The 139,263-nt window shown below is 48.0% G+C and overlaps 4 protein-coding genes and 1 long non-coding RNA gene across 66 annotated transcripts; 2 read left to right on the forward strand and 3 right to left on the reverse strand.

Moving 5' to 3' along the window:
• The first annotated feature begins 20,466 nt into the window (after positions 1-20,466).
• Positions 20,467-67,665, forward strand: THTPA (thiamine triphosphatase). Of its 9 annotated transcripts, none has more exons than XM_065548661.2 (4): positions 20,467-20,550; positions 21,937-22,093; positions 64,530-65,081; positions 66,783-67,665. In XM_065548661.2, exons 1-4 carry the CDS (start codon positions 20,527-20,529, stop codon positions 66,926-66,928), a joined length of 879 nt encoding a protein of 292 aa, XP_065404733.1. In that variant the 5' UTR covers positions 20,467-20,526; the 3' UTR covers positions 66,929-67,665. The 9 variants fall into 9 exon arrangements, with proteins under 9 accessions (XP_065404733.1, XP_045252152.1, XP_045252158.1 ...); XM_045396217.3 differs by lacking the exon at positions 20,467-20,550 and adding an exon at positions 20,837-21,009 and having other exon boundaries at positions 21,913-22,093; XM_045396223.3 differs by lacking the exon at positions 20,467-20,550 and adding an exon at positions 20,837-21,009.
• On the reverse strand, positions 28,269-59,800 carry ZFHX2 (zinc finger homeobox 2). Of its 4 annotated transcripts, XM_015453591.4 has the most exons (11): positions 59,369-59,440; positions 45,357-45,448; positions 40,627-42,716; positions 39,909-40,426; positions 38,821-39,061; positions 37,483-37,557; positions 37,056-37,114; positions 34,915-35,115; positions 34,177-34,303; positions 30,542-34,015; positions 28,269-30,280 (listed from the first exon to the last, which is right to left on the reverse strand). In XM_015453591.4, the coding sequence occupies exons 3-11, from the start codon at positions 42,665-42,667 to the stop codon at positions 29,301-29,303; spliced, it is 7,716 nt and encodes a 2,571-aa protein (XP_015309077.3). In that variant the 5' UTR covers positions 42,668-42,716; positions 45,357-45,448; positions 59,369-59,440; the 3' UTR covers positions 28,269-29,300. The 4 variants fall into 4 exon arrangements, with proteins under 4 accessions (XP_015309077.3, XP_005560956.3, XP_045252142.2 ...); XM_005560899.4 differs by lacking the exon at positions 45,357-45,448 and having other exon boundaries at positions 59,369-59,800; XM_045396207.3 differs by lacking the exons at positions 45,357-45,448; positions 59,369-59,440 and adding an exon at positions 58,979-59,058.
• Positions 67,652-75,960, reverse strand: AP1G2 (adaptor related protein complex 1 subunit gamma 2). 50 transcript variants are annotated; one of them, XR_012415612.1, is made up of 23 exons: positions 75,911-75,960; positions 75,293-75,497; positions 74,744-74,868; positions 74,460-74,601; positions 74,244-74,340; positions 73,996-74,072; positions 73,787-73,882; positions 73,264-73,368; positions 72,726-72,824; positions 72,496-72,551; positions 72,214-72,327; positions 71,884-72,024; positions 71,752-71,806; positions 71,548-71,670; positions 71,366-71,448; positions 70,674-70,763; positions 70,458-70,585; positions 70,132-70,236; positions 69,687-69,810; positions 69,471-69,606; positions 68,339-68,502; positions 68,022-68,120; positions 67,652-67,934 (listed from the first exon to the last, which is right to left on the reverse strand). XR_012415612.1 is itself a non-coding variant. In XM_073997007.1 (22 exons), exons 2-22 carry the CDS (start codon positions 75,494-75,496, stop codon positions 67,833-67,835), a joined length of 2,358 nt encoding a protein of 785 aa, XP_073853108.1. In that variant the 5' UTR covers position 75,497; positions 75,911-75,960; the 3' UTR covers positions 67,652-67,832. The 50 variants fall into 50 exon arrangements, 34 of the variants coding, with proteins under 34 accessions (XP_073853108.1, XP_073853105.1, XP_005560940.1 ...); XR_012415611.1 differs by having other exon boundaries at positions 70,132-70,277; XR_012415610.1 differs by having other exon boundaries at positions 70,132-70,277; positions 75,293-75,501.
• LOC141407264 (uncharacterized) lies at positions 75,355-76,251 on the forward strand. Its single transcript, XR_012415620.1, has 2 exons — positions 75,355-75,604; positions 75,948-76,251. It is a non-coding gene; the product is annotated as an uncharacterized lncRNA (long non-coding RNA).
• A 498-nt stretch (positions 76,252-76,749) lies between these two features.
• JPH4 (junctophilin 4) lies at positions 76,750-86,624 on the reverse strand. 2 transcript variants are annotated; one of them, XM_005560876.5, is made up of 7 exons: positions 85,988-86,624; positions 85,696-85,821; positions 84,903-85,452; positions 83,529-84,300; positions 79,654-79,772; positions 78,781-79,313; positions 76,750-77,889 (listed from the first exon to the last, which is right to left on the reverse strand). In XM_005560876.5, exons 3-7 carry the CDS (start codon positions 85,279-85,281, stop codon positions 77,806-77,808), a joined length of 1,887 nt encoding a protein of 628 aa, XP_005560933.1. In that variant the 5' UTR covers positions 85,282-85,452; positions 85,696-85,821; positions 85,988-86,624; the 3' UTR covers positions 76,750-77,805. The 2 variants fall into 2 exon arrangements, with proteins under 2 accessions (XP_005560933.1, XP_005560934.1); XM_005560877.5 differs by lacking the exon at positions 85,696-85,821.
• Between the last annotated feature and the right edge of the window lie 52,639 nt (positions 86,625-139,263).

The raw sequence follows: 139,263 nt of genomic DNA on the forward strand, positions 1-139,263 counted from the left end.
GTCGGGCATGGTGGCGTATGCCTGTAATCCTGGCTACTCGGGAGGCTGAGGCAGGAGAATTGCTTGAACCTAGGAGGCGGAGGTTGCGGTGAGCCGAGATTTCACCATTGCACTCCAGCCTGGGCAACAAGAACGAAATTCTGTCTCAAAAAAAAAAAAAAAAGTAATGTTATTCTAGGGAACGAATGTCTCTAGTTCATGTAACTGTTTCCCTAATGGTGGGAATTATTATAAGCAGTACTATTAGAAAGAATGTTGAATTATTTTGTCATAAATTCATAGAATTAGAATTGCTGGAGAGAAGTTTTAAATGTTAATGGAGATGGAAGTTGCCCTCCAAAAACGCTAAACCGTGCTAGCAAGGGAAATGGTACTCTCATACACTGCTAGTGCAAGTCTATGAGAGTACCATTTCCCTTGCTAGCATGGGACAAACGGTAGCTCCTCACCTGAATTTGCTTTATGTTAATTGCTTCTACTGGATGGTCTCTTGCAGAAAAAGCCAAATATTGACAGATCTCTTTTGATTAAACTCTAGGGTAACTTTCCCCCTATTATTTCTGACCTCTGTCTGCACCTGTTCTCGGAGATACATAGTCTTTTTTTTTCTTTTTGAGTCAAGTGTCTACATTTTATGTCTTTTTTGAACATCCTTGTGCCTGTCTGCATTTCCTTTTTTTTAGTCACTATTATGCCTGTGGTTTAGGTATAACTCTGCTTAGAGTCAGAATGATTTCTCTTAACTACCTGTCAGCCCCGGTGGGGGTGGGGGTGAGGAATTATATCACACTTTAACACATTGCTTATTTTCTGTTTTAACACTTTATTTGTTTGCTAAATATTGTTTTGCCCTATTTGTGATCTGTTTAGAATGTGTGCGTCAGGCTGCCTTTGAACAGAAGCCACTAAAGGGTGGGATCAGAGTGCTTGTGTGTGCGCATCAGTTCAGCAGGAGGCCTCTTGATTATAGGGCAGCATTGGCTCATGCACAGTGAAAATGGGCCTGCCCTAATGAAAAGGGGTACAGTCACCTTCAAGCCCTACTGACTTTTGAATTACACACAGGAACAAATAAACAATAAACTAAAAATAAATAAGAAGTAATGAATATTGTTTGCTGCTTTAATAACTTCAGTTGCCTTAGTAGTTATTACAGAAAAAATAAAAGGGATAGATGCATTCAGGAAGGCTTCTATTCTTGAAGGCCTTTTTTGATTTTCCTCCTGTGTGAGTAATGGAGGAGTAAATGTGTGGAGGGAGGGGTAAGAGGCCTCTTCCAGCCCCAGGGATCTAGGATCCTTGAATAATTGGGAATGTTTGCCACTGTGGCCATAAAAAGTTCAAGTTGGGCTATTTAGCTTCTAGATCTTGATGCTATGAACAGATCAATGAAGAAAAACTGACATTGAGAGATCATTTAAGAAACTCCAGAGCATTAGAGCTGAGAGGGAATTTGGAGGTCATTTACAGTGGCATATGGCTTAATGGGGTTTGGAATCTGAAAAAACTGACCTTGAAACTCAACCACATCCTAGCTGCATAGCTTTTGGCCTCCCCTCTCTGAGCTGCAGTTTCTTCATTTGCAAAATAAAGATAATAACTACTTCATAGGATTGTTTTGTTTGTTTTTTTAAGATGGAGTCTCACTCTGTCACCCAGGCTGGAGTGCAACGGCACAATCTTGGCTCACTGCAACCTCTGCCTCCCTGGTTCAAGCGATTCTCCTGTATTAGTCCCCCGAGTAGCTGGGATTACAGGTACACACCACCATGCCCAGCTAATTTTCGTACTTTTAGTCAAGACAGGGTTTCACTGTGGTGGCCAGACTGGTCTTGAACACCTGACCTCAGGTGATCTGCCTGCCTTGGCCTCCCAAAGTGCTGGGATTACAGGTGTGAGGTACTGCGCCTGACCACTTCATAGGATTTTTATGAAAAATAGAAATAAGTATACAGCATTTCCCAAAGTGCGTAGTATGTAGAAGGTACTCATGTGGTTATCATATAGGCCAGCACCTTCATTTGGATGAGGAAACTGGTTTAGAGAAGTGAAGTAGCCAGCTTGAGGTCACAGACCTTGTGAGTAGCAGAGGCAGGCCCAGAATCTAGATATCTTGACTTTTCGTCCAGTTTCCTTTCTACCATACTACAATACAGGCTTCTTTCATTTATTCTTTAGTTTAAAAAGAAAAAAAGCAAAAACATGCTGCTGCCACCGCCCTCACCCCACAACTTGTGCGCACCCTCTTCCTTCTTTGTCTTTCTTTGTGTATAGGGAGATAATTGGGATGGGAACCCCACAGAGGTACAAGATAGGAAGAAATGCTCAGTTGGGGAGATTTAATTGACTGGCTTATCAGAAGGCCTTGCTGGCAGCAAACTAGTCATCTTGGATCCATCTCTGGCATTAAGCAGTGAGGAATGTACTTTGAGCTCCTCCACTCCCCTCCCCCTTTTTTCCTACTGTGCTCACAGGCTCTGGTTGGCTGGGACTTCCAAATGGATGAGGCTGATTTGCACTGGTATCTTATTGGTCAACTCTTGTTTCCTCCTAACCAGGAGCTGCTGAGAGAGGAAAATAGCTGGTTGGCCTTTGGGATATTTTTTTCTGCATTTTGCAGAGAGAAGAAGGGAGGAGGATGTGAAACTGGAAGGTCCAAGACTGAGAATCTTGCCTCAGCAAAAGTATGCAAGTGTCTTTGGGAATCATTGGCTCCCATATTGCTAAATTCTGTACAGAGATTGTCCTGGATGGATTAAGTTGGCAACACTTACCCACTCTCCTTTTAGAGCTAACTTCACGGGACTGTTGTGTCCTATGCTAACGACCATGGCTGCTGTCTTCACTGTGGTACCTCTAGCTCTGGACCATTACCTGCTTTTCTTGCCCTATATTATCTTTTCCTACGTCCATTCCCAAAGGGCCTTATTTTCTGTTGGGAGACACTGAATAGTGATGTTAGCTAAGTGCTGCTAATGAGTTTGATTGCTCATGGTATCCTTCCCAGGTGACGTCATGCCTTAACTTAGGTAAGGGTAGCACATGTCTACAGAGGATTCTAAGGAAATGACTCTAGGCATAGGTAATTTGGGCAGTCTGATATCTGCAACAGGCAGCATTTGCTAGGCACACCATAACTCTTTCTGAGTGCTGCTTTTTGTATTAGGCACTGTGCTAGGTGCCAGGCTAAGACAAGAGCCCTCTCACAGAGGGATTCATAATTTGGAAGAGAGTTGGGCACGTTTGAATGGTCATTACAATATAGAGTATGCTCTGGAGTGGACTGTCAAAGTACTATGTAAGATCAATGGAGTGGGTCCATAAGACATGGAAGAGAGATTTGAGAGCCTTGGTCCAGGACTGTGGTGTTGGGGCTGGGGCTGTACTTTAGCTGTCTGCAGACTCAGGGTCGTATGCAAACCTGGTATGATGGTAGAGGCATTCCCCTCTTTTGAGGAGAGTTTATTGGAGCAGAAACCTTGATAGCATCATGGGTCACACCTGGGTTTAGGGATACTCTTCACATGCAGTCTGGTGTGGTAAAGTGGCAAGAACCCTAACTGGGAATAATAAGACCTAGGTTCAAGTCCCAGTTCTCTTACCTAGAGCTGGATCATAATCTGTAAGTTAATTGAGTACCTCCCATGTGCAAAGAGGGTATAAAAATTGGACACATAAAACTTCCTTCCTGATCCCAAGAGCCCATGATGAAGTTTCAAGGCAAAGCTTAAAGGGATTTAAAAGGAGGAAGAATTAAGTGATTCAGTAACTATTAAAACAACTTAATAGCAGGAATTGGGATACTCATAATTACATCTCTCTCTTTTCTTAAAAAGTAGGTACTCTACAGCTCCTTACTTGAAGCTAGATACTTAGCAAATCCCTTGATAAACACTAGTTGATTGACTAAGATTTGACAGTGAAAAGTTAGCCATTTCTGAGGACCTTGGTAAAATTGACAAAATAAAACTCCCTTAGCTCTTTATATAAAGTGCTTTAAGATCCTTGGAGGGAGATATTGAAGTAAATGCAGAATGCTATCATTAGTCTGATACATGTCATTGGGAAACCCTTGTCACCTTATGAGATGTGAGCTGCCTATAGCTTCAGTCCAGGCCATGTGTTATAGAGAAAAGTGCCCTGGATTATGAGTCAGAAGACCTGGGTTCTACTCTCACCTCTGCTACTTAACAACAGGGTAAGTTTGAGGGAGTCAGCCTTTCAGTTGCCTCATCTTTAAAGGGACAGTAATATCCACTCTGCGTTGATACATAGAACAGGAAATTTCCAAAGCAAAGCTTAAAGTAGAATGTGCTCTTACCCACAAAAACACCTTCCTCGGAGGCATTAAGTCTCCTGTGTTCAGGTAGGTCCTGAAGTATCCCTGCCTTACAGATGAAGTAACTGAGACTTACAAAGGTTATGTTTTAAGCTGATCTTGTCTTTGTTTCAGAGAATGATCTTTACTCAAATGTCCCCTTCTCTATCACCACTCTATTTAAAATGGCCCTATCTCTCCCTCTATACAAACCCCTGGCCCCCTTCCCTGCTTGATTTTTCTTTGTGGCATTTTCACCATCTAACATACTACATATACTTAGAGATGGCTTATCTACTGAACATTGCCTTATGGTACAATTTCTGCTGGCATTTCAAGAGCAGAGGAATGCCATGGCTGGAGTGAGCCTTGGACATTATACATCTCGGGTCTTGCCTTCTGGCTAAAAAGGGATCCTGCCAAGTGGAAGGATCTTGGTAGTCTGTTTAGCTGGGTTCAGCTTCTAGGTCAAGGATAAAACTGGTAGTAAATAATATTCGGAAGAAGAAATCTGGGAAATAGGACTCTTGTGTTCCTTTGTTCCTGAGCTTGATCATAGGCACTGTTCTGTTGGGGAAGGCCAAGAGGGTTCAGAGGGCTCAGGTTCCCTAAAGTGAATTCCCTGTAGATTGGTCCAGTTACTAATGAGGTTACTATATTAAAAATTCAGATTTATGGTGGCTCACGCCTGTAATCCCAGCACTTTGGGAGGCCAAGGCAGGCAGATCACTTGAGGTCAGGAGTTCGAGATCAGTCTAGCCAACATAGTGAAACCCTGTCTCTACTAAAAATACAAAAAATTAGCCAGGCATTGTGGCGCACACCTGTAGTCCCAGCTACTGAGGAGGCTGAGGAAGGAGAATGGCTTGAACCCAGGAGATGGAGGTTGCGGTGAGCTCAGATCGTACCACTGCACTCCAGCCTGGGCAACAGAGTGAGACTCCATCTCAAAAAAAAAAAACAAAAAAAACTCAGATTTATGCAAAATTTAATGATTAGCGAAAAAGGCTTTACTTACAAGAAGATTTGGGACATTTATGTGTTATAGATGACAAAACCCTGGACTAAGACTTAGCAGCTCCGGCCTGGGTGCAGTAACTCAAACCTGTAATCCCAGCACTTTGGGAGGCTGAGGTGGGTGGATTGCCTGAGCAGAGGAGTTTGAGACCAGCCTGGCAACATAGCAAAACCCTGTCTCTAAAAAAAATACAAAAATTAGCTGGGTGTGGTAGCATATGCCTATAGTCCTAGCTACTCAGGAAGCTGAGGTGGGAGGATCCCCGGAGCCTGGGAGGTCGAGGCTACAGTAAGCCATGACTGTGCCACTGCACACCAGCCTGGGTGACAGAGTGAGACCCTGTCTCAAAACAAACACAAACAAACAAAAGACTTAGCTCTGCATTCTAATCTTGGCTCTGCAGCTAATTTTCTGTGTGGCCTTTGGTAAGGCACTTAACTTCTCTGAAGTTGGGTTTCACTGTTTCTTCCTCAGTTGCGATCTCTCTAGTTTGATCACATGAGATCTTAGGTTTCAAATTTTTTTCTTTTTTTTTTTTTTTTGTTGAAGCAGAGTTTCGCTCTTGTTACCCAGGCTGGAGTGCAATGGCGTGATCTCGGCTCACCCCAACCAGGTTCAAGTGATTTTCCGCCTCACCCTCCCTAGTAGCTGGGATTACAGGCATGTGCCACCACGCCTGGCTAATTTTGTATTTTTAGTAGAGATGGAGCTTCTCCATGTTGGTCAAGCTGGTCTCGAACTCCCGACCTCAGGTGATCCACCTGCCTCGGCCTCCCAAAGTGCTGGGATTACAGGCGTGAGCCACCATGCCCAGCCAGGTTTAAAGTTTTTAACACTAGGCCAGGTGCGGTGGCTCACGCCTGTAATCTCCAACAGTTTGGGAGGCCTAGGTGGGTGGATCTCCTGAGGATAGGAGTTCAAGACCAGCCTGGCCAACATAGTGAAACCCTTTCTCTACTAAAAATACAAAAATTAGCCAGGCATGGTGGTGCGTGCCTGTAGTCCCAGCTACTCGGGAGGCTGAGGCAGGAGAGAATGGCGTGAACCTGGGAGGCGGAGGTTGCAGTGAGCTGAGATTGCATCACTGCACTCCAGCCTGGGCGACAGAGCAAGACTCTGTCTCAAAAAAAACAAAAATAAAAATGAAAATAAGTAAAAGTTTTTAAGACTTATAAAGGAAAGAAGGAAATGAATATGTGTTAGCATTTATTGGGTGACTCCTAAATGCCAACCACAGGATAAGGGGTTTTCCTTAGGAAAACGAGCTTATTTAATCTTTACAATCACTGGGGCATTTTACAACCATCTTACAGATGAGGAAACTGAGGCTTTGGGGATTTTTCCTTAGATAGTGAAAAAATTTTCCAGGGTTCCAGATTTATTATATGAGCTCCTTTCTCAGATGTGGATCTTGGTCCTCAGGATGCTGCCTAGCTGCCCCCTTGGAGTACTGCTGTTGCTGTCCTGGCATGCTTCTTTGCTAAGCTTCAGCATGAGAATATAAATAGTTTTTCTTGGCCGGGCGCTGTGGCTCACGCCTGCAATTCCAGCACTCTGGGAGGCTGAGGCGGGTGGATCACAAGGTCAGGAGATCAAGACCATCCTGGCTAACATGGTGAAACCCCATTTCTACTAAAAATACAAAAAATTAGCTGGGCATGGTGGTGGGTGCCTGTAGTCCCAGCTACTCGGAAGGCTGAGGCAGGAGAATGGCATGAACCCGGGAGGCGGAGCTTGCAGTGAGCAGAAATCCTGCCACTACACCCCAGCCTGTGCGACAGAGCAAGACTCCGTCTCAAAAAAATTAAATAAATAAATAAATAAATAAATAAATAGTTTTTCTTATTCAGTGGCATTAAAATGGGAATAATTAAACAAAACAGTCCTAAGCAGTGTCCCATGGCAGTAGCCTGAATGGGACAGATTAGCATGGCCACAAGATCTTTGGCTTTGCCCAAACCCGGTGGACCTCACCATTTGACCTGTTGAACTTTTCTTCTTGAAACTCTTCTGCCTTTGTTTCTGTGATATACACTCCCATTGGTCTTTGTATCTCCCTTTTCCTTCTTGGTCTCTTTGGCTTCAGAGCCTTCTCTCACCCCTTAGACATCTTAAGAGTCTGTCCTCCTCTCTGCTCCTCACACAGCATTTTCTCACTGAGTCATGCCATTCACTCCCGTAGTTTCAACTACATCAATTTCCTGGTAATTCCTAAGTCTCTATCTTCAGCTTTTAACTCCTGTATTCATTATTTGATGGGTACTTTCACCTGGATGATCTAAACAAACTTTAGTTTAATAATTTTTTTTTTTTGTATTTCTGTAGTTTTTGGGGAATAGGTGGTATTTGGTTACATGATTAAGTTCTTTAGTGGTGATTTCTATGATTTTGGTGCACCCATCACTGAGCAGTGTACACTGCAACCAGTGTGTAGTCTTTTATCACTCACACCCCGCAACCCTTCCCCTCAAGTCCCCAAGGGCCATTGTATGATTCTTTTTTTTTTTTTTTTTGAGACGGAGTCTTGCTCTGTCGCTCAAGCTGGAGTGCAGTGGCGCAATCTCGGCTCACTGCAAGCTCCGCCTCCCAGGTTCATGCCATTCTCCTGCCTCAGCCTCCTGAGTAGCTGGGACTACAGGCGCCCGCCACTGCACCCGGCTAATTTTTTCTAATTTTTAGTAGGGACAGGGTTTCACCATGGTCTCGATCTCCTGACCTTGTGATCCGCCAGCCTCGGCCTCCCAAAGTGCTGGGATTACAGGCGTGAGCCACCACGCCCGGGCCCCATTGTATCATTCTTATATCTTTGATTCCTTATAGTTTAGCTCCCACTTACAAGTGAGAATATACGATGTTTAGTTTTCCATTCCTGAGTTACTTCACTTAGAATAATGGTCTCCAACTCTATCCAGGTTGCTGCAAATGCCATTATTTGGTTCCTTTTTATGGCTGAGTAGTATTCCATGGTATATATACACCACATTTTCTTTGTCCACTCATTGATTGATTGATGGACATTTGGACTGGTTCTGTATTTTTGCAATTGCAAATTGTGCTGCTATAAACACGCATGTGCAAGTGTCTTTTTCATATAATTACTTATTTTCCTTTGGGTAGATACCCAATAGTGGGATTGCTGGATCAAATGGTAGATCTACTTTTAATTCTTTAAGGAATCTCCACACTGTTTCCCATAGTGGTTGTACTAGTTCACATTCCCATCAGCAGTGTAAAAGTGTTTCCTTTTTACTGCATCCACGCCAACATCTATTATATTTTGATTTTTTAAATTATGGCCATTGTTGCAGGAATAAGGTGGTATTGCATTGTGGTTTTGATTTGCATTTCCCTGATAATTAGTGATGTTGAGCATTTTTTCATATGTTTGGTAATTTGTATATTTTCTTTTGGGAATTATCTATTCATGTCCTTAGCCCACTTTTTAGTGGGATTATTTGTTTTTTTCTTGTTGATTTGTTTGAGTTCCTTGTAGATTCTGGATATTAGTTCTTTGTCGATGCATAGTTTGCAAAAATTTTCTCCCACTCTGTGGGTTGTCTGTTTACTCTGCTGATTATTTCTTTTGCTGTGCAGAACCTTTTTAATTAAGTCCCATCTATTTATCTTTGTTTTTGTTGCATTTGCTTTTGGGTTCTTGATCATGAACTCTTTGCCTAAGCCAATGTCTGGAAGTGTTTCTGATGTTATCTTCTAACATTTGTATGGTTTTAGGGCTTAGATTTAGGTCTTTGATCCATCTTGAGTTGAATTTTGTAAAGGTGAAAGGTGAGGATCCGGTTTCATTCTTCTACATGTACCTTGCCAAGTATCCCCGCACCATTTGTTGAAAAGGGTGTCTTTTCCCCACTTTGTTTTTGTTTGCTTTGTGGAAGATAGTTGGCTGTAAGTATTTGACTTTATTTCTGGGTTCTCTATTATGTTTCATTGGGCTATGTGCCTACTTTTGTACCAGTACGATGTTGTTTTGGTTACTATAGCCTTGTACAGTTTGAAGTCGGGAATGCGATGCCTCCAGATTTGTTCTTTTTGCTTAGTCTTGCTTTGGCTATAGAGGCTTTTTTTTGGTTCCATATGAGTTTTAGGATTGTCTTTTCTAGTTTTATGAAGAATGATTATGGTATTTTGTTTTTTTGTTTTTCTTTCTTTCTTTTCTATATATATATATATATATATATATATATATATATATATATATATATATATATTTTTTTTTTTTTTTTTTTTTTTTTTTTTTTTTGAGACTGAGTCTTGCTCTGTCACCCAGGCTGGAGTGCAATGGCGCAATCTCAGCTCACTGCAACCTCCACTTCCTGGGTTCAAGTAATTCTCCTGCCTGAGCCTCCTGAGTAGCTGGGACTACAGGCGCCCGCCACCATGCCTGGCTAATTTTGTATTTTTAGTAGAGACAGGGTTTCACCATGTTGGTCAGGCTGGTCTTGAACTCCTGGCCTCAGGTGATCTGCCTGCCTTGGCCTTCCGAAGTGTTGGGATTACAGGTGTGAGACACTGTGCCCGGCCTTTTTTTTTTTTTTCTTTTTGAGACAGAGTTTCACTCTGTGGCCCAGGCTAGAGTGCAATAGCTTGATCTTAGCTCACTGCAGCCTCTGCCTCCCAGGCTCAAGCAATTCTCATGCCTCAGCCTCTCCAGTAGCTGGGATTACAGGCATGTGCCACCATACCCGGCTAATTTTTGTATTTTCTTTTTAGTAGAGATTGGGTTTCACCATATTGGCCAGGCTGACCTGGAGCTCCTGGCATTAGGTGATCCGTCCACTTTGGCCTCCTGAAGTGCTGGGATTACAGGTGTGAGCCACTGTGCCTGGCTGATGATGGTATTTTGATGGGAATTGCATTGAATTTTTAGATTGCTTTTGGCAGTACGGTCATTTTCACAATATTGATTCTACTCATCCATGAGCATGGGATGTGTTTCCACTTGTTTGTGTCACCTATGATTTCTTTTAGCAGCATTTTGTAGTTTTCCTTGGAGAGGTCTTTCACCTCTTTGATTAGGTATATTCCTAAGTATTTTATTTTTTGCAGCTATTGTAAAAGGGGCTGAGTTCTTGATTTGATTCTTAGCTTGGTTGCTCTTGGTGTATAGCAGTACTACTAATTTGTGTACATTGATTTTGTATCCTGAAACTTTACTGAATTCATTTATCAGATCTAGGAGCTTTTTGGATGAGTCTTTAGGGTTTTCTAGGTATACAATCATATCATCAGTGAACAGTGACAGTTTGACTTCCTCTTTACCGATTTGGATGCCCTTTATTCCTTTCTCCTGTCTGATTGCTCTGGCTCTTTTTCTTTCTTTCTTTTTAAATTTTTTGTAGAGACAGCGTCTCACTGTGTTGCCCTCTCTAGCCTCGAACTCCTGGCCTCAAGCAATCCTCTAACCTCGGCCTCCCAAAGTGTTGGGATTACAGGTGTGAGCCACCGTGCCCGACCTTAGCTTAACATTTCTAAAGCCACTACATCATTTCTGCACCACGTTTACTTCTTTTTTTTTTCTTAAATAAACTTTATTTTTTTAGAGAAATTTTTGGTTCACAGAAAAGTTGACTGAAAATTACAGAGTTCCCATGTCCCTTGTAACCCGTGTCCACACATGTACAACCTCCCCCATTATCAACATCCCCCCACCTCAGTGGTACATTTGGGAGTTTTGTTGTTGTTGTTTTTTGGGTTTGTTTTGTTTTGTTTTTTGTTTTTTGTTTTTTTAGAGATGGGGTCTCACTAGATTGCCCAGGCTGGTCTTGAACTCCTGAGCTTAAAAAATCCTCCCATCTTAGCCTCCTAAAGTGCTGGGATTACAGGTGTGAGCCACCATGCCCAGTCTCACAGTGGTACATTTGTTACAACTGACAAACCTATATTAACCCATCATCACCTTAAGTCCGTAGTTTACAGTAGGATTTGCTCTTCGTGTTGTACAGTCTATGAATTTTGTCAAATGTATACTGACATGTATTCACCATTATAGTATCATACAGAATAGTTTCACTGACCTAAAAGTCCTCTGTACTCTGTCTCTTCATCCCTCCCATCCCACTGACCCCTAGCAACCACTGATCTTTTACTATCTCCATAATTCTGCCTTTTCCAGAATGTCATTTGGTTGGAATCATACCGTATGTGTAGCCTTTTCAGAATGACATTTTTCACTTAATGATATGCATTTAAGTTGTCTCCATGTCTTTTTATGGCTTGATACCTCATTTATTTTTAGCACTAAATACTATTCCATGTACCAGAGTTTGTTTAGTCACTTACTGAAGTATATCTTGGTTGCTTCCAAGTTTTGGCAATTGTGAATAAATCTTCTATAAATATCCATTTTCAGTTTTTTTTGTGCTTATAAGTTTTTAACTTTTTTGGGTAAATATCAAGGAGCACAGTTGCTGAATTGTATGGTAAAAGTATGTTCGGTCAGGCATGGTGGCTCACGCCTGTAATCTCAGCACTTTGGGAAACCAAGATGGGTGGATCACGAGTTAAGGAGTTCGAGACCATCCTGGCTAACACAGTGAAACCCTGTCTCTATGAAAAATACAAAAAATTGGCTTGGCGTGGTGGCAGGTGCCTGTAGTCCCGAGTTCCCAGCTACTCGGGAGGCTGAGGCAGAAGAATTGCTTGAACCCGGGAGACAGTTTGCAGTGAGCCAAGATGGCACCACTGCACTCCAGCCTGGGCACCAGAGCAAGATTCCATGTCAAAAAAAAAAAAAAAAAAAAAAAAGTATGTTCATTTTTTTAAGAAACCGCTGAACTGTCTTCCAAAGTGGGTGTATCACTTTTCATTCCCATCAGCATTGAATGAGTGTTCCTGTTACTCTGCATACTCAACAGCAGTTGATACTGTATTTTGTTCTTAGCCATTCTAAGGATATCTACTAGTATCTCATTGTTATTTTTATTTCCAATTCTCTAATGACATATATGTTGAACATCTTTTTTTTATATACTTACTTGCCATCTGTGTATCTTTTTTTTTTTTTTTTAGATGGAGTTTCGCTCTTGTTGCCTGGGCTGGAGTGCAATGGCACAATCTCGGCTCACTGCAACCTCCGCCTCCCAGGTTCAAGCGATTTTCCTGCCGTGGCCTCCTGAGTAGCTGGGATTACAGGTGCCTGCCACCACGCCTGGCTAATTTTTTGTATTTTTAATAGAGACAGGGTTTCACCACATTGGTCTTGAACTCTTGACCTCAGGTGACCCACTCGGCCTCCCAAAGTGCTGGGATTACAGACATGAGCCACCGTGCCCAGCCTGCCATCTGTGTATCTTATTTGGTAAGATATCTGTTCATATCTTTGGCCTATTTTTAAATTGGGTTGTTTGTTTTCTTATCATTGAGTTTTATGTGTTCTTTGTATGTTTTGGAAAATACTTATTAGATGTGTCGTTTGCAAATATTCTCTCCCAGTCTGTTCCTTGTGTTCTCATTCTCTTGATATATATACGTGTGTTTGTGTATGTGTACACAAACACACACACTTTTTTTTTTTGGCAGAGCAGAAATTTTTGATTAAAAAATATAGTTTTTTAATTTCAATAGGTTTTTGGGCAACAGGTATTTGGTTACATGAATAAGTTCTTTAGTGGTGATTTCTGAGATTTTGGTGCACCCATCCCCTGAGCAGTGTAGACTGTACCCATTGTGTGTGTAATCTTTTATCCCTCACACCCCTCCCACCCTTTCCCCCATGTCCCCAAAGTCTGTTGTATCATTGTTATGGCTTTGTGTCATCATAGCTTAGCTCCCAGCATCTACTTTTAGTCACTTTCCAGTTGGTGGTTCCAGTATCTTCCTGATCACCTAAGCATATAGTCTGAGCATCACTCTGGATTTTTTCCTCCACTTGTCCCTATACACCATCAGTTAAGGAAAGCTAATATTACTTTCTATTACCTATTACCCATGTTTTTGTTTAGTTTCTAATTATATCTAACCTGAACCAGCGACAACCTCCTCTTACCCCTGCCTCTGGTATTATTCCTATTCAAATCTGTTCTTCAATTAGCCACCAAAGTAATCTATCTGAAGAATAAACCTTACCATTACTGTAATCCCAGCACTTTGGGAGGCTGAGGCGGGTGGATCACTTAAGGTCAGGAGTTCAAGACCAGCCTGACCAATATGGTGAAACCCTGTCTCTACTAAAAAATACAAAAATTAGCTGGGCATGATGGTGTGCACCTGTAGTCCCAGCTACTCGAGAGGCTGAGGCAGGAGAATTGCTTGAACCTGGGAGGCAGAAGTTTCAGTGAGCTGAGATTGCACCACTGCACTCCAGCCTAGGGTGACAGAGCAAGACTCCGTCTCAAAAAAAAAAAAAAAAAAAAAAAATCTTACCATTACTCCCCTGCTTAAAATCCTTCAATTGCTCTTAATAGCCTTCAGAATAACATTTAAATTTCTAAATGTAGCATACACAGAAAACCCTTTCTGACCTGTCTTCTGCACATCTTTGCCTTGTACTTTTTTTTTTTTTTTTTTAAGAGACATTATCTCACTCTGTTCCTCAGGCAGGAGTGCAGTAGTGCAATCATAGCTCACTGTGGCCTCAGAAATCCTGGGCCCAAGCAATCCTGCCTCAGGCTCCTAAGTAGCCAGGACTACAGGTGTATGTCACCACGCCTGGCTTATTTTTTATTTTGTAAAGACAGGGTCTTACTATGTTGTGCAGGCTGGTCTTAAACTCATGGCCTCAAGCAGTCCTCCTGCCTTGGTCTCCTAAAGTGCTGAGATTAATAGGCATGAGCCACACTGTCTGGCCCTTTGCCTTATACTTTTTGCTGTACAGCAGTAATCTACTTGTAGTTTCTTGTGCTCACCATTACTCTTTTGTGGGCCTAGCACAGTTCCTGGCATTAAGTAGGTACTCATTAGTTTTATGCTGAATGATAGTGAAATATATAAATGTGAGATCGCATGGACTAGAAGTATTCTAGGTTCAGAGCTTCTAGAATAGGATACTAGGGAACCAGCTTACCTAGAGAGCTTAAAATTTCCCTGAGAGGATATGTAGATGCCACTGACTTTATAAAATTCATTTCTGCTGTTAATTCTATGGTGGGAGACTGACATCCCAGCACTGTCCTGGAATTTAGGAGACTTAGACCTAGTATTGGATCTGTCACTTGGAGCAACTAACTGGCTATCTATAGGCCCAGAATCAGTGAGTTTGCAATGTAGTTAAAAGAGTGGGCTCTGCATTTACTTAAGAAAGACTGTGAAGGGAGTAGGTTTAGGGATAAAATCAATAATTTAGTTTTTGGAATAAGTTCAAGAGATCTGTTGTACAAAATGATGACTAGAGTTAATAACAATGTATTGTATTGAAAATCAAGGCCGGGTGCGGTGGCTCACACCTGTAATCCCAGCATTTTGGAAGGCTGAGGCAGGTAGATTACCTCATGTAAGAGTTCAAGACCAGCCTGGCCAACATGATGAAACCCCGTCTCTACTAAAAATACAAAAAAATTAGCCAAGTGTGGTGGTGTGCACCTGTAATCCCAGCTACTTGGAGGCTGAGGCAGGAGAATCGCTGGAACCTGGGAGGCGGAGGTTGCAGTGAGCTGAGATGGTGCCATTGCACTCCAGCCTGGGCAACAGAGCAAGACTCCATCTCAAAAAAGAGGTATAATGTTCTCACCACAAAAAATGTTAAGTATGTGAAGTAACGCACATATTAATTAGCTCAACTGAGCCATTCCACAGTGTATACATATTTTAAAACATCATGTTATACACAATAAATATATACAATTTTTATTTGTTAATTAAATAAATAAGTAATTTTTTTTTTTAAAGAGTGGGCTCTGGAGCCCAGTCTGCCTGGTTAGAATCTCAGCTGTTCCTCTCACTAGTTAACCTCTCCTTGCCTCAGTTAATAGGTGTAATAATAGACCCTATTCACAGAGCTGTATTAGATGAGTTAATATAGCACCCGATATAAGGGAAGTACTGAGTAAACATTGTTTGTTATTGTTATTGTTGAAGGAAATACAGTTGGCCTTTGGAGATCTCCAGGTGACATGACCTTAACCTAGTAGAGGCAGAGGGGAGCCAGGGCTCCTTTTCAACCGCTAGTCTTGGGATCTGACCTAGCTATATTATATCTGAGTGACCCACTCTTCCCTATTCCCAAACAATACTTGTTACTACAAATGCCTTGTGGGTGGGGAGGGTTATTAGAATGCATATTTCTGGGTCCTTCCTCTGCCCTAGTGAATCAGAGTCTGAAACGTGGTCTGGGAATAAGCATTGTCAGCAAGCTTATCAAGTTATTCTTATACTTACTCAAGTTGGAGACCATGGCTCTAGAAGTTTGTATTTAGTTTGGGAATAGGGGACTGAAGTCTGGAGGAGGACTAAGCAACCCCATTGAGTGCAAGTTGGGAAGGTGCTTGGAGTTCCAGAAAACATCCCACTGAAACATCCAGGTTCTCCTGATTGGCATGTTCTTGAGGCTGTGATAGAGACAGAGGAGGATGTAGAGTGTTTACCAGCCATCTTGCCAGTAGTTAGAGAACACTGAAATGACCCATTTCTCCCTGTGCTCAGCCTTGATGATGGAATTAATCATCCAAAACATATGCCAAAACATATACCATTCTATACTTAGCTTTGTTCATTCAGCAAATATTTATTGAGCACCTCCTTTATATCAGACACTATTATTGGTGCTTGGGATATATCAGTGAATAAAGCAAAGATCCCTACCCTTGTGGAGCTTACATGCCAGAGGTGAGAAATAGAAATAAACAATAAACATAATAGCTAAATTATATAGTGTGTTAGAAGGTAATAAATGCAATGGAAAAAGGAAACATAGAGGAGGGTAAAGGGGTTAGGTTGGAGATAAGCTACAGTATTAAATAGGGCAGGGCGCGGTGGCTCATGCCTATAATTCCAGCACTTTGGGAGGCCAAGGCGGGTGGATCACCTGAGGTCGGGAGTTCGAGACCAGCCTGAACAACATGGAGAAACCCCGTCTCTACTAAAAATACAAAACTAGCCAGGCATGGTGGCTCATGCCTGTAATCCCAGCTGCTTGGGACGCTGAGGCAGAAGAATTGCTTGAACCAGGGAGGCGGAGGTTATGGTGAGCTGAGATCATGCCATTGCACTCCAGCCTGGGCAATAAGAGTGAAACTCCATCTCAAAAAAAAAAAAAAAAAAAAAAAAATAGAGTTGTCAGGTTAGGCCTCAGTGAGCAAAGAGCAGGTGGAGGACAGGGAGCTTGCCACCCGGTTATCCACGGACATGCACACCAGGTACAGAGGACAGCTAGTGCAGCGGCCCTTGGTGCGGAGCATATCTAGGTTGAAAGGTTGGAGTAAGCTGGTTCGGGTTGCAGGGGGTATGTGGAAGTGGTGGATGCTGAGGACTTTTCATCTTCCTCAAGGTTTCCTGGCCTTCTGTTTTTCTCCCCTGCATAGCCTCCCCATCCCCCAAGGGCCACCACTAAGTAGTCTCTCCCGCTTCTTTGCTGCTAATGGTAGGAGACTTGGAGAGTGGCTCTCAGGCAGAATGATGGTTCCAGAAGACAATATACAGTTTATCAATACTGAATTTTGTAGCTCACCTCTACCACCACTGTTTAGGGAGCCAGCCAGGCTTGGCAATGTTATTTAATAATATAATAATCATCATTTATATTGCAGCTCTGGAGTGCCTGTGCTACTGACAACCGCTCAGTATCTGGGTGTTGGAGAGATAAAACAGGCTCTAGAAGGGAAAGTGAACCAGGATGGTCTACAACCCTGGCATACTGAATATTGGCCTCTCTCACTGACCACTGAGAGGATAATTTAGCAAAGATGTCACCCAATGATAAAAGCAGCCCTGAAACGCTTTCTTTAAAAAAAATGTGTCCTCTGAGAACATTGAGGTTTTGCCTCTATACTCTGGTTAGGTGAGTGACTTCACTTTGTCCCCCTTTATCCTATGGTTCCTCAGCTAGAGGAGTAGTCAGCAGGTGGGACAGTGAGTCACACTCTAAAATGGCTCTGTCAGCCCTGTGCCATAGGGCTGTCAGGAGCCTGGGACTTCTACAGGAGGCTTTAGAGAGGGAAGGAGGAGATGGGGTCAGATGGCACATTCATAGACTTTCAGAGTTTGGAGGGACCTTATCACCTAGAAATATGAATGTAGATCTCTTTGGCAAATCAAAATTGTATTTTAAAGCTGTTCTGTATTTGAAATGGTATGGTGAGTTTTCTTGTGAAGAGTCATCACTCATGTTAAGTTGTTGGGGGGTTGTACACTGGGAGTGTGGGTATGAAGTAGGATGGGACCAACAATAGGACCCAGAAAGTGGAAAAAAAAGATAATATTCTTATTAAAATGAGTTGGTCTCCACATATTACCATTGTTCTTCAGCTCCACAAAGGGCCATGCAAGGGAAGGTGGGCTCATTATGGCAGGGGGAGGCCAGTCATCATGAGGGTAGATGTTCTGAAGCTCAAGGAGCTAGAGAACCACCCCTGGTCACTTGACAAGCTTTCCCCAAAGTGGAACCTGCTTCTGTGGGAATAAAATTTAAAATTAAGGTGAGTCATGTGTCCCTGCAGGTTTCAGACAGCCTATCCTCTCTTGAGGACTCTGATAGAGAGGTTAAGTGACCTCAGGGACTCCAGATGCCTAAGTGAGGACAGGAAAAGGAAAGGTTGCTAGGGATGCAGCAGGAGATGTCCCAGGAGACATTTGTAGTTTCTGGACCAGAATGGGATTGAGGAGGTAATGGGAATAGAAGCTTTGGGTTGATACCAGTGGTCTATAATGAAGGATGTTTTAGAAGAGAGAGCAGAGATGGCTTAGCACTGAAGTTCTGAATCCAAGATATCAGGAACACTTAGGGGAGATTTTGAAAAACACAAACTCCTTCTCCCACCCTGTGCCCCTACAGGGATACAAAATAGACTTTCCAGGAGAAGGTAGATGCTGCAGGGTTCCAAAGATGGAGTGAAGGCAAAGGGTATAGGTCTGTGATATGATTTCTGCACCCCATGACCTGGTTTGGTACTTTCCTGTGTTACTCCTACATTAGAAAGACAGCCTCACTGCTGTCCCTTTGTTCATGGACTGTTAGGATCTTGCTGACCTGGGTGGGGCTGGCTTATCCATCTGCCAGCTTCCAGGTCAGAACCAGCCCTAGTTACTTGATAGGGCTTTCCCCAGAGCAGAACACTGCTTCTGTGGGAATAAAATTTAAAATTTAAAATTAAAAGTTAGCTGGACATGGTGATACATAACTGTAGTCTCAGCTACTTGGGGGGCTGAGGTGGGCAGATTGCTTGAGCCCAAGAGTTGGAGGCTGCACTGAGCTGTGATCATGCCACTGCACTCCAGCCTGAGTGACAGAGCAAGAGCCTATCTCAAAATAAATAAATAAATAAATAAAAATAAAACTTAAATATGGCCAAGTAAGTTTGAAAATTAGTGGATTAAATATGGTCAACCATTTGGGTTTTTTAACCAACTCCTCAGAGCCTTTAACATACCAGCATACGTTGTGAATCTCTTAAAAGAGGGAATATGCAGTATTTCTCAAACTAATTTGATTGGGGGGTCGTTTTTTTCTTGAGGAGCATTTCATCAGATCAATGTTGCACAGAGCACACCCAGGAAGAAGTTTCACTATACTGGCATCTGTCTCTTTTTAAAAAAATAACAACTCAAAGTTAGATAGCCCTTACTCACTTATTCCTAAATTCCTGACTTTTGAGTTGGGTAAGACTACACACTTTTCCTACTCTGGAACTCCAAAGGCAGGCAGTGTTATGTCGTGGTCTTCTTAAGGCAGTCTTACGGGCAGTGCCAGCGATTCTTTGCTGTTAATAATTCCCATTGAATTGATACCCTCACATTTCCCTATATTGATCTCCCATGTCTCCCTGCAGCAGATGTTCCTAGAATACCCCTTCCCCTTGACAGAGAGGTAGACAAGGGCAAGTCAACAGGGGCGCCTCTGAGCCCAGAACGTTCCCTTGGTGACCTGGTCTGAGGGTCAGTGTGGCTGGATTGACAAATAGTAGCTGTTGACTCCCTGGTTTGGAGTTGGTTTTCTATAGGAGAAGCAACTGTTGGAGTCAGCTGCCTGAGGAATATACTTCTAGGCTGGGGTGGGGAAATGAACTTGAAGACAAGGAACTGGCTAAGTCTTAATTTGGGTAAGAAGGTTCAGTGGCGCTCACTTGGATCTCAGTTTTACACCTTATTTTCCATGCTTATTCTCTTCCTCCCCCTGCCCCAACCTGTCCATCACCACTCAACTCTCTTCCTCCTTCATCCTTCTTTTGGGTTCTCTTTCCCTCTCCACTGTTCTTCTAAGAAGACTGGCTCTCCTTCCTCCTCCCCCATCCCAATCTCTACTTCTCTTCACATCCCCTCTGTACCCCCAGCCTGGCAGCCTGCCCTGTAGGAATGTTAATTAGCATCCACGATTTAATTAATTCAGTAGCTAATTAATGATTGGGGGCTGGGGAGCTGGGGTGCAGGGGGTTGGGAGCTGGAGGTGACAGGGAGAAATGGCAGAGGCTGCAGAAGGCATCGCAGATGGCTGTGCGGTGGCTGGCACAGTGCCCACCGCCATGGATGCAAACACACTTGCGCGCACGCACATGTATACACACACACACACAAAAAGGAAAGGGTGATCGAGGAATCAAAAGCAAGCAGGGAAGGGCACAGGGGCCCTGGGAACTGGGGCTGTGGGGCTGGGGGTGGGGAAGGCTCTAGATCTATTTGAATCTGCTCCGGAAGTAGAAGAAGAGAAAAAAAAGAAACAACCACAGGCGCAGAGAGAAGAGAGCTCTCCCGATACCCACCTCACCCCACCCCCACCCCACCCCAGCCACCCCTCCTCCCTGGCATGGGATTCATGGGCACCAGCTGAGGACGGGGTCCCCTCCCTCTGCCTGCCATAAATATTGGTACCGAGGACCCAGACTCAGAAGGATAGGACATTCCCAAAGAAAAGAGTTTTTATTTTAAGTTGCTCTAAAATATATATGTGTGTGTGTGTGTGTATATGCATATATGCATGTATGTATATATGTATATATGAATATATATATATATTTTTTAAATTGCACCCGTTCTGGTGTGAGGGCGAAGGCGAGTGAAAGAAGGTGACTGAGCCAGGAGGAGAGCACAGATGGCTTGGTGGTGGTATGGTGTGGTGAGTTGTGGGGAGGAAAAGAGGGGGGTCTGGGAGAGGTTGGGGGTGGGCGGAATGAGGACCCTGTTTTCCTCTTTTCGTTTTGCTGTGGGTGAAGGAGAGAGAGAGAAAGAGGGAAAGTGGGTGGGGAGAGAAGCGAGACAGATGGCAGAGTGGAGAGGCGGCAGCCAGTGCCGGCACTGCCCAGCCTGGGCGGACCCAGCTCCCTCCGCCTGCCAGCTCTCCAAATGCCACCCTTCCCCCATCCTCCCCTCTCCCCATCCCCCCAGCTTGGCACTGATCTCGGGGAGAGAGAGGGAGGGAGGCTGGGCAAAGAGCATCTGTTCCCTCCATTCTCCCAGCTCCATCGGCTGCCAACCTAGGGCCATCGTCTGCCTCCATCACCCCTCCGCCCGCCCGCCTACCCACCCAATCCCAAATGGGTGCTGGATCAGGTGCTGAATCTGGCTGCCTCCTCGGGTACCAGTCACTGTGCATTGCTGTGTGTCTGCCACCGCTGCCTGGCACTCATGGGGCCGTGTGTGTGTGTATGTGTATGTGCGCACTTGTACGTGTACGCATAAGCGTGTGCTGTATGTGAGCCTCCTGGGCATGGGTGGGGGTTGGCATTGCGGTTGCCAATCTAGTGTCCAACCAGAAGGACAGAGGGATGGAGTGGAAGAAGGAGGGGAGAGGCTTGGGGTCTGGGAGGGGAGAAGCGGGGGCACGAGTTGCTTCATGCTGCCTGCTTACAGGCATTGGCATTGCAGCTGCCACCCTTGTGCCCACGGAGATGGGAGGAGGCGAGTGGAGGGCGCAGCAGCAGGAGTCCTGTGCTCTGGGAGGAAGGCTTTGTACATGGGAGCTGTTGGCATCACATCTGTCAGGCCAGTGCCCAGAACTGGGGCAATGGAGACTAGGGGATCCAGGAAGCAGGGAGAAGGGGCAGGAATGTGTTTCTGACGTTGCTGTCCCTCTAGAAGCTCAGCTCTGAAAAATGGTTGGAGTATGAGGTGATTAGTGCTCTTCTAGCTTGAGAAAGTAAAGTGGTGGAGAGAGTAGCCAGGGAAGTGCCAAGAAACAGTCTACGAGCCAGGGAGGAGGGATTGTGCCACCGTACCCAGGGAGAACTTGTTGGGGCTGGCAATCTGGCTCTTTGTCAGAGTATTGAAGGAGACAGCAAGGGGACCAGATGTGAGGTGGGTGGGTACTGGCACTGCCCATGGCACCTGGCACAGGCTCTGGCATTGTGTGGAACAGGGGAGGGCGACAGTGCCTCTTGCCAATCTGGTTGAGAGGGCAATGGTGCCAGGAGTGAGAAGGAAGGAGGTGAAACATTTCGGGAGGTGGGGTGTTTGGGAGACCAGACTTTTTTCCTGCCAGGTCCTCCTTCCCCTTCCCTCTTAGGCATGGGGAGTGGAGCAACAGACGGAGAGTGGCATGAGGACACAAAGGAGGAAGCACACCATTGCCAAGACCTCAAGGAAGAAGGATGGAAAGCGCTGGCAGTCCTGCCTGGCCCCCAGCCAGTTCCCTGCTGAAGATGGCCAAATCCCCTTGCCTGGTCTGTATGTGCGACTTTTGCTGGGGTGGAAGGAGGGAAGGGCTGACTTGCTGAGCTGGGCTCTAGAATGGGAAGGGTACCTTTCTGCAGATCCCATTTGGACTCTCCACTTGAACAAGTGAGGTGTCTGATTTTCCTCTTTGGTACCTTCCTCTCCTCCCCCTCCCTTCGCCTCATCCCCATTTCATCTTTCATCACCACCTGGGTCCTACTGCTTGGCACCCAACCAACTGGATGCCGCCACGTTTGGCAGTGCTGCACTGGCACGTGAACAGTGTCTCAGATCCTGGCACTGCGGCAAACCCAAAGCCACCAAACATGCTCATGATGGCACTTGGTGGCAGTCAGGGAGAGGGGGCTGTGCACATAGCGGTGCCAGGCATTGGGTGGAGCTCTGTGTAGGGAACTGGCATGAGAGGATGCCCTTAACAACTGGGCTGAGTCAGCACTCCCTCGTAAATCTCAGCTCTGCCTTCCTCCCAACTAGATATCCACCTCCCTCCTACCGTTACTGCCCCCAAGAAAGGGATTTAGATGGTATCATACTGAGTGTTTGAGCACCATGCGAAAGGAAACGAGCACAGAGGGACAGGCTATAGCACAGGCTGTAGACACACCCAAGGCTCCAGGCCAGTAGACCATACATATCCTTGGACAACAAGAACAGAAAAATAAAACCCTAGGAGGGCTAAAGGAGGTGGAGAGAGGGACACCAGCTGTGTTGTTACCAGGATGGCACAAGAAGAGATTGGAAGGCAAGTAGGAAGGAATGACCCTCAGACTTTGCTCTTGGGTGATGGGGTGGTTTGTACCTATGCATATTTCATTCTGCCTTGTACCTTGTGATTTGCTGAGCTGTGGTTGAGATGAACTGGTTCTTTCTCCCTTGTTAAAAGGTCCATATTCAATAATAGTCCTAGGAAGATGGAAAGGTGCTCTAGGCCTAGAGAGGTAGACAGGTGTTAGGAAGACAAAGGGACTTGTCCTTCCAGAAAGACTATGCAAGGCACCCAGTTAGAGTTGGATAGATTTCCATATCTTTGAAATCCACCCCAAGAAGGGAGATGGGATCAGCAATGATCCCTGGTAGAGGGGGAGGCCCCTAGGAGGAGAATCCCCAGCAACTGTGGTGATACAGACTAGCCCTCACATAACTAGACCTTGGGCCCCCAATCTGAAAGAATTTCAAGTAGCTTTGGCTTTCCTAATGACTGGGCAGATCTTCAGATCTGGAAGATTTGACTGTGGGTGATGTGGAAGGGAGGCTGGGTGGCTCTGGGAGATAGGACCTGCCCAGAGGTAGGAGTAAAGTCCATGCTGGGCTGAGCTGCTCAGGGCTGGGGAAGTTCTGATTTCAGCATCTCTGGAAGTGTATGGCCACTTCAGAAGAAGCAAGGTGTTTTCCACAGCAGAGAAGAAAGCAGGGAGACACTCAGCCAAAGTGGTGAGTGGACAATGTTTATATCTTTTCTCCTGTTCAAGAACAGCCAACGTAAGCAGAAGACCATGGTCAATTTCCAGTATGTTGGCGGTGGGGGTGGGGGTGATGTCAGAGTGATGAAGTCGACAAATCTGAGGTTATGATAAGCCCTGGTGTGGTAGCTCCTAGGGTAGCAGGGTTGGTCCCTGGGTGCTGAAAAGATGGGGGCAGGTCACAGATATGGTGCTAAGCTCTCTAGGTCAGTGGTTCTCAAACTTCAGAGGGCATAGAATCTCTTCAGGAGTTTCTGATTCAGTTAGTCTTAGGTGTGGTCCGGGAATATGCACTTTACATAAGCACTCATGTTGCAAGTGGACACTTGAAACATTGAGAAACACTGTTCTGAGAGATGGCAGTCACCTTTAGGGTGGTTGATCCAATCAGGGTTTCCCTTGCCTTTTGCATCTGTCTTCCCCAAACTTACTCATGTCTTTATGCTGACATGTTTGGGGATATGTGTGTTGTGGGGTGTGTGTATGCATTTTGAGTGGGAGCAGTAGGAGGAAAAGGAAAGATTGTGAGGTTGAATCCAGCAAATATAACTTGTTAGAACAATGATCCTCATTGGCAGTAGTTACCACAGAAGAATCCTTTAGGGAACACTTTCAAAATTCACTCTTCCTTCACCCCCCAGATTCTGATGACTGGCTGCCCGTGGGTTTCTGAAACCTCATCATTGAGAATCACTAGCTTAGGAACATTGCCAAGAGATTATTCTCTGTGGTCAAGTCAAAATTGTGTAGATTATGTGGCTAGGTACAAGATGGGTCCTGGAGGCAGGCCTGGGTTCTGGGTAATGGAAGTAGGGATCCACAGAGTACAACTCAGCCTACTGCTGATACTCAGCAAATGGCAGAGGATGCTGTTGTTTGAGCACTTGGTGGAGACATCTGGAAATGAGCACCGCATGGGTCATTCTTCATGTCCAATTGAGAAGACTTAGTGCAGGGTTTGGTATGAGGGAGGACTTGTAGATATGGGACAGTGCTGAGCCCCTGCTGATTACTGGTTGCAATGTCTTAGCCATTGTTTGTGTAAGAATATGTGTGTAGTTGGGTGGGATTATGAGTCAACCTCGGGTGCTGCATCACCTTTCCCCCTCTTCTTGGACAGGTTCAGCTTGCTCTGGTCTACCTATACTCAACCTGCTTCCCCATTAGCTTCTGGCCAGACTTCTTTCCATGGCTGTGGAATTGCAAGAAATACCATACTCAGACTACTGACAGAGAATAATGACATTTACCCCTTGTCTGTGCTTTGTGTGAGGGCTGTCTGGGTCCTGTATATCAAGGAGCATCACTGGGTGGTCACACAATTGCAATTTTATGTTCTTCCCATAACGTGTAGTTTCTCTCAAGAGGAATTGCCTTCATGATTACTTACTATCTTTCCCCAAACTTGGTAGGCCATGGTCTAGGTCTTCTGCAAATGTCCTCTCTCAAATTTGCCTTCGTCTGATCTTTTTATAATGTATCTGAGCTATAATCCTGTAGACCCTGAGGCTGGGTCTATGGACTTGTAGCAAGAGCTTTCTCAGTATAAAGGCATTTCTTCCCAACTCAGTCTTCTAGAAATGACGCTTTCATGGCTTATAAGTTTCTGACTGGTTGCTTCTGAGAGAAATGGTCCCCCAATACCTGGCCATTCACCAAAGTTTACCCTGTGTTTCATGGTGATATCACATGAGTTTTCCCAAAAGTTTCCTCCTAATTTGCCTCCTACATATCTCTTCCCTGATGTCCAGAATAATTTAAGGTCCTCTCCCCATAGGGTTTTTTGTTTGCTTTTTGTGACTGTGAGGAGGGGAGCAGACCCCCCAACCATGTGCGTGCCCTCGCTGCTGCCATCCCCCCGTCACCTCTTGACTGCCAGCAACGGCTGGGTATGGGCCCAGTGCCCATCCATTTTCAGGGCTAGTTGATTTGGCGGGTGAGTTGTTACACACTCCTTAGCAGATCCTCTCCTCATATGTTAATACTCAACATTTGGTCACTTTTCCTCTTACTGGTTACTTTTTCCTCTCACTTTCTGTGTTTATAAGTTTTTTCTACCTACTTTTGTGTGAGGAAAATTAGCATGTGTTGGAGGGTGTTTCTGCTTATGGGAGTATAGGTCATAGGTCTTGGGGTATGTCCCTTGTACTTATACATATGCCCATGGGGCCCCATCCTTGCTGGCACTGGTGTGTTTCTCTGCAGCCCCCTCCGCTGGGGTCTGCTGCTGTTTCTGAGGGTGTGTTTGTTTCACTGGTATAGTTATATACATGGAGCTCTGTATTTCAGATTTACGTATCTTTCCAGGGATGAATGACTGTCTTAAGACAGATTACGGTGGTGGAGATTTGGAGAATCAGTGATCTGGTCTATAAGCCCTGAAAGTGGTTAAGAAACAAGTACAAAGAATTAAGCAGATGGGTGCTATTATGCCTGGAATAAAAGGCTTGCTCTTTTGCCCCCCAAATTCCAGGGTTCCAGGTAAGTACAGTTACTTAGCATCAGCTCATATGTACTGTTGGGACTGCACACGGTATTGCCAGGCCAGGGTATTGGGTGTAAAAGAACATGTTGCGTGACAAGAGGACGGGGGATTTCTGGTTACATCAACTCTTGGTGAAAACACTCATAGTTCAAACTAAAGCCAACCTACCCTGGCTGTAAATTCTTTTTTTTTTTTTTTTTTTTTTTTTGAGACGGAGTCTTGCTCTGTCGCCCAGGCTGGAGTGCAGTGGCCAGATCTCAGCTCACTGCAAGCTCCGCCTCCTGGGTTCATGCCATTCTCCTGCCTCAGCCTCCCAAGTAGCTGGGACTACAGGCACCGGCCACCTCGCCCGGCTAGTTTTTTGTATTTTTTAGTAGAGACGGGGTTTCACCGTGTTAGGCAGGATGATCTCGATCTCCTGACGTTGTGATCCACCCCTCTCGGCCTCCCAAAGTGCTGGGATTACAGGCTTGAGCCACCACGCCCGGCCTGTAAATTCTTAAGATACAGGACACCACACCTCTAACCATTCCATGCCAGGTGTTTGTCGATGATTTCTTTAAAACGTTTCCTTTTTCTCGTTTTTGTTCTAAATTGTTTTTGGTTTCCAACTTTTATACACAAGTCACATTCCCAGAAAGCACAAGTGGAAAATCTTCTTTCCTCAGATACATGCTGCTAAGAAAATAGTTTTATACACAGAATTTCAACAGGAGAGAGAAAAGGACAGGGAGGGAGGAGTACCAGAGAGGCAGGGAAAGAAAGGTGGCAGTGAGCGCAAGACCCAGGTGGCCAGTTTCTCTCCTGTTGCCTAGATTTGTGACTGGCATTTTTGGTATCAGAAATTGGGGTGGAATTACAAAACTAACTCCACCTAATTTGCTGTTAGTTAGAAAACTAACTCCACCCCACCCCTAGTTTGTTAGAGTTGGAGTATTTTAGAGGTAAATGGGAGAGGAAGTGAGACTCACGGAATATATGGGGGCTACTGACTGAGCTGAATTTTCTCTCCCCTCCCATCCTGTCCACATGTAAGACACTGCTTCAGTATTAACATGTTCACAGAGTGATGTGACTGATAGAGCAGAAAACCTAAATCCCAGGGCTGGGCGAATTTGTATGAGAATATGAAATGGATAATGATAAAGCAACAGTCTGAAGGGGAGAGAGGATGGAAGGAGAACACCTTGAAAGAGAAGTGGTCTTAGGTACAAGAGTAGTAGGAAAAACTATCTGGAGGACATGGGAATTTTGCAGACTTTTCTTTGCTAAAAGAAAACATGGACTTCTCTACCCCACACTAGCTGGGCTTTAGGATTGCCAGAATGATCACCTGATGGCTATAGAAACCATTTGCTTAGGGGTAGGGAACATTCTTCTAGGTTCTGTTGGTTCCCTTGGTGATAACACCCTATCAAAGATTGACCTGTGCTTCAGTCATCTCCTTGCCCACCCCATCCCCTCAATTCCTATCAGCTCTAGACCCCCATGAGTGTCATGGACGGATCCTGACTCCCTTGGGAATGCTTCCAACAGCTGCTGCTTAATGGAGGAGCTGGGCTGGGCTGGACTGGAGGGAGCAGGAGCAAGGGCAGAGGACAAGGGGGAAGAAAAGGAGATTGGGGGGAAGGGAACAAGGGATCCAGCAAAGGTGGGCCTCTAGGGAGGGCAATAGGATTAGGAGTTTGTGAAAAAAGTAAATGCAAGGAAAAGGTAGGAGATGAAAGAAAGGCAGATCTCAGATTCAGAAATTAAATACCCCCCTCACCCCTTTCTTCCTGGGACTGCCAAGATACTTTTGGTGACACTGATGACACTGACTTTTCTAACTCATAGCTGGAAATGAAGGGCTATTACCTGTCCTAATAAATACCCAATTCAGGGAACTGGGACATGTCTCTCCCCAGAGTTCAGGCTCTTCTCCCTATATTGCCAGCTCCCACCTCTGAGACTGGGCATAGCCAGGGAAAGGTTGCACTGACTTCAGTCCTTCGAGGACCACCAGACCCATAGCAAGGAACTAAAGCTGTTTGATCTTCCAAAGATGAGGTGGTTTAAAGAAACCCTTAAACCGGGGGGTAGGGGTGGGACAGGGAGTAGGGAGTGACACAAATAGGAAAAAAACACTTGTTTGATGGGAGAGTTTTCTTTTTTTTTTTCTGTATTTTCCAAGTTTATGTTTTTCTTTAGTTCATTCCTCTGGTCTCCATTTCTCTCTTTTGTGTGCGTGTGCACGCACTGTCTCTCGCTCTCGTTTTTTTGGTTGTGTTTCAGTTTTTTTTTTTTTTTTTTTAAATAACTTTGGATTTGCCGTTGGTGGGCAGTGCCTGTCCCTGGAGGCTGGACCCTTATGTGGCAGGGCTAGGACAAGGGGCGGGCCCACGGCTGCTGAGAGGATCTCTGTGTTTAAAGCCTTTGAGAATAAGTTACTGCAGTTCCCAGGGTGCCGGGTAGGGATTGGCAGAGGGGTTTCTGGTGGCAGCATCCCCTAGAGTCCAGGCCGCAGGGGCTCCCCTGTCAGGCAAGAAAAGGGTTAGGAGGGAGAGGGTAGGGAGAGTGAACCAGAAGCACTTCTCCCATGCCAGCCTCCAGTTTGGTTAGAGTTTTGTGGGCTCCCTGCCCATCCCAGGCTCCAACTTTGGGAGCCAACTGAGCATTTGGAAAGAGTTTGTGAGCAGTATGGTGCTCTAGACAAAGGGTTAGGAAGGAGAAGAGGGGGTGGCAAGTTTGTTTTCCTTCCCCCTTCTTGGCCTTGGGCTTTCTTTTTCGTTTCTTCTTTTTCTTCTTTTTATCTTCTTTTTCAAAATTTTTTGGTGTTTTCTCAGTGGAACATCATGGGATAACGTGTGTGTGTGCATGTATGTGTATGCATTTATGGGGATGAGGAGCTGGGAATTCAGTGAGGAAAAGGAAGATAGAACCAAGGATATATTTTGTGTGTGGTAGGCAGACATGTATGAATAATCAGGGTGCCAAGATGGGTGTATGTGTCTGTGAAGATGGGCAAGGGCTACATCTGCAAGGAGCTGAGGATGAGGATCAGTGTGTGTGTCTGTGGGGATTGGGAGGAGGCAGGACTCTGCTGGAGGTGGGGTGTGTGGTGCCCACTGAGGGTGGGAACTGAATAGTTCCCGTGAGGTGGGCGGGGCCAGGGGGTGGGGTGAGGGATTTGAGCTCCCACCAAACACCCCTTGGGGTACAAGAGGGAACCCTGAGGCCCTCCCCTCTTCCCCATCTTGGTTTATCTGTTTATAAAGCTAGAAGTGTAGAGGTAGTAGTAGTTTTTGGGTTGGAGTCCGTGTGAGGTAATCTTGCTTCCTCTTTGGCAAAAGCCACAGCAGCCGAGGCAGCAGTGGCGGCGTTGGTGATGGAGATGGGTGGGCCCCCTTGAGGTGGGGCTGCCTTGCGCCTGTGGGCCGAGGAGCGCAGGTGGGAGGCCAGGGCTTCACGCCCACTCAGCAGCACCTCACATGCCAGGCAGTGGTAGGTGCAGATGGGCACCCGCAATGGGGGTGGCATGGAGCCCCCAGAGCCCCGCCCAAAGAAGCAGAAGGATCTCTGGTGGGCAGTAGCTGGGGCCTCCCCGTCAAATGCCATCTTGCACTGGCGGCAAAGGTAGCGATGAGTTACATCCACGGTGGAGATGCCAGTGCTGCCTGTCAGCAGCTCATCAACCTCACCAGCCTCCCCCTCCCCTGGAGTGGGCAGTTCAGGAGGCTTTGGAGGTGCTGTGACTGTGGGCTCAGGGGGCTGGGGTGGTGGCTGGAGGAGGGCATTCGGTAGCAGCCCAATGAGGGTCTGAGGTATCACGGGGTTCATGGGAAATAGCCCCTTCTTCATGCCATAGAGCTGTTGGAAGTAGGCCCCCTGTAGCTGGGGACCAAAGACAGCTGGCGGTGCTGTTCCCCCAGCAGGGGGCAATGGAAAGGGCAGGAACTGACCCCCTAACAGGGCTGGGACAGTGGTCTTCAATGCTTTGAGGTTCTTGAGGGCATCATTGGAGGAGCTGGTGGGGGCTGCAATTGGCTTTCGCTCACCGGAGACCTTGTCCCCCAAGGGCTCAGTAGGAGGGCCCGGGACAGGGTCAGTGGTGCCTGCTGTGGAGGTGTTGGTTTGGTCGGGCATGGGTCTCTGAGGTAAGGGGCGGCCTGGGCCAGCAGTCTGGACCACTGTGGTGGTAGGCAGGACCGAAGTGGCGAGGCTGAGGAGGCCTGAGGAGGCTGCTGGGCCTAGGAAGATGAAAGGAAGGATGAAGGATTAGCCATCTCCTGTCCCATCATTCTTTCTGCCATAGGCCATCTCCAGCCACACACACCCATTCCCAGCACCGGATTTCCATGCCCCTTCCCTCCCTTCTTTCCCCCAAGAGCCTGACACAAAGGAGGGCCACAGGAGATTGGACATGGGAAGAATCAGGAAGGAAAAGGAAGGGCATGTCATTAGAGGGGGATGTTCTCTGAAGTCCAGCTCCTCCCAGCCTCCCTACTCACCTGAATTGAAAGGAGCTAAGTTGCCCAGCGGGGGCTGAGCCAGAGCTGGACCAGACAAGAGGACCGGGGCCAGGCGAGGCAAGGTTGGGGCAGCCCCGAGGGGCACGGAGGCAGGTGTGGTCGCAGGTGGGGCCTTGGGAGCTGGGGGAGCCTCAGGTGCCGGGGCCAAGTCGTAGCACTTGCTTTCACTCTTCAGCTGGGCTCGGACTGCCTCCTTGAGCTTGGCCAGGTGCTGACGGGAAAAGAGATGGCCTCGGCAGGAGACATAGAAATCATACTTGACATCACAATAGGGGCAGTCAGTGCGCTGGGCTGCTAAGGGGCCCTCACTGCTGCCTCCAGTGCTCCCAGCGGCTGCCCCCTGTAGTTTGGCCTTCTTTTCCTTGGCACGAGCATTCTGGAACCAGACCTGGATGACTCTCTTGGGCAGCCCAATCTCCTCTCCCAGAACCTCACACTCCTGCATGGTAGGGGTGCGGTAAGCTTCATAGCAGGCTTTCATGATCTTCAGCTGCAGGCTGCTCATCTGGGTCCTGTAGCGCCGCTGCCCCATTCCGTCTGGAACACCAGTCCCACCTCCAGGTCCCCCACTGGTCCCTCCAGCCCCAGGGGATTCTGGTTCAGCTAGGCTGGAAGCAGATGAATCACTCAGATCTCCTGCAGACAGACTGCAAGCCTCACTCTCTGGAGAAGCTTTAGGTGGTTCCTCCGGGCCCTCTTCCTCACTGGGTGGAGGGGGAGGTGGGAGAGGTAGAGGTGGCTCTGGTGTTAGGGTGGTGGCCTCTTTCCCAGGTGGTAGGAAAGGCAGGGGCCCAGAAGCAAGGGTGGCAGTGGGGTAGGGAAAAGCAGGTGCTTCCCTCTTTGGGGCCTCCCTTCCAGTGCCATCATCTACCTTGCCTAATAAGAGGTTTAACTTGGGCAAGGATGCAGGGGTGGCTGTGGCAGGCGGTTTCACTGCTGGACTAGGCACTCCCCCAGGGGTGCTTCGAAACTGGCCTTTCCTCTCCCGGGCCCTGGTATTCTGGAACCAGACCTGTACCACTCGCTTTTTGAGCCCCACCTCCTCGGAGATGCAGTCGAGCATCTTGCGTGTTGGGTTGGAATCCTGCATGTACCAACGGTACAGGATCTCAAGCTGCTCAGGCAAGATGGTGGTACGCAGGCGCTTGTCCCTGGGGGGCTCGCCCTCCCCTCCTCCCCCTGCTTCACTGCCTGTGGGGGACAAGCTGCCGTCCTCATGCTTCCGTTTGAGAGGTGGCCCTGGCATTGGTGAGGTGGCTGCCACCAGGGGGTTTCTTTCCCCAAACACCAGCAAGGGCAGATCTAGGAGTTGGGGAGGAGCACTGGGCTGCAGAGATGGCAGGAAATGTAGTCGGCGGTGACTGGTCAGGAGGTCCTGACTGGAGAAAGAAATGGCACACTGGTCACAGGTGTGGGCTGGGGAAGGTGATGGAGTAGCCTTCTCTTCAGACTCTTTGCCTCCTGCCTTTGTTGCCTCTGCTTGGCTCAGCTCCTCCCCATCTGGAGGCTCTGGTAATGGACCCTCAGGCCCTGCAGGGGGTTCAAGGCCCTGTTCCTCCTCTACTTCTTCTTCCACCTCTTCCTCCTCTTCCCCTCTCTCTGCCTCTTCCTCCTCCTCTTCAGGGGTCTGGTCATCATAGCACTTCTTGAGGTGGCGCACCAACTCAAAAACACAGGAGAAAGTGGCGTGGCAACGCCTGCAGCCGGAGGCTCCCCCAGTGCCTCCTCCAGTTGGCATGGACCCACCCTCACAGGCATTTTTGCGTGCTTTCTGGCGGGCATTCTGGAACCACACCACCACCACACGGCTAGCGAGACCCAACAGACTTGCGAGTCGCTCCACCTCTCCGTCTTTGGGGTAGGCACTAGTCTCAAAGAAAGACTGCAGGGCTTGGGTCTGGAACTCTGTGAACTTGGTTCTGGAGAACCGGCGGCCGGCAGGCACCAGGGGAGGAAGATTCCCTCTGGAGCTTTCTTCCTCCTCTATGGGCCAGTGTCCCCCTGCTTGACTTCGCTCTTCAGGGGCATGGGTCCCCCCTGCCTCAGGCTCTGGGACCAGGAAGGGTGGGCCCAGATGGGGAGCAGGTGAATCCAGAGACCCATCAGGAGGTTTGGGGGGCTCTGCAAGGGGCGGGTATAGGCTGTCATAGCTCTTTCGAAACTGAGCAGCATAACGGCTCAGAGCTTCAAAGGGCAGAAAGCGGCGGTGGACATGTTCCTCATGTGTCTTGAGGATAAGCATATTGGAGAAGAGTTTCCCACAGGCCCCACAGGCCAGCTTGTCCCCACCCCCGAGGGCCTCAGGTGGGGGTGGGGTAGGGGGAGGGGGCACAGCTTGCTTCCCTTCATTGTACTGGATCACCAGCTCAAAGCCAAAGTTTTCTAGAAGGGCTTTGGCTGCAGTGCGGGCAGCCTCGTTGGGCAATGGGTGGGGGGGTGAGGAAGGCCCTGCCTCATTGCCCTCTTTGGCCATGGGGGGCCGCTCCCACTCCCGCTCAGCCAGCTCAGCCTTGGGAGGTGGGGGTGGAGGAGGAGGGGTGGCAGCTGGCAGGGACAGCACAGGTGCAGGCCCAGCTAGTGTCAGCTTGGGCCCCACCTTGAGATCATGGAGGTAGAAGGGCAGGAGCAGCTGCTGCTGCTGGAGCTTAAGCAGTGATTCGGGCACCAGAGGGAAGGGGGGCAGGACTGGTGGGGTGAAGAGAGGGGCTGGGAATCGATGCAGGTCCAAGGGAGGTGGGGGAGGGGACAGGAAAGGCAATCCAGATATGAAGCCACTGGGGTCAGGGCCCTTCTTCTCAGTGCCCACCTCCCCCTCTGTCTCGCCTTCCTTGGGCTCTTCTTGGCTGCGTTCTGGCCCTTCAATCTTGGAATCAGTCTTGGTTCCCCGAGAGCGAGTCTGATGCAGAACTGACCGCATATGGATCTCCAGGGTGGAGCTCTGGTTGTAGGAGACTCGGCAGACTGTACACTTAAAGGGCTTGTCTGTGGCAGCAGTGGTGGTAGGTGGGGCACCAGCCTCTCCCCGGGCAGGGGCAGAGGGGTCAATGGCAGCCTTCTTCATCTTATGCAGGTGGGAGACAGAATTATAATGAACCAATAGAATATTCTTCTGGGTGAAGGACTCCTTACACACAGTGCACTTATAGGGTCGGGCAGGGTCCAGAAACTTGTCCAGGGCAAAGTTGGTGGTTTTCCGATAGGTCAGAGGGTGGCGAGAGTCAGCTGGAGCTGGCTCTGCAGAGCGGAGCTCCCCAGTGGTCCCTTCTTCCTCCTCAGCCATGGTAGGCAGAGGAGCTATGTCTTCAGCTTGCGCATCAGGCTGAGAGACTGGAGATGGGGCTGGAGAAGGGGGTTGACCAGGACTTCCCAAGGGTTTGTCTGGGGCCTCAACTGAGGCCAAGCGAGGCTCAGGAAGAGGATCTGGACTGGCTTCTGGGGTCAGGTTAGGGCCTTCTAGGGGAGAGAGAAGAAGGTACAATAAGCAGGGAACTTCGTTTAAGCCAGACCCCACCCACTCAATACCAGGGCAGTTGACCTTGGCCTCAGTCATCTTCAGATGGCCCACGGAGTCCCCTTTCCTGGTACCTTGGGAGGTTTGCTGTTCCATTCCCTACCTGCTGTCTGGTCTCTGCTGGGTGTAGGCTCTGGCCCATGAGTTGGGGGTTCTTGGCCATCGTCCAGAGGGCTTAATGTGGGTCCAGACAGCACTTTGGTTGTAAATGTCATTTCTACAGTTGTAGCCTGCAATGGGAAAAAGCCTAGTGGCTTCACCACTACCCGCCACTGCCCCTACGCCACTCCTGACCCATCTGCCCTACACCTGTACCTGTGCCGAGATCCCTTTCCACAGATCCAGCCTCCTGTCTGGACAAACCTCCCACCTAATTGCTGCTTTTGCTACAGATGAGAGAGCCTGGGCTGCTGCCTCTCTTATCTGGCTTCTTTCCCCAAGCCGGAAGTCATCGTTCTGGCAGGCTGGTGCCTGCTGTTCAGCAACTCTTCTCAGGACTTAATGGAAGTGAAACAGAAGCCGAGTTTCCTCATCTCTGAGTAGAGGCAGCTAGACAAGCTCAGTTCTGAGTCTCCCTCTCTAAAATCCAACTTCAAACCCATGAAATGCTACCTTTGTCACCAACACATGCACTTGCCTGAATACTCCTGCCTCTTCCTCCCCTCCTGGACAGCCCTAACAAGACCTTGTCAGACCATCCTCAGCCAGCCAACACATGCACTTGCCTGAATGTTCCGTGCCCCCAGCACACGCACTTGCCTGAATACCCCTGCCTCTTCCTCCCCTCCTGCATAGCCATAATAAGGCCTCGTTGGACCATCCTCACCCAGCCTGTACTCACTACAAGCAGCAGCTTCTCAACGCACTCGGGCACCACGTTGTGAAGGTGGCTAAGGTGGAAGTGCAGGGCAGGCCGGCCCACCAGCTGTTCCTGGCACAGTGGGCATCTGTACTTGGGCTGCACCGCGTGCTGGGAGAGTGTATGAGCCCTCACCTGGCTGGACTCTGGGCTCAGGAAGCTGCAGTATGGACAGCAGTATACCTGGAGGGTACATATGGGCAGTGGAGGAAGTGTCAGGGAAGGATAGGATCCATCATCACATAGTCCTTTGGATGCAGCACTGGCACCTACTCCGTTTTTTTTTTTTTTTTTTTTTTTTTCCGAGATGGAGTATGGCTCTGTCACCCAGGCCAGAGTGCAGTGGCATGATCTCGGCTCACTGCAACATCCGCCTTCCAGGTTCAAGCAATTCTCCTGCCCTTAACCTCCCGAGCAGCTGGGATTACAGGCGTGTGCCACCATGCCCAGCTAATTTTTATATTTTTTTAGTAGAGACAGGGTTTTGCCACATTGGCCAGGCTGGTCTTGAACTCCTGACCCCAGGTGATCTACTCGTCTTGGCTTCCCAAAGTGCTGGGATTATAGGCGTGAGCCACCACGATTGGCCTCTCACTCCTAATTTAAGAGGAACTAGCCAGATAGGAAAGCATTACAGCAGACCCAGCCTCCAGCCACCGTCCTGAGAGCTGGCTCCTCCCCACTTTCCCTTGGACTGGGACAAAGGCCTAGCTTAGGCCGCTACCTTGTACTTCTTCTTTGTTTGGCCCTCTTCCACCATCCTGATTTCTCTGCCTTTCTTTGGTGTGTCTTTCCCAGTCTTTGCTGCCTGCCTCAACTCTCCAGCTAACAGATGGCTCTGTACCTACTGCCCCCACCTTGGGTTTAGTTTTCTTTTCTTATCTATCCTATCCTGCCTGTGTCTTCTCTGTGAAATGGTTCCATTTCCTCTGGGCATTTTCTGGACCCAGAAGCTCCTTGTCCCTGCCCACTCTGCCTCTGTGAACTGTCCCCTGAAGAGGGGCCCTACCTGTCTGCTCAGAAGCCAGCTCATCCTCCCTCAGGCTCAGCAGCTCCCACCTTATTTTCCATCTTTCTTTTTCCTTCTTCTTTTTCCTAATGTGAATAAACACCACAGCTTCCCGAGTGGCCCAGGAAAATTCTGACCCGGCCCTCTCAGCACATTCTTAGCCACACTTCCAGAGGGGTGAGGCTGCCAGAAGCTCTACCATCACCTGACTGCCAGACCTGCCCAGCCTGCATCCAGGCTGGCACCAGTGGCACAGGCCTGTGTGTCAGGGAGTGGATGACCATAAAGGAAGGGGATCTGGATGCTCATCTTAATGCGCCTAGCCCCTGGAGCAGACATCTGGAAGAGGTCTGTTGATGGGAGCCGGAGTTAGGAAGAAAAGATGCTGAGGACATAAGGCATTACTTCAGCTTGCAGTAATGCAGTAACACTGCGTATTGCAATAACAATAAATGTTACATATTGCGGTCCAGTTTGGAGAGCTGTGAGGCACAGGATGGCATCTCAAACCTGAGGCTGGGAATCCCCTTAGAACCAACTTTCAGGCCACAGAGCTGCCATTCCTGGGTGCTGCCTAGGTCTGAGTCCTGGGGATTTAGAGATTTGTGGCACATGCTGTCAGCGTGAATCATTTGGTTGGTGCCTCTACCCTTAGGAAGGGGGTGCCAGGACAGTTCCATCCAGGCTCAGGGCGTTTTGTAGGGTAGGAACACTGGTGTCTTGTTGTCTTTCTGCTCCGGAGGGATAAAGAGCTGGGCAGTAGCTGGTTGTTTGCTTTTGCCTTTCTCTTTTCATTTCTTTACTGCTTTCCTCCCCTGCTTCCAGCATGTACCCCCACTCTTTCCTACTCTCAGCACAATTCCTTTATTCATCTTTCCCTCAAGTTCCTGCTGTCTCCCTCCTATCATCTCCCTCTGTGCTTGACCCTGCTGGGCCAGCTCTGCCCCTCAAAGTGCTGAACATGTGGAACTGGACCTGGGTGGAATTTCTTAACTGTGCTATTCTGAGTGAAATAAGTCAAAGCATGACAAAATTAGGTCTGCCTTAGAATATGAGCAGATCTCAGTAAAGCCAGGCCCCCACTTCAGCTCTTCCCAGTTACCCCAGTTCTGACCGTGGTCTGGTTGGCACTGTCTCTGGAAGGGCCAGTCTTGTTTTCTGTCTCTTCTGAAGCTGAGGATGAAAGAAGAGGAGATTAAGGAACCCTGAGAGCCCTCAAGATGATTTGTAGCAGACAGCTTCCAGGGTAGGGAGTTGGGCACTAGGGAAAGGGCAGGAAACTCAGTAGATAGGTGAGGCTTGGCAAGGGCTGACTCCGGGTCAGTAGGATGGTCAGGTCTGAGTTCTCAAAAAGGGCAGAAGTGCCTAGCCTCTTGTGGCTCAGCCTCCCTTCCCCCTGATGAGCCCTTTCTTTAATCAGTTTTGCTCCTTGAGCACAGACATTGCTGGGCTCCTGGATTACTGCAAGGTCCCATGAGCATCTCAGAATGTAGGAGGTACTGGGGGGAAGGGAGGGAAAACAGACCAGAAGAACAACTCACCCAATTGTTCTGTCTTGTTCTGGGCATCTTTCTCAGGGGTGGGTGGCTCAGCTAAGGGGGTGACAGGAGCCTTCCCTGTGTAGGATGGGGGAGAGTCAGCTTAAAGAGGGGTGGCATCAGGGAATGGAGGACATAGGGCAGAGGAAGCAGGACAAGCAGCCAGTCAATGAAGGAGAAAATGGATGGATCAATCAGCAGGCAGGAGAGTATGAGAAGCCAACAAGAAACATCCACACAGAAGACAGAGGGAAAATTACAGTATTAGAACTGGTAGGGCCTAAGAGATCATTTTATGACAGTCCAGCTCCTATCCTTTTATAGAAGTCCAGCAGTAGACAGCAGAAACAAGATCAAACTCAGCTCCCTGTCTTAACTGACCCAGGAAGTGGGAAGCCCCAGAAATGTAGTGGGAGGGGCACTGAAGAAGGAAGCCTCAGTTGAATGGAAGCAGCTGCTGCAGTGAGCAGGAAGTGGCAGGTCTAGCTGGAAGAGGAGATTACCACTCAAGTAAGAATTGACAGATGTGTAGGAATTTATTTTCGGTGGCAGCCTAATTAAAGTGTTAAAGTTCCTTAACTCCATTCAGCCCTGCGCCAGGATCGTTAGCTATTGATCTGGGCCCCTCCGGCACTTAACTCCAGCCAGCATATTGGCAATTCAATTAGCACCAGTCAATGCTGCGTGTTCCTGGCTCCTGCTGCCCATGCCCTCGCCCTTGCCCACCACTGGCTCTACAAAGCCCGATGCCCATGCCCACCTCTGGCAGCGCCTTCCAGGCTCTTCTCCTGCACCCTGTGGATCAATGGTGCCTGGATGGCTGTTCCCGGCCTCTGCTGGTACAACCTCAACTGCCTAAGGGTGACTCTAAGCCCAGCCCTAGGGCTGAAGACCTCCTAGGAGACAGGAAGAGGCTGGGAAGCTTGTCAGGGGCCTGTTCTCATCCCTGCTGCCTTTGGATCATGCCCACAGCTCCTATCTCCTTCCAAGATGCGCGGGCCCAGCACAAAACAGGTTATCTCTCCTTCCTGCCCAGCTCCAGCCTGCCACCCTTCAGCATTACTAGGACAGTAGTCACTACTCAGAATCACTAGGTGGTTCCTCTTCACCCCCTCCCAGCAAAGCCGCTGCCCTTCTTTGCCCTTCTACTCAAGGTAGCCTCCATGGTGCCTGACATGCTCATTCTGTCTTATCCCTTCACAGCTTCTTCCCATTTGCTATAGGTGGCCCACAGGCCCACTTCTCAAACTTCCTTGTATCCCTAATTCTGCAGCCCCCGTGCTCCCCACATCCTGCTGCCCTCCCTGCCCAGCTCTTATTCTCCAGTCCCCTCTTCCTCACCGGGAGTCCGGAGCTGCCCGTGGCTGAAGCTTAGGATGCTCTGAAGAGCTGCGAGTCCTTCCTCAGCAGCTGGGCCATTCTGTAGCAGCTGCAGACGCCTCTGGGCCTGGGCATCACGGTGGGCAGGTGCGCGCAGGTGTTGCAGCACAGCCAAGCGGGAGGGTGTCTCCCACGCACACAACAGGCAGTGGTATAGCCCCAGCTCTGCCCCTGCCTCTGCTCCCTCCATTTCCAGCAGAAACTAGAATCATGGGAAGATCCTGGCTCAGACCCAGAAGGGACATGCCAGATCTCAGGGGACTTTCTTTTTTTTTTTCCCAGAGAGTCTTGCCCTGTTGCCCAGGCTGGAATGCAATGGCACAATCTCTGCTCACTGCAACCTCTGCCTCCCGGGTTCAGTGATTCTCATGCCTCAGCCTCCCAAGTAACTGGGATTACAGGCATGGGCACCACACCCAGCTAATTTTTGTATTTTTAGTAGAGATGAGGGTTCACCATGTTGGCCAGGCTGATCTCGAACTCCTGACTTCAAGTGATTCTCCTGCCTCAGCCTCCCAAAGTGCCAGGACTACAGGCGTGAGGCACCACACGTAGCCTCAGGGGACTTCTTGCCTCCCCTAAGGGAGACTGACTAGCAGCAGCCCCCTCCCCACCCCTCACTTCCTCCTCCTGAACCCCCCCGCCTTTCCCTCCTGTGACCACCTACTTATTATTGCTTGCTCTCCCCAACCCTTTCTCTTTCTCCTACCACTCCTGGACTCCCTCCCAGCATGCAAATGGAGTCTGGTTCCATCCTCTTGAACCTCTGGTGACATGACAAACTGAGCTGACACCACCCCTCCCTCCAGGGCCAAACACTAGAACAGCTGAATAAAGTCTGTTTCACTTGTCAGAGTCTGCTCTTCTTTGGTCTCTTTCTCCATATCTGTCACTTTGTTACCCTGGTACATACTTTGTTACGTGGTGCATACTTTCCTTTTTCTCCATTTGTCACCCAGGGTTTTCCTATCACTTTCTTATTCTGCATCTCCTCCCTCCGTCCCCATTCCCTTCTCCTCTTCCGATGGCCCTTTCTGACCCAGCCTCACCTTGTATATTTGGCTGTTTTCTTCGTGGGCTGCACCCCTGGCATGCAGCTGCATCTTCTCCTTGCTGTTGGACTCAAAGTCACAGATGTTGCAGCGCAGGTGCAGCGGAGAGACAGACCCATAAGGAGCCCCATCTCCCAGGGACACTGGGGAAGGGGTGCTCATGGCCCCACCCCCCTCCCGCAGGTGGGCTGCCAGCTGGTACTTCTGAGCATGTTTGTCAGTCTTGAGGTGGAGTTGGAAGTTGGCCTTGAGCTGGGTGCCATAGCAGCAAAGCTTGCAGCGGTGGGTGTCACCAGCCACCTCCTTCCATTCAGCTTCCGGGAGGCTCCGGCCTATGCTGCAGTGGTAGAGCAGCAGCTCCAGGTTGTCTGTGCTGAAGACCTGGCACACTAGGCAGCGAAACACCTTCAGGGACGGGCTATCATCTGGGGGTGGTGAGGTGGGCAGGCTGTCGGATGAGGAACCCAGAAGCTGACTTGGAGGCAGGTGGGCGTCAGGGGATAGGCTTCCAGGGGCTAGAGGACAGAGACAGATTAGTGGCCCAAGAAAGAAATGGGGCAGGGTGGGTTCACTATGTGGGGAGGTGGGTTAATGAGTAGGATAGTGCTCAGAGGGACTTACGGTTACCTAAGTTGGGAGTTGGTCCTTGGGAGAAAGCAAGGAGTAGAGTTTGGCCCTGGGGAGGAGAGAAGAGGGAAGAAGCACAGAAGCTTACCGGGTGTGGGGAACTTGCGGGCAGGTGCTCCAAGGTGGTGGAAACCATTGAGAAGCAGCTGGGCTTCCAGGGGCTTGTCTGGCCTCAGCCCTGGGCCAGGCAAGGGAGTCTGAGGCTGCCCTAGGGCCTGGGGCCCAAAGTACTGGAAGAGTTCAGGGTGGGTAGTGGGGGTAGCGCCTGGTGGGGGAGGAGGGCCTGGCCCCATCAATCCAGGTGGCAGGCCCAGCGGCAGCCCCTGGTGCAGCATTAGGACATTCTGCATGTGCTTCTCAGAGGTCATATGGATGCGCAGGTTGCGGGAGATGTTCGTCTCGTAGCTGCACACCTTGCACTGCCAGGATGATTTGGTCTTAGGCTCTTTGTCTCCCGTGGAGGGTGTGAGTGATGCCTCTGGTGGACTTCCCTGCCCACCAGGGCCCGCCTGGAAGCCCTGCAGGTTGGCCAGGTGCTTGTCAGACTGCATATGGATGCTGAGGTTGCCTTTGGTGGTGGTAGAGTAGTTGCAGACATCGCAGCGGTAGGGTTTGTAGCCACAGTTGTAGCTCTCTCCACGAGCAAGGCGGGGGTGGGCGCCCCCAGCACTGCAGTAGCTGCAGTGACTGTTGCTCTCAGGGTGCTTCTCTCGCATGTGCACATCCAGGGTCTGCTGGTACTTGTAGTGCCAGTTGCACTTGGGACACTTGAGTGTCTTGCAGGAGTTGCGTGAGTGGAGCAGGGACATGTGGCTAGACAGGCTGAGGCCCTGGAAGGCTGCAGGGGCTGGGGTGTAGTCATCAGCTAGGCGATAGGGCTGGGGTGGGTCACTGGGGTCTTCGGGGGAGCCCACTGGGGCAGGGAGAGTGCCCCCCTCCTTGGAGGTGGGTGAGCTTTGGTTGAGTGGGGGGCAGAGCCCTCCATCCTCTTCTTGCCCCTCAGGGAACCAATCTGGCCCTGCCTCGCCTGCTGCTACTGGCGATTCTTTGGCTTGGGTTGGGCTGGGGTCCCAGGTGGCTGTGGATGGAGAGGGTGGGCTCAGGGCCATGACTTCTTCATCCAGGAGGACAAGGGCCTGGACTTCTGCCTCAGGGGGGCTATCCTCCGTCTGGGCCACATTCGCCTCCATGTTCACTGTGCTGCTATTGTCAAGGGGTATGTCGGAAGAGGGGCGAGCAGGGAGTTTTGGTTCCAGAAAGCTTATGAGGGCCTCGCAGCCTTCATCCCCCTCCTGGAGCACAGCTGGGCTATCTGACAGGCCCTGATATTGGGCAGGGGTTAACTTCACCCCATGAGACTGTGTGTGACCCATAAAGGCCTGGGGCTTGCTGAAACCCAGGCGGCACAGAAGGCAGAGCCAGAAGACTGCCACGTGGTTGACCCCGCTGTTCCCCATGGGGCCATCTTTGGGATCTCCGGGTGGATTTGGAGCCAGCTGATAGCTCCAGAAAGCTCCATGCCTTTCCTCACAGGCAGCCGGAGATGGTGCTGAGGTATCATGGGACAGAATTTGGTCAGAAGAGCTAAAGCCTTGGATTGGGTCAAAGCCATGTTGGATGTGAAGGGCAGTGAGGTGTGAAGGGGGTGGGTAGGCAAGGAAGGGAAGACTGGGCTCTTCCTTGATGCCCACCTCACCCCAGGGGAAGCCCTTTGGTAACAGGAGTTCACTGTCACCTGGTAGGGACAGCTTGGCCACTAGGTAGGCCTCACCTCCAGCTGTGAAGAATAAGTGGTTGCTCAGGTCCATGGGAGGGAGCCCTTCTTCTTCCTCCTCCTGCTCCTTGTCCTTTTCCACCCCTGGGTCATTTGGTGGGAAGTGACCACAGTCAGGCCCTTCCTGGGGCTCCCCAATCTCCTTTGGTGGGATGAGGCCACAGCCTGACTCCAGGGGCTGTCCCCCTGGCTCTGAGTACCTCATGTTCTCAGAGGTGGAGGGGGCAGCAGGGGGATCTTTGGTGACAGGATCAGAGGTGATGCTGGAGGAGGAGGTGTCCAAAGGCGGGGATGGGCCATTGTGCCCAGGGGAGGGGGTGGTACCAGTGGTAGAGGCTGAGTTAAGGGTGGCCATGGTAGACGGAGGAGTGCTGGGGGCTCATGTCAGCGTGACAACCAGTACCCTGTAGGGAGACAAGGAGAGAGCAGTGCTGTGAGGCTGCAGAGACCCCAGCTGGGCAGCTAGATCTCTGGATACTCCTGCCCCATCCTCTTCCCTGAACACCAGACTTAGACACCACTTTGCTAACCTGAAATTTCACTTAGTGTCTAATAGGCTTCAAAATATAATATGTCAAATATCAGAACTCTTCATTTTATTTATTTTATTTTATTTTATTAATTAAATTTTTTTTTTTTTGAGATGGAGTTTTGTTCTTGTTGCCCAGGCTGGAGTGCAATGGCGTGATCTCGGCTCACCGCAACCTCCGCCTCCTGGGTTCTCCTGCCTCAGCCTCCTAAGTAGCTGGGATTATAGGCATGCGCCACCACACCTGACTAATTTTGTAGTTTTAGTAGAGACAGGGTTTCTCCATGTTGGTCAGGCTGGTCTCTAACTCCTGACCTCAAGTGATCCGCCTGCTTCGGCCTCTCAAAGTGCTGGGATTATAGGTGTGAGCCACCGCGCCCAGCCTAGAACTCTTTATTTATCCCCTGAACCTGCTCCTCCCCATCTTTCCTATCTCAGAAGTTGGTACCAACATTTATCCAGTTGCTTAGGCTAAAAACCCAAAGTTTTATCTTGCCCTCACCCACTGGACATACCCAATTCAACAGCAACCTCTAAAACATGTCAGTCCCTCCATTTATCTCCTTCACTAACACCATCCTGGGGCCCGCTGAAATCCGGGCAGCACAGATGGCAGGCCATTATTATCTCTTTCCTGGACTAACACAACAGACACCACACTGGCCTCCCACTTCCACTACTGCCCGCTACAGTGTATTTTCTCTCCATCCAGCAATCAGAATGGAGGCTTTAGTTCTTGCTCTAACTTTAGCACAGAAAACAATGCCTGCCACAGTCAGTGTCTTTTGAATGGCAGAATTCTAGGAAAGACCCTCAGATTTTCCATACCCTGACGAGGTAAATTCCCTAAGTCTTGCCAGAGATAGGGCATAATTGATTTCCCCTGGCATGCAGGCACTGTGCTTCTCTCCAATGCCTTCCAGATCCATCTCTGGTCACAGCATGTGGAACAGATGGGAGCTTCTCTGGTCAGCTGAAAGATAACAACTAGTCTGTTGCCTCCTCTTCCTCCCGAAAGAGGTAACAAATAATAAGTAATAGTAATAATATTACTAATAGTTATGAAGGTACTTATACCATGGTCCTGGCACTGTTAAATGCTTTATGTTAATCATCTCATTTACTCTCACAGCAACCTTATTTTACAGATGGGGCATCCAAGAAACAGAGAGGTTAAGTGAGCTACTGAGGATCACACAGCTCCAAGATGGTGAAACTAGAAATGGACTGATGGGGCACTGAGTAAACCCCAAAGTTGTGGTCTAGACTTCTCCACCCAGCTAGACTGTCCCTTGGACACAATACAGGCAAAATGAGACTCCAAAGGACTAGAAATGAGGATTCCAGGCTGGGCGTGGTGGCTCACATCTGTAATCCCAGCACTTTGGGAGGCCGAGGCAGGCAGATCACCTGAGGTCAGGAGTTGGAGACCAGCCTGGCCAACATGGTGAAACCCTGTCTCTACTAAAAATACAAAAAAAAAGTTGGGTGTGGTGGCACATGCCTGTAATCCCAGCTACTCAGGAGGCTGAGGCAGGAGAGTGGCTTGAAACTGGGAGGCAAAGGTTGTGGTGAGCCGGGACCACGCCATTGTACTTGAGCCTGGGCAACAAGAACGAAACTCCATCTCACCAAAAAAAAAAAAAAAAAAAAAAAAAAAAAGAAATGAGGATTCCTGGGCTCCCTCCAGCTGACAGAAGCGCCAAGGCTCCCATCCTTTTTTTTTTTTTTCCCCCTTCTAAATCAGGAACCTCCCGCTCAAACTCACCAATTCCCATGCCTCTCCATCCTATACTTCCCCCAAGGTCCCAATTGGCTCATCTACATCCTCTCTAGCTCTTGTATTAGCAGATCTCTAGTGATTAATCTGGTAGTGCTGCAGGCCAGAGTGCTTCACGTAAGGGGCGAGGGGCATGGCCTCTCTTTTCTTGGGCTACCTCTAATCCTCACCTCCAGAGTTTTTGATTTGGAATAGGTCCTCAGTCTAGCCCCAACCAACCTGAAGGCCCCATTCTTGCTTCCCTCCTCCTCCTGGGGGTCTAGCCAGGCGTGAAGTCAGAGCCATTAAGGAACGCTGAGTGGGGTGGGATTAGCATGCTAATGAAAATGCAAATCAGCACCTGGGAAAGGGGTGGAAGGGATGGGGAGGTCAGGGGAGTTGGAGAACCAAAAGGGAAGTGAAGGAATTGGACTGAGGGGAGCTGATTTCTAGATAACCAGAAAGCAGAAGCCCTCAAGTTGAGGGAGAAAGGTATTCCTCCTACAGAATCCATCATGGGGGAGAGAGGTAAGGGTGCTGGTTTGTGAGGGTCTGTTATTCCATTGCCACCCACAGGTGGGCCACACCGCCCTTCCACTACCCCACCTGGTGGGAATAACTGACTCTGGGCAAGAGGCCCTGTCCTGGGCCCTGCCGCCAAGAGCTGCACACAGATGGGTGCTCTCTCCCAGCCGGCCCAAGCGCTAGAGTTCACCCTCCCTACGCCTACCAGCTGCTTCCTGGCTCCTGACTCACCATGCTCGATCACAGCTCAGAGTAGGGCTAGGCAGACCTAAGCCCCAAATCCTGCAGTAACTCCCAGATCCTCTCTCAAAAGCATCTATTTCCTAGAAATGGAAAAAGACATAGCTGATTCCTAGCTAGAAACCAAAGGAGCTTAGCTTTTGGCTAGCTTGTAGGTGAGACTCTGATCGGCCGAGGGTAGGTTGGCAGCTATTTAAAATTGCAAATGTCTTCCCCACCTCCCAACCTAACCCTCCTCCTCTTTAGGAAAGAATTTCAATTGCAAATATATCTCTGCCTTAGTACATCCTCCCCCAACCCCAACTTCCCCTCCGCCTTCTTGGAGCTTCTCCCATCACCCACTATTTATTACAAACCTTTAGCTGCTGCAATTATTTTTTCACTTTTTTTCCCCTCATTGCATTTTTACTCCTCCATCTTTCCTTCCTTCCCTCTTTGAATTGCTACGTCCTTTTCTTTGCCCTTTCTACCTTGAACTGGAGACAGCGCAGAAATGGACAGGCCTGAGTCATCCCCCTCCTGCCACCCCCAAGACCAAGATTCTTGCTCATTCTCAGACCCATCGCCATTCTTCCCTTTAGTTCCTGGCTTTCCTTAAGGGCATCCTCTATCCCTGCGGACACATCTCAGGTGTGGGTAAAGCGACAAGGCGACTGCTGAAAGGCCCTGATGTTGCTGCCTCTGAAGGAGGCAAGAGGAGGAAGAAGGAAGAGGGTGGATCTGGTGTAGGGTGGAGGTTGGGGATAGTCCAGGAAAGACCTGGGTAGAGGCAAGGGCTGGGGGCCTCTGTGAAGGAGAGGGGTTAGGGGAGACAGAGCAGGCAGTGGCGGCGGTGTGATTAGAGAGGAGATTGATGTGAAGGGGCGCCACAGACGGCAGAGAGAGTCAATAAAACGAGAGGATCACATTAGAGGCGACAGAGAGAGCTTTAAATTACAAGGCTGCTGCCACTGAGGGGGATGGGAGGAGGGAGGCCTGGAGCCATGGGAGGGTGGAGAGTTCTGAGGGTGTAGTCATCCCCTGAGATGAATCTTGCAGCTCCAAAATGTCCCTTAGTCTCCAGAGTTCCCTGCTGCCCCTTCATTCTACCCTCCTCCCCTAATGCACTATTTCCTCACAAGGCTGAAGAGGGGAGGAAGGTGAAGATGAAGAGAAAGGTGTGGAGAAATAGAAGACATTTTTTCCTTTTGGTATTGCCCTCTTCCTCCGTCGAGACCCAGGCCTCTATTTACTTCTCAGGATGAGAAAGGAAGGTTGGAAGTGCTACTTTCAAGGCTCAGTTTGGGAGTTAATGCCCTATAAACAAAAAAATATACACAGTCATAATTGCTGAGCTGCAAATATTCTTCCATGGGAGGTGGGAAGATACACATTAGGACCCAGAAAGCTACTGAGAGAGAAATGTGATGAGACAGAGATAAGAGGCTCAGATGTAAAGTTGCAGAAACACAGGTGGAAAGCTGAAAAGGCAGGCCCTGACCGAGCAAAATCGGGGAAACAGTGAGACTTAAGGATTGGAGAATTACAAGAGACAAAGGGCATGGGCAAAGGAAGGACCAAAAAACTGAAGTCTGAGAAAGGAGAGAATCTGCCCCTCACTGAAGAGGAGCCAAGTCGTGGATTCAGGCTGGCCAGCAGAACTGGAGGCAAAGCTGACCAGGGGTGCTTCCTCCCATCCTCCAGCAAGACCAGGACTCCAAGGCAGCCCCCTCCCACCTCTTGCTGACCAAGAGAGGAAAAGAAACACTACTGCTCCCTAGTGGTTACAGAGGGAATGTCGCCAAGGAGCTGGCAGGACTAACGGGACCTGACTGGCTTTTTCCTTCCTAACTACCCTCCAAAACACAAAACTCTCCTCCCTTTTCTCCAAACCCAACTCCATGGCAGAGGCTTTTGAAGTGAAGTCTATCAGGGCACCATCAAGTTTGCATACAATGATATTCACATCAGGGCCTTCCAAACAGTTGTTTTTCATTTTTTGAGACAGGATTTCGCTTGGTCTCCCAGGCTGGAGTGCAGTGTCACCATCTTGTCTCACTGCAGACTCGGCCTCCTGGGCTTAGGTGATCCTCCCACCTCAGCCTCCCTCCCAGTAGCTGAGACTACAGGCATGTGCCACTACGCCCAGCTAATTTTTGTATTTTTTGTGGAGACAAGGTTTCGCCATGTTGCCCAGGCTGGTCTTAGATTCCCGAGCTAAAACAATCTGCCCGCGTTGGCCTCCCAAACTGCTGGGATTACAGGCATGAGCCACCGAGCCCGGCCTTCCTAACAGTTTTGCTTTTCACTTTTCTAATTGTTTAATCTACCCACTTTCCCTTACTCAGAGTCAATTTTAGGGCCTTTTTTTTTTTTTAAATTCCTCTCTCTCAAATTATTGCCTAAGGCATTGCATTCTTCCATACTCACTGTCCTCGCCTTCCTCCCCTTTTTGTCTCAACCTGTTGATTACAAGAGGAGGAGACCATGGAGAGAAGGGGAAGAGAAACAGGAAGGATGAGATGTGTGTACCCCTAGTAAGGGGGATTGTTTGGTGTAAACAGCAAATAAACTATAACTAGATGAGCTCTATTTTTTAGGGCAATGGAAGAACATGGGCTTTGGATTCATGCACAGAGACCCAGGTTCAATCCTTGCTCCACCACTCACTAGCTGTGCAACTTTGAGAAGTTACTTATGGAGCCTTAGTCTCCTTATCTGGGAAAATGGGAATAATGATATTTTCCTTACTCAGTTGTGAAGATCAGATAGGTAATGTGTAAAGTGCATTTGTTGGGTGTTCAATGAGGGTAGTTCTTTTCCTTCTCTCTTGGCTGTCTCCCATCATAGAGTGGAGTACGGTGTTTGCACAGAGGCTAACAGCTTTCCTTTTGTTCACCCCTTTCTTTTTCTTTTTTCTCTTTTTTTTGAGACAGAGTCTCGCTCTGTCACCCAGGCTGGAGTGCAGTAGTGTGATCTCAGCTCACTGCAACCTCTGCGTCCCAGATTCAAGTGATTCTCCTTGCCTCTGCCTCCCAAGTAGCTGGGATTACAGGTGCACGCCACCAGGCCCGGCTAGTTTTTGTATTTTAGTAGAGACGGGGTTTCACCATGTTGGCCAGGCTGGTCTCGAACTCCTGACCTCAGGTGATCCACCTGCCTTGGTCTCCCAAAGTGCTGGTATTACAGGTGTGAGCCACTGCGCCCGGCCTCTGTTCACCCCTTTCTTGACCAAGACTCATCCTCTAATCTCTGCCCTTTTCAATTGAGGGCAGAATCTGTTGTTGTTCGTTTTTTTGAGATGGAGTTTCGCTCTTGTTGCCCAGGCTGGAGTGCAATTGTGCGATCTTGGCTCACTGCAAACTCCACCCCCCGGGTTCAAGCGATTCTCCTGCCTCAGCCTCCCAAGTAGCTGAGACTATAGGCATGTGCCACCATGCCCAGCTAATTTTGTATTTTTAGTAGAGACAGAGTTTCTCCATGTTGGTCAGGCTGGTCTCGAACTCCCAACCTCAGGTGATCTGCCTGCCTCGGCCTCCCAAACTGCTGGGATTACAGGCATGAGCCACTGCACCTGGCCAGGATTTAAATCTAGTCTACTCAGCCATAGAGTTCACTTCTTACTTAGCCCTCTTGATTGCTGGGTCTAGAGATACCCATTATTCCAGAGCAAAGAGTAGAAATTTTGCCCAGGCTCACACTTGGACAGAAGCAGCTAATAACTAGATCAAAACTATTCTGGCCTTTCCCTGCATGTCTTCTTTTTTTCTTTATTCCAAAGATCCTTTCCAAGTCATCCCTGCATTTAAAATATCATTCTATCTCTAAATCTTACCTTCTCTATTTAAAAAGAAAACAAAACAGTACTTTGATTCTTCCCTTTTAATTCTACCTATCTCTCCTAGACCCCTCCCTTTCTATAGATATTTAAGGAGTGCTTACTTTGTGCAAATTAAGTTTTGTCCAAAAGAGAGAGAGAAAGAATGAGTATGGCAGGGAATAAGACAAGCAGGAAAAGGAGTGTTGTAGAAGGCAAAGAAAGATTGCCAAGGCAGAGAAGAGGAGGGAGGAAGAAGGGAAGGAGAGAAGGAGAGGTAAGGAAGTGAAGAGGAAGATGAAGCTAGGTCTTGATTTGCATATATTGAATCTTTTCCAGGCCTCCCAGCTCTGGCACCAGATTGGGATGATGGCCTGTCCTCATTGAGAAGGAGGTGGCAAGGAGGCTGTGTCTTATACTTTGCAAGATGCTTAAGGTGGGCATGAGTAAATTGGGTGAGGTGTGAGGAGAAAAGGGTAGGCTCAGGAAGAAGATGTGGGTGGTAGGGAGCAGACAGGAGGAGAAGGGAAGCGGTAGACTGAAACCACACACATTCACATTTGCATGGATTTGCTGAGGTGTGCTGCAGAGTGTCTGCTACTGGTGGGGGTGGGTGTCCAGGAGAGGAGGCATCTCCCTTGATGACTTGGAAAGTGTTGGATGTGTTAGGACAGCAGTGTGGAGCTGCTCTGCTGCACAGATCTATGTGATTTTATAGTACACTGGAGAGACTCACATCCTGCTGGACGTGGTTGTCATCTTCTACATACCCCAGGCTTAGACAACCACAAACCAGCTTGGAACCCTTCTTCTGTGTGAGCACTGAGTAGTGAAGGGACAGGGAGTTGTGCCCTTAAATTCACAATCAGGATCCTATCTGATCCTTGCATGGGGACCGCTGAAGAATTTGGTTTCCTAGAACTTGGAAGAAAAACATTTTTTTTTTAGAGATGGTGTCTCTGTCACCAGGCTGGAGTGCAGTGGTGTGATCTTGGCTCACAGCAATCTCTGCCTCCCAGATTCAAGCAATTCCCCTGCCTCAGCCTCCCAAGTAGCTGGGATTACAGGCGTGTACCACCACGCCCAGCTAATTTTTTGTATTTTAGTAAAGACAAGGTTTCCTTTTTTTGAGACTGAGTCTCGCTCTGTCACCCAAGCCGGAATGCAGTGGCACGATCTTGGCTCACTGCAACCTCCGCCTCCTGGGTTCACGCAATTCTCCTGTCTTGCCCTCCTGAGTAGCTGGGACTACAGGCACGTGCCACCACACCTGGCTGATTTTTTTTATTTTTAGTAGAGACGGGGTTTCACCATGTCAGCCAGGATGGTCTCGATCTACTGACCTCGTGATCCGCCCACCTTGGCCTCCCAAAGTGCTGGGATTACAGGCGTGAGCCACCGCACCCAGCTAGAGACAGGGTTTCACCATGTTGTCTAGGATGGTCTCTATCTCCTGACCACCTGACCTGCCCACCTTGGCCTGGGATTACAGGCGTGAGCCACCGCCCCGACTGGAAGGAAAACATTCTAAGTGACCGTGTATTTACATAAGTCTTATTTACATAAGTCTTTCTGGTTATTTTATTCTGTGAACCTGTGTGATGTAATGACTGCATTTAAATACTATTACAACAACAAAAACTAATTATAATAATAGTAAATAGCTAACATCTTTAAATGTTTGCCATGGGCCAGGCACTGTGCTAGGCCCTCGGCAAGTATCACATCACCTAATCCTCCAGTACAATCTGATGCAATAGATGCAGCTATTCATTCCTAGTTTACAAACATGGAGACTGACTTATATAGGTTAAGTAATTTTTAAGATCTCCTGCTTAAAAAGAAGTAGAGTTGAGATTGGAACTCAGGTAGCCTGACGTCAGCGCCTCTGCTCTTGGGTTAATTTGTAAGCTTCTGGCTGGTATGCATTTTGAATGAGGCCTTTTGAGTCTGATTGTATTACTCCTGTGTGTCACCTTGAGCATATGTGCTATCATGTTCCTCTTTAAGCTTGAAGGTGCTAGATGGCTGTCTTCCATTTGGTTTGTTTCTTAGTATAAGATGGGCCAGGCAGGGTGTGGTGGCTCACACCTGTAATCCCAGCACTTTGGGAGGCTGAAGTGGGTGGATCACGAGGTCAGGTGTTCGAGACCAGCCTGATCAACATGGTGAAATTTCGTCTCTACTAAAAATATGAAAATTAGCCGGGCATGGTGGCATGCACCTGTAATCCCAGGTACTCAGGAGGCTAAGGCAGGAGAATGGCGTGAACCTGGGAGGCGGAGGTTGCAGTGAGCCGAGATTGCGCCACTGCACTCCAGCCTGGGTGGCAGAGCTAGACTCTGTCTCAAAAAAAAAAAAAAAAAAAAAGGTGGGCCAGAACAGGACTGCTGCTTTGTGTAACTCCAGGGTGTGTCACTCACACTGCAGTCCATGCAGGGGCACTGGCCATGCCTTGTGTGAAGGAAGGGAAGGAGTGGGAGGGGGGAGTGGGAACAGGAGGGAGGGATAGATAATGGCAGGTAGTGTTATTTGAATGATATGTGTACCCATTTGTGACAACATCTCTTAAAGTTGAAGGTCTACACATGTGTATCCATATTAGCATATGAACTTCATCAGACAAGCAGTCTCCCTCCAATAGAGGGAGACCCTGTCTCAAAAAACAAAAAAACAACAACAGCCTTTAAAGTCAGAGAGACCTGGAATCAAATTCTAGTTCTGTTCCTTAATATGTAAATGACCTCAGGTAAATTGCTTAAAGTCTCAATTCAGTCTCTTCATATAGAGAATGAGGCAGGGTGGGCACACACCTATAATTCCAGCACTTTGAGAGGCTGAGGTGGGTGGATCACTTGAGGTCAGGAGTTTGAGACCAGCCTGGCCAACATGGTAAAACCCTGTCTCTACTAAAAATACAAAAAAATGAGCCGGCCGTGGTGGCACCCACCTGTAATCCCAGCTACTCAGGAGGCTGAGGCAGGAGGCTGAGGCAAACCTGTAGTCCCAGCTACTCGCTTGAACCTGGGAGGCAGAGGTTGCAGTGAGCTGAGATCGCACCACTGCACTCCAGCCTGGATGACAGAGTGAGACCCTGTCTAAAAACAAACAAAACAAAACAAAGCAAAAACAGAAAGAAAAAAAAGGAAATGGGGAACAGTACCTCATGGAGTTAAACGTCCATTGAGAGGATCATCATTGAGACTGGTACTTTGGGTGTAATCAATAAATGGAAATGATAAGTATTCATCCATATGCCTTATTTCCTGTGTTGGGGTATGTATATGTTTGTTGTTTTTTGATTGTATGTGGGGCAGCTAGTAACCTGACTGTAGCCCTGTCCCAGTACTTCTTTGGGGTTGGTGAAAGTACTTGTTCTCCCTGGCTGGATTTTCCCAGGCCCTCCATGTACATGTGTGTGGGCCCTGTGCTTCCCATTCAGTAGCAGGGTGTCCTGTTCAGTGTGTTGCTGTGAGCCCGTCTGTGCTTGGCCCGGCTGGCGCGGGCGTGTTTCGGGTGGTGGTAATTACTGGGATGGCCCAACCCTAATGAGTGTGATCTCGTTACACTCTCACTGCCTCTAATGGAGCTAACCTCATTTCACAGCCATTAGAGATGGAGATGAGGCCCCGCCCACTGGCCCTGCCAGCTGCAGCTTTTGCAGTCCTGGCCACGTTCTTTCCCTCCGGCTCGCCATTTCTCCATTCCACTTTTCCTTCTCCCACCTTTTTTTCCTGCTCCTCCTACCACGTTTCCCTTTCCTGTCCCCCATTGTTCTTTTCCCTGGCCGTTTTTCTGCACCCCTCTCCTCTTTCGTTCTCTTTTCATGTCTCCCTTCCCTACTCCTCTCTTCGATTCCTGGGCTCCTCTTCTCTTCACTCATCACCCCCCCCCTTTTTTCTCCCCTAGTCGATTTGTCCTCCACATTGCCATTTCTCCATTCTCTTTTCCTTCCCTCTCCCCCGCCCTTCACGGCTCCAGTCCCTCCCCTCCCCCACATTGCCCTGTCTGGCCAAAGGACGAATCTCAAGGGGAAACCAGCAAAGACAAACAAGGAGCAGTGACTTCATTATCATCGTTAATTTGCCACTTCAGTTCCTCCCATAAGGGTCAAAGCCAGCACGGCTTGAACTCAGGACTGACACATGCAGGCTGAGACCACGGCCTGGCTTTTCAGCCCTACTTCTTACACAACCACTCGTCCGCCCTGCTCAGCTGTCTTCATTTCCCTGCGGAGGGGTCAGGCTTCCTGTTTTCTCTCCAATTTCTTAGTCCTCACAGCCTACCGCACTCCTCCCTTTCTCATTTAAATTGTGGCCATCTCTCTGTGCTGTCTCCCATCTCCAAGTCATGGGTTTTTCACCTTTGACTCCTATCTCTGTCATACTCTCTCCCAACTTCTCCCTGCCTAATCTTTCCTGAACCTCTTTCCTATCCTTTCCTGGCCTTCTCTCTTCCTAATTTCAAGCACACTTCTTTCCTTAAAGCAGCAGGATTTATCTGTAGGTTTGTAGAAACCACTTAGCCTGAAGAAGCTGGAGATGAGAAGAAGAAGGGCATCTGTGGCCCAAGCAGACCAGTGATACAGAACACAGAGATGGCTGGGGGGAAATGCAGACAACTGTGTGGAGGCAAGAGGCCCACAAGTAAAGAGGAGCAGAAAAATCTAGACCCATGCCCATGGCCCATGAATAAAGAAGACAGAGGCTTGAGACTAAGGGAAGGAAAGGGCATCACAAAACAAGGAATGAAAAATCTGAGGATGGAAATGGCGTTTACCCCATCAGGTCCTCGGGGAAACACAATCTAACACTTCTGGCCCACCCTCTGTCCTCCTTCACTGAGAAGCCAAATGACTGGTAATTGACTCTTGACCTCTAGCCCAAGCCCAGCCCCAAAGGGAGAGGTCCAGGGTAGTTAGCTATGACTGAAGAAGGCACTAGGGAAATGTGCATACATGAAGTTAAATTCCTGCCCACACCCATTCTGCGCCACTGACTTTGTACATCAACATGCTCCATAGGATCAGACTCTCCATGCATAAACCTCTCTGCAGAGGGGTCTTGCACACCCTGGAACGTTCATGTCTTTCTGATTGCACAGGCCTCTGTGCATGCGACATCCCAGTTGATGGCCCTGCTGGGAATTCCAAGGCCTGAACTTTAGCTTTGATGTAATCCTGTGTTCCTGCCAAACACAGAAAGAGGGCTCCTATTCTCTCATTAGACTTTGGGGGTAAAAAATGCTGAGGGGTGCTGAGCTGTCTCAGTAGAAATTATTAAAAGATATCTTCCTCCAGGTGTATGCAGCCCTCATGCCAGTGGTACAGCTTGGTGACAGGACTGTGGGTGGACCTCAGCCCTGTCACCCCTTAACAACTGCACATGGGGGCCCTGGTGTCTGGACTCGTTCCTACATGAGGAAGCCACTGAGAGCTCATGGGATTACCCTATGGGGCTGGAAGTTACTTCTAAATCTTTCACCCCTGCCTTGCCAGCCTGGGGAGGAGGGATGGGCAGGCAGTTCCCTGGGACTTTCCCCAGAAAGGCAAGGGGCTCTGGGAAAGTGGGTGGTGGGATGACTGAGCTTAGTGTGAGTAGCTCAAGAAGAAAGATGGAAAAATCAATGAAATGAGTTTCTAACGGTGAGGTAAAGGACCGCTGTGTCGACAGCCTGTCGCCTGCTGCAAAATATGAGCTGCCCAACTCCGTAGCGGCGGCTGACAGTGCAACAGCCACCACTGTCCTTCCTTCAGGCCCCCTGCCCACCAGCCCCTTCTCTAGCTGCCCTGGCCTTTTCTTATTATAGCCAGACTGTCCTCCAGCACTCCCAGCTCTCTCCCCTGTCTTCTTTCGTAGATTTCTCAACCCATTCAGGGGCTTTTTGGCCCTTCACCTCGTGATTCCTGGTTGGGTGCATCTTTGTTTTCTATAGCTTCTGTGTATTTAGACCTCTGCTTTCTGCAGATTTCGCTCTGAGAGTTGTGGTGAGCTCTACATCTCTTGCCTCCCCCTCTTCTAGATACCTCTGGAGTCTTTCAACAATGGAGAGTCAGACATCAAGGCCATCCGTCACAGGGTTCTTTACATCAAGATCTGGGCAGCAGTAACTTCTCCCTCCTTTGGCCTTTTGGCCCACATGGCCAGTGCTGCCTTCCTTGTATTAATAATTATCTGGGTTGGGATAGGTGTTTAGAATGGGTCTGGTATTGATTTATGAACTCCTTATTTGCGGTCATTGTATATATATGGTTATGAACAATTCAGTTGTAGTTTCATGATTGGAAATCGGGTGGGGATGCTACTTTTAATTCACATTTGCCAACTCTCTCTTTGGAAACAACTCTCAACCTTTTCTGGAAACCGCCTCCTTTCTCTTCCCTCCTCTACATCTTCCTCTTGGGCTCCTAGGACTGTTCATTCAGGTTTTCCTCCAATTATCACTACAAAGACTCGGCATATCAGCCCTGAGAGTTCCCCTGGCTGCCTCCAAGTGTGACCCTAACCCAGTCTTTCCTGTCTGCCTCAGATCTCACTGTCACTGGTTAACTACCCTCTAGCCATTCCCTCGGGTTTCTGATTTCCCAGTTTGCCCGTTAATGTAGACTTAGATGGGGGGAGTGGGTGAAAATTAGGTGGGCAGCTCTTTCCCCCAGCCTCTCCCTACTAATTCAATGTTTGATCAACAGATATTTATTAAGCCTTTTCTGTGTGACAGACACTGTGCTAGGTGCTGGAAAACAACTGGAAACTAGACAGATGTAGCCACTCCTCAGATGGCCATGTGACTAACCCTGAGTCTCTCACCAGACCTAAGTCTCTCAGACTAGGGGACTCTGTCCCATTTTACCCTTCCTGTACAGCCAAATTCCACTGTGCCCTCTGGCATTTCACAACTCTTCCCTTTTCTCAATCCCTGAATAAGTTTACACTCTCACACAGCCCTGATCCCTTCCTCTGCATTCCAGCTTTAGTCTCCATTCCTAAACCCAAAGCCATTACACTTTCAACAACTCTCCCAGCTCACAAAGCCCTTCTCCTTTCACATTCTGTAACTACCATTTCTAGTCCTCCTCTTCTGTCTCTGCCTAACTTTTGATCCAACCATCCCGACCTCAATGCCCTATCTTAGGTTCCTTCCTCTTGCTACTGTCAGGCTCTAGTAAACCTCAGGCACTCACAAACAAGAGTTATTTGTGACAACTGTTGTTCTGAGCTAAGAAGAGCTCCAGGGAGACAAGGTCAAGCTACCAGAGTCAGAAATCCTACCAATTCGACCCAGGCCCTGGCCCCATAGGTGATACAGCACCCTGGCAAAGCAGCAAGTTATTCCTGTATGGGTCTCAAGGTAACACCAGCTGCCTCTGACATCATGGAGGGAGGAACCGTGTCAGGTTGCCAAGGCAATACCAATTTATGACATCAGAGGCTTGAGGTCTTTAGTTCTCAGGGGCTGGGAAGATTCAAGTTCCTCTCAGCTGAAGTTTATGGGAATTCTACTTTTTCATTTCTTTGCTTGTGTTCTGGCTTGGGAATGAAGTACAAAGGCCTTTGGTGGGGGTAGTGAGTGATTAGGCCAATGAAATGAATGCTTGTAAGGTTCTCTCTCTTCCCCATATATTTCTGCTTTCTCTCCCTCTCTTGGGCATTTATCTCTTCTGAGGCTTCGCCCAATGGTATTCCTGCTATTTTTGCTATGCTTTTTTTCCAACCTCCCCTGCCCCCCCGCAGTGCTCTCGCTTTCTTTGCATCAGTCACGCTGTGTCCTCCTCACACCAGAGGCATTTGTTTCCTTTGATACCTCATCCTCTCTTTTCCCCCTACCAAGCTCTGTGCAGCTCTGATCTGCCTCAGCACTCCTTCGTTTGCCATCCATTTACCTTCTTTGTACCATACTCTTTTCCCATCTCATCTTGTTCGGCAATTCCTTCCTTCCCCCTCTTTACTATTGTATTAATTTAATAGTGCTTTTTCTGTTGACCTCCACTTTAGGAATATTCTATCATTTCTCTTCCTCTTACCTTCTGTATTGCTATCAACACGTTTTGTTTCATTCTTCCAATTTCTTAATTAATCACCTCTTCATTCCTCCCCTGCCCCCCAGTCCGCATAGATTTTCCTCTCTTCCTTTGCATATCCCTCACGTCATACATTTCTCTACCCCGTGTGTTTATTGCACTGACCACCCCTTCCTTTCTTTAATTCTGTTAACCTCTGAAATCGTCCATCTTCTGCCCATGTCTACCTGCTCCTTTTACCTTTCCAAGCTCCTGAGGTTTGGAAAAACAATGATGGGCTAAAAACCAAGGTAAACTCTCCAGATCCTTTATCCACCCTTACTGTTCTTCAGGCTGAATGAATCTGGCTCCTTACATACGATAGCTTTTATCACACTAATAAACATTGCCTCATAAAAAAAATGGTGCTGGATCTAAATATGATACTAGCAGGGGCCTAGGAAGAAGATGAACTAAAAAGTGAAGAAAAAGCAACTGATATTTAGAATGAACTGAAGGATGGGGGGCAACCAGGCAGGGTGGAGCTTAGAGTCCTAGGGAATGTCCTCTTACAAAATCAAAGTTGACAGTTAACTGACATAATGGCACTGATTGATGAAGGGGTTATATGCCCCTGGAAGCCCATTAAATTATTTCTTGGCCTGTTTATGTGCCTTCACAAACCATACCCCACACCTCTCCCAGCCCCTTGCTTGCTGGTACATTCTGCTGCTGGGGTTAAAATGCTGGATAAGAGGAAAAGGGATAAAAGAAACTTAGGATGATCAAGAAGAAAAGGTAGGAAGAGGGCAGATTATGGGAACAAAGGTGGAAACTCATAAGAGAGCTGGTGGGAAACAGATGGAAAAAAGAGGTGAAGCAAAATGGGGAAATAAAAAAATATACAATGATAAAGTGGGGGAAGGGAGGAAAATTAAGTCAGCAGGGAAGAGGTTTTGTGGTGGGAAGCTCCTGGGAAGGCAGATGACACGCATGAGACCAGAAGGTGAGGTTCTGATGAGGGAGACAGGCACATGGCAAAGGGGACAGTCAACAATGCTAGGAAGTTCCAAAGCTTCCCTGGTGAAGGTGGAAGAGGAGGCTGTCCTGGCCATGCTGAAGGCACTAGAGGCTTTGGTGGAGACACATTTGCTCCATCATCCCACTCCTCCAGGCCCTGACTGTGACCACCACAATCATGACTGATAAGCAAATTCCAAAGTAGCTTGAAAAGGCCAGAGATATCCAGACAGACTCTGAAGGAGAGGGCATGGAGTTCTAGACCGACAGAACAGGCAGCCAACGCGTGACACATAGTGACAGAGACACACAAGGAGAGGATCACTGGGATGGGAAGGGTCACAAGTGAAGGCAGTGACATACAGACCCAGAGATGGATGGGATGGAAGAGACGAGATGAATGGCAAAACCAAAAGTCAGGGACACATGGACAGAGATCAGCGGGGCTACAGGCGCAGCGAGAAGCGTGGTCTTGTGCTTGAAAATGATAGGGCTGCTCAGAGGGGCAGACAAGAGCGGATGGGGGTGGTGGGATGGGCGTGCAGGACAGACACGCTTCACCTTGAATGGGCATGTGGCCTCCCCTCACCTACTCAACCCTTTCAAAAAAAGGAATGGAAAGCCCAACTTCAGCCAAAAACGAACGAAGATTGAGGGTATCCACGTCCCCTCCCACTCCACGCCCCAGCGCGCTAGCCCATCCATCAGCCCGCCGGCCGCTGTTCTCCCGTCCCACAGCCGGCGGGGGGCCGCCGAGACCCAGGCCCCTCCAGGCTGACAGCTCTGAGCCCTCACACTCACCGGGCCTCCCCTTCCCTCCGGGACCCCCGCTCCCTGCACAGCTCAGCGCGGTCCGTCTAGGCTTTCCATACCCTCCGTCTGTCCGGCGGGCCTCTGCCTTTCCCGTTCCCGTTTCTCCCTCCACCCCCGCATCTCTCTCTACCCCCGTCCCCGCGCACGCCCTCTTCCTCCCACACCCCTGTCTGCTTTCTCCCTGGGCTCTCGGTCTGTCTGTCCGTCCGTCCTTGTCCCCTCCCCCAGCCCCTTCTCGTCCCTCTCCGTCCCCTCCAGCGGCAGTCTCCGAGCGCCTCCTCTCCCGTCTCGAGCTTCCAAAGAGCAAGGAAGGGAAGAAGAGAGAGAGGGAGAGGAGAAAAAAACCAACCCAGCAGCATCGGAAATCGATGCACTTACACCTCAGCTGGAAGCAGGGACGGGAGTCGAACCGCGGCCGCCGAGCAGCGCGAGGCGGGGAGGGGAGGGGGCGGCTCTTGGAAGGGACTTCTCCGATGTGTTGATTCCTCTTTTTTCCCCTCCTCCTCCCTCCCTCCAGCGCTCGCTCCGGGGCGTCGGGGACGGAGATGGAAAAAATAAATAAATAAATTCACGGCGGTGAGGGAAGTGAAGGAAAATAATCAATGCTATTTGGCTGCGGCTGAAGTGTTTCCCCGGCTTCGTGAGGGGGTTTCCATTGATTCACCCTGGGCACTCGCTCGCTCCCTGCCTCCTCCTCCTCCTCCTCCTCCTCCTCCTCCTCCTTCTCCTCCTCCTCCTCGCCCTCCTCCTCCTCCTCGCCCTCACTCCTCCGCCTCATTCACTGGCTGGAGTCGAGGCGTCCCACACAATGGAATAATCAATACCCAGGCGCCCGGGGCGGCCCCACTGAGCAGGTGCAGCGACCCGCCCGCCGCGGCGCATGCCGGGAGTTGTAGTCTGTTCGCGCCCGCCCGCCTCTCGGGACCCAGGGCCTGGGGGCAGGCCGGCCAGCCCACCAGGTCGCCTCCTCGACTCTGGCTCCAAGTTCAAGCCGGTGCTTGCAAAGAGGGCAGGCCCCTTTAAACTCTTTTCCGTCTCCTCTCTTCTTCATCCTGTGGTCTGCAGAAACCATACATGTGTTTTGTTGTTTTGTTTTAAATCAGCTACAGAACAAACCCTGAGCCGCCCAAGGCCTCCTTTTTTTAATTCCCTTCTTCCTGCCTTATTATTCCCCCCCTCTCCTATTGGGTACTAGAACCTTTTCTACCGCAGCAATTACTCTTTAGTCTCTGAGAGCTTCTGCCTCCTCCACGCGGTTACATAGTCCCCTGAGCTGGGTAGTGGGAGGTTCGGGCTCCTCCTCCTCATCTTCAGTTTATCAGCTCATTAAGTGTTCCTGCAATTTTTTTTTTATTTTTTATTTTTTTGTTGTTGTTGAGATGGAGTCTCGCTCAGTCGCCCAGGTTGGAGTGCAGTGGCGTGATCTCGGCTCACTGCAACCTCCACCACTGGGTTCAAGCGATTCTCCTGCCTCAGCCTCCTAAGTACCTGGGATTACAGGCAAGCACCACCACACCCAGCTAATTTTTGTATTTTTAGTAGAGACGGGGTTTCACCATGTTGGTCAGGCTGGTCTCCAACTCCTGACCTTGTGATGATCCGCCTGCCTCGGCCTCCCAAAGTGCTGGGATTACAGGTGTGAGCCACCGCTGCGTCCGGCCCATTTTTTGTTGTTGTTTTTTGAGACAGAGTCACTCTGTCGCCCAGGCTGCAGTGCAGTGGCATGATCCCAGCTCACTGCAACCTTCGCCTCCCAGGTTCAAGTGATTCTCCTGCCTCAGCCTCCCAAGTAGCTGGGATTATATAGGTGCCCGTCACCATGCCCTGCTAATTTTGTATTTTTAGTAGAGATGGGGGTTTCACCATCTTAGCCAGGCTGGTCTGGAACTCCTGACCTCAGGTGATCCACCAGCCTCAGCCTCCCAAAGTGCTGGGATTATAGGCGTGAGCCACCTCGCCCGGCCGCTCCCGTATTCTAATAACAATAATTTCTAAGATTTCTTGAATGCACAGGGACAGTTTCAAGCACTTTTACATATATTGTCTAGTCCTCTCAATCTCAATAGTATCAATATAATAGATACTATTATAGTCCCATTTTACAGTTGAGGAAACTAAGGCACAAATAAGTGAATTAACAGGCCCAAGGTCCAATGGCCAATAAGTAAGTGACAGCACCAGGATTCAAAAACCTCCATGGTCTGGGTCCAGAGCCCACACTAACTGCTATAGCCTACTTCTCTTAAACAACACAACAAAACCCTGAAGTTCACATGACAAAAAAGAGAAAGAAATGAACATTTTGAGTTTATACTATGTAACAGTTTATGACTGAATCCTCATAGGTAACTGTGGGGCAGACCACATTTTCTCAACGAAAAAGCAGAGGCTGGCTGGGTGTGGTGGCTCACGCCTGTAATCCCAGCACTTTGGGAGGCCAAGGTGGGTGGATCACCTGAGGTCAGGAGTTCAAGACCAGCCTGACCAACATGGAGAAACCCTGTCTCTACTAAAAATACAAAATTATCTGGGCGTGGTGGCATGCACCTGTAATCCCAGCTATTTGGGAGGCTGACATAGAATAATTCCTTGAACCCGAGAGGCAGAGGTTGCGGTGAACCAAGATCACACCATTGCACTCCAGCCTAGGCAACAAGAGTGAAACTCCATCTCAAAAACAAAAACAAACAAATAAAAAACAAAAATCAGGCAGGTGTGGTGGCATGTGCCTGTAGTCCCAACTACTCAGGAGGCTGAGGCAGGAGAATCACTTGAACCTGGGAGGCAGAGGTTGCAGTGAGCTGAGATGCCAGAGTGAGACTCAGTCTCAAAAAAAAAAAAAAAAAAAAGAAAAAGCAGATGCTTAGGGAAGTAGAGTAGCTTGCCGATGGCCAAACATCTAGAAAGTGAAGCTGGGAGTCAACCCCAGGTCTGGCTCCGGAAACTGATCTTTCTGTTCAAATAAGCTGCAGCTTTTACCCCACTGGATTGGACCTTATAACACAAGGAAAAATTAGGTCTTCATCCCAGGTTAGCAAAACTGGAAAGCAAAAGATGGATGAAAAGCAGGCCCTAGGAGCTGGGGTTGCTTCCCTCCCTAACGAATGGTGCTTAACATGGAGTGGGGCCAGGGGTTCACCCAAGCTATCCCAAGTTCAAGATGCCATTTGTTTATTTATTTTTACACAGGGTCTTGCTCTGTTGCCGAGTACAGGCAGTAGCAGGATCATAGCTCACTGCCCTTGACCTCCTGGGCTCAAGCTATCCCCCTGCTTCAACCTCCTGAGCAGCTGGGACCACAGGCATGCGCTACCACACACAGCTAACTAAAAAAAAAATTTTTTTTTTTTTTTAGAAACAGGGTCTTGCTATGTTGCCCAGGCTGGTCTCAAACTCCTGGCCTCAAGTGATCCTCCTGCCTCGACCTCCCAAAGCGGTAGGATTACAGGTGTGAGCCAACGCACTTGGCCAAAATGCCATGTCTTTAAACCAGTGTCCTTCTCCTTATAATACCTCTCACTGGTCATGTGTTTCCAAAAACATACTGGGGAGAGGGCAGGTGTTGAGAACATGGCACTTCTCACCCATCATAGGAAGGAGTCCAGGAGTTAAGAGCCACAGTTCCTCAGGGAGCTTCCTCACATGGAAGGTCAGACATATAATTAGAGTCTCCAGATAACCATAATCCTCAGAGGGAGTAAGAAGGAATCATTTCTATTAATATTTTGTCTCCCAAAGCATTCAAAGGGTCAACCCCATGTTTTCCTGAATTTTATTTTTTGGGGGAGAGATGGAGTCTCATTCTGTCACCCAGGCTGGAGTGCAGTGGCGCCATCTCAGCTCACTGCAACCTCTGCCTCCCTGGTTCAAGCAATTCTCATGCCTCAGCCTCTGGAGTAGCTGGGAACACAGGCATGCGCCACCATGCCTGGCTCATTTTTGCATTTCTAGTAGAGACGGGGGTTTCTCCATGTTGGCCAGGCTGGTCTCGAACTCCTTACCTCAGGTGATTCACCGGCCTCGGCTTCCCAAAGTGCTGGGATGGCAGGTGTGAGCAACTGCACCGGCCTTTCTGTATTCTAAATGAACATAAGTAGTTCCACACCTGACAAAAACTGCTTAGGGACCTCTGGAAACGGACACAAATTCCTCAGTCTAGCACTCAAGGCTTTTTCTTCAACTGCATTTCCAGCCTCGTCTTCTACTTACATACCACCCAGGTGCTCTCCAGTTTCTGGGCCTTTGCTTAGGCTAATCCTGCCTCCATCCAGGTCTCCAACTGTTGAAATTCCATCATATCTTTAGTTCCTGGCCAAATATCACTTTATTCTCTGACAGAAAGTTTCTCACCCACTCCTACCCTGAACGTTCATGCCAGGAGGTATTAGATCTCCTCTAAAACTCCAGAGTAGCTAAACTGGACTTTATTACGCGCTGCCCCCTGCTCCCTTCCCTCCCCCAATCCCCCGCCACCCGCCACCCGCCACCCGCCACCATTGCCACTGGCCTGCACTTAACTGGCTGCTATAGCAGATATCTGCTGGACAGTGTGAATGGCTTGTATTCCAGGCCCATCTGCCTGCGTTGGGGGTGGGGCGGGTGGGTGTTGGAGATGGGACTGGGGCTTGAGCCCCTTGCACTCAACTCTCCCCGCCGCCCTGTAGCCCCAGTTCAGCTTTAGGCAAAGTACCGCAAGCACCAATTGCAGCTTTCCTGTCACCATAGCGACGGACGGGGCGAGAGGGCAAAGTCTCCCTTTGGAACTACATCTCCCATCATGCATCCGCGCCCCACGGTGCCTGGCTCAGCCTCTGGTCTGAGACCTGTACCAACCCCCGGGAGCTGTGCGGGGCAGACAATGAGGAGCAGAGCGCCAGGGGGCGGCCTCGCTCCCCTGGCCACCGCGGGGGTCGCGGCCTCCCATTACATAGCGTGTCTCTCGAGCCCTGGCCTGCTCTCGGCACCGCCACAACGGACCTAATATGGCCGCTGGTGCCGGGACCTGCCGGGCCCGCGGAGGGTCGGGACGAGGTCCGGGATCAGGAACTGCTCCCGGCATTCCTCGCGGGTGTATGGCGTGGGCTCCCTTCCCCCTCTCTGGGTCCCGCGAGGAGACTCTCGGGCTTTGAGGTGAGACCTGAGGTTCCGCTGGCCAGTAGTGTAGCAGGAAAGGGCAGGTCATCCCGGGTCGTGAGCCACTAGCCTCCTGGGGTGGGAGGGTGTAGAGAGGGGGGCGTTGAAAGGATACCCGCTACCCAGCCTGCTTTCTAGGGGGCTCTTTGGATTGAAGACATCAGCAGCAGTGGAAGGGATTTTACTGGAGACCTGTCACTGTCAGAACGTTAAAATACGACCGACGGGGCCTTAATGTCACCGAGGTAGAGAGAAAAGGGCAGTAGCCCTAGAGACTATTGCGACACACTGTGCCCCTCATAAGTTCTTCCAGGGAGGGGGTCTGTACTGAGTTGACGCCCCAGGAGCTGAGCATGAGGCTTTGCATCCTTGGGAACTCAGCAAACGTTTGTTCAACCAATTGCAGGTAGCATGGCCCAGGGCTTGATAGAGGTGGAGCGAAAGTTCCTTCCAGGGCCTGGCACAGAGGAGCGGCTGCAGGAGTTGGGGGGCACCCTGGAGCACCGGGTCACCTTCCGAGACACCTACTATGACACCCCTGAGCTGAGCCTTATGCAGGCTGACCACTGGCTGCGACGACGAGAGGATAGTGGATGGGAGCTCAAATGTCCTGGAGCAGCAGGTGTCTTAGGACACCACACGGAGTATAAGGAACTCACAGCGGAACCTACAATTGTGGCCCAGCTCTGTAAGGTGCTGGGGGCTGACGGCCTGGGGGCTGGAGATGTGGCTGCTGTCCTGGGCCCATTGGGGCTGCAGGAAGTAGCTAGTTTTGTGACTAAGCGGAGTGCCTGGAAACTGGTACTCTTGGGAACTGATGAAGAGGAGCCACAGCTCAGGGTGGACTTGGATACAGCCGACTTTGGCTATGCTGTGGGTGAGGTAGAGGCCCTGGTGCATGAGGAGGCTGAAGTACCAGCTGCCCTAGAGAAGATCCACAGGCTCAGCAGCATGCTTGGTGAGAGAGACAGGCCCTTTTGTGCTTTTCCTGCTCCCCACTTCTCTCTTTTGGAGGCACCCACTGGACCATGTAGTGGGGGAGGGCCTCTGGATTAAAAAAATTTTTTTTTTAAATAGAGATGAGGTTTTGTCATATTGCCCAGGCTGGCCTGGAACTCCTTAAGCAATTTGCCTGCCTCAGCCTTCCAAAGTGCTGGGATTACAGGTGTGAGCCTCTGCGCCTGGCCTGGATTATTTTTGTAATGGGAATTGTTTTAGCAATTTTCTAAGTTTGCTTACAGTTCTGTGAAATCTCATTTTCTCTTTAACAGTAGCTAATTTGGATTTAGTCCTTCCATGTGTCTAATCCCAGCCAACCTGTCTCATTTAGTTCTCATACCTATAGCCAGATCTCCTTCAGTTTCATTTCTCAGTTCCCTGCTTTAACTCTTCCTTCCCCCAATCTTTTTTTTTTTCTTCTTCAGTCACCACTCCTCCACAAGGAGGAGTAAAAAGCCTTTTTACAAAAGCTGCCCTCTGGCAGGCTCAGACTCAGGATCTTCCGATCATGAGACTGATGCACTGCCCACTACACCAAGAGTCCAACCAATCTTCTGTCCTTTTGTTTTACAGTTACCTAGATCCTTTTAATTTGTCCTTTCAGCTTTTCGTAAAGGGCAATAACATTATAGTTATGTGAGACAGTGGGGCATGATTTGGTAGATTTGTTCCCAAGCATAATTCCCTTGTAGACAGTTCATTCACACTAGTGTGGAATTTTGCACCCCATGGGGCCTTACAGCCCTGCAGTGCTGTTTGAGCTCCCTCAGCAAACATACACTGAGTTCCTTGCTACGTGCCTAGCACACTGTCAGGCACTGACAACAGACACCAGCAATAGGCAATTCCATTCTCACCTTACGATGTAGAGGTGAGAACTCTATGTGAATCCCACCCCATGGCTATAGCTTCCCTCCTCTTCTTTCTATAGCTCTTGGTTTCTATTTGTACATCTCTGCATGTGCTTCATTACTAAGCTTATGAGCTTTGGCCTGGTCTAGATGGGCTTTAATCTTTTTTTTTTTTTTCTTTGAGACAGAGCCTAGCTCTGTCCCCCAGGCTGGAGTGCAGTGGTGCGATCTCAGTTCACTGCAAGCTCCTCCTCCCTGGTTCACGCCATTCTCCTGCCTCAGCCTCCCGAGTAGCTGGGACTACACGTGCTCACCAACACGCCCGGCTAAGTTGTTGTATTTTTAGTAGAGACGGGGTTTCATCACATTAGCCAGGATGGTCTCTATCTCCTGACCTCGTGATCTGCCCGTCTCGGCCTCCCAAAGTGCTGGGATTACAGACGTCAGCCCCTGTGCCCTGTGATGGGCTTTAATCTTGATTGTGGGACAGGGTAATAACTGAAATGAGCTGATGTTGAGGTATCCTTCATATTCTTGGTGCCTGGGTGCCTCTTCGCCATTTCTCCTTGCTGGAGGAGAGGCTCAAGTGTGGCTTCTAGTCCCACTCTTGCCTGAAGTTGCTCTTTTAGGTCCCAGTTCCACAAGCAGGCAAGGAGTGGACTAGTGTGTTATAGAAGCTGGGTGGATGACATTCAGAACCCCAGTGTGGCTTTGGAAACATCCATGGGTCCTGGCTAGGTGGCCAGGGAGCAGAGTCAAAGTGCTTGTGGCTCTGTCCATTTCTCTCCTCGTTGTCCTTTTACCTGTAGGTGTGCCTGCACAGGAGACAGCACCAGCCAAGCTGATCGTGTACCTACAGCGTTTCCGGCCTCAAGACTATCAGCGCCTGCTAGAAGTGAACAGCTCCAAGCAGAGGCCACAGGCGACTGAAGATCCTGATAACTGCCTGGGCTAGGGGTGTCACTTCCTAGAATGGGAAGGGAACTCTGGGTCTAATGGAGTCCACTCCTGGCCCACTGTGCCTCTCCCCTCAGCGTCCCTTCTGACAGTGACTCCTCTCTCTCTAGCTCTGCCTGTTTCTTCCCCCTACTCTAAGCTACTCTTCCTTGAGCCCTCCCTGGCTGCTGCTTCTTCCCTCATCCGTCAGATGCAATCTGTGGGCCGCCCCTCTCCCCTGGCCGCTAAGCAGCCTCCATTGATTTCCGCTCGTGTTTATAGGATTTCCACTTAGCCGTGATCAGTAGTTAAGCACAGGAAAATCCCTTGCCACCCCCCTCCCTTGGTCGATGCCATTGATTCTGCCAGCAGCTCCTAAACCGCCTTACAGCTGAGTTAGACGATGAGGGGAGGCAGCAGGGATTTCCCTGCCTTGGGGTGTGGGAAATAGAAGCAAGTTGAGGAAATGGTTGGGAATCCCAGTTAGAACTCTAGAAATTCTAATCTGATTTTGCCACTGTGCCCAGCTCTGGCCCAGAGGGTAGAGTGCCGCCTGTAGAAGTTTGGGGCAAATTTGTTCCCTGACCTGAAGCGGGTTAGAAAGAACCAGCAGCCGCCCCATCCCCGCCCCTGTGTTGAGACAGGTTCTCAAGGTTCAGGGGAAGATGCATACCTCTTATGTAAGAATGCTTTTCCCTTGCTGTTATTCATACACATTTTCCACTTCAAATATACCCAAATATGGCTTTCCTCCCCTCTCAGGCTTTATTGGGCTTTATTTGTGGGAGAAGGGGGCTGGTCCCCAGTTTTTGCAGTGCAAAGCCAGAGTGCCACCTGCTGGTAGCCCTCAGGTGTAGGTTTCAAGCGGCTGGGGCCCGCTGGGGTTTGGGACACAGGAGAATTTCAGGCTGTGATGGAGACAGTTACTGCCACGATTCCACAGGCAAGTTGTTCACCTCAAAGATCTCCTGCACTGACTGGTGAAAGTGGTTGTAGGTGAGGCGCAGCTTTAGCCGCACAGGGGCCTAGGAATAGGAGAGCGGGGACCAGGGTTAGCACCCATGACTTCTCCTATCCCTGGGTCTTGTCTTGGGGGGACTCCTGAAGCTCACCTTGTTAGGATTGAGGATTCTGAAGAGCTGGGTGATAGGAAGGCCACCCCGAGCTGGAACTGTGTTCCCACTGGGGGCCTGCATTTGGAGCTGGAGACTCTGAGCACAGGAGTTTAACAGAGCACAGTATGGCAGTAGGTGGGGCTCAGGCAGCTCCTCTACACCCAGTGGCTCCACACCCTTTTCCTGTAACTCCCCAAGTGCTGATCTCCAGATGACTCAATCGCATCTCACACTGTCTCCCACCCACCACCTCCACTTAGTGGCCTTTTCTCCTGGAGTCCCCAGGCCACCTCTGAACCCTGATCTTTACAAACCTTGGGCACAGCAGCCTGGCAGATGAAATCGGTGACATCACCCTCTGAGGAGTTGGTGGCAGTGGCGGTGATTAACAGCAAAGCAGGGTTTTCAGGGGGTCGAATGAAAGACAGATTCAGCTGTACTCCCTCACGCTCAAACACTTTGAGATCTGGGATGGGAGCTGGAGTAGGGAGACAGAGGCAGCTCAGTGTGCAGGTTTGAGAGAACATGTTTGTTCATTCAACAAAAATTGAGTGAACGCCTACTGGCCCTGCACTATTCGAGAGGCTAGTAACAAAGTAGATATGAAGATGAGGCTGGAGCTTACTGTCTAATGGGGGAGAGAAACAATAAAAAAGGGCCGGGCATGGTGGCTCATGCCTGTAATCCCAGCACTTTGGGAGGCTGAGGTGGGTGGATCCCTGAGGTCAGGAGTTTGAGACCAGCCTGGCCAACATGGTGGAACCCTGTCTCTACTAAAAATGCAAAAAATTAGCTGAGTGTGGTGGGTTGTGCCTGTAGTTTCAGCTGCTTGGGAGGCTAAGACACAAGAATAGCTTCAACCTGGGAGGCGGAGGTTGCAGTGAGCTGAGATCGCGCCACTGCACTCCAGCCTGGGTGACAGAGCGAGACTCTGTCTCAAAAAATAAAAATAAAAATAAAATAAGCAAGATAATTACAGACCATAATAGATGCTATGAAGGAAGTAAGTCATTCTAGAATAACTGGGGAGAACTGACTTAAATAGGAGCGGTAGGGGAAGGCATCTGACATTTTAGCTGAAGCCTGGAGTGAGAATGAGCTGGTCATCTGATGTGCTCGGGAAAGAACATTCCATGTAAAAAAGAACATGAAATGCCAAGGGTGGGAGGGTGTGAGGAGCTGAGAAGGGGGCAGTGAGTGGGTAGTGGGAAAGTGGTATAAGAAGGGCTGGGAAGGAAGCAGGGCCCTGTAGGCCAGAGAAAGAAGTCTGGAACAAAGGGAAGACAGGTGACCATGACTGACTTCATCCTTTTACCTCCTGAGATGGGGATGGGATGGGGGACACACAGGAAGAAGCAGGGTCCATGAGCCTCAGCCCTTGGCTTAGGAGAAGCAGCACATTTCCACCTACCTTCTCTAAGACATCTTCCTTTTGCTTAGGCTTACCTGGGGGTGGAGGTGCACAGGGAAGGTCCAGCAGGTATACCAGGGCACCTCCAGGGGAGGGGTCCAGAGGGGGAGGATGCTGGGCATCCCCAGAAGCCCCATCCAGGAGATCTAGCAGATCCAGGAGCTGTGAGGCCTGGCGGAAGGGACAGAAGGGGCAGGGCTGGGTATGAAGCTCAGCCTGTCTTCCTACCCCAGGGTTTCCAGCCTCCTCACCTGGGGCTCTGTGGGTGCTGGGACTGCTTCTGAAAGTTGGGCTGCTGCTTTGCTTTCCTTTGCTTCCTCATCAGCCTGAGGGCCATCTCGCTCCACAAGAGGCATTTTTTCCAGGATGGCAGCCCTGAGAGGATGGAATGCAAGTGTGCCTCTGTGGTCTTTGGGCCTTTCACAAGAGGCATCTAGGATGATGACTAGGAACATGGAGCCCTGGGCACATGGTGGCTCAGAAGTTCCCTTCTGATTTCCTAAAATGACATGTTGTTGCTGATTTTCAGATGAGCAAGGAGGGTTGGAAGCCAGCTTAGCTTCAATTAACAGTGGGTGGGAAGCTCTCACCGTGGATGTGGAACACAGGTGAGGATGAGGCCCTTGTACCTACAAAAGGGCATTTGGGAGAGGGCAGGGGTTTGGGTCCCATGCTGCAGCACAGTGCTGGACACACCTCATGTGATCGTACTTCCGGAAGAGTGTGTCATACTCCACAGCCCGCTGTTGCAGCTCTACGTCCAAGCAGCTCTTGTAGATGGACACCACCTGGCGGATGCGGCTGGGCCAGTGTAGTATGTAAGTGGCAACGGCAGTGTGCCACTGCAGGATGTGGCAGGAAGGAAAGGCCCATGGAGCAGGGAAATACCCAGATTTGGCTCAAAAACAAGAACCTAAGGGCTTGGGGTTAGGGCGGGCTGGGTATATATGCCTGGAAAGAAACTCAGAAATGGGTGGGTCCAGTGAAAGGCCATCTCTCAAGGGGCTGGGACCCCTTCTTACTTATTGTCCCCTTGGAGGCGAGTGCTGAGTTTCATGAGGGCTGTGAGGGCATATCCTCGAGTGGCTGGCAGGGACATATGGGACTGCAGCACCTTTTCCAGCAATGCCAGTACTTCCTCTTCGTCCACCTTCAGACATGGATACAGTTAGTGACCCTGGTGCAAGTCCTGCCCCGCTGACGAGTCCCTCCTCAGTGTACCCCCAGTGAGGTCTCACCTGAAGGGGCTCAATCTCCTCACAGTTCCCCTCCAGCAGGAGGTCCCCATATTCCCCAATGCACCAGGCTGCCACCTGCACCAGTGGTTGCTACATGGAATAAGAAACTGCTGGGCTGGCCGGGCATGGTGGCTTACGCCTGTAATCCCAGCACATTGGGAGGCTGAGGCGGGAGGATCGCTTGAGACCAGGAGTTCAAGACCAGCCTGGGCAACATAGCGAGACCCCCATCTCTATTAAAAAAAAAAAAAAGAGAGAGAGAGAGAGAGAAACACTGCTGGGCCAGTGTCTGAGGTCCTCTCCCCACTTCCAGACATGGTAATATCCCTTTAGGCAGTACAGAGATGGTGGAGGGGGGTTGGAAGGGTGGGGAAAGGGAAGTTTGTTACCTGGCTCCCACTGCCCTCTGGTGGCCAAGCATCAGAACTACATGGCCTAACCACACAGGATGGAAATGTGAGAGGGTCCCTCCCTTGTGGAAGGTGTGGATGCTTTCTGCCCACCCTATTTAATTAACATGGAAGAGGGGGCTGTAGATACTGCCTGGCATCTGTTAATTCATTCAGCATTCAAGGTAATAATAAAACCTCATAAACACAAGAGCTTTAATCTCAAGGCAGCTCTAAGAGGCAGTCAGGGTACGTGGAGCATAAGGGAAGTTAGTCATCTGTAGTTACATAGCCAGGAGGTACCAGAGTCAGGATAAAAGCCCAGATGTTCTTAAAAACAGGGCTCTGTGCTTGGATGTCTTCTGCACTATGTAGGTAGCTGTGATCTTGAGAGAAAAATTGGAATCTAGTATAAGGAGGAGGCCGCCCAGGATGGGCAAGGGAGTGGTTGGGCAGCCCTAGGCCTGGGTAGGTGGGAATGATACCTGGGAAATGTCTTCTGCCAGGGCATTGTAGAGGCGGCGCACAGAGTAGGCATGTAGCTCCTGGGCCCCCCCAATCAGCTGGGTCAGGTTGGCCACTGCATCATCCCGCACATGGGTACCTGCCTGGAAGGTGTGGGCATGGCCAACTCAGTGTGGTGAATCTTGACCACTTCTGCCCAGCTCTCTGACTGGCCCCTGCCTCACCGTGGTCAGCACATGCAGGATGGTGTCTATGTGCCAGCGTTTGGTGGGAGCAAACCTAGGGGATATATGGCTCATCAGTCCTGGTACTGACCCTGCCCAGATTCTACCCTCTTCGACTCCTGGGCACCTCACCTTTCTGCAGCTAGCAGGATGCCTGAGGCACAGTCAGCCCGTAGGTCAGGCGGGCAGGACTCCAGAAAGGCCTGCAGCTCTTGCATCATGGCTCGCACATTGGAGCTATTTACCAGAGCCAGGCTTAGTTCCAGGGCCCTCCTGGCAGGAGAAAGAGGTTTCCATGCAGGTAGCCCAGGTTATCCTGGTCCATGCCTCAGCCCCTCTGCTTCCCCAGGGACCTGTCCCCCTTAGTCCTCTTACTCCAGCTGCTCTAAGCTGGCTCGAGTCTTGGCCACAAGGCACTGGGAACCTCTGCCCTGCCCTCCCGTCCCCTGTATCACTGCTCACCGGCTGAGGGAGGCATCAGTTTCCTGTAGACAATCCACCACAGTGGGCCGATGCCGCTGCACAGCACTGTGATCAGACTGCACCAGTCGAAGCAATGATGTCAGGGCTACATACCTGGTCAGGATGGGGGAGGTTCTATCACACCATGGCCATCAGCCCCCAGTCCCCATCCTGTCTTGAGTATAGGGGTAAGAGAGAAATGGATCAGGAAGCTCTGGAGGAAGGAGGGCAGAGGGCCAGGGGATCAGTGGCACAGCCTAGGTAGACAGTTGGGACTATTACCTAATGTTCCTGTCACTGTTGAGTAGGAAGCGGCCAAGAATGTTGACAGCTAGAACCTATGAGAGGCAGAAGCTGGGGTCAGCCAGGAAAGAAGCAACCTGCTCAGCCATTGAGGAGTGAGAACACATTGGCGCAACACGATGGGGCTAGGAGGAAGAAACCAGCACGCAGGACCTGTGTGGGTGAGGTGGTGGGCGGGGCCATAGTGGGAGAGGCATAAGGGATGATACCCGTAGGCCAGCTGCAGAGCGGATATCCATGATGGTGAGTACTGTCTCAAACAGGACCGCATTCCCGGCATTTCGGCTGGTGTCTGTGTTAGTGGCCACCTGAGTGGAGGAGAGAGGAGATGTATCTGCTCAGGGCCCTCCTCAGGTCTCCGTTTCTTTTGATACAGGGTCTCACTCTGTCACCCACAGCTCACTGCAGCCTTGACCTCCCAGGCTTAGGTGATCCTCCTGCCTCAGCCTCCTGAGTGGCTAGGACTACAGGCACATGCCAACAAGCCCGGGTAATCCTCAGGTCTCTTGAAGGACTCTAACATGTCATCTGTCCAGCCTTCAACCATCCAACAAAGTTCCCTTAGCCTCTACTATGTGCCAGGGCCAGCCTGGGCACTGGGGCAATAGCACTAAGACAGACTGTGTCCCTTCTTCATGGAGTTCACTGTCTAGAGGAGACGGAGAGGCAATGATATGGCCACTGCACAGTGAGGAGTCAAGTGAAGGGCACCCAGGGCTGGTGGGGTCTCCAAGCAACACAGCTAACCAGTGCCCTCCTCCCAGCCCCGACCTGGGCCAGCAAGTCATTCATGGTCTCACTGCTCTCCTCGTGGTTCCGGCCCAGGATCCGAAGCAGACGAAGTATCTGGACCTGAGGTTGGGTTGAAAATTGAAAGGTGAAGGGGTTCATAGGATAAGGAGTCATGGAGCTGAGGAGAAAACTCTAACATGGAGGAGAGCACTGTGAGGGTCTGGCTCGCTCCCTAGATCCTCCCCACACCTCCTCACCTCCACAGGTCCCTTGGTCCTGGGAGGGGAACAGAGGTGTCTGAGGCCAGGGGAGTTTAGGACAGGCTTAAAAAAAAATTGTTACCAAACTGTATTTTCCTGACTTTTAGGCATTCTCTCTCCCCTCACAGGTCCTGGGATGACCTGAGCAATCCTGTGCCTGCTATTCTGCTGCCCAGGACACTGAGAGGGCCAGTGTTCTCTTGGAGGAGACCACTGGTCATGGTCTTACTGCTATGCCCTCTCTGTTCCAGGGATACAGCAGTGAAAGGTCACCCCACCTGCAGGAAGGGGTCGCTGACTCCAGATATGCTGTGTTCTGTGGAGTATCCCGTTGTCACCAGAGTCCGGAGGATCTGTACCAGCTGGGGTACCACCTGGAGGGAGGGCACAACTTTGGGCATTTGTTCTAATCCTCTCCAGCTAAAGCCCCATTCCTTCCCCACTGACCCTCTCTTCAGGCCCAGGGCCTGCCCCTTCACCAGCCCACCTTTCGGAAGTGCCTGAGGGCTGCAGGGCTTCGTTCGCAGAGCTCCGTGATCAGCGTGATGGTGCCCAGCAGGATGCCTGGGGTCAGGGTCGGGGAAGTGAATGGTGGGGGCCAGGGGCAAGAGAGTCTATTGTGTGTGTGCCTGTGTGTGTCCGCTACCCTTCTCCTATGAGCTGGTGTTCCCATCCAATTTTCAATTCTTCTGTCCACAGAGCTGAAGCAAAGGATGGGGAGCCCCACAGCCTTACCATGGTGACGCTCGTGAAGCAGGTGGACACAGGGTGGGAGGAAGACGCTGGAGAGTTCAGGGACCTTCCGGATCATGTGCACTGCAGTCAGAATAGCCTGCAGAGGTCCGGGGCCTCAGACAGGGGTCAGAGGGGATTGACCCCTGCATCTACTACTATATGGCACACAGCAGGCAGTATCTGCAGGAGCAAGTGCCAGGAGTCCCACCATCTCACCTTCTTGCGCACGTAGGGACTGGGCTGCAGGAGCAGTTTCTCCACCTCTGGGGCCAGGTCTCGGCACATCTCAGCAGAGCCCATGGTGCTCAAAGTGCACAAGGCCAGGCCTTGTACTGGCTGAATCCCCTGGCTCAGGTCACTGCAGGGTTTGGGAGGACGGTCAGTCAAACCTCTGAGAAAATCAGTCCTTTTCAATACCCACAACAGGCAGTCCCCTGGGATTTCCAAGGTCCCTACTCTCCCATCTCCCTGATTCCAAGTGATTGCCAGAACCCTCTCACTTCTTGATGCTGTTGGTAATGAGCAGGTGGGCATCGTGCCTCTCATCCAATAGAAGCATGGCCCCCAGGTAGCCCACCCTCTTGTCTGTGAATCTGGAGGAGGCGATCAGTTTCAGGCACTCCATCTATAGTCAAGGGGGCAAACCAGGAAGAGGCAGGGGTGAAACCATAGACACTCACATCCCTGTTCCATCTTCCTCTTTAAAACCAGATTAACCTGTGGGGCATCCTATCTCATCACTCTCCCTTCAACAAGAGGAGAAGCTTAGGAAATTCAGGCGTTAGTGGGTAGGAGGAACTAGGAGTTGAGGAGGATGGGAGAGGAAAGGAGGAGGTGCCTGCCCTAAACGAGGCTGGCCAGAGAATGAAGGGTTCAGGCCAGCTGATGACCAGTAGGGGTAGCAATGGGGAAAGAGGTTTGCAGTGCAGCCTGTGATGACTCTGAAATTGTAGAATTTTAAAAACCAGGGCATAAACAGGTGAGAGAGTCCGTGACTCTGCCCCACTAGCCTTCATCAAGCTCAGGAGGGAGGTATTCCTGGCCAGTACCTGTCCAAAGTGGGCGGGGTAGCCCAACATGTGGACGTAGAGCAGTTTGGCCAGCTGCCGGTGCCTGTGCACTGGGTCCCCATCGCGGAAGGAGGCCCGGATGTGGGCGCACTCCTTTTGGATCACCTCCCGCTCCTGGGCCTGAGTCTTGGCCCCGCGAATCTCTTCGATGAGGTCCTGAAGCTTCAGCGAAGGCGCCACCATTCTGACTGGCAGAGTCCGGGAGTGAAGAAACACTCTCTGGCCGGGCGTGCCTGGGTTTTCGGCCCAGGCGCGTCCTGTGTCAGGACCCTAAGAGCCCAGGTCCCACAGGTACCCTAAAATTGCTCCCGCATTTTACCTTTCCCGAAGTAGGTCTCCAAATTCCGCGACCACCCCATCGCCCGAGAAGCCCACTACGCATGCGTCGACACCCTACCGGCGCCCCTTCCTATTGAGCATGCGCTGGAGCCCCACCTATTTCTCCCGTTTCCTCCCCCTACCTGGTACCCCATCCCTAGCTTAGCCATTGCTTTCTTTCCACGACCCTCCGCTGTTTCTTCCGCGAGCTTCCTCCCCCGATTTCCATCTCAGGCAGCGGCAGCGACAGCCTGCCTACCCCCACGACTCCAGCCTCACCTGGCTTCTGCCTCAACTCCGCTCCTCTGCCCCCCAGCGCTTCCTGGTACGGGGCCGAGCAGGGGTTGGTGATCCGTGCGGTCCTTCCCTCTCCCCGCCTCCACCACGGGACCCCGCCCTCCTGGGCCGACTGCAGAGCCTTCCTGGATCCTCTGACCTCGAGCCTCAGGCTTTAGCGGACAGACAGCATGATAGGCCTGGAGTTCTTCAAGAGGCCTCCTCGCACATCGTCACCACCCGGAGAGCCTCAGTTTGGATTTGAAGCCATCGCACCCCAAAGGAGATGACAATCCCCCCCCTTTTTTGAACTTTTTTATTAATATATTTTTTTTTTTGTTAAATTTCTTTGTATTTTTTTCCTGCAAGACTTGGTGTTGGCGGCACTGTTGTAGTTTAACTTCAATCCCAAATTCCATGAAATAGAAATCAGAAGTAAAGGTTGAGAGGGGAGGAAGGAGGGAGGCAAGCCAAGGAATAAACAGAGTTTGACTAGAAAAAAAGAGGGTATGTGTGGTGGGCATTCCCGGGCAAGGCCATTCCTTGAGGGAGGGGGTTGGCAGGCAGCTTGCCTCTGCCTCATGCAGGGGAGGGAGGAAAGATCCCCTGGGGACCCTACAGTCCCCTCTTCCTAGGGCTTCCTGCTCCCAGGGGAAAAGCTAATACCAGAGAGGGATCAACCACAACCTCAAACAGGGCTCTCCACCCACCTGTCACCCAGGTTTGACTCCCACCTCTGCCCTGCCTGGGAAGCATGTGAGATCAGCTTTCTTTGATCCCCTCCTTCTGTTGTTTTCCCATTTCACAAGATTCTGATGTGAAGGGGGAAGGGACATAACCCATTTTGAGACTACTAAACTTGTCACAGCTTCTGCTTCCTTGTGAGCTCCTGTTATCTTGTCTGGTCCTATCCCCAAGAAGTGCCTCCCCCGACCACAACTCCCAGAGTTGGGGTGTGGGGGCCTTGCTCAAGTGCCTCTAACCCTCTGCAGTAGAAATGTCTTCTTCAGGCCCCTTAGGAATTTAATCAAAGGCCACAAGTGAGTCCAGACCAACCAAATAAACTATTGTGGGGGAGACAGAAGGGTGGGAGAAGGCAGTGGCAAAGTCTGGGCGGGGTGGACTTGACTGCATTGGATATTCTCTGTTCCTTTACACGTTGCTCTTGGCATGGCATGCCACCAGAGGGGGCTGGAGGAGGGGCTGGCCGATGAGGAGAAAAAGAGGGAAATGGTAGGGAGTTATTCTACTTTTCACTTCCCTTCTCTCCCTCAGGGAAGGATGGAATTGGGCAGGAACCCAGCTCAGTGCTTGGAGGTGAGCTAATAGCCTCCAAGATTAGAGGTGGAGGATGCACCTCCTGCAGCTTTTTCACTAGGCCTCAGAGGGACAGCAGGCCCCTCAGGCTAGGGAGCCACAGCAGCGCAGCCAGTCCCTTGCCCGGCATTCAATCACTCCTTCTTCATTTTCTTCCTCCTCCTTTCCATTCAGCTTCCAGGAGTCTCCTTAGGACACCAAACCCCCACCCGCATCGAAGTTGAGGTCTAAAGAAAAGGTGGGAGGGCGTGGGGCAATGGTCTGACTTAGATTTGTGTGTCTCAGAGAAGACAGCAACTCTGAGAGAGAAAAGCCCTTCATATGTAAACAATCTAGAGAAAGAAGGGGTTGGAATGGGGAAGGGAGTGAGGAACACAGAGACAGATCCAGAAGAAATGAGATAATCTGAAAGAAGAGAGGGAAAGAGAAAGCGAGAGAAAAAAAACAAAGGAGCACAGAAAAGAAAGGAAGAAGATAAAGAAAGATAGGAAAAACAGCCAGGAAGAGGAGAAGAGAAAAAAGGCAGGTCAAAGGGGTGAAGAGGCACGCAACCAAAGCCAGAACCAGGCCAGGAAGTAGCCTCAGGTGAGGAGCTGAGAGAACAGGAACGCCAGGCTGAGGTCCAGGAGGGCCACGGCTCCCACCACCAGGGGGTTGGCAGCTCCCTAGAGAGACAGAGGGGGAAGCAGACTCAGTCCCCAAGGACAGTGCCCACCTTCCTGCCCTGGCTGAGGTGGCAGAGCTGAAGGGTCTCAGGTACCTCCCTGCAGAGCCTGGAGCAGGGGGATCGCCAACATTTGTTTTGGATTGCAAAACCCTGTCTTCTCCCAGGCAGGGCCCCACCTTTCCTCTGGCACCTTCAATACAGGGACAGCCCTTCCACCTCCTCCCTCTAGTCCCCTCCCATCAGCATATCATGTGTCCCAGGCAGGAGGTGCCTGGCCTTAGTAGCAGACATTGGCAGCAGCAGCCAGTACTGCAGCAACGCAGAGGGATGAAGGGGTGAGGATGTGGTTGCTAGGAAACAGAAGGCCTAGAGTCCAATCAGAGTAGAGGGTTCTAGGGACACTCCACCTCTCCCGGTTTTCTGCCTTCTTCCCTATTTCAACTTCTTCCCAGGAGAGGGAGGGAGAGTCAGGGTAGGGAGGGAACAATCTTTTCCTTTTTTATTTCTGGGCACCAAAGAGAGAAAGTGCGGAGGTGGGGGTGGGGGTGGAGTAGGAAACTCAGAGCTGGAAATGATATGGAAGGAGAACGGGGGAAAAATATTCTGGCTCTCCCATTGATTATTAGTTTATAACCCTGGGCAAGTTACTCTAAGTGCTCTGGGCCTCAGTTCCCCCATCTGTCAAATGAGGGAGTAGGCTTGTAGGCGTGTAAGGTTCCTTCCAGCTCGAGCACCCTCTATTTTTTTGAGGTGGGATGTGGTCCAAGACTGGCCAGGCAGAGGAAGCCGAGTGGAGATAAAAAGCCCCCTGGCGATCAGACAGGTCTGGAAAGGGTGGGAGGCAAGGCTTTGGGAGAAGAGGACACACAGCAGGGACAGAGGATCTCACCGGCTGGGCAGGCCTCTCGGTTGCAGCAGGCTCCCCGAGTTCTTCTGTCAGGCACCCAGCATCAGGACCCCTCGAGGACGAGCCCCTCAGGACCAGCATAGCGATGGGCTCAGGCTCCGTGCCTGCTGGGGCCCTCAGCAGGGGCAGGGGCTCTTCATCCTCCCCCTCCTCCTCTCGAAGACTTCCTGAACTGTCGCTGCAGCCTCCAAGGAGTGGGGAACCATCTCTGGGCCCTGGCCCTTGCATCCCAGCCTCATCCTCAGCCTCATAGCCAGCTAGTTCCTCTGCCTGTGCGCCTGGCCCCCCCCACTCCTCAGGCCAAGCTTTGGGGCTGGAGAAGGGACCCTGGTCCCCTCCAGGAGGCAGTGGGCTCCGGCAGGCAGGGGGTCGCCAGGGTTGGCGGGAGGAGGCAGGACTGCTGGGCAGTTCAGGGGATCCCTCTGAGGGAGTCAGTCCGTTCTCATACACCCCAGGGCTGTCCTCATCCAGGGGCTCCGTGTCGGAACCTTCTGAGTCCTGCCTGGGTCTGCGGCCTGGGTAGGGATAGCTGAGAATCAGAGGGGCCTAACTGGCCTTGGGCTGGAGTGGCTGCAGCTTTATTCCTGACTGGGCACTTCCCAGGACTTTGGAATTCCCAGGCTCATAGCCTGTCACTGCCAGACTCCAAACCCCCCATTAACCTATTGCATACATTCCCAAGTCCCACTCCCCAGACTACCAGGTCTGGCCCCCACCCTGTGTTCCTTGCACCCTCATTCCTTGTTTTTTCCCATCCCCGGTTCCCTTGCAGGGCTTCTCATCTGTTTCCCCACACCTGAGTCTCTCTAGCTTCCTAGGGGCCTCACTCCCCTCCCCCCAGCTCCCATGCCTCACCTGGGGCCTCTAGCATGGGCTGCAGGTCCTGGGCTATCAGTTTGGCCATTCGAGCTGCCTCCACAGCCTTCTCAGCGACACTGCTGGCTGCCACTGCCTTTAGGAGGGCGTCTGCTGCCCTGTTGGATCCAGAGACAGGGACTTAGCAGACCTTCCCCCACTTCAAATTAGCCCCTGCTCAGATGCTCCAGCCCCCTAGCCCCATCCCCTCTATATCATATCCTCCTCTCTTCTGGAGTCTTCACCCTTCCCCACACTCTGCCAGCTGCTTCCCTTCCTGGCAGGCCAGGGCAGCTCCCATTCGGTTTCCTCCCCCTGACCTGGGCTGCATTTGCCATCATCACACCCTCCTGCTCCTCTCACAACCTTCTACTGCTACGTCCTGTAGTAACACTTCTTCCAGTTGCAAGGGCCAGGACCTCCTGGAACTCTGTCATTCCATTCCTGTCCTGCCTCCCTCCCAGTGACAGTTGAGACCTCACTCTTTTAGCACATCCCCTGCAGTCCTGCTTGGTGCTTACGAGCTATACCTACCACCTTCTTTGCAGTTAGCACCTCCTCTTGTTACTAACCCCTCTCACCCCCTGGAGTCACAGGCCTCTCTGTGGGGTCCAGCGCAGGGTCCTGTACTTTGATCCTCCCTTCCAAGCAGCTTTGTCCCTGCCCCGTTCCCTTGTTCAGAGCCACTGTCTCCCTCATGTTAACAGTCTCTACCTCCCTTTCCCTTTCTACCATCTCTTTTCCTTATTATTAATCCTATCTCTACCAGTGCAGATTTCCTAGCATGATAATTTCCTATCTTGCGTTCCTTCGGCCTCTTCTGTTATCACATTGTTCTTCACCCCGTCACTGCTACCACCCCACTGCCCCCGCTCATGCTTTTCTGAGCTCTGGAACTGGAGTAAGAGTGGGTCTCGCCTTTCAGTAATGATCCTGTCCCCTCTCCCTACTAATATGCATGCTTTCTCACCATTGCGACTACACTTCTGGCTAAACCCTTAGTCTCCCTTCCACACCCCCTCCCACTTTCCCTGCTCCTTAGGTGCAGGCAGTCTGGGAGTCTGATCAGTCTTTCCCCACTGTTGTTTCTCAGTTCTCCCTCTGATGTCAGATGCTTCATCAGTTTTCTCTTCCCTTTCACCCTCTGCTGTTAATCATAGATGCCTTGTCCTTAAATGAGTTCTGTAATTCCGAGGGTAGGACACAAAGGAGCTGAGAAAGAGTCAGTCAGATGAGCTTGCCGTGGGCTTGAATGGATCACACCCCATGACTTCCTCTGGTCACAGGCCTGTTCTCTCTGGCTTAGGAAGGCAGTCTGGTATGGGGGTGGGGAAGAGGATGGTGATATCTACTGTGCACATTCTTAGTCCATAGCCTCTTATTTATGTTCTTTGGGAGCTATGATTAGTCCCTTCTCCTTAAACCTGGTGGGTCAAAGATCTTTAGAGCCTGTTGGGAGGGATCTCAGATAACGTGGTTCTTCTGTCTTAGAGACTTTCTGACTCTATATGACTAGCCCTGTCCTGAAACTGAGCTGGTCTCAGGGTGCACAGCAGGCACATGTGCAGTCTCCTGCCTCTGGCCTTTCAGTAGGGCAAAGTCAAGGAGAAGGTGGACAGGGCTGTCAAGGGCACCTGTTGAGCCATGAGCATGAGGATCATGGTCTTGGGTTGTATTGAGTTATTTTGGTGGCCTGAAACTGGTGCACTGATGAGGCCTGTTTTTGTATATGAAGAGTATGGATGATCAAGTCCTATTCAGTAGACTTAGTCTGTGCTCAGGCCTCAGACTCATGCCAGGGTCAGGCTACCTGGCAGAGGCACCTGCTGCTGAGGCTCTGCTGTTTCCATGGCAGCTGGCAGCCAATCAGGATTGCCAGGCCTGTTGCTGGGGAGACCAACCAACCTCCTCCCACTGCCTGATCCTCTAGTTACTGAGATCAGTTTTTCCTGCACATGTCTCCACCCTATCTAGCCTAAAATGTTCCCTGGTGCTCTGCCCTCCCCCTTCCCTGGCTTAAGGCCCTGGGCTCTAACATCCAGACTCCCAGACAGATCTATAGATGCACATTCTCTGACTCAAACGTCTACTCTGCATTTGGCATGTTTATATTCTTTCTTTCTCTCTCTCTCTCTCTCTCACACACACACATACACACACACTCACTCACTGTGTCACCCATTATACAAACTCATTTAAGCATATCTGGACATATCCTGATCTCTGATCTCTAAAGAAGTCTCAAATTTAAATGAAATCCCCCACCCCTTTAAAAGAAAATCCAATATGTGAATATTCAAATATGTGAGTTGTATAAATAAGGGGTCTATGAATCTCATTACAAGTGGATTTTTGGCTTCTTTTAGATTTTTTTTTTTTTTTAGACTGGCTTTCGCTCTTGTCACCCAGGCTGGAGTGCAGTGGCGTGATCTCGGCTCACTGCAACCTCCGCCTCCCAGGTTCAAGTGATTCTCCTGCCTCAGCCTCCCGAGTAGCTGGGATTACAGGCACCTGCTACCACACTGAGCTAATTTTTGTATTTTTAGTAGAGACAGGGTTTCACCATGTTGGCCAGGCTGGTCTCAAACTCCTGACCTCAGATGATCCACCTGCCTTGGCCTCCCAAAGCACTGGGATTACAGGCGTGAGCCACCGTGCCTGGCCTTCTTTCAGATCTCTGCTATCTAATTCAGTAATTACTAACCATTTGTGGCTATTAAGCATTTGACATGTGTCTAGTCTGAATGGAAATGATGTGATTTAAATGTAAAATTTAAGGGGCAGTCCCATGCTGCACACCTTGCTGCTCACCTCGCTGCGCAGGGAGCCTTGCTTGCTGCCCAGGGAGTTGCAGATTTCAAAGACTTAGTTCAAAAAGAATTTGTAAAATATCTTAATAATTTTACACTGGTTACCAGTTGAAATGATAATATTTGGATATATTGGTTTAAATAAAAATATTATTAAAATTCATCTCACCTGCTTCTTTTTATTTTCTATTCCTTTGTTTGTATGTTTTTTTATTTTTTAGAGACAGGATCTTGCTATGTTGCCCAGGCTGGTCTTGATGGGCTCAAGTGATCCTCTTGCCTCTCAAGTAGCTGGGTCTACAGGTGTGTGCCACAATGTCTGACTTCTTTTTATTTTTTAATGTGGTTACTAGGAGATTTAAAACTACCTATTTGGCTTATATTCCTGCTAGACAGCACTGCTTTAGATAGCAAGGTTCCTGATGCAAGGAAATGTAATTTGATTTACATAAAAGTTTGATTTACAGGGAAGCCTCTTCCCTTCAAACCTCCTATCAGTTGGGTAAAAGAAGGCAGAGGGGGCAAAACTGGGAGAGACTATGTTTTCAGATGGATAAGTCAGCAGTACAAATTCCCAAAGGCCCAAGGCTGAAATGGTGTCAGGCTGGGATGTGGTTAGGAAGGGACAGTCCCTCTTCCACCCAGGGCTGATGCTCCCAGCCTGAGGCCTGAAGACTGGATCAGCTGCAAGAGGAGGAAGACTAGGGACATGTTTTGAGTTCCAAGAGATTTCTGGGCCTGCACAAAACAGGTTCCTTGCTACTCCCACACACAACAATGGATTCCATAGACACGTCTCCACACAAAAGACACCGAGACACATTTACAGTCTTACACCACCTCCCTCAAATACCCAGCTACCCACAGTTACACCCACATCCACCTGTAGCCTCGGATATAAACACTGAGAATGCCCAGGGCTACAACTGCCTGGCCTTAGGCTTGCTATTCCCCACCAAGCCCTAGGCCTTAGGCCTTGGTCCTCCCTTAGGCACACCCCCCTTCCCGGTCCCCAGCGCACCCCCTCCTCTTAGTCCAGCTTTGCCCTCTGAACTGGACGCCCACCTGGCAGCGGCGACCTCCTGGCGCTGACGGGCAGCGCTCACGGCTCGACGGGCGCCCTCGACAGCCCTGTCCACCTTCTCCTTAACTTTGCCCCGCCGAAGGGCCAGAGGCAGGAGGCTGCGGACGCGCCCTCCGTGCACCAGCCGGTTGCGCTTGTACTTGCCCTCCTCGCGGGAGCCGTCGGGGCGGGTGGTGCGTCCGTAGCCGTGCCGCCGGTTGCCCAGCCACTCGCCCTCGTAGCGCAGCCCGTTGGAGCGCTGGCTCACGCCGAAGCCGCTGCGCCGGTCTGCGCGCCACTCGCCCGCGTACACTTCTGTGGCCGAGCCCTCGATGAGGGCGGGCGGTGCTGCGGCCGGGGGCCCGCTGGCCTCCGAGCCGGGCGGTCCGGTGCTGCCCACCTCGCTGCTCACCTCGCTGCGCAGGGAGCCTCGCTTGCTGCCCAGGGAGCTGCGACGTCCGCCCGCTCGGAGGCCGCTGAGCAGCAGCGAGCGACGAAAGAATCCGCCGGTCGCCGGAGTGCGCTTTCGGGAGGACGCGCCGTCGGCGTCCCCGGGCCCGGCCAGCACGAAGCCGCCCCGGGAGCCCGAGGCGGGGCTGCCTCCCTCGTCGCCCGGCAGGGGCAGGGGTGGGGGTGGCGTCGGGGGGTCGCTGTGGCCGGAATCCAGGGAGGTGCGGCGGGGTGAGCGCAGCAGCGCCGCCTGATGGTAGGGCACACTCTGGCGCACCCCGTAGCCGTGGCGCTTCCCGGCCTGCCACTGGCCCTGGTAGGTGCCTGCGGGCGGTGGAGGGGTGGGAGAAAGAGTCAGGCCGTGCCGCTGGGCTCCTTGCGCCCCAAGTCCCAAGCCCCCCTGGAAGCCCAAGCGTCAGGCGGGAGAGGTGGAGGCGGTTAGTGTGGAGGTCGGGGAAGGGCACTGGGAGCCGGGGACAGGCCAGGCTGGGCGGGAAAGTGTGGAAGAGCAGAATGAAGACGGGCAGGTAGCAGGAGCCCTACGTAGATTTTGGCAGTGCGGGTAGACAGGGGAAACGGGGAGGGCCCGGCAGGCGTGCGAAGGACAGGCCGGTGGGGGCGTTTAGATAGGCAAACAGGACTCTGAGTGGCACGCAGAGAGCAGAGGTGTTGGGGACAGGCAGGTAGAGAGGGAGGTGTGAGGACAGGCAGACAGGGAAGGGGTGAGGGAGAAGCGAGCAGGAGACAGACAATTAAGGAAAGCATAATCATCGTGGGAGAAAGCAGAAATTGGGGCTGGAGGTCACATCGATGTGGGGCGGGGGACAGATGGATGGGCGCAGGTGCGCAAATGGAGGGCGAAGGCGCAAGGCTAGGGAAGGCGCACGCGGACGAGCAGACAGACACTAGTGGGCCGGGTCCCGCACCTCCGTCGGAGTAGGTCTCGGTGCCGTAGCCGTCCTGGAAACCGTCCTTCCAGAGCCCGGCGTAGCGCAGGCCGGACACGCTTTCCCACACGCCGCTGCGCCCCTTCAGCCCGCCCAGCCACTCGCCGCGGTACGTCCAGCGGCTCTTGCGCTCCACGCCCAGCCCTTCGCGCTTGCCTTGCTGCCAGTGGCCCTGGTAGCTGTGTCCACCGGGCCCCGTGAAGACGCCCAGTGACTCGAAGCCGTGTGCCCAGCAGCCGCTGTACTCGCCCTGGGCGCCGGGGCCCGTGCACACGCCGTAGCCATGTGCCCGCCCCGCCTCCCAGCCCCCCACGTAGCAGCCCCCGTCGTCAAAGTCGAACTTGCCCCCGGGGGACATGCATGTAGTTGGCGCGGCCTCAGCCCCCCGGCGGCTCAGCGCATCCTGGGGCTGGAGAGCCGGCTGGGGGCCTTGGAGCCGGGCGAGGTCTGGGGGCGGGGGCAGTTAGACCGGGGCCGGGCGGGGGGGCCCCAGCGAGGGCAGGCAGGGCCGGACCCTCATCCTGAGTGGCTGCGGAGAAAGAGGGAGGGGGGCAAGTGGCGAGAGAGGCCCCTCCTCTTTGCCCGCCGCTCCCTGGCCCGGTGGCTCGGGGCATCAGCACCGCCCCCCAATCCACCCCCCTCCTTCGGCAGCATTTTCCAGCAGCTCCCAAGCTTGGGGGGCATGTGGGCTTCCCCCATTTCTGTTTTTGTGGAGCGGGCCCCTCCCAGGACTTGGGGCCCCAACCCCAAGCAGGAGTCCCAATTCTCCAACCTAGAACCCCGAAGTGTCGAGTGTGGATGGCAGTTTGGGGGTCCTGAGAGGGGGCTGGGCAGAATCGTAGGGCACCCGTTTCCCTGGCTGCTGTCAGGACCCCTCTGTCCCGGTTCTTCGGCGTCTCTGGCAAAGGGATGGGGGTGGGGGTAGAATATGTAGCGGGGAGATCGGACCAAGGTGGGCAGACGGTTTTTCGGGGGCAATGGATGGGGCCCAGGGGAGGCTCTGCAGGGGAAAGGCCAGGGTGGGGACGGGCAGAGAGGCAGAAGGGAGGGGGCAGGCTACTCACCATGTGGGCTGGGGCTCAGGCTGCCTCCCCGGCACAGCATCCATGGCAGGATACCTCCACTCCCACCTCGCCCGGACAAGCCAAGCCCCCTCCCCTTCCGGAGAGACTGCTCCAACCCAGAGAGGAAAGGTGGGGGAGTCCGGAGAGTCCCCTCTCTCCCCGCTGGAGGAGCAGGCTGGGTGGGGGGGGCGAGGTAGTGGCAGGGGTGGGGGAAGATGAGAATAGTGTAGGGGAAAAAATCTGCCTTGGATGGAGATAGGGAAGAAGAGCTGGGAGCTGGATGCAAAGGGGGAGGGGGCTATCAAGAGGGGGTGTTTTTATTATTTTTTTCTTCTTATGGTTGGGAGAGGAAAAATAAATCAAAATTCCGATTCCATCCCAGCACAAATCAATGTTTGCTCCATCCCAGCATCACGGGGGAGGCTGGGCCAGGCAGATTTAAAGGGGCAGGGAGAAAAGAAAAGAGAAGAGGGTGGGTAGAGGAGGATATGGTGAAGAAGAGATAGAGGCAGTGATGCGGGTGGTGGTGGGGTCCCCAAGCAGAAAAGGATGGGTGTCCGCTAACCCTTCGGTGAGGGAGGAGGCAGGCAGAGAGGAGAAGGAGATGCACTGAGACCCCCAGGGAGGAGAGAAATCCTGGCATGCGGGCTAGGAGTGGGGCGAGGCGGAGGGGAGGGAAGAGGAGCGAGGGGGAGGAGACTGAGTTGAAGATGGGGAGGCAGGGGGAGGCCGAAGCCGGGCGGGGGAGGAGAGATGCTGGCGAGGCTGAGAGAGGGTGAGAAGAATACAAAGAAAGAGGTGCAGGGGTGAGCACTAAGGAGGGGGGAGATGCAGCCTGAGAGGGAGGAAGGCGGGGAGACCCATTCGGGGGCTGGAGAGGGATGACAAGGAGGAGAGAAGCAGGGGAGGAGGGAAGAAGGGGGAAAGAAATAGATATGGAGACTGAGAGAGAGAAATAAGGCTCGTGAAGGGAGGGAGAAAGCTCTGCAGAGGGAAGGGCAGGCGTGGGTATAGAGATCCAGGCAGGAAGAGCCCAAATAGAGGCAGGAGGGCCGGAAGTGGTGTTTGTGGGGCCCTAGGGAGAAAGATGAACCTGCCAGCTGCTTGGACTGAAGCCAGAAAGCTTTGGGGCATGGATGCAGGTGTCCACTGAGTCCACTATCTTCCGGAAGAAACCACTGGAGGGGGACCAGGAGGCTCACGCTCTTGCACTTTCTGAAGAAGGCTGAAATGGGACCTTGCTAGGAACGCGGGCCCCATCGATGCTTCTCCAGGCCTCCCCATCCTCCATCCCCACCACCAATTTCTCCCTGGGTTGTCTCTCTGAAGGGGAAGAGGGTTTATTGCTTTTGAATGGGGAGGAGGGCATCACGCTTGGTGATGGCATGAAGATCCCAGGGCTTTAGAATCTTTTCTTTTGCAAACCTTGAGGCAAAGACACATAGACATGTTTGGGAGGTCCCTTATTGTGGCAAGGCCGCCTCCAGCCCACCACCCCTCTGTCCTGTCCTCTCACCAGAGGGCTAGCACATCCTGACCTTGCCATTTACAGACAGAAGTAGGCACACACTGTCTTCCCTCTCCCCTTAGTTTACTTAGACTCTGCATCTAGTTCTTTCCCTGCCTCTAAGCCTTTAGGAAGGAGGATACTGTGTCCAATTACATGCAACAGTACATAGTCAAATGCACTCAATTGCCCCTATTTTCATACACAGCTTGGTCCACCACTCCTCCTCCACTGCATCCCCATTTTACAGAGAAGAGAACTAAGGCCCAGAGGGGAAGTCATTCACCAGAGGTCATACAACAGAACTGGCAGAGCTAGGAGTAGAACACTAGACTTCAGACCATTTAAGCCTGGTAATTCCTGCCAGGATTCCATGAACTTGGGGACCCTCCCTTAGACTCAGGGCCTCCATTTTGAGTACTTTGGTAAAATAAACAGCATGAGGTTTGGAATAAATAGGGATTTCCCTTGCATCATGTCTTTCCACAATTTATGAGGTTGGAGAAATGTAAATTTTAAGCCTCCAGGAAAGGAACCACGTCTTCTAAGTGCTTAGCATACAACAGGTCAGCTGTGGGTCCACTTGGGGCATGATTGTTGATGGAGAGTTTATTCATTTATTCATTCACTCATTCCTCTATTTATCAAGTATCTACATAGTTTACTGAGTACCACCCACATAGCCAAGTGCTAGAGACACAGTGGTGAACACTGTGGGGCCTGCCCTCATGAAGTTTACTATCTAGTAGTGAAGACAGACAACCAACAAGAAATTCTAGTGTGGTTAGTACCACAAGTTTGTGGGGTAGGAATAGGGAATAGAGATGGAATTCACCTGAGGCTGGTGCCCTAGAGAAAGAGGCATTTAAGATGAATCCAGAAGGGAGTTCTGGGGCAGGCCAAGCTATGTTGCTCACCCCTAGATATTCAGCCTACAGTGTCAGCCTTTCCTTCTCCACACAGTGCCTTGTCCCACTCCACCCCTAAAATTCCCCTTTTCTCCAAGAGAAAGGGAAAACAAGAAAAGAAAAACCAATGTATGGTCCTGGAACACCCACGCCTTGTTTCTTAGGGAGAAGAGGTGACAGGGGTAAGTGGAAGTTGGAATGTGATGCCTTGTTGGACGCTATACTGTCTTCTGAGCTGCAAATTAAGTGTAGGGTCCAATAAAGTCCTGAAGAAATCTCTGACAGAAGTGCCCCAGAACATGTGGGATGCACAGTCCCAGCGCAGCCCCCATGTCTACCTGAGTGAGTTAGCCTTCCAGCCCCTTTCTGTTCTTTCCCTACAGGCTCTACAACTCCCTCTTTCAGAGCAGGGGCACTTTTTTTTTTCTCCAGAGAGTGCACTGGTTTGTTTTGCCACAATTTACCAACATTCAGGTGTCAGAGAAAAGGGAAGTAACGTTCAACGGAGCGGCTCTGTGCTTGGAGCCAGGTACTGTGCTTGGCATGCCATCTGTATGACCTCATTCCATCCTCACAGCAAAACTGTCCCTGTGAGCGGTCCAGGCTGGAGGCCTGGAGCTAGGTTTCCAAAGATGGTCAGACCTATGTCTGAATCCTAACTCTATCTGCCACCTACTAGTTGGGTGAATCTGAGCATATTACCTAACTTTTCTGAGCTGCAGTTAGTTTATCTCTAAAATAGGAATATCACAATCTACTCCATGCCTTATTTTGAGGATCGAAATGATCATGTATGAAGTGTAAGTATGCATAATATGTATAAAAATATAAGGAGGGAAAGGCCGGGCGCCGTGGCTCACGCCTGTAATCCCAGCACTTTGGGAAGCTGAGGCGGGTGGATCACGAGGTCAGGAGATCGAGACCACAGTGAAACCCTGTCTCTACTGAAAATACAAAAAATTAGCTGGGCGCGGTAGCCAGTGCCTGTAGTCCGAGCTACTCCAGTGAACCTGGGAGGCGGAGCTTGCAGTGAACTGAGATCGCACCACTGCACTCCAGCCTGGGTGACAGAGCGAGACTCCGTCTCAAAAAAAAAATAAAAATAAAAAAAATAAATAAATAAAAGGAGGGAAAACCACCTGGCATAGTGTCCAGCACATAGTAAATGCCCAGTAAATAATGGCTTGAAAATTAGATTGGCATTATGCCAGTTTTATAGGTGAGAACTCGGGGACCCAGCAGTTCCTTAATTTGCTTCATGTTGCCCAGCTAATATATGGCAGCCCTTGGAGCTTGATATATATCAGACTCCCAAGTTAGTATGCTTTAACAAATGCAATTTTGGGGGTCTTGTTTATAAAAGTAAAACATGCTCATTGTAGAACAGGAAAATACAGCACAATATCAAGAATAAAAATTAAAACCACCTATAGTCTCACTGTATAACAGTTTAGTATATTTTTATATAGTCTTCTATGTACTTTTAACCTAATTAATTAAATGGTGCATATACAATTTTGTATCCTACTTATTCACTTAGTTTTCATTGTAAGCATTTTTTTATTATTACACTTTAAGTTCTGGTATACATGTGCAGAATGTGCAGGTTTGTTACATAGGTATACATGTGCCATGGTGGTTTGCTGCACCCATCAACCTGTCACCTACATTAAATATTTCTCCTAATGCTATCCCTCCCCTAGTACCCCCACCCCCCGACAGGCCACAGTGTGTGATGTTCCCCTCCCTGTGTCCATGTGTTCTCCTTGTTCAACTCCCACTTATGAATGAGAACATGCAGTGTTTGGTTTTCTGTTCTTGTGATAGTTTGCTGAGAATGATGGTTTCCAGCTTCATCTGTGTCCCTGCAAAGGACATGAACTCATCTTTTTTATGGCTACATAGTATTCCACGGTGTATATGTGCCACATTTTCTTTATCCATTCTATCATTGATGGACATTTGGGTTGGTTCCAAGTCTTTGCTATTGTGAATAGTGCCACAATAAACATACGTGTGCATGTGTCTTTATAGTAGAATAATTTATAACCCTTTGGGTATATACCCAGTAATAGGATGACTGGGTCAAATGGTATTTCTGGTTCTAGATCTTTGAGGAATGGCCACACTGTTTTCCACAATGTTTGAACTAATTTACACTCCCACCAATAGTGTAAAAGCATTCCTATTTCTCCACATCCTCTCCAGCATCTGATGTTTCGTGACTTTTTTCTTTTTTTTTTTTTTTCTTTTTGAGACGGAGTCTCGCTGTCACCCAGGCCGGAGTGCTGTGGCGTGATGTCGGCTCACTGCAAGCTCCGTCTCCCAGGTTCACGCCATTCTCCTGCCTCAGCCTCCCGAGTAGCTGGGACTACAGGCAGCTGCCACTACGCCCGACTAATTTTTTTTTGTATTTTTAGTAGAGACAGGATTTCACTGTTTTAGCTAGGATGGCCTCGATCGCCTGACCTCATGATCAGCCTGCCTTGGCCTCCCAAAATGCTGGGATTACAGGCGTAAGCCACCGCGCCCAGCTGTTGTTTCCTGACTTTTTTTTTTTTTTTTGAGACACAGTCTCGCTCTGTCACCCAGGGTGGAGTGCAGTGGCATGATCTTGGCTCACTGCAACCTCTGCCTCCGGGATTCAGGCAATTCTCCTGCCTCAGGCTCTCAAGTAGCTGGGACAACAGGCGCCTGCCACCATGCCCAGCTAATTTTTTTTTTTTTTTTTTTTTTTTTTTTTTTTTTTTGAGACGGAGTCTCGCTCTGTCGCCCAGGCTGGAGTGCAGTGGCCGGATCTCAGTTCACTGCAAGCTCTGCCTCCTGGGTTTGCGCCATTCTCCTGCCTCAGCCTCCCGAGTAGCTGGGACTACAGGCGCCCGCCACCTCGCCCGGCTATTTTTTTGTATTTTTTAGTAGAGACGGGGTTTCACTGTGTTAGCCAGGATGGTCTCGATCTCCTGACCTCGTGATCCGCCCGTCTCGGCCTCCCAAAGTGCTGGGATTACAGGCTTGAGCCACCGCGCCCGGCCTAATTTTTGTATTTTTAGTGGACACGGAGTTTCACCATATTGGCCAGGCTGGTCTTGAACTCCTGAGCTTGTGATCCGCCTGCCTTGGCCTCCCAAAGTGCTGGGATTACAGGCGTGAGCCACAGTGCCCAGCTTGTTTCCTGACTTTTTTTTTTTTTTTTTTTTTTTGAGACTGAGTCTGGCTCTGTCGCCCAGGCTGGAGTGCAGTGGCCGGATCTCAGCTCACTGCAAGCTCCGCCTCCCGGGTTTACTCCATTCTCCTGCCTCAGCCTCCGGAGTAGCTGGGACCACAGGCGCCCGCCACCTCGCCCGGCTAGTTTTTTGTATTTTTTTAGTAGAGACGGGGTTTCACCGTGTTAGCCAGGATGGTCTCGATTTCCTGACCTTGTGATCCGCCCGTCTCAGCCTCCCAAAGTGCTGGGATTACAGGCTTGAGCCACCGCGCCCGGCTTGTTTCCTGACTTTTAATGATTGCCCTTCTAATTGGCGTGAGATGGTATCTCACTGTAGTTTTGATTTGCATTTCTCTAATGACCAGTGATAATGAGCATTTTTAAATATGTTTGTTGGCTGCATAAATGTCTTTTTTTGAGAAGTGCCTACACATATAATTTTCCCACTTTTTGATGGGGTTTTTTTCCTTGTAAATTTGTTTAAGTTCTTTGTTGATTCTGGATATTAGCCCTTTGTTGGATGGATAGATTGCAAAAATTTTGTAGACTGCCTGTTCTGTAGGTTGCCTGTTCTGTAGGTTGCCTGTTCACTCTGATGATAGTTCCTTTTGCTGTGCAGAAGCTCTTTAGTTTTTTAATTAGATTCCATTTGTCAATTTTGGCTTTTGTTGCCATCGCTTTTGGTGTTTTAGACATGAAGTCTTTGCCCATGCCTATGTCCTGAATGGTAGTGCCCATGTTTTCTTCTAGGATTTTTATGGCTTTAGATCTTACATTTAAGTTTTTAATCCATCTTGAGCTGATGTTTGTGTAAGGTGTAAAGAAGGGGTCCAGTTTCAGTTTTCTGCATATGGCTCGCCAGTTTTTCCAACACCATTGATTAAATAGGGAAACTTTTCCCCATTGCTTGTTTGTGTCAGGTTTGTCAAAGATCAGATGGTTGTAGATGTGTGTGTTGTTTCTGAGGCCTCTATTCTGTTCCATTGGCCTATATATCTGTTTTGGTACCAGTACCATGCTGTTTTGGTTACTATAGGCTTGTAGTATAGTTTGAAGTCAGGTAGCGTGATGCCTCCAACTTTGTTCTTTTTGCTTAGGATTGTCTTGGCTATGTGGGCTTTCTTTTGGTTCCATGTGAAGTTTTAAGTAGTTTTTTCCAATTTTGTGAAGAAAGTCAATGGTAGCTTGATGGGGATAGCATTGAATGTATAAATTACTTTGGGCAGTATGGCCATTTTCATGATATTGATTCTTCCTATCCATGAGCATGGAATGTTTTTGCATTTGTTTGTATCCTCTCTTATTTCCTTGAGCAGTGGTTTGTAGTTCTCCTTGAAGAGGTCCTTCACATCCCTTATAAGTTGGATTCCTAGGTATTTTATTCTCTTTGTAGCAATTGTGAATGGGAGTTCACTCATGATTTGGCTCTCTGTTTGTCCGTTATTGGTGTATAGGAATGCTTGTGATTTTTGCACATTGATTTTGTATCCTGAGACTTTGCTGAAGTTGCTTATCAGCCTAAGGAGATTTTGGGCTGAAAGGATTTTTTTTTTTTTTTTTTTTTTTTTTTTTCCTGAGATGAAATCTCACTCTGTCTCCCAGGTTGGAGTGGTGCAGTGGCGTGATCTCGGCTCACTGCACCCTTCCCCTCCCAGGTTCAAGCAATTCTCCTGCCCAGCCTCTTCAGTAGGAGGGATTACAGGCTCCCGCTGCCACGCCTGGCTAATCTTTTTTTTTTTTTTTCTTTTTTTGAGACAGAGTCTCACTCTTGTCACCCAGGCAGGAGTGCAATGGTGGGATCTCAGCTCACTGCAACCTCCACCTCCCCAGGTTCAAGCGATTCTCCTGTCTCAGCCTTCCGAATAGCTGCGATTACAGGTGCGCACCACCAAGCCTGACTAATTTTGTATTTTTAGTAGAGATGGGGCTTCACCATGTTGTTCAGGCTGCTCTCGGACTCCTGACCTCAGGTGATCCACCTGCCTCGGCCTCCAAAAGTGGTGGGATTACAGGTGTGAACCACTGTACCCAGCCTAATTTTTGTATTTTTAGTAGAGACGGAGTTTCGCCATGTTGACCAGGCTGGTCTCAAACTCCTGACCTCAAGTGATCTGCCCACCTCAGCCTCCCAAAGTGCCGGGATTACAGGTGTGAGCCAGGCACATTGTAAGCATTTTCCATGTCATTAAAACATCCTTGATTTTTAAATGGCTATATAATATTCCAATGTTTGGATGCACAATAATTTATTTATTTTAGCATAGCACTTTTACACTGTTTGTATTTTTTTCTGTTAAAAATTAACAAGTGACCAGGCGTGGTGGCTCACGCCTGTAATCCCAGCACTTTGGGAGGCCAAGGCAGGTGGATCATCAGAGGTCGGGAGTTCAAGACCAGCTTGACCAGCATGGAGAAACCCTGTCTCTACTAAAAAAAATATAAAATTAGCTGGGAGTGGTGGCACATACCTGTAGTCTCAGCTACTTAGGAGGCTGAGGCAGGAGAATCACTTGAATCTGGGAGGTGGAGGTTGCAGTGAGCAAAGATTGCGCCACTGACTCCAGCCTGGGCAACGAGAGCAAAACTCTGTTTAAAAAAAAAAAGAAAAAAAATTAACATGTTCATATACAAATCTTTGTGTCTCTGACGCTTTTTTTCTTTCTTTCATTCATTCATTCTTTCTTTCTTTCTTTTCTTTCTTTCTTTCTTTTTTTTTTTTTGAGGGATCTCACTCTGTCACCCAGGCTGGAGTACAGGGGCATGATTATATTTCACTACAGCCTCAGCCTCCCAAGATCAAGTAGCTGGGACCACAGGTGCACACCACGATGCCTGGCTAATTTTTTTTTTTTTTTTTTTTTGTAGAGACAGGGTTTTGCCACGTTGCCCAGGATGGTCTTGAACTCCTGAGCTCAAGCAATCGTCCTGCCTCGACCTCCCAAAGTGTTGGGATTACAGGCATGAGCCGCCACGCCTGGCCTCTGATACTTTCTTTAAAAAGTTTTATAAAAAAAAGTTTTATCATGGAACATTTCAAACTTATACCAAAGTAAACAGAACAGAATAAAGAACCCCTGTGTATCTATCACCCAGTTGCAGTAATTCTCACTCTTGGCCAATCTTCTTTTCTCCTCCCTCTTTTATTTCACATTCCAGGTATCATGTTCTATCAGTCTATTGATTTCTTCAGGCTGGATTCTTTTTTTTTTTTTTTTGAGACGGAGTCTCGCTCTGTCGCCCAGGCTGGAGTGCAGTGGCCGGATCTCAGCTCACTGCAAGCTCCGCCTCCCGGGTTTACGCCATTCTCCTGCCTCAGCCTCCCGAGTAGTTGGGACTACAGGCGCCCGCCACCTCGCCCGGCTAGTATTTTTTTGTATTTTTTAGTAGAAACGGGGTTTCACCGTGTTAGCCAGGATGGTCTCGATCTCCTGACCTCGTGATCCACCCGTCTCAGCCTCCCAAAGTGCTAGGATTACAGGCTTGAGCCACCGCGCCCGGCCGAGGCTGGATTCTTAACATAGGATAACTGAGTCACAGGATAGAAACATTTTTAAAGATTTTGGCTTTATTTCACCAGCATCTCTGCTAGAAAGGTTGTACAAATTTGCACCCTCACCAATTGTTCATGCAAGTGCTGCTCTTATTGCACCCTGATCTGCATTGATCTTTAGTTGTAACACACACACACATACACATACACACAGAGATATACAGATACACAGACACACACACACACATTTTTGCCAACTTGATGGGTGAAAAGTGCTTTATGCAGTATACATTTGTTTGACTGCTGGGCTTCTATCAAGAAGGCATCTTGGTGACTCCAGTGGAGCAAATCCTCCTGAAGGTGCCCTAAACATGCTGGCACCTCCTGGGGACCCCAGCTGAGGCCTGTGGGGGTGGAGGTGGGAGGGTACAGCTTTTCATCTGTGCTGGGACCCGGGAGTTTCCCCCCACCCCACCCGCCCTTAGAGCAGGGAGGAGCTTGAGAAGATTTTCTTCCTCATCTCCCGGCAGCCACCAGGGGTCAGGATGGGGCCAGAGATGCTGCTGGTGGGAGAGGGAGAAGATGGCCAGCTGCCAGACACTGCATTTCCTCTGTCTGGCCACTGCTGGCTGGTTGCACAGGTCCCCTCTGCTCATCAGATCATGATTCCAGAAGGTTCTTCATGGCTGACCTTCCCAGTCTGACTGTCCCCGCCTCTCACTGCTCCCACGTTTGGCTTGCTGAAAAGGGAACCTGCTTGACAGATACCACCCTGGATATATAACTTGGTTTTGCTTTGTTTCTCTACACATCTCTGTGGGACTGGGTTCACTATGGCACAGGGATTTTTAACCTGAGATCCATGAACTGAGAGACCCAAGGACAGGCCTTAGGAACTGTAAACCCTCTGAAATTGGGCAAATGGGTTATACATCTCCTTTTTCCCTGTCTGGGGAGAGAACAATAGCTTTGTGAGATTCATGGCCCCCAAAGTCCAGCATCTTCTGGTACCCCTCCTCCCTCCTAAGCCCATTTGCTTCCTATGATGGCTGCAAAGAGAGAAGCTTGCTGTTGGAAACAGGTGGCCTTGGGAGTCAGGCTAAGGGGTTGGACCTTCCTCCTCACCCAATGGAATTGAGAGAGGAACCTGCATTTTCCCTGGGGCGGGATGGATTGGTAAACGGGAAGTGGGCAATACTGTCAACCTGCGGGGCAACCATCGGGTCTGTACTGGATCTAGGTACAGTGAGGTACCCTGCCTCATACTGATGTGCACATGCTTGTGTGCTGTTAATGACTGGGTCCAGGGAGCAGAGGATGAGGGAAGAAGGCTGATCGCAAGCTAATTGTCTTGGAGCCTATATCTCTGAGCTCTGCATGCGGCATGAGCAAGATGTCCAAAATGTAGCAACCAGCCATGTTACTTTCTGCTGGGGTACTGCTTATTTTGCTTATTTTAGTCTTAATAAAGCAAAATAAAGTCTTATTTTGCTATAACTTGATCTAAGTATTAACTCCTGTGCAAGCGTGGGTGGGATGTGCGGTTAGGACTCATGAGACTCTCAGAGCAATGCAGGCTTGCTCTACAGCAAAAAGAGGAGCTGGGGGCTTGGTGAGGCTGGGGGTCAAGGCCAGAGTTGTCCAGGACATCAGATATGCAGGAAAAACCTGAGCATTACTAAATTCCGTACTAGTGCTTCATTTTATCTCATAGTAATGATTTATATTTGTACATAAACTAAGGCTGGGCACAGTGGCTCATTCCTGTCATCACAGCACTTTGGGAGATGAAGGTGGGAGGATTGCTCGAGGCCAGGAATTTGAGACCAGCCTGGGCAACATAGTGAGATCCCATCTCTACAAAAAATTTAAGAAAACACTTGAGCCAGGTGTTTGAGACCAGCCTGGGGAACATGACAAAACCCCATCTCTACAAAAAACCCCCAAAACTAGCCGGATGTAGTGGTGCATAGCTGAGGTCCCAGCTACTTGGTAGGCTGAGGTGGGAGGATCGCTTGATTCTGGGAGGCAGAGCTTGCAGTGAGCTGAGATGTGCCATTGCACTCTAGTGAGACGTTGTCTCAAAAAAACAAAAGCAAAAACAAAAACACAAAAAATTTTTACTAGCCAGGTGTAGTGGTGTCTGGAGTTGTCCCAGCTACTCCAGAGGCTGAGGCGGGAGGATTGCTTAAGCCCCATAGTTTGAGGTTACCCTTTCTCCAAAAAAAAAAAAAAAAAAAAAAAAAGGCCAAGTGCAATGGCTCATGTCTGTAATCCCAGCACTTTGGAAAGCTGAGGTGGGCAGATCACCTGAGGTCAGGAGTTCGAGAGCAGTCTGGCCAACATGGTGAAACTCCATCTCTGCTAAAAATAGAAAATTAGCTGGGTGTGGTGGCACAGGCCTGTAATCCCAGCTACTTGGGAGGCTGAGGCCGTGTTTTAGTAGAGACCATGTTGGCCAGGCTTGTCTCGAACTGCTGACCTCAGGTGATCTGCCCGCCTTGGCTCCCCAAAGTGCTGGGATTACAGGCGTGAGTGCCTGGCCTACTTGGAGTTCTTTTGAAATACATAATAGATTATTATAAACTATAGTCACTCTACTGATCTATCAAACACTAGGTTTTATTTCTTCTATCAAACCATATATTTGTACCCATTAATTAATTTCTCTTCATCCCCGCACTCCCTTCCTGGCCTCTGGTTACCACAAATCTACTCCCTATGTTCATGAGATCCACGATTTTAGCTTCCACATATAAGTTAGAACATTTTAAACAATTTCCCACCTCAGGTCCAAAAAAGTTAGAACATGTGACATTTATCTTTTTGTGGCTGGCTCATTTCACTTAACACAATGATCTCCAGTTCCATCTATGTTGCTGAAAATGAGAGGATTTTATTCTTTTTCATGGTTGAATAATATTCCATTGTGTATATATACCACATGTTCCTTATCCATTCATTCACTGATGGGCACTTAGGTTGATTTTGTATTATGCCTACCGTGAATAGTGCTGCAAAATCATGGGAGTGCAATATCTTTTCAACTTATTTATTTCTTTTCTTTTAGATACATACCCAGTAGTGAAATTGCTGGGTCATATGGTAAGTCTAATTTTTAGTTTTGTTTTTGTTTTTGTTTTTTTTTGAGACAGAGTTTCGCTCTTGTTGCCCAGGCTGGAGTGCAATGGTGTGATCGTGGCTCACCGCAGCCTCCACTGCCCAGATTCAAGCGATTCTCCTGCTTTAGCTTCCCGAGTAGCTGGGATTACAGGCATACACCACCACGCCCAGCTAATTTTGTATTTTTAGTAGAGACAAGGTTTCTCCATGTTGGTCAGGCTGGTCTCGAACTCCCAACCTCAGGTGATCTGTCAGCCTCAGACTCCCAAAGTGCTGGGATTACAGCCGCGAGCCACCATGCCCGGCCAAATTTTTAGTTTTTTGTGGCAACTTCATCTTGTTTTCCACAGTGGCTGTGCTAAAAATTTACATTCCTACCAACAGTGCACAAAGATTCTCCTTTCTCTACGTCTTCACTAGCATTTGTTATTTTTTTTTGTTGTTGTTGAGAGAAAGTCTTGTTCTGTCACCCAGGCCAGAGTGCAGTGGCATGATCTTGGCTCACTGCAACCTCCGCCTCCTGGGTTCAAGCAATTCTTGTGCCTCAGCCTCTCGAGTAGCTGGGACTACAGACATGCACCACCATGCCCAGCTACTTTTTGTATTTTTGGTAGAGGCGGGGTTTTGTCATTTGGTCATGGCTGGTCTCAAACTCCTGGCCTTCTAGTGATCCACTTGCCTAGGACTCCCAAATGCTAGGATTACCGGCATGAGCCATCACGCCTGGCTGCATTTGTTTTTCTCTATGGTTTTGGTAAAAGCCATTTTAATTGGGGTTAGATGACATCTCATTGTGATTTTGATTTGCATTTCTCTGGTGATTAGTGATGCTAATCATTTTTTTTTTAATGTAGCCGTTGGCCACTTGCATGTTATCTTTTTGAGAAATATCTATTCAGATCTTTTGCTCATTTTTAAATTGGATTATTAGTTTTGTTTGTTTGTTTTCCTATTGAGTTGTTTGAGCTCCTTATGTATTCTCATTATTAATCTCTTGTCAGATGGATAGTTTGCAAATATTTTCTCCCATTCTGTGGGTTGTCCCTTTTCCCTTCGCTTTAACATCTTTCCATATTTTTGCATCCTCTTCAGTTCTTTTCATCAGTGTTTTATGGTTTTGCTTGTGTAGATCTTTCACTTCTTTGGTTAGATTGATTCCTAGGTATTTTGTTTTTCTTGAGATGGAGTCTACTCTGTTGCCCAGGCTGGAGTGCAGTGGTGTGATCTTGGCTCACTGCCACCTCCTCCTCCCAGGTTCAAGAGATTCTTCTGTCTCAACCTCCTGAGTAACTGGGATTACAGGTGCGTGCCACCACGCCTGGCTAATTTTTGTATTTTTACTAGAGATGGGGTTTCACCATGTTGGTCAGGCTGGTCTTGAACTCCTGACCTCGTGATCCACCCTCCTTGGCCTCCCAAAGTGCTGGGAGTTACCACGCCCAGCCGATTCTTAGGTATTTTATATTCTTTGTAGCTATTGTAAATAGGATTGCTTTCTGGATTTCTTCTTCAGATTGTTTGCTGTTGGTGTATATAAATGCTACTGATTTTTTTTTAATGTTAATTGTATCCTGCAACTTTACTGAATTTGTCAATTCTAACAGTTTTTTGGTGGAATCTTTAGATTTTTCTAAGTCTAAGATCATGTTGTCTGTGAACTAAGCTAATTTGACATCCTCCTTTCAAATTTGGATGCCCTTTAATTGTTTCTCTTGCCTGATTGTTCTGGCCAGGACTTCCAGTGTTATGTTGAATAAAAGTGGTGAAAGTGGACATCCTTGTCTTATTACAGATCTCAGAGGAGTCTGGGTGTGGTAGCTCACTCCTGTAATCCCAGCACTTTGGAGGCCGAGGCAGGTGGATCACTTGAGGTCAGGAGTTCAACACCAGCCTGGCCAACATGGTGAAACCCTGTCTCTACTTAAAAAAAAAAAAAAAAAAAACCAGGTGTGGTGGTGCATGCCTGTAATCCTAGCTACTTGGGAGGCTGAGGTGGGAGGTTTGCTTGAACCGGGAGGCAGAGGTTGCAATGAGCCGAGATTGCGCCACTGCACACTCCAGCCTGGGGACTCTGTCTCAAAAAAAAAAAAAAAAGAGGAAAGGCTTTCAATTTCCCCCTACTCAGTAGGATGTTAACTGTGAGTTTGTCATATATGATCTTCATTATTTTGAAGTATGTTTTGTCTACATCCAGTATGTTGAGTTTGTTAATTTTTTGAGACAAGATCTGTTTCTATTGCCCAGGTTGGAGTGTAGTGGGCTCACTGCCACCTCCACCTCCCAGGTTCAAGTCATCCTCCCAGCTCAGTCTCCTGAGTAGCTGGGATTACAGGTACGTGTTTACTACCATGCCTGGGTAACTTTTTTTTTTTTGTATTTTTTTGTAGATGGGGTTTCGCCGTGTTGCCCAAGCTGGTCTCGAACTCGTGAGCTCAAGTGATCTGCCCACGGGCCTCTCAAAGTGTTAGGATTACAGGGGTGAGCCATCTCGCCTGGCTTGTTGAAGGTTTTTTTTTTAAATCATAAAGGGATGTTGAATTTTATCGAACACTTTTTCAGCAACTACTGAAATGATCATATGGTTTTTGTTCTTGGTTCCGTTAATTGATGTATCACATTTATCAATTTGGGTATGTTAAGCCATCCTTGTATCCTTGAGATGAACCCTGCTTGATCATGGGAAATGATTTTTTTAATGTGTTGTTGAATTCAGTTTGCTAGTATTTCATTGAGGACTTTTGCATCTATGTTCACTAGTGGTATTGGCCTGTAGTTTTCCTTTTTTGTTATGTCCTTGTTTGATTTTGATATCAGGGTAATACTAATCTCATAGAATGAGTTTGGAAGTATTCTCTCCTTGTCAATTGTTTTGAAAAGTTTTAGTAGAATTGGTAATAATTCTTTAAACATTTAGTAGAATTCAGCAGTGAAACCATTGGATCTTGGACTTTTCTTTGACAGGAAACTTTTTATCATGGCTTTGATCTCTAACTTGTTATTGGTTTGTCAATATTTTCTATTTCTTCATGGTTCAATCTTGGTAGACTGTATGTGTCCGAGAATTTATCCATTTCCTCTAGATTTGTCAATTTGTTGGTGTATATTAATAGTTGTTCATAATAGTCTCTAATGATTCTTTGAGGTCTTTTGTTTGTTGTTTTGTTTTGAGATAGGGTCTCTCTCTGGAGCCCACGAGTGCAGCAGTGCAATTATGGCTCACGGGGTCTCTCTCTGTAGCCCAAGCTAGAGTGGAGCGGTGCAATTATGGCTCACGGCAGCCTCAACCTCCCTGACTCAAGCCATCCTCTTGCCTGAGCCTCCTGAGTAGCTGGGACTATAGGTGCATGCCACCACACATGGCTAATTTTTACAGTTTTTGTAGTGATGGAGTCTTGCCATGTTGCCCAGGCTGGTGTCAAACTCCTGAGCTCTAGCAATCCTCCCACCTCGGCCTCCCAAAGTACTGGGATTACAGGCATGAGCCACTGTACCTGGCTGATTCTTTGTAGTTATAGGGTCTCAGTTGTTATGTATCCTTTTTTATTTCTGATTTTATTTGTTTGGTCTTACTTCTTTTTTTCTTAGTAGACTAAGAAAAAGGTTAAAGGTTTGTTGATTTTATTTATCTTTTCAAAAAATCAACTTTTAACTTCGTCAATTTTCTGTATTGTTTTTTAGTCTCAATTTCATTTATTTCCACTCTGATTTTTTTTTTTTCGAGACAGAGTCTTGCTCTGTCACCCAGGCTGGAGTACAGTGGCATAATCTCAGCCCACTGCAACCTCCGCCTCCTGGGTTTAAGCAATTCTTCTGCCTCAGCCTCCCGAGCAGCTGGAACTACAGGCATGTGCCACCACACCCAGCTAATTTTTGTATTATTAGTAGAGACGGGGTTTCACCATATTGGCCAGGCTGGTCTTGAACTCCTGACCTCGTGATCCACCCGCCTCGGCCTCCCAAAGTGCTGAGCCTACAGGCGTGAGCCACCGTGCCCGTCTCACTCTGATCTTTGTTGTTTCTTTCCTTCTGTTAATGGGTTTAATTAATGTTAACCCATTAACAGAATGTTAATGTTAATTCTGTTTTGGGTTTGATTTGTTCCTGCTTTTCTAGTTCCTTGTATATCATTATGTTATTTATTTGAAGTCTTTCTCCTTTTTTTTTTTTTCTGAGACAGGGTCTTGCTCTGTCAACCAGGCTGGAGTGCAGTGGCATGGCCATAGCTCACTGCAGCCTCAGATTTCTGGATTCAAGAAATCCTCCTGTCTCAGCCTCCTAAGAACTATAGGTGCACACTACCATACCCGACTAATTTTTCAGTTTTTGTAGAGATGTGGTCTTGCTATGTTGCCTAGTCTGGTCTCAAACTCCTGGCCTCAAGTGATCCTTCTGCCTCAGCCTCTTGAACTGCTGAGATTACAGGGATGAATCGTCATTCCTGGCCAAGTCTTTCTACTTTTGGATTTTGATGTTTTTTGCTATAAAATTCCCTTTTAGCACTGCTTTTGCTGTGTCCCATAGATTTTGGTATGTTGTATTTCCATTTACATTTGTTTCAAGAATTTTTAAATGTCTTTCTTAATTTCTTCACTGACCATTGACTGTTTAGGAGCATGTTTAATTTCCTTGTGATTGTGTATTTTCTGAGGTTCCTCTTGTTATTGATTTCTAGTTTTATTCCATTGTGGTCAGAAAGGACATTTGATACAATTTCTACTTTTTTGAGTTTGTTAAGACTTGCTTTGTGGCATAAGGTATGGTCTATCCTGGAGAATGTTTCATGTACTGGCCAAAAGAATGTGTATCCTGCAGCAGTTGGGTAAAATGTTCTTTAAAAAATATTTTGTAGAGATAGGGTCTTGCTATGCTGCTCATGCTAGTCTTGAACTCCTGGGCTCAAGTGAACCTCCTGCTTCCTTCCCAAAGTGTTGGTATTACAGGTGTGAGCCACTGCACCTGGCCAAAATGTTCTTTACATGTCAGTTAGGCCTATTTGATCTAGTGTATAGTTTAACTGTGATATTTCTTTGTTCATTTCCTGTCTGGATGATCTGTCCCTTACTGAGAATGGGATGTTGAAGTCCCCTGCTATTTTTGTATTGAAGTCTATGTGTCCCTTCAGATCTATTAATGTTTGCTTTATATACCTGGGGGAGTTCCATTGGTGGGTGCATAGATATTTATCATTTTTTTTTTTTCGAGGCGGAGTTTCACTCTTGTTGCCCAGGCTGGAGTGCAATGGCATGACCTTGGCTCACTGCAACCTCTGCTTCCTGGGTTCAAGCAATTCTCCAGCCTCAGCCTCATGAGTAGCTGGGATTACAGGCATGCACCACCACGTCCAACTAATTTTGTATTTTTAGTAGAGATGGGGTTTCACCATGTTGGCCAGGGTGGTCTCAAACTCCTGACCTCAAGTGATCTGCCCACCTTGGCCTCCCAAAGTGCTGAGATTACAGGTATGAGCTACTGCACTCGACCTGATATTTATAATTGTTATATTCTCTTGCTGAATTCACCACTTTATCACTATATAGTGACCCTCTTTATCTTTTCAAACAGTCTTTGATTTGTAGTCTCTTTTATCTGATATGATTGTAGCTACTCCTGCCCTTTTTTGGTTTCCAGTTGCATGGAATATCTTTTCCACACTTTCAGTCTATGGTTTTATTGGTGAAGTGAGTTTCTTGTGAAAGCAAGATTATCCATCCAGCCACTCTGTGCCTTTTAATAAGAGAATTGAGTCCATTTACATTCAGCTTTATTATTAAGTGAGGACTTACTACTACCATTTTGTTGCTTGCTTTCTGTTTGTTTTATAACTCCTCTCTTCCTTTCTTGCTTTCTTACTTTCTTCCTTTGTGGTTAAGTGATTTTCTCAGGAGATCCACCCGCCTCTGCCTCCCACAGTGCTGGGATTACAGGCATGAGCCACCGCGCCTGGCCTATAATGCCTGTCTCAACAGGTTGCTGTAGGTATCATTGTTTTTGATAGATTTGTCTTTCAGGCTTCATATTAAGAGTTATGAGTGGATAGCACACCACGTTTATAATATTAGTGTTTTGGGTTTGTCTATGTACTTAATTTCCCCAATGGGCTTTTTTTTTTTTTGACACGGAGTCTCACTCTGTGGCCCAGGCTGCAGTGCAGTGGCTGGATCTCAGTTCACTGCAAGCTCTGCTTCCCGGGTATATGCCATTGTCCTGCCTCAGCCTCCCCAGTAGCTGGGACTACAGGCGTCTGCCACATCGCCTGGCTAGTTTTTTTTTGTTTGTTTGTTTTTGTTTTTGTATTTTTTAGTAGAGACAGTGTTTCACCATGTTAGCCTGGATGGTCTTGATTTCCTGACCTTGTGATCCACCCGTCTTGGCCTCCCAAAGTGCTGGGATTACAGGCCTGAGCCACTGCACCCGGCCCTCAATGGGTTTTATGCCTTAAAAAAATTATCTTTTTCACGTTAGTGCTTTTTCTTTCAGACGAACAACTCCCTTTAGCATTTCTTGTAAGGCAGGTCTGGTCCCTTATAAGAAATGAGAAGAAAAAGTTAAGAGGTGAATTCTCTCACCTTTTTTTTGTTTGGGAAAGGCTATATCTCTTTCATATTTGAAGGATAGCTTTGCTGGATACAGTACTCTTTGATGGGAGGTTTTTTTCTTTTGGCATTTTAAAAATGTTGTTCCACTCTCTTCTGGCCTGTATAGTTTCTGTTTTGGAAGTCTGTTGCCAGATGGATTGGAGTTCCTTTATATGTTATTTACTTCTTTTCTCTTGCTGCTTTTAGGATCCTCTCTTTGTCCTTGTTCTTTCAGAGTTTGATTCTTTTTTTTTTTTTTTTTTTTTTTTTTTGAGACGGAGTCTTGCTCTGTCACCCAGGCTGGAGTGCAGTGGCCGGATCTCAGCTCACTGCAAGCTCCGCCTCCCGGGTTTATGCCATTCTCCTGCCTCAGCCTCCCGAGTAGCTGGGACTACAGGCGCCCGCCATCTCGCCCAGCTAGTTTTTGTATTTTTTAGTAGAGACGGGGTTTCACCGTGTTAGCCAGGATGGTCTCGATCTCCTGACCTCGTGATCCGCCCGTCTTGGCCTCCCAAAGTGCTGGGATTACAGGCTTGAGCCACTGCGCCCGGCCTCAGAGTTTGATTCTTATATGCCTTGGAGTAGTCTTGTTTGAGTTGAATCTCTTTAGTGTTCTCTGACTTTTTTGTACCTCAGTATTTATCTCTTTCTCAAGTTTTGTAAAGTTTTCTGTCATTATTTTTTTGAATAAGCTTTCCACCCCTGTTCTTACTCAATTCCCTCTTGAACACCAATACTTTTTAGAATTGGTTGGCCTTGAGGTAATTTTCTGTATCTGTTTTTTCTTTTTGGAACAGGGTCTCACTTTGTCACACAGGCTGGAGTGCAGTGGCACTTGGCTTACTGCAGCCTTGACCTCCTGGGCTCAAGTGATACTCTCACCTCAGCCTCCCAAGTAGCTGGGACTACAGTACAGGCCACCATGCCCAGCTAATTTTTAAATTTTCTTTTTATAGAGATGGGGATTTCACCATGTTGCCTAGGCCGGTCTTGAACTCCTGAGCTCAAGCAATGCACCCACCTGGGCCTTCCAAAGTGCTGGGATTAAGGCATGAGCCACTGTGCCTGGACAATTTTCTGTATCTTATATGTGATCTTTGTTTCTTTTCATTCTTTTTTCTTTTTATCCTCTGACTGAAATTGCAAATAATCTGTCTTCGAGCTCACAGATTCTTTCCTCTCCTTGATTCGTTCAGCTTTTGAGAGCCTCTATTGAATTTTTCAGTTTAGCAAATGTATTTTTCAGTTTCAAGATTTATTTGATTTTTATTACTTCAAACTCTTGTAAAATTTCTGTGATAAATTTCTGAATTGCTACTAGTCATAATGGATTAGAGAAGAAAAGAAAAAAAGTTCTGAATTGTTGTTCCGTGTTATCTTTTTGATCACTGAGTTTCTTCAAAACTGATATTTTTAATTCTTGGCCAGAGAGTTCAAACATATTGCTGTCTCATTAGGGCCAGTTGCTGGTTCCTTGCTTTGTCCATTTGAGGTCATGAGTCTCAGATTGCTGTTGTTTCTTATGGATGTATGTCTATATTTTGGCACTTAAGGATTCGTTACTTATTCCAGTTTTCTCTGTCTGCCTTTTTTTTCCTTTTGAAGGTATTTTTATCCCTCGTTGTTTTGTTTTTTATTCAATATGTTTGCTTAGGAATTCTTTGTAATTTACCTGTTGATTTTTTTACTTCTTTTTTCCCTGCTAAGTCACTGCCTCTTTTTTGGCACTAGATGGTGCCTTAAGCCCAGGTTTGCCTCAGTTTTAGTAAACAGTGTGCCTGTTAAGAATGGGAGAGGTCCCAAAGGTAGTGTAGTGTAGGAAGGCTGCCTCAAGGTTCATGCCCAGGGACTTGTGGAATGAACTTCCTATAGTGTGGTGCTGCTGAAGAGCTGCTCTTGTTTGACATCTCCTTTGGCTGAGTACAGAGCAGAGTGTCTCTGAGATATTTCTCCCTTTAGGGACTTCCAGTGCTTCCCCTGGGTTGAGGCAGGAACAGATCTCCTGCCCGGGGAACCCAAGACAGTGGGGAAGCTGGTTGTCCACCTCAATCTTTTTATTTTATTTTATTTTATTTTAGTGTAGAAACTGTGAGTCAGGGGAAATTTTCTATATACTTGGTGCTGGACAGATTGGGGACAGGGGCATTGTGGATAGGGAAGTCTGATTCTCTTACCATCTGCTTGGAGCTTTTCCCCTTTTTTTGTGGCCCCAGAAACTGTCTCATCTTTATATTTGAGTTCTGGACTTCTGGGATATTGCTGGTGATAATCTTGGTACTGTATGTTGGTTACTAGTTTTCTGTGGAGAGGGAGTGAAGCCAGCTTGCTTTGTTTGTTTGTTTGTTTTTTGAGACTATCACTCTATTTCCCAGGCTGGAGTGCAGTAGCGTAATCTCGGCTCACTGCAATCTCCTCTTCCCAGGTTCAAGCAATTCTCATGCCTCAGCCTCCCAAATAGCTGGCATTACAGGCTCATGCCACCACACCTGGCTAACTTTGTATTTTTAGTAAAGACGGGGTTTCACCATGTTGGCCAGGCTGGCCTCGAACTCCCAACCTCAGGTAATCCACCTGCCTCGGCCTCCCAAAGTGCTGGGATTACAGGCATGAGCTAGTGCGCCCAGCCCAACTTGCTTCTTTATTGCCATTTTGGAATCAGAAGACTAGAATTCTTAGTTTCTGATGTTTACTCTGAACTCAGTGGTTCAACCATCTTATTTTCCAGGGTGGAATTTTACTTCTCTCTTTTTTTTTTTTTTTTTTTTTTTGAGCTGGAGTTTCACTCTTGTTGCCCAAGCTGGAGTGCAATGGTGCAATCTCTGCTTACTGCAACCTCTGCCTCCCAGGTTCAAGCCATTCTCCTGCCTCAGCCTCCTGAGTAGCCGGGATTACAGGCATGTGCTACCACGCCTGGCCAATTTTGTATTTTTAGTAGAGATGGAGTTTCTCCATGTTGGTCAGGCTGGTCTCAAACTCCTGACCTCAGGTGATCCGCCCACCTCAGCCTCCCAAAGTGCTGGGATTACAGGCGTGAACCACCATGCCTGGCTTTTTTTTTTTTTTTTGAGACAGAGTTTTGCTCTTGTTGCCCAGGCTGGAATGCAATGACGTGATCTTGGCTCACCACAACCTCCGCCTCCTGGGTTCAAGCGATTCTCCTGCCTCAGCCTCCCGAGTAGCTGGGACTACTGGCATGTGCCACCATGCCCGGCTAATTTTTGTATTTTTAGTAGAGATAGGGTTTCTCCGTGTTGGTCAGGCTGGTCTTGAACTGCCAACCTCAGGTGATCTGCTCGCCTTGGCCTCCCAAAGTGCTGGGATTACAGGTGTGATCCACCATGCCCAGTCTTTTTTTTTTTTTTTTTTTTTTTTTGATGTTGCCCAGGCTGGATTGCAGTGGCACAATCTCAGCTCACTGCAACCTCTGCCTTCCGGTTCAAGCGATTCTCCTGCCTCAGCCTCCCAAGTAGCTGGGATTACAGGCACCCGTCACCACGCCTGGCTAATTTTTGTATTTTTTTAGTAGAGATGAGGTTTCACCATGTTGGCCAGGCTGGTCTTGAATCCCTGACTTCAGGTGATCCGCCTGCCTCGGCCTCCCAAAATGCTGGGATTACAGGCATGAACCATGGCGCCCAGCAGGAATTTTACTTCTTACAGCTGAGCTGTTACTTTGCACAGAACTTCCTTATTAAACAGGAAATTAGCAGATGTTAAAGATATATTAACATCTAGTTGACTCTCTCTGATGAAAAAAGAAAAATTGAAAAACATATTTTTAAAGCAACATATTTGAAGAAAAATGGGAACAACTGTTCAGAATGATGTGTGCCAAAAATAAATGCAGGAGATTTCAGGATCTGTGAAATCCATTTTCAGGTAAAGAAGCTTCATCTTTTGCCCCATGGGGCCAACAGAGGCCCCACCCCTTTCCTCCCTTTGCTTTTGTGTGACGCCTTCTTCTAGACAAGGCTACCATGAACTCAGTTCCTGCTGTTTATACTAGAGCAGTCCTTGACCAGGATTTGCCCTTGTATAAATGTAAGGGTGTTCACACCATGAGGTTAACCCTTAGCCTTACACTTCCCTAACGAAATCTTTGCATAAGCACATCAACCTTTCCAATTGGTTCTTTGACTACATAGTTTTCCCACAACCCTGGAATAGGTGGTGGTAAAGGCTCATCATTACATGGAACATGGAGAAGTTGAGGTTGATTTCACTCTTCAGTGAGGACTGAGCAGCCGGTATGTGCTCTGTTCCCTTGTGTGGGAGATATAAAGGAGGCGTCACACCTGGCAGGTCATGCTTCATACACCTGGTAGCTCTGGAGTGGGGGCCTGAACCAGGGCACCTCCCAGAAGTTCTCAGCTCTCCTTCTCTCACTACATGGGAGGGAGATATGCCTCATGTCTTGTTGTCGATGCTGTGGGTGCTTGACAGATGACACTGACCAGATAACTCAGGAAGAGGGCACCATTTGGCTGTGGATTCTTTTTGGTTTGCAGATTAGGTGGGAGATAATGGTGATAATAACTGGCATTCACTGAAGGTTTACTGTGAACCAAGCCTTGTGCTAAGTTCTGCACTTGTAGTATCCATTTAATTCTCAAAATAACCTGAGGTAAGCATTATTTACATTTGAGCCCATTTTACATGTAAACCCATTTTACAGATGAGAACACTGTGGGTTAGAGAGGTTGGTAACTGTATCTTAGGTCAATGGTTCTCAAACTTTAGTGTACAATGAAATTAGTGGCAGAGCTTGTTAAAACAGTGTATGGGACCTCACCCCCAGAGTGTGATTCCATAGTCTGGGGTGGGGATCAAGAATTTTCCTTTCCAGCAATTTCCCAGGTTAGGCTGATGCTACTGGACCAAAGGCCACATTTTAAGGAATACTGCCCTTGGCCATACAGCTGCGAAGTGTAGAGTCATGCTCCTTTTCCCCCTAAAATCTACGTTTTTTAAACCATTGCACATGCTGCCTCATTACAAACTTTTCTATGTAGATTCCCCCAAACCCTGTCCTTGGTGGGAGATGAACTGGGTGAAGCAGACAGCCAGCCTCCCTCTCTTCACTCTAATCATACCTGTAGCTTTCTCTCCTCCTGGGAAGACTTGCCCCAGCCTCCCAGCTCTTTTTCCATATGGCTCTGTGCTATGGTCTGAATGTGTCCTCTACCTCAGATTCATATGTTAAAACCTCATCTCCAATCTCCTGGTGGTATTAGGAGGTGGGGCTTGGGAGGTGATTAGGGATAAGAGTGTAGTCATCCCAGAGAGCTGCCTTGCCTCTTCTACCATGGAAGGACGTAAATAGAAGGTGCCATCTGTGAACCAGGAAGTGTGCTCTCACCAGACACAGTCTGCTGGCACCTTGATCTTGGACTTCCAGCCTCCAGAACTGTAAGAAACAAATTTCTGTTGTTTATAAGCCACCCAATCTGTGATACTTGGTTACAGCAGTCTGAACAGACAAAGACACTCTGTTACCCTGTCAGGAATATCTTCCTAATGACACCCATTCTACCGTCTCCTCTGTCCTTGATTCTGAAGGGCATCCTGCTCCTACCCAGTGGATGGAAGGAGCCTACAGGAGTAATTTGATAGTTTGGCTTCAAGGCCATGTGGCTGCTGGTCTTGAGATGATCCTGGGGCTCTTTTGTGCCATTGAGTCTGACCTTGTGGCTTCAGGCTCCAGATCACATAATGACTGAAGATCCTGCTTGTGGGTCCCTGACATTAACAGCCAGACCTCTTTTGTTTGTTTGTTTGTTTTGTTTTTGAGACAGAGTCTCGCTCTGTTGCCTAGACTGGAGTGCAGTGGCACGATCTCCGCTCACTGCAAGCTCCGCCTCCCAGGTTCACACCATTCTCCTACCTCAGCCTCCCGAGTAGCTGGGACTACAAGCATGTGCCACCATGCCCGGCTAATTTTTTTGCATTTTTAGTAGAGATGGGGTTTCACCATGTTAGCCAGGGTGGTCTTGATCTCCTGACCTTGTGATCCACCTGCCTTGGCCTCCCAAAGTGCTGGGATTATAGGCGTGAACCACTGCGCCTGGCCACCAGACCTCTTTTGTACTGACCTCCTGCTCACTGGTATTGACGGGTCTCTTCCTGCTTGACCAGCACTCTGCTTGTGCTGGCACAGGAGCTGTTCTGAATATGTTCAGAGTGACTGTGGGCATTCTTTCCTCTGGGGTGCATGTCTAAGGTCATAATCCCATTCTTGGAGGTGGGCTTCCCTTCATCTTAAACCACTACTGTGTCTCCTTGCTGCTAAGCTACAGGAAAAGAAGAGAAGGGTAACTTTAACTGCACTAATATTTAGTGGTGATCCCGGCACCTCTTCCCTGGCAGAGCAAAGTCTTGGGGCTAAACTGAAGAGGTAGTGTGATCCTGTTTTGTAACAGAAAGAACAGGCAGGCATAACAAGAATGACCCGATACCACATGGGTAGCTCAGGTGCCTAGTGAGGCTCCCACTGCAAAAGGCCACTGTTTCATCTTTAATAAAGCAAGCATTAGATAAAGCACATTAGAAGGCCAAGTGACTCATTTCTATTTCTGGCCTTCAGACATCAGTGACAGTGGTGACCTCAGGCTGTGGACAGGAAGGATGGTGAAGGGTTGGCAGTGGTAGGATGGGCCCCAAACCCTCTGCAGGAGACCCTGAACAACTTTGGAAAGACTTCTGACCATTTTTGCCTTGACTGATGATGCACCAGGGCCCTTCGGTCCTTGCCTTTGTTCAAATCTCACTTCTGTGCTCTCGTCTCCATGAGCTTACCTGTGAGCACCCCTCTTTCCCACCACATTCTCACCAGTTTCTGGATCACTCTCCCAGCAGAACTTGTGTCTCTCCCCTTTGGAATCCCATAGGACTTGGTTCCTCTGCATCTCAGGAGTTTCTTACATTGTCTTATCTGTGGTTGTGCTACCAGCACCTGACCCTTAGGCCCTAGAGGGCAGGGACCCATTCCCAGTGCTAAGCAAAGCCTGACAGTGATGACTAAAAAGCTACAGGCTGTCACATGACACTGGGGGCTGCTAGCGCTGTCTCAGGCCCCACTGGGTTGTCAGAGCCCAGGTATTAGATCCCTGGTTTTCTAGATTTGTCCTGAAATTCAAAGCTCAAGCTACTGTAGCCGAATGGCCACAGTGGGCAGGGAGGAGGCTGGCAGGGAGAGGGTAGACGAGATGCAGGAGCTCTGCAGAACTGTGCTGGGAGGAGAGGATTGTTCCTGCCTTGAGCCAGGCTCTGGAAAGGGGAATTTGGTCAGAAAGGAAGGGAGATGTTGGTGGGAGGGGTGCCCAAAGGACCCCAGCAGTTAGAGGAAAGAGGCTTCTGGAAGCCCATCTGGGCTGGACCCACCCATCTTTTGGAATGCATTTATGCTAATTAGATACCATGTCATAAAGTAGATTTAGAGGTTCATGGTTCTTTTTTTTTTTTTTGAGACAGAATCTCGCTCTGTTGCCCGGGCTGGAGTGCAGTGGCGTGATCTCGGGTCACCGCAAGCTTCGCCTCCTGGGTTCACACCATTCTCCTGCCTCAGCCTCCCGAGTAGCTGGGACTACAGGCGCCCACCACCTCGCCGGGCTAGTTCTTTGTATTTTTTAGTAGAGATGGGGTTTCACCGTGTTAGCCAGGATGGTCTCGATCTCCTGACCTCGTGATCCGCCCGTCTCGGCCTCCCAAAGTGCTGGGATTACAGGCTTGAGCCACCATGCCCGGCCTGAGGTTCATGTTTTTATTAAAAGAAAAGAATAAAAAAGATACCAGGTCAAATGGGTTTGGGATCTGATGGGAAGGTTGGGAAGGTCAGAAGGCCTGGGGTACCCAATGGAGAGGAAGCAAATGTGAAATTTGTGGTTTCTTAGGCCAGTAACCTATCTTCTCTAGACCGCAGTTGCCTCGCTAGACACAGCTTTGGTGTTAGGTCTAAGTTTATCCACCATTTCCTCACAGGCCACTGGGGCCCCTCATGAGGCTCCTGGGGGCTCTTTCCAGCACATCCGAGCAGGCTCTGGAGTCAGGAGGACCCTGCCAGGTTGTAGCTTGTGTGTCTTTGGGAAAGTTGTGCAACACGCTGAAACTCAGTTTTTCTTACCATTAAAAAGGGTATCATGGGCCGGGTGTGGTGGCTCACGCCTGTAATTCCAGCACTTTGGGAGGCCAAGGGGGGTGGATCACAAGGTCAGGAGTTTAAAACCAACCCGATCAACATGGTGAAACTCCGTCTGTACTAAAAATACAAAAAAAATTAGCCAGGTGTGGTGGCGTGCACCTGTAACCCCAGCTACTCAGGAGGCTAAGGCAGGAGAATTGCTTGAACATGGGGGGATGGAGGTTGCATTGAGCTGAGATCATGCCATTGCACTCCAGCCTGGGCGACAAGAGTGAAACTCTGTCTCAAAACAAAACAAAACAAACAAACAAACAAAAAACCAGTTTATTAAGAAAGCAAAGGAATAAAGAATGGCTACTCCCTAGGCTTGGGCTGCTGGTTGACCCTTTTTTTTTTTTTTTTTTTTTTTTTTTTGAGATGGAGTCTCGCTCTGTCACCCAGGCTGGAGTGCAGTGGTGCAATCTTGGCTCACTGCAAACTCTGCCTCCCGGGTTCACACCATTCTCCCGCCTCAGCCTCCCAAGTAGCTGGGACTACAGGCACCTGCCACCACGCCCGGCTAATTTTTTTGTATTTTTAGTAGAGATGGGGTTTCACCGTGTTAGCCAGGATGGTCTCGATCTCCTGACCTCGTGATCCGCCCGTCTCGGCCTCCCAAAGTGCTGGGATTACAGGCGTGAGCCACCGCGCCCGGCCTGGTTGACCATTTTTATGGTTATTTCTTGATTATATGCTAAACTAGGGGTGGATTATTCATTTATTCATGAGTTTTCTGGGAAAGGGGTGGGGAATTCCCAAAACTGAGGATTCCTCCCCATTTTAGACCATACAGGGTAACTTCCTACATGGCCATGGCATTTGTAACTGCCATGGGGCTGGTGGGGGTGTCTTTTAGCAGCTAATGCATTACAATTAGTGTATGAGCAGTGAGGATGACCAGAGGTCACTCTCATTGCTATCTTGGTTTTGGTTGGTTTTGGCTGGCTTCTGTTTTTTTTTTGAGACGAAGTTTCACTCTTGTCACCCAGGCTGGAGTGTAATGGCGCGATCTTCCCACTGCAACCTCTGCCTTCTGAGTTCAAGCGATTCTCCTGCCTCAGCCTCCCGAGTACCTGGGATTACAGGTGTGCACCACCATGCCCAGCTAATTTTTGTATTTTTAGTAGAGATGGGGTTTCACCATGTTGGCCAGGCTGATCTCAAACTCCTGACCTCAGGTGATCCACCCGCCTTGGCCTCCCAAAGTACTGGGATTAGAGGTGTGAGCCACTGCATCCGGACTGGCTGGCTTCTTTAGTGCATCCCATTTTATCAGCAAGGTCTTTGTGACCTGTATCTTGTGCTGAACTTCTATGTCCTTCTGTGACTAAGAATGCCTTAACCTCCTGGGAATGCACCCCAGTAGGTCTCAGCCTTATTTTACTCAGCCCCTATTCAAGATGGAGTTGCTCTGTTTTGAATACCTCTGATAATACCTCACAGGTTGTTAAGACAATTATGTGGGAAAGTACCTGAGGATGTGTACCACCAGGACTGGTCTAGCAGTTCTTGGACCTGGCCTCCCTTCATTCCTTTCCTCTAGCTCCAGGGAGTTGGGGGTTATGGAGTTACTATATGGCTCTCTGGCAAAGTTTTTGGGCTCAGAACCTCAATCCCCAGCCACTGTGGCTTCTCAGAGCCTTTGGCTTGGTTCTTCCAGTCCCCAATACTCTCCCTGGGGCTCTGGAGCAGGAGGTTGAGTGCCAGGCCAGAGACCCCTCTGAGTTCTCATGGCTAGCATCTCCAGGCTGGGGAAGAGGGAGAGGGTGCTTGTTCCCTGATCTTTGCAGAGTGGAAACTGGCTCAAGTCCCACACCCTGACTCAGCCACCCAATGTCTCCTGCTTCAAGGTTTCATTCTTTCTGGATGCCATTACCTATCAGGAAAGGGGACAGGGATTGGCTATAGGTACTTCAAGCTTAAGCCTTGCATTGATTCACATAGGGCCCTAGCTTGTCAGAAAAAAAGGGCCCTGCTTAGAGGTGAATGTAGAGGCGTTAAAGATGACACATTGACTCCCTGCACAATTCTGCCAACCCTAGCCCTTTTTGTCTTCACTTGTCTATACACAGAAGCTAGGTTGTCAGTCCTGACCCAACTGAAACCAGTGATTCTTGACAGTAGAGAAGATCTTTTCTCTGGCAGGGCATATCTTCCATAGAGCTTCACAAATAGGAAAATCCACCAAGAGTACAATTGTAAGAGGTGGAGAAAAGTCCACAGTTAGAGAATAAACTTGAAGGGACTAAAAAGAGAGATTTGTGCCAATAGCAGACATAGCTCTCTAGATACAATTAACAAAGGATTTGAGCTCCAAGCACTTACCAGAGACTCTCCCATGGCACTGCTCATTAAGTTTTATACATGGTGGTTGCTGACTGAATGACAGCACAAAAGACACAGACAGAAGGGAAGGAAAAACACTGGGAAGAAGCGCTTGTGGAGGGAGACAGGCCTGTGTACAGCCTGGGCTGCAGGACAGGTGGGAAACATTGCAAACAGAAGGCATGGCAGGAAGCCCGTTTATGCCAAACACGCACGAAGTCAGTGTCCCAGTCTTTGCGTGTCCGATGGCTATACCAACACATCCCAGGATTGTCTAGCTTTTGATTTTCCCCGTGGCATGACACTCCTAATTCATGTTTAGGTTGTGGCCGACTCCGACTCACAGCTTTTCTTCTATTATTCTTGTACTCAGCCACTTGAGCACCAACCTACACTTGTGGGATTTGACTTTCTAGCTCTATTTTTAGAAGAGCAACATAATTCTAAGAACAGAGGGGTCATCTGGCAGTTTCTTCTCCCCACAGTTGCCATGGTCAGTCTTTTACGTGAAAATCAGATGTGTCACTTCTGTGTTCAAACCCCCTGCTCAGAGTAACATCAGAGTCCTCATTGTGACTCAAAGCCTAACCCTCTCTGGGTTAGTTCCTATCCCTCTCTTTCAGCCTATTCACTCCAGGTACACTGAGCCTCCTTGCTGTTCCTTGAACTATGCCAAACACCCTCCTACCTCCTGCTTCTGCTTGGTTTTTCCCACTGCCTGGACCATTCTTCACTCTTTCACTTATTTAAGCCTCTGCTCACTTGTCAACTCTTCAGAGAGGCCATCCTGATATGGGAAACAGAAAAAAATCACTCGCATCCTGCACTCCCTGTCCCCCTCACCTTGTTGTATTTTTCTTCAGAGCACTTCTCAGCACCTGCCATTTTTATGTCTACTTATTACCTGTCTTTCCCACAAGAATGTAGGATCCTTGAAGGCATAGACTTTTTTTTTTAAAACTCACTGCTGTATCAATAGCACCTAGAGTAGTGCCTGGCACACAAGAGGTGGTGAATAAATATTTGCTGGATTAATTAATGTCATGAAGACGTTTAAAACACCCACAATCCTCTGTGCTCACAAGACAGCTCTTGGAGGGGTATCCCTGGCTGTCATGCTCTGGTCAGCCCTTTGCAAGGGCTGAGGTGGCCAGAGGTAATTCACCTGTGCTTGCTTACCCATGAGGGCAGAGGCCATCACAAGAATATCTGCAGGAACAGGGACCCTCAGCCAGTGCCCAGGTGTGTTCTGTAATCAGAGGCAGGGCCAGGAGAGTGCAGTGTAGGGAGGGATATCAGGAGGGAAGGCAGCTACCCCCAGGTTCCATGTGTTTGCCAACAGGGAGGATTGACAGTCCTGACATGGGCTGAGCCGTCTCCATGCCTTTCTCCTGCATCATAAGAGACTGCCTCAGACCCTGCCTCTCACATAGTCTCACAAGAGGAGGCTGTGTCTGCCTCCAGCTTGCTCCCAGGCCCCTGCCATCCCCTGAGGATGATTTCTGGAAGTTCCTCAGCTCATCTCCCTCTTCGCAGGCATCCTCTTCACCTCTCAGCAGCGGCAACTGCTGCTCCCCATGCCCTTCTTCCTGAACTTCTTTTCCCTTCAGTGTGGGGACACTCCTAATTTGCCTCTTCCGTCGCTGGCTTCTCCCTTTTGGCTTCCTTTTCTTCCCATCCCTAAAATGGAAGGATTTCTGTGTCAGTCAGAGTCCAAGCAGGAAAACAATTCCATGCAAGGCATTTCTCACAGAAGGGATGTGGATTGACTACTCCAGTGTTGGAGGGTTGGAAGGGCAAATGGAGATGCTGCAGTGACCAGATATGGTAACTATAGCAGTTCCTCCTCAGGGCTGGAGGGATAGAAGAGAAGAAGCGGTGCCACCAGAGCCTCTAGGCTCAGCTTTGCCTGGCCCATGCTCAGACCACAGAATGAGAATGCACAGTGATGGGGTTGAGCCTCTGGGGTGCCAGTATTTCCAGGAAGTGTAGTTCACCTGCTGCCAGGAGTGTGAACAATTAGGAGCTAGCATGGGCAACCTATTACCCATAGGCCAAATCCAGTTGCCACCTGTTTCTCCATGGCCCATGAGCTAAGAATGTTCTTCACATTTTGGCCAGGCACGGTGGTTCACGCCTATAATCCCAGCACTTTGGGAGGCCAAGGCAGATGGATGGTCTGAGGTCAGGAATTCGAGACCAGTCTGGCCAACGTGGCAAAACCCTGTTTCTACTAAAAATACAAAATTAGCCAGGCGTGGTGGTGCACACTTGTAGTCCCAGCTACTTGGGAAGCTGAGGCAGGAGAGTCGCTTGAATCCGGGAGGCGGAGGTTGCAGTGAGACGAGATTGCGCCACTACACTCCAGACTGGGTGACAGAGCAAGAGTTCATCTCAAAAAACAAGCGAACAAACAAACAAAAAGAATATTCTTCACATCTTAAAAATGGCTGAAAATAAAACCGAAAAAGAAGACATATCTCATGGCACATGAAAATTGTAAAACACTCAAATTACAGTGTCCATGAATAAAGTTTTATTGCAATGCAGTCATCCTTATTCATTTATATATTGTTTATGGCTGCTCTTGCCTTACAATGGCAGAGTTGAGGAGTTATAACAGAGACCATATGGCCTGCAAAGCTTAAACTACTTAATATCCAGCTCTTTACAGAAAAAATTTGCCAAGCCCTAGGCTAGAGCCCTCCCGGAGAGACGTTGACAGGAGCTGGAAACAGGAGGAAGACCCTTCTCTCACCCTATGTCCTTCCAGCCACGTCTCAGTGCTTCTTAGTAGCAGAATTGAATCGGAAGCCAGCTGGCAAGAGAGAGTCTGGCAAAGGCTGTTGGCTGAGGGCCCTCACACCACAGAGGAGGGTGGCGTGGGCCCGAGAGACAACAGACAAACAGCACAACTTGCAAGTATCTTATACTGGCCTTTTCCTCTTCTGTCTCTGCCCTCCCTCCCTTAGTACTCCTATGCACAGCCATGGCTTCTATCACATCTCTGTAGACAATGCACAGATCCATGGCTCCGTGCTTGACTCCTTTTATCAGTCTTGCATTTCTAACTGCCTTCTTGACAACTCCATTTAGAAGGCTTCCCTTCATCTCAAAGTCACTATATCAATTGGTAGAATTCATATTTTCTATCAAGCTTGTTTCTTCTCTTCTGTTACCCATTTCTGTTGGCAATGCCACCATTGTCCCTGGCTTCATGTTTGGATCCCCTGTCTCTTTTCTCTCATGTCAAAGCACTTAGAAAGACCAGATCTTTCTCTGTAAGACTTCACAACTATTCTCTACTTTCCCTTCCCAGCACCATCACCTGGGGTTGTGCCACCATTACCTCTTGCCTAGATTATATATATGATCTTGTAATGGGTATTACCCCACACAAGTTTCATTCCAATTCATCTCACACATAGTTGCCAGATTAATCTTCTGAGTCATCAGATTCAAAGTCCTTTTGACTTCCCTTCATCTATGCATTAGCTGGAAATTTAAAACTTTTATATAGTTCTGTATTAGTTCATTTTCACGCTGCTGATAAAACATACCCAAGACTAGGTAATTTATAAAGAAAAAGAGGTTTAATGGACTCACAGTTCCATATGGCTGGGGAGACCTCACAATCATGGCAGAAGACCAAGGAAGAGCAAAGGGACTTCTTACATGGTGGCAGGCAAGAGAGAGAGCCACGCAAAAGGAGAAGCCCCTTATAAAAACATTAGAACTTGTGAGACTTATTCACTACCTTGAGAACAGTATGGGGACACAGCCAAACCATATCATTCTACTCCTGTGCTTCTGCAAAGTACAACCTCTCTCCTGACTTCTTTTATGGGCTGGTGTTGCGTGTCTGTGACTTTTCCAGGTGCATGGTGCAAAGCTGTTGGTGGATCTACCATTCTAGGATCTGGAGGATGGTGGTCATTTTCTCATAGCTCCACTAGGCAGTGCCCCAGTGGGGACTCTGTGTGGGGGCTTCAACCCCACATTTCCAGGCCCCCACTGCTGTGTATGGAAATGTCTTGATGTCCAGGCAGAAGTTTGCTGCAGGGGCAGGGCCCTCATGGAGAGCCTCTGCTAAGGTAGTGCAGAAGGGAAATGTGGGGAGGTACAATTCAAGATGAGCTTTGGGTGGGGACACAGCCAAACCATATCAAGTCCCAGTGACTACAGTTTGGTTTTCCAAATTTGTTTCCTATTTCTTTCTTTCCTATTCTCTTCCTTTCCAATACTTTCATATATCCTCTTGTTCCTTCAGGTTCTGTGCACTTTATTTTTACTCTCTCCTCTGCCAGAAATGTTTTTGGTACTTGTTAGGATTAGGTTCAGTTATGAGTGACAGAAAACCAAGTGTAAGGGGCTCATTGAGGTTGCACCAGAGCCCTTTGACCCATTTAATCATCTCCCACAGCTTCTGAACATCGAGAGAAGCAGGGGCAGCCTTTAGCTGAACTAGATAAAAGCCTAGTTCCATTGTCTGAAATCTGGGCAAACTCTGAGGTGTAATTTACACTCCAGAGCTGACCTTTGGGACCAGGCTAAGGCTGGGGCTTTGCTGAAACATTCCCTTGCTTGTCCTCTTCCCTTCCCTGTCTTACTTTCCACACTCCCTTACTGGTTTCTCCTGGGAGCATTTTTTTAATTTTTATTTTCGAGATAAGGTCTCACTTTGTCACTAAGGCTGGAGTGCAGTGGCATAATCATAGCTCACTGTAACCTCAAACTTCTACACTCAAAGGATCTTCCTGCCTCAGCCTCCTGAGTAGCTGGGACTACAGGCACATGTGACTTGACCAGCTAATTTTTAATTTTTTTTGTGGAGACACGGGTCTCACTATGTTGCTCAGGCTGGTCTGAAACTTCTGGCCTCAAACACTCCTCCTGTCTTGGTCTCCCAAAGTTCTGGGATTATAGGTGGGAGCCATTGCTCCCTGCTTGGAGCATCTGTTTAATAAACTACTTGCACATGAAGCCTTGTCTCAGGATCTGCTCTGGTAACCCAACCTAGGACACTTGTAACAGTGGCTTAAACAAGATTGTAGCAGGCCTCATATCGTGCCTTCATGATCAGACTGCCTCAACATTGTAGTCCACATCCTCAACATGTGCCTTCTGAGGCCAAAGATAGCTGCTTTGGTTCCAGTCATCAGAGTCACATTCTAGACAGCAGGAGGGAGACAAAGGACATGGGCATGCTCCTTCCACTTGAGAACACCTCATGGAAGTTTCATCCCTGACTTCTCTATAACCTTTTATGCAGAATGTGGTCAGGTAGCCATGCCTGGCTGCAAGGGAGGCTGGGAAATGTAGCCTTTATTCTCAGTGGTCAACTGCGTAGCTGAAATTTTGGAATATGATTACTGTGGAAGAAGAGGAAACAGACATTAGGAGACAACTTGTAGTTTCAGTTACATGCTCCTTCTCATCTCTGCCTGTCCAGAGTCTTTCAAACCCAGTGCAAATGCCACTTTCACCTCAAATCCTTCCTTGAGCTACTAGTTAAAATTATCACTCCCTCATGGCACTTTGTGTGCCCTTTACTTGTGGCACCACAGTTTTTCTATCTGGCTTGTAGTTATTTAAATATGCCTTCCCCACAGGACTGTAGACATCTTTAGAGTAGACAGCAAGCTTCAGTGAATTTCTGAGTTGAAAATTGAAATAGTACAATCCCATACTCTGGAGAATGTGGTTTTGGAGCCTGACCAATCTGGTTCAAAGTCAGGCTTTATCTTTAAACCAGTTATGCAACATTCATTTGCTTATTCTACAAATATTTATTGGTGCTTCCTCTCTGTCAGGCACTATTCCAGGTGCTAGAAACTTGGTGGAGAATAGTACAAATAAGCACCCCACTCCCATGAAGGAACCATAAAGGATGAGGGCTAAGAGTACAGACTCGGCCAGGCACGGGGACTCATGCCTGTAATCCCAGCACTTTGGGAGGCCAAGGTGGGCAGATCACCTGAGGTCAGGAATTCGAGACCAGCCTGGCCAACATGGTGAAAACCTGTCTCTACTAAAAGTACAAAAATTAGCTGGGCATGGTGGCACACGCCTATAATCCCAGCTACTCAGTAGGCCAAGGCAGGAGAATCGCTTGAACCCGGCAGGCAGAGGTTGCAGTGAGCCAAGACCACGCCACTGCACTCCAGCCTGGGTGATAGGAGTGAGACTCCTTCTCAAAAACAAAAACAACAACAACAACAACAACAAAAAAACAGACTCCACAGCCAGACTGCCTGGGCTTGCATCCCAGCTTCACGACTTACAAGCTGTGTGGCCATAGATAAGTTACCTTGCCTCTCTGTTGCTCAATTTTATCCTCAGAAACACAGAGATGTTCAGAGTGTAACTTTTCAGGATAGTGGTGGACACTAAGTGAGTTTACACATATAAAGTACTTGGAACAGTGCCTGGCACAAAATAAGGACTACATTAGTGTTAGTTATTAGTATAAGCTTGCACAGCTTACATTCTAGTAGGTGAGGAAGTAACCCAAACAGACAAACAAACAAAAAATATTAGGCAGGTGATAAATGCCATGAAGAAAATAAAAGAGAAAGGTGGGAGAGAGCACTACTGAGGGTCTGTCTCGTACCAGGTGACCTGGGAATGTCTCTATGAGGGTTGACATTTAGCAGCAATGAAGTGTTTGTGGGAAGAGCTTTCAAGGGCCAGCAGATACAGGGGCTGTGAAGGCAGGCCGGAGCTGGCCGGCTGGAGGCTGGAGCACGCAGTGGAGGGGAAGGTGCAGGAGATAGTCTGGGAGGAGCTTGGGGCCAGACACCATTGGGGCTTTGTGAGTCCGGGAAATAATTTGGATTTGATTCTTAGTACAATGGCAAACCATTGCAAAGTTTTAAGCAGCAGAGACTGATGTTTAAAATGCTAATGCTGTCTGCAGGTGGAAGGAGAATAGCTTGTGAGAGTGTACGAGGGGAATGAAGGGGTCAGATGAGAGAGCACTGCGGAGATGGAGAGAGGCAGAGAACTTGATGCATATTTTGGAGGCAAAATCAACAAGATTGGCTGATGGATTAGAAGCAGAAGGTAAGGTGAAGAGAAAACTCAAGGGCAACTCTCAAATTTTTGGCTAGAACACCTTTCAGAGATGGGGAGATGTGGAGAGACAGGTGGGTGGGAATCAAGAACTCTACTTTGGTTACATTCCGTTGGGCAAATCACTTCAGCTCTCTGGGCTTCAGTTTCCTTATCTAGAGTATGAAAATAATAATAATGTCCCCATACACAGAAGAGCACTGTGGTTAAGGGAAGAGATGCCTGGGCTTAAATCTCAACTCTGTGTTTGCTAGCTATGTGACCATGTGCCAGTTACTTTCTCTCTCTGTGTCTCAGTTTCCTCATCTGTAAAATCAGAACAATCCTAGTACCTATCTCAAATGGTTGTATGAAGAATAAAATATTTAATATTTACAAAGTGGCTAAAATAATTTCTGGCACATGGTAAAGCTATACTAGAATCATAGATATATAAAACCAAATAGGGTAGGCCAGGTGTGGTGGCTCATGCCTGTAATCCCAGCACCTTCAGGGACTGAGGTGGGAAACTGCATGAGGCCAGGAATTCGAGATTAGCTTGGGTAACATAGCAAGACCCTGTCTCTACAAAAACTTAATAAATTAGCCAGTTGTGGTGGTGCACGCCCATAGTCCTAGCTACTTGGGAGGCTGAGGCAGGAGAATTGCTTGAACCCAGGAGTTCGAGGTTGTACTGAGCTATGATCATGCCATTGCACTCTAGCCTGGGTGACAGAGAGAGACCTCATCTCAAAATGCAAACAAAAACAAATAGGGTAGAATTGAACCTTATATTAGATAAGTGACTCACCTCCACAAGATAATCATTAACCATTGTTAAACAAAGAAAGAAAGAAAGACTTGTCCCCTCTGGAATATACTAGAGAGATCTGCCCAATTCCACATGATCTCTTCCAGAAATGGAAGAGGAGGGAATATTTCCCAATTTGTTTTATAAAGCTAGTTTTATGCTGATATTAAAATCAAATGAAGATAGTACAAAAAAAGAAGAAAAAGGAAAACTACAGTCCAATGTCCCTCATAAATGTAAATGCAAAAACCCTTAACAAAATATTAGCAAATAGAATTCAGCAATTTTTAAAAAGCAGTATATACCATGACCAACCATGCAAATCTCATTCAGTATTCAAAAACCAGTCCATGCAATTTACCATACTAACAGGCATTTTTTCTTCTGAATGTTTTATAGTTTTATGTTTCACCTTTAAGTCTGTGTTCCGTTTTGAGTCAGTTTCTGTGTAGTGTGTGAGGTTTATGAGGAGGCTGACAATCAACACCCCTGGTACTGGAACCCAGGAGGGAGTGTAGGGAGAGGGAGGGCAGGAAGGAGTACAGGGGGTGGAAGAGAGTCCTGGGGACGTTCGGTGTTTTATATTGTGAAATGAACACATTACCAATTCCTAGAAAAATAACTTATGACTTGGCAACAGTTTGTTGAATCAATAGCTAGGATTAACAGACGGAATATATCCTCAAGAAAGAAGGGGATGGGGGAAAAGCCTCCTGAAGGTCCTTGGCATGCAGCCTTGGAGGGCATACCATCAGTTTTTCCGTGAATTAACCCCTAGTTTCCAGGAGTCTGTACTCACCTGGCGAGGGCTTGGGGGTGGATAGGAATTGATAGACCCTTGGTTAGGTGTAGTGTCCCAGAGGAAGAACCTGGAGCTCTTTGCCTGCTGACAGGGGATGGTGGGAAGTGGGTGGCTGTGTGGGAGTGCTCTCTGGGTCATTTTCCTCAGGGCAGGGTGATGGGGATCTGGGGGAAGCTCTGTCCGGGGGCCTGGCTATTTGTCCTGCTCTGCATGGGAATGCCCAGCCAGTCCTGGATGCCCCTAGGGCAATCTCGAACCTACTGCTCTGCCCCAGTGGTTGCCAAGTGGGCAACTCAGACCTGGGAGGCTAAGGGTGGGAAGGCATTGTAGGGGAGAAGGTCATGTGGGTTCAGGAAGGCAGGCAGGTACAGGTTGGGAAATAGGTTAAAGCCTTAGTTAAAATGGGAGGCCCTCAAAATGAGTCCCTGGGAATTTGGGAGTGATGGTGCCAGATTCCCTTCTCTCATCTTTTGTAGGGCAACAGACTGCCTCATCTGGCCATCCCTTACCACCTGGGGATGTGAGATCTATGGTGGGACATACAGGTGATACAAATAATTTGATGAGTGATTGTGTCATTGAAAAGTGGCAGTCCCCAGGATTTCTTTCACTGACTTTTTATCCAGTAGGCCTTCAGTGATGTCAATGTATAAGGTTTTATTATACCTATATTATCTCAGCCTTTGTGTGGGTGTCTCCAGCTAATGTAATACAATAACTTATCCTGGACTTCTCCCAGCTCTGGCATGGGGTGGCCAGAAGTATTTGGGGCTAGGCATGTAATACATGGGAAAGGGAAAGGGAAAGGGCCAGCTACGGTGACTCATGACCATAATCCCAGAACTTTGAGAGGCTGAGGTGGGTGGATCACATGAGGTCAGGAGTTCGAGACCAGCCTGGCCAACATGGTGAAACCCCATCTCCACTAAAAATAAAAAATTAGCTGGGTGTGGTGGCAGATGCCTGTAATCCCAGCTACTCAGGAGGCTGAGACAGGAGAATCGCTTAAACCTGGGAAGCGGAGGTCGCAGTGAGCCGAGATTGTGCCACTGCACTCCAGCCTGGGCAACAGAGCAAAACTCCGTCTCAGGAAAAAAAAAAAAAAAAGAGAGAGAGAGAGAGTTACCATCCTATCACTGCTTGCTATGTTCCAGGTATGCTGCTAGGTGCTTCACAGGTATAAACCACTGCAACTCATTGGAAGAATCAGGCAGTTGTCAAGTTCATGATGGCAGATACAAATTTTTTACAATTCTAATTTTTGCTGGAAAGTTCAAATTTTATCAATGGCAGCAAATATTGTCAGCTAATTTTCTTGAAGTGAGAGTCTCTTTGCATTTCTACGAAAGTGCCTGCAAAATACTCAGACCTGAATAATCATAGTTTGTCATTCTTTCCAGTAAAAATTGTGTTTCATAAAAAATGTAGACAGTTCAGCTATCTCACATGATTGCACAAGTACTGTTTCTTGAGATATCATTGTTCTTTAGTATGCAACAGAAACTTTTAATGTATACTCCCCATTTCTTCACAAAGATTGTTGAAAAGACATGTTCTCATGAATCAAGATTTAAGAAAATAACCTGAAGTGAAGCTAGCTTCCCCCCCTCATTGCAAGTGTGTGGCATTAAGGAACAGAATGACTACTGGGACAGTTTGGTGCCACTGCTTTGATTTGTGCTAAAGGCCAGCAGTTTTACCCACCATTGCTTTTGTGTCATCAAAAAAAATATCAAAACTGTTCTTCTAGAAAAAAACATGAAATTAAAAAAAGCACTGAAAATTTTACCACCCTTTGTGTTTTTTCACGGCCAGTTTGAAAAGCTAACAAGTTTTGGATTTTAAAGAGCTCACCATATCTACATTTAAAATGCTTAATTCGTTTTTCTCTAAACTCTGAATGATTGGTCTCAAAATGATGCTGCAACTAACTATTTATAGTAAACAATTAAGTTTAGTAATAGTATTGCTAAAATACTCTTCAAAATATTCTGTTGAATAAGACATAATAAGTTGAACTATTACTATACACATAGGTGAGGAAAATATAGATTTCATTATATTTTTGGTTTTTATTTAGTTTTTCACAATTTCTTTGGCATATATCCCTCCCTTCAGGTAGTCAGAGAACCCTCTGATATGCCGATTTCATCTTTAAAAAAATTTATTATTTATTTATTTTATTTTTAAATTAAATTGATACAAAAAATAAATAGAGGTGGGGTCTTGCTGTGTTGCCCAGGCTGGTCTTGAACACATGGCCTCAAGCAATCCTCCCACCTTGGCCTCCCAAAGTGCTGGGATTACAGGTATAAGCAACTCCACCTGACCTAATTTCATTTTTTTTTTCAGTATTTTTACACTGGGATGGTGCACGTGGGGGTTGAGAAAGCAAATCTAATCAATCCATCTTATGCCAATGATAAATCCTTTACTATAAGAATAAATATATTGTAAAGGAATGGTCTAATAACAATTTTGGTTAAAATTACACAATTCATTAGGGTTTAAAAACATTTTAAAATGTTATTACAAAACAAGACAAAGTGTATTACTTCTTGTGTTTTCAGATAGATGTAAGAAAAATTTCAGAATTTTAAAATAAAAATTTAGTAGACAATAGTATTGCAATTCTAACAGGTATAACTGAAGATAGCTAGGAAGAACACAGTGAGAACACGAGAAGAAACTGAGTTATCTCCAAACAAGCGTATATTTATACCCTAAATCTACTTCTTTAGAAAAATTTGGAAAACAATGTATACATACACATTTCATTAGCTGTCAGAGCAGTGGTGTTACCACTTGCCAAGTAGCCTCTGGAAAACTCCACTGTACGTTTGTGAGAGAGTGAGGGTATAAAAGGCAAATAATGTCCTACTTCTATTATGAAAATAATTTGACCTCTTGGAACCCTACAAAGGGTTCCCCAAGGGGTTCCCTAACTATGTTTTGATAACTGTTAAACAAGGGTAATATTTTTTCTGTGGAATGTTATGCAGTTTTACAAAGCAATGAGATAGATATATGTTGCCATGCAAAAAGTTGTACAACAATGCAAGTGTTTACAATATGATACACACGCACACACAGAACAAGCCTATATATTCTATACTTATATATATATATTCAAATGCATAGAAAAGCTCTAGAAGAACACACTATTAACTGTGTTTCCTTTTCAGAAGAGTACAGGGATCTGGTGGCTTACTGTTGGAGAACTTTTGCTTTATCTGTATTTTTTAAATGGTTACAAGGAGAATGTACTCATTATTACTGGTGTCATTTAAATCTATTTATAAAGGATATTTTGTCTTCACTTTTCTTCTGGATGATGTACAAAATTTATACAATTTAGATTTTTTTTCAGATCAATTAATTGTTACTGTTCTCTGGAGAATCTTTACTAGGGCAAAGGAGTATAATTGCTAGATAAAATACAGAATACCTAGTTAAGTTGGAATTGCAAATAAAACACAAATCAGGGTTTTTTTGAAAAATGTATGTATGTCCTATGCAATATTTGAGACATACTTATACTAAAAGATTATTTGTTGTATACACGCAATTCAAATTTAACCTGGCATCCTGTATTTTGATTTGCAAGTCTGGCAACCTCATAAAGGAGGCATGGGGGGTGGCCTTTAGTGCCAAGATGTGGAGTAGAACCCAGATCCATTGGCAACTTACTGATGTTAACCGAAGTGTATGGCATGCCACCTTTGACAGTCAGAGCTCACTAGAGGATAAGGAAGCTCTGACAGGAGGATAAGGAAGAATAAGGAAGGAGGATAAAGAGGATAAGGAAGCTCTGATAGGCAGATAAGAAAGCTCTGACACGAGGATACTGGGGGCAAAGTCATGCAGGCAAGCCAACTTTTCTCCTGATAAATGCCTCTGTGGCTGGTCAAGTTAGTGAGCTATTATGATAATGGGAGTGAGGATTAAGTTGGAGGGAAGTTGTAAAATGTTACAACTGGCATTTGGGCTTTGTGTTTAAACACATACAACTCTTGCACAAAATGTAGCCCTTGGAGTTGCGCTTGCATAACTCTCCTGTAGCCACCATAAGGTTGGTAATATTTCCTGTGTTTCTGGACTCTAGTAAGGCCCCTATCTTTCTACATTACCCAGTGGCTATCAAAGGCTGTGGCTACTACGGGGGATTTCCTTGAGATGGTAAAATGTTATTGCAAGAACTTTCTTTTCCACTTTATTTTCTTCCCCTCAGGGAGATGTACATATACCATTTCCCCCAAAAGTGTTTTTCCACATTTTTTTGTCTTCTGAAATTTCACCATAGTAAATACTTCCTCAAATGTATAAACCCTTAGTATTTTTCCTTAGGGTTTTTTCTTCTTTTCTCAGTTTTTTACCTCTTTTCTCTCTTCCAGATTTTGCCATAGAGAAATCTCTTGCTTTTTAATCTTTCCAATATGTGAACCAACCAACCAGTCTACCAACCAGCCAACCAACCAACTACTCCACCAGTCAACTAACTCCTCCCACAGACAAAGATTGGAGAATGCTTCAATCTGGTACAGAGACCAAAGCAAAGTAATACTGTATCATGTACAGATCTCAACTCTGTGAAGACAGTCCCTCATGCTGTAGGAAGTCAGCCTTGAATATCTAGGCTTAGGGGAGGCTGAGGAAGGTCACCACAGGAGAAGTAAGTGGTTGGGGGCAGATCAGGATGCAGGGCTCTCATTTCTCATGGAGAGATTTTGCTTTTTTAAAACGTCAGACCTACTGGTGTTTGCACTCAGTTTTCTTTCTTACAAAAATCAACTCTATTGAAGTGTACTGCCCAATCAAGATATAGAACATTTTCATCACCCTAGAAAACTTCCTTGTGCCCCAAATCCCATCACTGATGTGATTTCTATCACTATAGCTGAGTTTTGTCTATCCTAGAACTTTACATAAATTGTCCTTTTCTTTTGACTTTGTTTATGTAGTTTTTTTCTCATGTGGAAGAAAAATAATTATTGCAGTTTTATGGTTTTTAAAAAATATTCAAATCGGATTCATCTGACATTTATTTTGGTGTAGTGTGTGAAAGGCACAGATCTAATCTCATTTGTTTTCTCCCAGAGAGCTACCTGGTTGTTTCAACGTCATTTATTGATAAATGTATCTTTTATCTCACTAGTTTAAATGCCACCTTTATCATATATTAAATTCCCAAGTGTGCTCGGGTATATTTCTGGACCCTCCTTTCTTTTCCTTTGATGTGTTTATTCGTGTCTCAATACAATACTCTTTTAGTTATGGTTGGTTTATTTTTAAAATGTCTCATGGTTTAGAATTTTCTGCTCTATCTCTTCAATGGGTTACCTCTCACCAAGGTTCCCATATTAGTTATCTATTGCTGCGTAACAAATTATCCTAAAACTTAGCAGCTCGAAAATGTGTTATCTCACACTTTCAGAGAGTCAGGAATCTGAGAGCACTGTAGCTGGGTAGTTCTGGCTTAGGATCTCTCATGAGGTTGTGGCTATGCTGTCAGCACGGCTGCAGTTGTCTCAAGACTTGATTAGGGCTGAGAGATTCGCTTCCAGGCTCACTCACATGATTGAGCGAACAAGCCTTAGTTCCTCACTGGTCTCAGTTCCTCGCTGGCTGTTGGCTGGAGGACTCAGGTCTTTGCCACATGGGTTTGCAATAGGGATGCTCCCAATATGGCAGCCAGAGTGCTGAGAGAGAGAGAGAGAGAGAGAGAGAGCGAGCAAGCCTAAGACAGAACACTTGGTTTTTTACATCCTAACCTCGGAAGTGATGGACCATTAACTCTGGCAACTCTGGTGTGGTGTGAGGAGCTTACATGCATGTGAGTACCAGTGGGCAGGGATCATAGTGGCCATCTGGAGGCTGGCTCCCACAGTTCCAGTCCTGGCTCTCTTCTCTTTTCACTTTATTCATGCTCCTGGGAGCTCTCTTCCACTTAATGAGGCTGCTTCTACCTATGACCAATAATCCCTAAATAATTCTCCTTATCGCTAACTCAGTCTTGAACTCCGGAACTATTTATCCAATTGTAGGGATACCGCCTCTGAAATATCCCATAGTGATCTCCATGCCTTTTATTATGCTTTCCTTGGGTACCCTCTGAACCTTAGACCTTCTTCTATTTTGACATGTATCCCTGCGTTGCATTTATTTGATCCTCCATTAGACTATAAGCTGATATTTATTTATTTATTTATTTATTTCTGTAAGCTTATTGAGGGCAGGGACTATGTTTTCATTATTTTTTGTGTTTGCAGTACTTGGTGCCTAGCACGAAGTGGGGTCTGGAGTCTGCTTGAGTTTGGGGCTGTGGACTCGTGGGTTCATCTGTTTCCATCATGCGACAGCATCTTTGGGGACAGCCAGACTGCCAAGAATGGGCCCTCAAACTGTGCTTTGTACTTTTTTTCTTCTTTTCCTTTCCCTCTTCCTCCTCCCAGTCTCAAGATATAACTTTGAGACAAACTGCGTATGTGTTACCTTTCATCTTGAAATACAATCTCAGAACGTGCTGTGAACCTCCACTCCCTTTCTCATGCTATGCCCCCATGCCTTATGCACATTTATTTACCTAAATGCTTGTTAAGCACAAACCATGCTCTCTTATCTGCAATATATTTCCTTAGAAGCTTTGCTGCAGTAGGTAGTCAGGCAGACATGAGCAGGGCAGGAGAGGACTCCCCACCCCACACCAGGAATACAGGTGGTTACGCTGTTTCTCTAAAATAATAATTGGCCACAGATGGTGGTGCCAGGGAAAGGCCATCTCCCAATATATAGAAACACCTGAAGCTGGTGATCAGCCGCTTCCAGCTAAGATCTCAGGAGGTGGGTGAGTGGGCTCAAGCATGCACATCAAGAGGTAAAATGGCTGAGTTTAACTGGTATATGACCTTCTTCTAGGAACACTCAACTGGTAAGGGAAGAATGCTTCAAGTGGGCGTGCGTACAACTCCAGTATACACACTGCACATGAAGCCCCTCCCAGGTGCTGGCAGGCCATTGCACATGCAGAATGCCAATATATAAGAACCCAAGTCCAAGGTCAAACCTGGCACTCGATCTCTCAAGTTGCTTGCTTGGCCCTCTTTCTAGCATACTTTACTTCCTTTCATTCCTGCTCTAAAGCTTTTTTAAATAATCTTTCACACCTGCTCTAACACTTGCCTTGGTCTCTCACTCTGCCTTATGTCCCTCAGTTGAATTTTTTCTCCTGAGGAGGCAAGAATTGAGGTTGCTGCAGACCTGTATGGATTCACTGCTGCTAACATACTTTGGTGCCATGTGGCTCAGATACGTTCCCTAGTGGTAAGAGATCTCTACATCTCACCTTCTTCAGCTGGAGGTGTTCAACTCCCATACGCAGTTTCCTTCTCTCTTTTCACTCTCCTGCCTACTAACCAGCCCTCAGAATGATTCCTCTCAGCCACAGAGGCTCCGCTACCCATGGCTGATCTCTCAGTTCACCCTAACAGGTGGCTTGAGGGGGTGGGAAGGACCTTGGAGTCTGCATCGAGTAGCTCTGAGGCAGTAATGGCTCTCCTGGAGAGGAAGCTCACAAGAGTAGCAGGGCTAAAGCCTAAAACCATGCAATACCAGGGGTTTCCCTGCTTTTTCAACTAAAATCCACTCTTTTCCAAAATCTGCAGTATCTATTCTCCAGTTTTCCTTGTGTGTATTCTGAAATGGCCTTGCACACCCACTGACTGTCCGCCTCAGGGGCAAGTCTGCTTCTTCTCTGGTTTCACTTTGCATGCTGTGTGACTGTTTTCTCTGCCTTAAAAGTCGCACTCCCTGTTATTTGTGTGCCCACAGCTCTTGATGCACCTGCTCAGCAGCAAAGACATTGTGCTCCCTTTGTGATTATCTCCTGAGATTTATACTTGTTTTTACTCTACCAGCGCAGATGACCTCCAGCCTTTCTGCTGTCTACTGGCTCATTGCTGGGACAGACATTAATTGGAACTCTGGCTCTGCCAGCTTCTTATGACTCACAATATGCTCTTCACTCCTTTTATACTCCCAGGGCCAAGTTTTCTGGTGGCATTTGAAGCCGTTTGATTACCTGCATAGGACCTCACTCTGCTTTTTTTTTTTTTGAGTTAGCACTCCTTTGGGGAGAGGGAAATTCTTCCTTTGTCGTTTGTGAGTTCTTAACCTAAGCTCCATGTCCTATGGAGGTTACTCGTTTATGTCAAGAGGGCAAATAAATGTTGCCCTCTCAAATCCAAGGGCTGATATTTTTGTGAGCATAAGAAGGCTTTCCTTGAGTTTTCCTCTTGCTTCCTTCCACTTTCTCCAGTAGCTTCCATTTCTCTAATTACTTCCACACCCTTGTCAATGTGCATCAAGACCTTCAAGGTCATATTCGAAGGGAGGGAAGTCCAGCCCCTTGAAGCAGTTAGCCAAAAAACAGGCTTCTCGTCCGCTTAAAGAACATGGGAAATGGGAATCTGAGAAAAGATATAATCATTTTGTTGCTCTGAGCGAGCGTCACTATAAGGTCATGGAGACAAGGATACAGGCCAACCCAAGGCTGCAGGAGCAAGAGACCCATAGGACAGAACCAAAGGCTGGTCCCAAGCTAACAGATAACCATTAGAACAGAAACCAAGGCAAGGTTAGAGGTACATGGTAAGATCAGTTTCATTCTGGAACCCCAAGGATGAACAGGGGGCCCCCTGTTCACTCCAGTATCTCCTTTGTTATCAAGTGGGTAATTGTGATGAGATGGTACCAAGGTTAAAGGTATACAGTAAGACCAATTCATTCCAGAACGCTAAGGACAAATGGGGGACACCCTATTCAGGATAATAGAAAAGTAAGAAGGGGCACCATCTTTTTCCTTTTTCCTCCTCTGTTCTCTCTTCACAGATGGGTAATTGTGTCTCCAGACCACAAGACATGTCCCTTGGATTCATCCCCCAAAACTGGAAAAAGTTTGTTTCCCCTAAACCTTAAAACAAAACAAAACAAAAACCTAGTTTTTCTTTGTTTTTTTTTTTTGAGACGGAGTCTCGCTCTGTCACCCAGGCTGGAGTACAGTGGCCAGATCTCAGCTCACTGCAAGCTCCGCCTCCTGGGTTTACACCATTCTCCTGCCTCAGCCTCCCGAGTAGCTGGGACTACAGGTGCCTGCCACCTTGCCCAGCTAGTTTTTTGTATTTTTTAGTAGAGACGGGGTTTCACCGTGTTAGCCAGGATGGTCTCGATCTCCTGACCTCGTGATCCACCCGTCTCGCCCAAAGTGCTGGGATTACAGGCTTGAGCCACCGTGCCCAGCCTAGTTTTTCTTTATAATATTGTTTGACCTAAAAATAAACTGGGAGAAAATACAAAAGTCAGCCTTAGAACTTAGTGCCTTTATGCAGGAAATCCTCAAATTAGCCTCCTTGGTCTTTTATAATTGAGAGCAGAATAAGGAGGGCAAGGCCAGGGAGAAAGAGAAATGCAGGAACTAGAGGCAGGCTGAACTGGTAACTGCTTTGCAAGCCCACCAGTCCCCTCCAGGTTGCCCTGAGGACATTCCTCCAGGTAAGTGCCATTGGTGCTGAAAGCCAGGTCTCTGGAAGGCAAACTGCCCCAATGAGATAAATGGGAAAAAGGCCCACATGGCTTGCCTGTCTGCCATAAACTTGACCACTGGAGATGGGATTGTCCTGAAGGCTGAAGGGCCCCTAGGACAGATCCCAGCCTCTGATGGCCCTGAGCTGAAGGGACTCTCCACTCCAGCTGGCTTCCAAATCAGTCATTGTCACCAATAGGACAAAGCCAAGGGCAACTCGGGAAGTGAAAGCAAAATTTTAAATTTCTCTTTTGGGTTTAAGAGCTGCCTCCTCTGTGCTAATCTCCTTCTCTAAGCAACTCTCCTCCAAATCCTGTTGGGATCCACACCCCTTTATATTACTTAAGGTACTAATTACCATTCTCTCACCAGTCCCTGGTAATGTCTAGATACCCCACACCTCCTTGGGGCAAAAATATACTTTCCAAGATGGATGTCTACTTAATATTTACCCTATCTTTGAATTCATCTTTCCCTCTGGTAGCCCTATTTCTCCCAGAAAGCTACCTAAATCTTTAACCTAAACATTCCTACCTCAGGGGCTTAGAAATAGCCCACTATTAATTGAACAAGCCCTAGCAAAAAAAAATCTAACTGAGCAATCTCTTGAGAGGGATAATTTCTATAGTATGTAGACAATCTCTTTATCTGCTCCCCCTTCATGGGACTCGTGCAGCAACGTGCAGTACAATGTTTAACTTTCTCACAGAAGGAAAATTACTTTTGTTTAATTCAAAGGTTATAAAGATAAAGAGGTATTTTTGGTGAGGAAGGTTATAAAAAAAAGAGATTTTATATGAGAAAGGTTCTTGTATGATAAATTCTTGTCCTAAAGTAAAATGACTGGTTATTTAGAAAGAGAGATGTTTAGGACAAATCAGAAAGTCCAAGAATGTTGTAGAATGTGTAAGTCATAAAAAGATTTGTGAAAGGGAATTTATGAAATAAATGTACAATTTTAAAGGTTAGTGGTCTACTAAATGCTTTAAGGTCATAAGCAACTACTATGACTCTAAACTGCACAACTTGCCTGCTTTAAAGTTATTAAATTCTAGGTAAGGTCTTGGGACATACAGAGTTAGTCATGCCCCCTAGCTATGCTGTAAAGTCAAACCTTATCTGCACTTCTGTCTGGTATTCTAGGCTCCAAACCTAGTACATAATTAGAATATCTTACTTACTAGGATTTTCATCAAAAGTAAAAATTGCTAAGAGTTAACAATGTAACTTGTCTGGAAGCAGTTTTACATGCAAGTTGTATAAGGAAAATAGAATGTGTTTTTGGTAAAACATTATAAGAAGGCATGGCAAGGTAGATATTTTTGCCTAGTTTAGAGAGTTAAATAATGGTTTTAAGTTAGAATAAAGCTGAAGATTTGAGCAAGTTGTAGGAAGTCTGTGAAAGACTAATCTTGTAAAAGAAATTCTGTGTGTTTAGCTAAAATTAAAGGAGCATTATTCAGTTTATCCATAAATTGAACACTGGAATAAAAGTACAATATGGTTTTCTTAGAGCTTTGTTCTGTTCTTTAACAGAAAATTGTAAAGGGTTATAAAAGGTTTATAAAAATCTTACCTTATGGTCAAACTGATTAAGATTGGACAGATTTATCTACAAGGTTTTATTAAGAATTGTGTTTAACATCAACAGTATACTAATGCAAAGGTAATATTTGGCCAAAATTGTGTAAAACCCTTGTAATTCTGATATGAGTTAGTATATGTTACCAGTGATAATTGTAATTGTTATGTTAAATTATTGTGTGCTACAAAGATAGCAAATTTCCTTGTCAATTACATCTTTGACTGTGGCTGCTCCAAGACTTTTTGTCATCCACAGATCATTATTGTATTCTTTCGAACCTCTGTAAAAGGTGGTTTTATAATCGCTATAGGACTCTAACGGGTATTCTTAAATCCAGGTTTCTGATAACTTTGGAGATTGTGACATTAGAATAGAAGAAAAAACTTTCAGGACTCTCATGGAGAGCTGAAATGTTCATGAATATCAAGCAGAATAGGAGTTAACTGCATGGACTGAACTAATAGAAGACTGAAATAATCCTTTTGTGACTTTTTGCTGAAAACATTGCTGATTCTTTGTTTTTCAGAGCCAAGAAAACTTTTCTTCTGAGCAGTTTATAGCTTTTAACAATTAAGTAACATATACTCCTGTAAACAAAATTTGGAGCATGTTTGTTTCTTTCTACCTGAATTATTTAGAATTTGGAAACTATTTGTGAGTCTTCTTAAGTTATGGCAATATAGTTATTTGCATAAGTGCAATAAGAATCTGTTTCCTTTTGCAACAGGACACAATTGGAGAAACTGATTATTTTACCAAGGTTTTGACTAGAATGGTGTGCTTTCCTTTAAGGAATCAAATTTGACTTACAGAGCCAATAAAAGCCCCTTGGGAACACTGCCCTCGTAGCTTGTCTACACAGTTCTTGCACAGGGTTCTTGACTTGTGGTAAGTAGGGAATGTCACTTTTTGACAGGTCCAGGAGCCTCAAGTTATCCTGGAACCTCTAGAGGAGGGGAATTTACCCCACTCATACAGGTATTTGATGGCACAAACCAACAGCTTGTCTTAAGGCTTTAAAAAGTCTTATCTGAGATTCCTCATGGAACAAAGTTTCATCAAAGCCCATTTTAAAAAGAGACTATATAGCAAATAATTATTTTTACTGTATTTTATGTAAATAATCAGGCTAAGTATAATAAGACTAAAGCTCATTTTGTAAACAAGTCAGTCCTACCATGATTTGTTTTTAGTTTAAAAAAAGGGAGAATAGAGAGAAAAATTATGTTTCAAGAACTGTGGCACACCTGTTATTAGATTCTAGTTTTATCAGTTGCTTTTGAGTTTTTTTTCCCTGCAATTTAGACTGACCCTGCTTATTCCTGTGAACCAACCAGTGATCTCTGGCTGCAGCTCAGAAGAAACAAGAGGGATGGGCCATCAAGCTCCAGATGATCCTCAATGAGGGATACCATCCTGTAAATATTCAGTAGTCACCCTTCTACAGAGGACCCCTAGACTGCTCATCAGTGGGACACAACAGAGGTGAAATTCTGCCCCTGCCTCCCTTGGACCTGGCTGAATACTGCTTTCACTAACCCATGGAGCCACCCTGCCCTGACAGCTAGCAGGAGGCCAAGACTCACAGAACAACCACCACTGCCCATCTGTCAGCAGGAGGTAGCTACAGAAGACTGATCTTTGTCCATTTTCCCCAAAGAATTGGAAGTCTTGGATGAACTCTTGATGGGGGAAGTGTTTACAGTAGGTAGTCAGGTAGACACGAACAGGATAGGAGAGGCCTCCCACCCATCCAGGAATGTCAGGAGACCATCAGGTGATAGTCAGATAGTTGTTATACTGTCTCTCTAAAATAATAATTGGTCACAGCTGGTGCCAGGGAACGGCTGTCTCCCAATAGATAGAAACACCTGAAGCTGGTGATCAGCAGCTTCTTGATAAGATCTCAGGAGTTGGGTGAGTGGGCTCAAGCATGCACATCAAGAGGCGAAATGTTGGAGTTTAGTATATGACCTTCTTCTAAGAACACTTGACTGGTAAGGGAAGAATGCCTCAAGTGAGCATGTGTACAACTCCAATAAACACACTGTGCATGCAGCCCCTCCCAAGTGCTGACAGACCACTGTGCATGCAGACAGCCCACCCCAAGGGAAGAATCAGGGGAGAAGTAACACAACCCCGGAAGCATGGCAACATATAAGACACCAAGTCAAAGGTCAAACTGGGCACTTGATTTCTCAAGTCACCTGCTTGGCCCTCTTCTTTTTTTTTTTTTTTTTTTTTTTTTTTGAGACGGAGTCTCGCTCTGTCGCCCAAGCTGGAGTGCAGTGGCCGGATCTCAGCTCACTGCAAGCTCCGCCTCCCAGGTTTACGCCATTCTCCTGCCTCAGCCTCCCGAGTAGCTGGGACTACAGGCGCCTGCCACCTCGCCCGGCTAGTTTTTTGTATTTTTTAGTAGAGACGGGGTTTCACCGTGTTAGCCAGGATGGTCTTGATCTCCTGACCTCGTGATCCGCCCGTCTCGGCCTCCCAAAGTACTGGGATTACAGGCTTGAGCCACCGCGCCCGGCCGCTTGGCCCTCTTCTAAGTGCACTTGACTTTCTTTCATTCCTGCACTAGAGCTTTTGAATAAACTTCCACTCCTGTTCAAAAAGTTCCCCCAGTTCCTCACTCTGCCTTATGCCCCTCAGTCGAATTCTTTCTTCTGAGGAGGCAAAAACTGAGGTTGCTGCAGACCCATATTGATATGCTGTTGCTAACATACTTTGGTGCAATGTGACTCATATGTTCCCTAGTGGTAACATCTTCAGGTCTCAGATCCTGATAGGGACCAGAAAGCTCTGGAATTCTCTCCAACAAAAGATTACATCAGGGACAGAACTCACTCCCAGCTGAAGAGTGACTTGATTATTAGGTTGGTGCAAACATAATTGTGGTTTTTGCGTTGTTGAAATTTGCCGTTTGATATTGGAATACGTTCTTAAATAAATATGCTTATGCTATACATCATTTTAATGTGCATTTATTGCTTTGCATTTTTTTTGCTAATAACTTGTTACTTGCTATTTATTTTATACTTAGACTATGGAAATGATGTTAGACAAAAAGCAAATTTGAGCTATTTTCTTGAGTTCAAAATGGGTTGTAAAGCAGTGGAAACAACTCACATCGTTATAAACAACACATTTGGCCCAGGAACTGCTAACAAATATACAGTGTAGTGGTGGTTCAAGAAGTTTTGCAAAGGAGATGAGAGCCTTGAAGATGAGGAGTGTAGTGGCCGGTCATTGGAAGTTGATGACAAATTGAGAGCAGTTATTGAAGCTGATCCTCTTACAACTACACTAGAAGTTGCTGACCATTCTACATTCAGCATTTGAAGCAAATTGGAAAGGTGAAAAAGCTCAATAAATGGGTGCCTCATGAGCTGACTGAAAGTCAAAAAATTATTGTTTTAAAGTGTCATCTTCCTCTTATTCTATGCAATAACAATGAACTACTTTCCAGTTGAATCGTGATGTGCAATGAAAAGTGAATTTTATACGTCAACCAGCAATGACTAGCTCAGTGATTGGACTGAGAAGAAACTCCAAAGCACTTCCTAAAGCCAATCTTGCTCCAAAAAAAGGTCATGGTCACTGTTTGGTTGTCTGCTGCTGGTTTGATCCACTACAGCTTTCTGAATCCTGGCAAAGCCATTACTTGTAAGAAGACCGCTCAGCAAATTGATGAGATGCACTGAAAACTGCAACACCTGCAGCAGGCATCGGTCAACAGAAAAGGCCCAGTTCTCCACGACAAGGTCCAACCACTCATTGCACAACCAACATTTCAAAAGTTGAATGAATTGGGCTTTGAAATTTTGCCTCATCTGTCATATTCGCCAGACATCTCACCAACTGACTACTACTTCTTCAAGTATCTCGACAACTTTTTGCAGGGAAAACACTTCCACAACAAGCAGGATGCAGAAAGTGCTTTCCAAGAGTTCACTGAATCCTGAAGGATGGATTTTTATGCTACAGGAATAAATAAACTTATTTCTTATTGGCAAAAATGTGTTGATTGTAATGGTTCCTATTTTTATTACTAAAGATGTGTTTGAGCCTAGTTATAATGATTTAAATAATTTGATAATTATTATATTATTATATTATTAATACTATGTAATTAGTCA

This window comes from Macaca fascicularis, chromosome 7 (genome assembly GCF_037993035.2).
Source record: "Macaca fascicularis isolate 582-1 chromosome 7, T2T-MFA8v1.1".
In the NCBI taxonomy this organism is placed as follows: Eukaryota; Metazoa; Chordata; class Mammalia; order Primates; family Cercopithecidae; genus Macaca; species Macaca fascicularis.

Coding starts and splice junctions, on each gene's coding strand:
- JPH4 (XM_005560877.5), bottom strand. CDS start 85,281: ATGTCCCCCGGGGGCAAGTTCGACTTTGACGACGGGGGCTGCTACGTG. Junction 79,773..83,528: donor CAGGAGGTCGCCGCTGCCAG/GTGGGCGTCCAG, acceptor TGGATCCAACAG/GGCAGCAGACGCCCTCCTAA. Junction 79,314..79,653: donor GCCCATGCTAGAGGCCCCAG/GTGAGGCATGGG, acceptor ATCCCTACCCAG/GCCGCAGACCCAGGCAGGAC.
- ZFHX2 (XM_005560899.4), bottom strand. CDS start 42,667: ATGGCCACCCTTAACTCAGCCTCTACCACTGGTACCACCCCCTCCCCT. Junction 40,427..40,626: donor CCGCAAGTTCCCCACACCCG/GTAAGCTTCTGT, acceptor TCTGTCCTCTAG/CCCCTGGAAGCCTATCCCCT. Junction 35,116..37,055: donor ACAGTGCCAACCAGACCACG/GTCAGAACTGGG, acceptor TGTACCCTCCAG/GTATACTGCTGTCCATACTG.
- AP1G2 (XM_045396209.3), bottom strand. CDS start 75,672: ATGGGGTGGTCGCGGAATTTGGAGACCTACTTCGGGAAAG. Junction 75,502..75,632: donor GGAGACCTACTTCGGGAAAG/GTAAAATGCGGG, acceptor GGACTCTGCCAG/TCAGAATGGTGGCGCCTTCG. Junction 67,935..68,021: donor GAATCCTCAATCCTAACAAG/GTGAGCTTCAGG, acceptor TCCTATTCCTAG/GCCCCTGTGCGGCTAAAGCT.
- THTPA (XM_065548661.2), top strand. CDS start 20,527: ATGGCTTGGTGGTGGTATGGTGTG. Junction 20,551..21,936: donor CTTGGTGGTGGTATGGTGTG/GTGAGTTGTGGG, acceptor CTTCCCTCTTAG/GCATGGGGAGTGGAGCAACA. Junction 22,094..64,529: donor TGGCCAAATCCCCTTGCCTG/GTCTGTATGTGC, acceptor AACCAATTGCAG/GTAGCATGGCCCAGGGCTTG.